We start from the raw sequence: 144,179 nt of genomic DNA, 5'->3' as shown, positions 1-144,179 counted from the left end.
ATCCCAATCAAAATTCCACTGGCATTTTTCAAAGAGCTAGAAAAAGCAATCCTAAAATTTGTATGGAACCAGAAAAGACCCCAAATTGCTAAGGAAATGTTGAAAAAGAAAAACAAAACTGCAGGCATTATGTTGCCTGATTTCAAGCTTTACTACAAAGCTGTCATCACCAAGACACCATGGTACTGGCATAAAAACAGACACATAGACCAGTAGAACAGAGTAGGGAGCCCAGATATGAACCCTCAACTCTACAGTCAAATGATTTTTGACAAAGCAGGAAAAATATCCAGTGGAAAAAAGATAGACTCTTCAATAAATGGTGCTGGGAATATTGGACAGCTATGTGTAGAAGATGAAACTCGACCATTCTCTTACACCATACACAAAGATAAACTCAAAATGGGTAAAAGAGCTCAACGTGAGGCAGGAATTTATCAAAATCTTAGAGGAGAATGTAGGCAGTAACCTCTTTGACATTGGCCACAACAAATTCTTTCAAGACATGTCTCCAAGGCAAAGGAAACAAAACCAAAAATGACCTTTTGGGACTTCATCAAGATCAAAAGCTTCTGCACAGCAAAGGAAACAGTCAACAAAACAAAGAGGTAACCCACTCAATGGGGGAAGATATTTGCAAATGACACTACAGACAAAAGGCTCATATCCAAGATCTGTAAAGAACTCCTCAAACTCAACACACACAAAACAGATAATCACGTCAAAAAATGGGCAGAAGACATGAACAGACACTCCTCCAAAGAAGACATACAAATGGCCAACAGACACATGAAAAAATGTTCATCATCATTAGCAATCAGGGAGATTCAAATCAAAACCACATGAAATACCACCTTACACCAGTTAGAATGGCCAAAATTAATAAAACTATAACCCTCTTAAAAGAAAATAGAGATAGCTTAATGGTATTAGATTTTTCTTTTGGCCTATAAAAATTTATTATTGACATGTTTTCACCATCAAAACTTATAATTATCTTTCCTTCTTGTATTTGTATAAGACCAAAAGAAAAACATCGGCTATTTTGAGTCACCAGGAGCATGAGCTTTGCAACCAAATCCAGCAACCAGAATTTTCTTCAATAAAATTCAACTATAGAGTACTCTAGAAAGAAATTGAAGAAGATACAAAGAAAATGAAGAACATTCTATGCTCATGGATTAAAAGAACAAATATTGTGAGAATGTCTGTGCTACATAGAACGATCTACAGATTTAATGCAATCCCTATCAAAATATCATCAACGTTTTTGAAAGCAATGGAACAAATAATCCTAAAATTTATATGGAACCAGAAAAGGCCCTGAATAGCCAGAGGAATGTTGAAAAGAAAACCAAAGTTGGCAGCATCACATTCCAGACTTTAAGCTCTATTACAAAGCTGCCATTATCAAGACAGTATGGTTCTGTCACAAAAACAGACACATAGTTCAATGGAACAGAATAGAGAGCCCATAAATGGATCTTCAGCTCTATGGTCAACTAATCTTAGACAAAGTAGGAAAGAATGTCCAGTGGAAAAAAAACAGTCTCTTCAACAAATGGTGTTGGAAAATTGGACAGCTACATGCAGAAGAATGAAACTGGACTATTTCCTTACAACACACATGAAAATAGACTCAAAATGGATGAAAGACCTCGATGTGAAATAGGAATCCATCAAAATCCTTGAGGAGAACACAGACAGTAACCTCTTCAACCTCAGCCATGGGAACTTCTTCCTAGAAACCTTGCCAAAGGCAAGGGAAGCAAGGGCAAAAATGAACTATTGGGACCTCATCAAGATCAAAATCTTTTGCAAAGCAAAGGGGACAGTAAACAAAACTAAAAGACAGCTGACAGAATGGGAGAAGATATTTGCAAATGACATATCAGATAAAGGGCTATTATCCAAAATCTTTGAAGGACTTATTAAACTCAACACCCAAAGAACAAGGAATCCAATCAGGAAATGGGCAGAAGACACGAACAGACTTTTCTGCAAAGACATCCAAATGACTAACAGACACATGAAAAAGTGCTCCACATCACTTAGCATCAGGAAAATACAAATCAAAACCACAGTGAGATACCACCTCACAGCAGTCAGAATGGCTAAAATTAACCAGTCAGGAAATGATAGGAGTTGGCGATGATGTGGAGGAAGGGGAGCCCTCCGACACTGTTGGTGGGAATGCAAGTTGGTGCAGGTACTCTGGAAAACAGTATGGAGGCTCCTCAAAAAGTTGAAAATAGAGCTACCCTATGACCCAGTAATTGTGCTACTGGGTATTTACCCTAAAGTACAAATGTAGTGATCTGAAGGGGCACGTGGTCCTGAGTGTTTATAGCAGTGACGTCCACAATAGTCAAACTATGGAAAGAGCCTAGATGTCCACCAACAGATGAATGGATAAAGAAGAGGTGGGGTATATATATAATGGAATACTATGCAGCCATCACAAAAAAAATCACCATTTGCAATGATGTGGATGGAGCTACAGGGTATTATGCTAAGTGAAATAGTCAATCAAAGAAACACAATTATCATATAATCTCACTGATATGAGGAATTTGAGAAACAAGAAAGAGGATCACAGGAGAAGGGAGGGATAAATGAAACGAGATGAATCCAGAGAGAGAGACAAACCATTTTCTGAGACTCTTAATCTCAGGAAACAGACTGAGGGTTGCTGGAAGGGAGGAAGGTGGGAGGGATGGGTAGCTGGGTAAAGGACATTGGGGAGGGCATGTGCTATGGGGAGTGCTGTGAATTGTGTAAGACTGATGAATCACAGACCTGTACCACTGAAATAAATAATACATTATATTAATAAAAAAAATTTCAACTATCATTGTGTACAAAGGCTGTGATGATTTATTTATTTATTTATTTTTGCCATTCTTGATCAGCTGGACCCTTACATACTTTCTGATGGAAAAATTTGGCTGTTTGTCTTCAACCCCTATTTTCTTTCTAGCACAATTCCCTTGCATGGGAAGTGTTTTCATAAAGGTTGGCCTTCAGGGCTGTGCCCAAACGAACTTTCTTGTACTGTTTAATGTGCCATATCTGGTCTCATCAGTGGCTATGGAGATTTCTGGCAGTACAAAGACCATGACACTTGCCTATCCTGCCAGTGCCACAGGCCTGAGCAAAATAGAGAAGTTGTACAGGAAGGCTATAGTCTTGGATTTGTTAGTGATTTCTTGGATATGAAGCCAAAAGTATAGGCAACACAAGAAAAAAATAGATAAATTGGAATCAAAATTAAATTTTTTTTGTATATTGGAGGATGCTGTCAAGAGGTTCCATTTCTCCCAATGGAATGGGAGAAAATATTTGAAAATAATATATCTGATAAGGAATTAATATCCAGAATATATAAAGAACTACAACTCAGCATTAAGAAAATAAACAATCTGATTCAGAAATTAGCAAAGGTCTTGAATAAATATTTCTCCAAAGAAGATATATGAATAGGCAACAAGCACAAGAAAAGATGCTTAACATCACTGATTATGAGGGAAATGCAATTTAAACCAAAAGAAAATACCACCTCATACTCATTAAGATGACTTATTAAAAAAAAAAAAAAGTATTGGTGAGCATGTGAAGAAATTGAGACATTGCACACTGCTATTGGGAATGTAACATGGCAAAAACTGTGGAAAACAAGATGGCACTTCCTCAAAACGTTAACTGTAGAATTCTCATATGATCCAACAATTCCATTTCTGGGTATATACACAAGAGAATTGAAAGCAAGGACTTGGAAAGATATTTGCACATCTATGTTCATAGCAGCATCATTTACAATAGCCAACAATGTGGAAGCAAACCAAGTGTGCATCAATAAACAAATGGATAAACACAACGTGATACATATTTACTATGGATTATTATTCAGCTTTAAAAGGGAAGGAAATGCTGAAACTTACTGCAATGTGTTGAAATCTTGAAGACATTATGCTAAGTGAAATAAGCCAGTAACAAAAAGACAAATACTGTATGATTGCAATTATATGAAGTTTTTAAAGTAGTCAAATTTACAGAAACAGAAATTTCAGTAGGGGTTCTAAGGGGCTATGGAGAGGGATAATGGGGAATTACTGTTTATTGGATGCAGAGTTTCAATCTGAAAAGATGAAAAAAAGTTCTGGAGTTCGGTGGTGGTGATGGTCTCACAACAATGTGAATGTTTTTAATGCTACTGAACCATACACTTAAAAATGATTAAAATGGAAATTTTTATCATGTATATTTGATCACAAAGTTCTTTTCTTAAATAGGAACATTGGAGAAAAAGAAACTTAAGATACCAATTGAATTCTTAATTTAAAAGCAGTTGTCTTTGAGCTATTGGCCAAAATCTTCTCATTTTCAGTCTCTCTGAAAAAGATAATGTAGATAATCTATATTCTCCAAGGTTGTTGGGAGGCTTTATCATGTATGTAAAATTCCAGTCTCAAGGTAGGTATGCAATGATAGCTTCAGTGTTCATCATGCATCTGTATGTTAAATATCAGTGTTTGGATGGGAGGTTATTTGCAAGGAAAGCTCCATTTAAGTATTTAAATAATAAGTAGATATTAATCACACAACAATCTTATAATGATTAAACTATTAAACAAGCATTTGTAATACAACAATGTCTTGAGAGATAAAATAAGCCCTGATTTTAATGACATATTTATCTAGTTCCTTTTTTAAACGTCTTAAGATTGCTTCTAACTTGTGTTATTCATCATGAGTCATATAATGCAAATGTTCAAAAGTTGGAGTTTTAGTAGCAATTACATCTCTTGCTCAATTATGGCTGTTGATCAGTGAAAGTAAGTAGAGGCAAGAAAATAGCAAATTTATAGGCTACCAATTTGGGGAATCTTGGCATTTCCTGAATAAAAAGAGTATCTTAGGGCCCTGAAGTCATGGTTAAGAGGGATCTAATGATTAACACTGGGATAAGACTTTTTTCCAAGGGACAAGAATCTTTTAGTTTGAAAGAATTTATTTTTCTTTTGAAAGAATTTAGAGAGTATCACAGTATAGCAGTTAAAAGCGTAGATTCTGCAATCAGATGTCCTGGGGACAAACCACTAGTTTACATCTTCCCAGTTAAATGCCCTTGAGTGTGTTACTTCACTATTAAAGGTCTCAGTGTGATGATAAACAGAGTTAGTTCATAGATATGAGACACAACAGTAAAGCATTTAGCAAGGTTCGTGGCACTTAGTAAGTCCTCCATAACTTTTTTATGATGATGATGATAATTATCATGATTCATAAGATCTTATTATCTCAGAACATGTCTAGACACAGCCCACTTAATTACAGTAGAAAAAACCAGACTGATCATTGTTGGGTTTGAGTCTGTGCTGTTGAAACCAAGATAGTCTGACATAGAGAAGTATTTGGATCCAATGGAGAGACTTGATAGATGTTTAATCCTGCTGGTATATCATAATTTTCAGTAGGTTATGAAATTAGACAACAGGACAAATAATCAAGCAGCTTGAAGGGAATAGTACTGGTTTAAGCTGATGTTGCAAAGCCATTAACTGACTAATGGAAAATCATAATAAAGAATGTAAAAGCAAGTTGTTAGAAAGCCAGGCAGGCAGGCAGACAGCATTAGGAAATTATAAGTAACAGATGCCCTGACCCCTATGTGGGATTCAGTCAAAGAACTCCAGTCCTTAGGGAAGACTAGAAAAATTGTAAGTTCTTGTTTTAGTTTGAGTTCCCCCAGTATTGGATCAAGTAAGAAAAAAGCACACATAATTTATTTGGAAGAGGTAGTAAATACCCATAGAGAAGTACAAAAGTTAAAAAAAAAAAAAAGTGGGGGAGTGAAGGCCAATACATTATGCTATCAAGCCAGCTATGCTGTGGACAACTGGGCTTTAACCCCATGGGAAAATTATTAAAACCCACTTGCTTCAAAAGCTAAAGGAATCAGAGGATTTGTATAGCAAATACTACCAGTCTTTTGTGGAAGACTGCTGGCTTCATGAGGGGAGCAATCTAGCTTGGCCCCAGAGTAAACCCTAGAGCCAAACAATGCAAACACTACCAGTTCCAAGTGGAGGCTGCAGGTTATGCAGTAAAGGATCACAGCTTTAAGGAAATCATCTCTAAGGTTCATCCCACAGAGACTTGATGTGTCATTTTTAACCGCAAACCCACTGTTCACAGAAATAGTTTCTTACTTTTCCTATTTTGCACTCAGAGACCTTACTGTGTTATCTCAAGTTCACAGGCAAATCTTTGCATTTCCTCCAGGGCTGTAATCTTGGTCTGAAACCCTAGGGCCAGATAATTTTTGAAATTAAGATTTTTTTAAAATTTTAGAATAGCAATACAATTGATATTCTGTATATTTACTGACACTGCAGTGAAATTTAGAGCAGCATTCTGTAAGTAAACATTTTTTTTCCCCTCGTGTCTCAGGAATGAATATTTACATTAAATGGTATAAAGATAAGCAGTAAATAGCTTCACATCAGTTCAAGTCAGGGTTGTGTTTAGTCTGGATGTTACTGGGTGGGACACAGTATGGAATTAAATCTAGAAGAAGACCCCAGCCCCCAAACTGTTCATCACTTATACAATAGAAAATGCAGGTGGCAGGGAACATCTAGGTGACTGCGAGGTAATGAAAGTTTCAGAGGTCAAGGAGTGGTTCATTGGAAAGAAAGAGAGGGCTCTGGCACTAGAACCAGAAGTTATTAGTTCTTCTGTTTAGTTAATTCAACAGAAGTGCTTAGATAGTGCTTAAATAGTGCTCAACAAAGTGCTTTATGAGATTTTTAAAAATTTTAAAGCATAGTTTTGGTTTGGAATTGTGGCAAAGTAGTAACTATACAGTGGACCTCTGTATTTATCTGTCTTTTCCATTTCATAACATTCAACAGTTTAAGTAATCTCTCCCCTCTGACTGTCACCACCACCACCTCTGTTTTTACAAAAGAGAATGCTGAGACCCCCGAGACATGATCTTTAGAATGTATATCTCAACCTTTTTCATTTTTGTCCCCCTTCCCCTACTAGCATTTTTAGACCATTTTTTTTTCCCTCTAATTGCTCACTTCTGTAACATTTAGTACCAAAGATATACTGTATATCTGTTTATGTACTGTGGCTCTTTGGAGGACTTCACATCTTTATAATATCTAACAATTTTTATACCCCAAGAACTAACTTTTGTTTGCTTGGAAGCTATATCACTCACATTGAAAGTGCATTTTTAAATTAGAGAATATAAATGTTTACCAGTGTGATGGTGTGAACACAAACTTAGTGTCATTTAAGCCATTTTTTAATATCTTTATTCAGTTTGTTATAGACCTCTGTTTAAGTATTCTTAAAAAATCAAATGATTTTTTTTAATACTTGATACAAATTGGAGGATGTGGGTATGATGAATGGTCATAAACATAAATTTTTAAACTAACAAATGCAAAGTTCTGTTGAAAGAGAACTCTACATGAAATTAATTCAAAGCCTTTTGGGAGGGCATCAAGTACTTTAGAACTTTTATTTATTTTAGCTTTTATGTATTGAAAATTTCTACTCCAACTAATATTTTGAAGAGTTTAATGGTAAAATGAGAAAGACTAGATAGATATTTCTGCAGAAAAGTTATAGATTATGGGTAAAAATAAGTCAGAACCGATATTTTGCTAGAAGCTGATATGTTTTAGGAAAAATGCTGAACTTGACATTAGAAGACATTGCTCAGGGTGTGACTTAGCCAACTTGCTGTTTCTTATCATCTACAATCTTTGTTCCTCTTCTTTCTAAAATTAGAATTATGATTACTGCAAAGTATATTTATAGAACTGAAATGAGGAAACCTGTGTTAAATTGTTTTAGAAGTTCTGAAATGTAAAAAATATATTCACTGAATTATGTCAAGAATTAGTTATTAGACCTATGTCCAGTGTAACTTAAAGAAGAAAGTCTGAGAGGCTAAAATAACACATAGGAGCCTTCTCCAGCTTGGCTATTCCAAATCCTCCTGCTCTAATTGTTTATGCTTCTAAAATTTTATGTTTGATTATAGTTAACATTGTGACTTTTCTTTTTGTAGAAGTTACATGGCAAATGTGTAAACTTCTATGTTTTGATTAATAGAATTTTGCTGACCAATGAAATTTTAGAGAGAATTGAGGCTAGCCTAAAAGATGAAAGTCTTTGAGACTATTTCTGCCTGAGTTTGCACTTCTCAATAGTGTTAAGTTTTAGCAAAATAACTTGTCAACATATATACCTTTTTCTGGATTCAGCCGGATATCTAATGCAACTTTTCTCATTAAGGTTCTTTAGAAGTTTATTTATATTATTCTAAAATCATAAAAAATAAAAATAAAAACCTGCATTATAATAGAGTAGTGTGTGGGATGTGATTCTCTCTCTCTCTCTCTCTCTCTTTTTTTTTTTTCTGAACTATTATAACACTCCTCTATCATAGCACTTTTCTCAGTGTATCATAATGGTTTGTTTACTTTCCTGTCTCTCTCATTAGACAGAAAGCTGCTAAGGAAACTTCATTTTCCATCCAGCCTGCAGCACAGTGCTTGTTAATACACTCAGTATTCCTTGAATTAAATTGAATAATACTTTGTACCTTGTTGGCCCACATTTTAAAAGACATTCTGTTATAGGAATATGCACATGTTTTTATTCCACTATTGTATTCCAAATTCTTTGAAATATGGAGCTATAACTTCATTCCTTTATTTGCATGGAGTGAACAAAGTATTTGGGGGATTGAATGCTGAATGGTACTAGAGACAATTGTCATTGTTTCTGCATGGTACCATTGCAACATTCCTATTTTCTTATGGTCAGGTTCCTGATAATCCAGATCTAACAGCCAAATTCTAAAATATTCTAAGCCAAATGAGGGAAAAGGAAACAGAGACAAGAAAAGGAACACGTGGGCTACAGACTTTGGAGAGCAATAGATTATAAGTTATATATACCTATGGGGTGGTGGGGTAGAGAGACATTTACATTGGCTGCATTTTTAAATAATCACAGTTAATAAGATAGAAGTCATTAACTCCAACATTCAAAACACCAAATATCAGCAAGAAAGTAAAAAACTAAAAATGTGTGTCACAACACATAGAAATCAATCCAAACATTAACATGAATAAGTATGGTCTGAGCATGGACAAAACTCTAATCAGATTATAGAGAACATTATTAGTTATGTTATAAAAAATAAATGAGGTCTGGGTTTTGGTTCAGCATGTAAGGAACTTAGACATCACCCCACCATCCTAATAAGTAACAATCTGAACGAACTGATAAACCAACAACTCTTCTTAGATCCATAAGAGAGAGGAGAGGATGCATAACAAATGGCTCAGCAGAAGATGAGAGTTTCAGACAGACCAGTATAAGAAGGAACAGCTTACCAGAACAGAGATTCAAGAGTGGAAGTTGCTATGGGATCTGCCAGGTATGAAAAACTGAACTGAAATTGGTGGGGGCACCTGGGTGGCTCAGTGGGTTAAGCTTCTGCCTTTGGCTCAGGTCATGATCTCAGGGTCCTGGGATCAAGCCCTGCATCAGGCTCTCTGCTCAGTGGGGAGCCTGCTTCCCCCTCTCTCTCTGCCTGCCGCTCTGCGTACTTGTGATCTCTCTCTCTCTGTCAAATAAATAAATTAAATCTTTTTAAAAAAGTCTAAAAAAATAAAATTGGTGAATTGCTGCAGGCTCAGTGTGGACTACTCTGAGAATTAAAAACTCCAGGGTAAACCTGTCACAAGGGGATTCCCACAATTTTTGTGAGATTTACCTCCAGGAGCTCAACCAGGCTCCCTCAGTAAACATTTGAGAAAAATCCCCCATCTGCATCTTGCAAGGAGAAGAGAAAAGAAAACATTTCTAAATATACCAGAGAATTCTGCTCCTAAAGGCCACCCTCAGTGGAAACTAGTTAACCAGAGCCTAGCCTATCCTACTTTGTTAACCAGAGCCTTACTGACCTGGGAGAGTAGAACTCTCCAACGCCAGTCAGCTTTATCTTGCCAAGTGGGAGAAAGGAAATATCTAACTCTAACTCTAACTCTAACTCTAGCACACTCTAGCCATCCTGGCCCACATTAGTGGGGAGAAAAACCTGAGACATGATTGTAAAGTTTACAGTCCAGAGGCACAGACTCACTAAAAAACTGAAACCTAATTACAGAACTGTAGAACACTTCCCCTCCCTCTATATTTTAATACCAATTACTAAAGGCCTATTTAAAGAAGTTTCTCTTTCCCAGTACTTCAACTATGGCTATGAGGGAGAAATTAGAGGGCTTAATAAGAGGCAAAAACACAACTTGAAAGGATAAAGCAAGTATCAGAACTAGACATGGCAGGGATATTGAAATTATCAGACCAGGAATTTAAAATAACTATGATTAATATGCTAAGGGTTCTAATGCATAAAATAGACAAATGTAAGAACAGATGGGCAACATTAACAGAGATGGAAATCCTAGAAAGAACTAACTAGACATGCTAGAGGCCAAAAACACTACAAAAGAAACAAAGAATGCTTTTGACTGGTGTATTAGTCAGAGAAGCAGAACGAGCAAAAGATACAGAGATATGTGTAAGAGGAGATTTATTATAGAAATTTGCTCACATAATTGTGAAGGATGAGAAGTCACACAATCTGCCTTACGGAAGCTGGAGAACCAGGGAAGTTGGTGATATAACTCAGCTCATGTCTAAAATCCTGAGAACCAGGGGAGTTGATAGTGTAACTTCTTGTCCAAGGCTGAAAGCCTGAGAACTGGGAGGGCTACTGATATAAGTCTGAAGGCCCAAGAACCACGAGTTCCAATGTCCAAGAGCAAGAAAGGATGAACTTGTCATCTCAAAAGAAGAGACCAAGATCTAGCCCTTCCTTTGCCTTGCCTTGCCTTCCCTTTCCTTTCCTCTCCTTTTCTCCCTTCCCTTCCCCCCACCTTTTTTTCCTTTTCTTCTGCTTCTTGCTTTTTTTTTTTTTAAGTTTTATTTATTCATTTATTTGACAGACAGAGATCACAAGTAGGCAGAGAGGCAGGCAGAGACAAAGGAGGAAGCAGGCTCCCCGCCAAGCATAGAACCCGATGTGGGGCTTGATCCCAGGACCCTGGGATCTTGACCCGAGCCGAAGGCAGAGGCTTTAACCCACTGATCCACCCAGGCGCCCCTGCTTCTTGCTTTTTGCTTTTATTCAATTTCTCAACAATTTGGATGGTGCCAGCCCACATTGGTGAGGGTGAATCTTAATTACTAAGGCTACAGATGCAAATGTTTATCTTTTTCAGGTTCACTTCACAGACACATTCAGGAAATAAAGAGGGGGGTGGTTCTAAGCCATTTGTACATTCCTTGGCCCAGTCACATTAATCCACAGAATTACCCATCATAATGGATTACTAGTAGACTGGATACTGTTGAGGAGAGTCTTTGAGCTTGAGGATGTACCAGTGGAAAGTTAAAACTGAAAAGCAAAGAGAATAAAGAAAAAAATATATGTATATCTATCTATCTATCTATCTATCTATCTATCTATATATGTAACAGAATATCTGAAGACTGTGGGAAAATTACAAAAGGCATACCGTACATGTAATGGGAATACTAGACAGAAAATAAAGAGAAGGGAACAAAAAAAGTGTTTGAAAAAAATGATAGAATTTCCCCCAAATTAATGCCAAACACCAAACCATAGATCTAGGTAGCTCAGAGAACACTAAACATGATGAATTCCAAAAATGCTACTCCTAAGCATATAATTTTCAAACTACTGAAAATCAAAGATAGAGTAAAAGAAAAAAAAAAAAGTATTGAAAAAAGCCACAGGGGGAAAAAAAAGTACCCTACCCATAGAGAAGCAAAGAGAAGAATCACATCCAGTATTTTCTCAACAACCATGCAAGCAAGAAGAGTGAAGTGAAATATTTAAAACTTCGAGAGCTTAAAAAAAAAAAATCCATCTGGAATTCTGTATTCTGTGAAACTATTTCTCCTGTGAAGGTGAAATAAAGACTTATTTAGACAAACAGAAATTGAAGGAATTTATTACCAGAGGACATTTCTATGAGGCCAGCATTATTCTACTACCAAAACTAGACAAGGACATAACAAAAAAACAAAAAAATTACAGAACAGTATCTTTAATGAACCAAGATGCAAAAATTCTCAACGAAGTATTAGGAAGTCAAATCAATCATGCATAAAAAGAATTATGCACTATGACCAACTTGTATTTATCTCAGGTATGCAAAAGTTGTTCAACATTCAAAAATCAATTACTAAAAAGAGATTAGAAGATGATGGCAGAGTAGAAAGACCTAGGCTCAACTGGCCCCTGGATATTACTAGATAACTGTCAAATCATCCTAAAAAAACCATAAAATGACTTGAAGATGGCAGAACAAACTCCACAACTAATGGTAGAGAAGAGGTCACATTAAAGAAGGTAGGAAGTGTGGAGATATGGTTTGGGAGAGAAATGAATCCTACCACTGCAGTAGGGAGGGAGCCCCAGCTTTGCGGAAGGGCAAGAGACTAACACAAAGACTAAATTAATCCCATAGCAGTTAGCGTGAAAAGCAAGAGGGGTGGAATTTCATTTCTTGCAATGAGCAGGGCTCTAAAGCCTGGAGTTTTAAAGGTCCGCTGACTCAGCTGGAATAGAGACCACAGGGTATTGTGATGCTCTTTGAGAGAAGTCTGACAAATGATGCATGGATATACAGCATGGAAACAGTGATCTGAAGACCCCTGGACTCACAGTGGGGAGGTTGTTTGTTCATCTTGGGGCGTGCCCCAGAGAGACAGCATCCATGGAGAGATCCTTCCAGGAACAAAGGAACTGGGTGGTGCTATTTCCTTCTCCCATCCCCAGCATAAGCACAGGGCCACTGTGGGACGCAGCACCATGGGAACATTCATTACCTAACTTGGTTACACCAAGCGCTGCCCTCTTGTGCTCCAGTCAAGCTGGTCTCAGTTCCAGTGCAGCAGGTTCCTTCCCCCAGAACACCAGACCAAACCCCTGCTCATATTGTGTCTCCCAACTGAGGAGTAATATGGAGCCTCAGTTCTGGCCGTGGTGGTGACATGTTCTCATTTCACAAACAGTCCAGCGCACACCTAGTTAAAATGTGCCACATTCAGGCCAGGCCCCAAACACTGCCCACCAGAGGCAAAGAGTCTCTGCAGATGACTGGCCTGAAGGATAAGGCAGCCAGGACACAACAGCAGAGCACAAGCAGCACACACTAGAGACGCTCATGGATGCGCCCTAGGGAACAGAGGACACTGCATGGCAGGGCACTACAGGACCACTTCTTCATAAAGCCATTACCGTCAAGAATAGGAGACACAACTAACTTTTCTAACACAGAGAAACAGGCAGAGACTTAGACAAAATGAAAAGACAGATAAATTTATCCCAAATGGAAGAACAGAACAAGCCATGTCAAGGGTGATGGGCATTAAGGAATGCACTTGAGATGAGCATTGGGTGATGTAGGGAATTGTAGAATCACTATAATGTACACTTGAAACTGATATAACACTGTATGTTAATGAACTGGAATTAAAATTTTTAAAAACCTCTCCAAAATCAATTCATGTAATACATCACATCAACAGACCTTAAAAAGGAGTACTATTCACCACCAAAAAGAACTACCAAGGTATGAAAAGACAGGGAGGAACCTTAAAGGCATATTACTAAACAGAAGAAGCCAATCTGAAAATGCTGTATACTGTATAATTCCAACTACCTAATATTCTGTGAAAGACAAAACTAGGGAGACAGTAAAAATTCAGTGGTTGCAAGGGGTGGGAAAGATGAGAGGGATTAAATAAGGTGGGGCACAGAGGATATTTCAGACTTTGAAAAAATACTCTATGTGATCCTATAATGATGGACTCATGCCATGCGACAACTTTCCAAATCCACAAAATGTACAATACCAGATATAAACTCTAACGTCAACAATGGACTGTGAGTGACTATGTGTCAGTATAGGTTCATCAGTTGTAACAAATGTTCCTCTCCAGTGAGAATGTTAACAATGGGGAGGGCTATGTTCGTGTGGGGTCAGGAGGTATTTGGAAAACTTCTTTATTTTCTTTTAAATTTTGCTCTGAACCTAAAGCTACTCTAAAAAGTAGAATCTTTAAATAAAAAAAAATATAGTGTATTTACTTTTTCTATCTTGATATAAAATATATATTTTGTTGTTATAGATCACATATATTCATGATTATTTTGGAATATGTCTGTGACATATTACATATTCTATTGGTAAATATACAATATTTTAGATGATCGGTTTAGGGGTTTTATTGAGGTATCTTTTCTCATTTGTTAAATTGTGAGCTGAGTGCCCTTTATGCTCAGGCTCACTCAACTCAACAATCAAGAAGAAACCTGTGCATTCATTTCTGAATTAGATAATTAGCCTTGCATTGTTTAATAATATATTTTCTTCTCCTTTTAGCATGAATTTATATCACTTGATATAAGCTGAAGAAAGGTTGGGTATTATAAGTACCTAAGAAAAAATCAGATCTGGGGCACCTGAGTGGCTCAGTTGGTTTAGCATCTGACTCTTGATTTCACCTTAGGTCACCATCACAGCATCGTGTGATTGGGTCCCACATCAGGCTCTGCACTCCGTGGGGAGTCTGCTTGAGATTCTCTCTCTGCCCTGGCCCCTCCCCCCTCTAAAATAAATAAACATATCTTAAAAAAAAATCAGACCTGAATTGCTAAAGTAGCTGTCTGGTTTTCAGTGCTATTCTACAAACAATAACGGCACAGTAGTGAGTAGGATATGAGTGCTCTTTCTTTTGAATTGTTAGGGTGACAGGGTGAGGAGTAATCTTTTGACCAATATGTCTTATCTGTAAGCGAGTAGCCTTCAGTGTTTCTGGGGGTTCTCTTAGATCAAACATTATATAACCTATGATAGAAAAGGAAAGGATGGGACTGCTTCGAGTAAGAACTAAAGAGAACGATCATTAAAAATCCATAGGGCATAAAGTTTAAATTTATATTTGTAAGTCACTGTGAAAGGGACAAAAAAATGATTTCCATTTTACCACAAAAAAGAAATTAAGAGACCAAGAACTTAATAGTTCACGATGTAGGTAAGTCATTATTCAGTGAGAGAGCAAGACACACTTGTTTTCCATAAGGCCATAAAGAAAAGGTAGTTAACAGTCAAGAGCAGCTAGCAGGCTTGAAGAAAAGAAGGGCTAGTGATTTAAGTCAATTTGTATCACTTTTATTTTATCATAAACTTTTCTTTAACAGACCATTGAATCAAGGGATTACTGAATCACCCATCTGAACAGAATTATAAAGGGTATCTACTGCCAGATTTACTGTCTATAGAGCCTTTGCTCCCCCCCCCACACCCAACTCCATTCTGCAATACTATTGTTTTATATGTATGGAGGTACTTTGACATTTTGTATTGGCTATCACTTTTTTTTTTTATAAAGATTTTATTTATTTGAGAGAGAGCAGCGAGAGAGAGCACGAGTGGTGGGGGAGGGGTAGAGGAAGAGAGAGAAGCAGGCTCCCTGCTTGATCCCAGGACACTGGGATGGGGCTTGATCCCAGATGGGATCCTAGGGTGTTGATCTCAGGCTTGATCTCAGGACACTTAGATCATAACCTAAGCAGAAGGCAGATGCTTAATGGACTAAGCCACCCAGGCACCCCTTGGCTATCACTTTTAAATTCAAAGTGATCACTTAGGGCTTCCTTTTCTTTCTCTTTGTCTTGCTTAAGAAAGCACCTTTTTTTTTTTTTTCCCCTTATTAATGTCTGACCTCAAACATGCTATTTGCTCCTGAAGATGAATTTTATAGTTTGTAAGCATGGTTAGAAACACTGCCCTTACTCATTGTTTTAATTGTGACTATTACAATAAATTCTATATGTTAATGTGCTTTGTAAAGTATAGAAGATAAATATTTATTTGGATTATTATCACTGAATTTAGGTGCAGCAGTTTTTCACATTTCATGCTCGTTTCTTTCCACATGGCTAATTCAGAGTTTAGGACTAGACTGGCTGCCCTCCAGGACATCATTAGTAGTGACCTTGTCACTTAATGTTAACTAAATACCTCATTCATACCATGGTTGAGAATGAATGGTTGAAAGCCAGTGCAAGGGAAGCAGTGAAAACCAGGTCCTAGATAGGCAGGTTCAGCCCTCATTTCCCACATCTGTCAAAATAATGTTCAGATCTCTAGCTTACTGGATCTATTTCATTATTTTTGACCAAATCTGAAAGTATCCTCCAAATTCTTTCTCAAAAAATTTCTTGCCCACAAACACCAAATTAAAAAAATTTTAAATGTGCAACATTTTAAGGATCAATTAATCTTTGCTTAATTAGAAAATCCTCATTAGTAACATAAATTTAAAATCTTTCACCAAGTAAAGGAAAAAAGAAAAAGAATAAAGAAATGAGTGTCAGTGAGTAAGCTAGAATATCTAACTTATTTAATAAACATTCACCAAGTTGGTACATTTAATTCTGTAAGTATTATTGAGTCAAATCTCTTTATGATTATTATTTTATTTTATTCATTTGCTTTAATTACGTGGACACTGTTGTGTTTTCTTTTATGTTTATACTTATTTCCATTTTTACATAACACTGTCAAAATGTAGAAGTCTTTATTGTATCTCATTTGATATCACATTCAAAAGATGAATGCCAGGTGGCTCCTGAATGGCTCAGTCAGTTAAGTGTCTGCTTTCGGCTCAGGTCATGATCCCAGCGTCCTGGGATGGAGCCCTGAGTTGGTCTTCCTGCTCAGCCCAGAGTCTGCTCCTCCCTCTCCCCACTGACTCTGCTGGTGTATGCTGTCTCTTCCTCCCTCCCAAATAAACAAATAAAATCTTAAATAAAAAGACAAATGCCATATCAAACAAAATCACTGACATTCTATTTCTGCCAGTAGTTATTGTTAAAGCCAAAGATAAATGGATATATTTTTATTTATATACCACAGACCAATGATTACATCATTCCTAGGCCACAAGAAAAAGATTAATCATTAATGGCTTTTCAAAAAAAAAATATACAAGGAACTCTATCTAACCCTTCTAACAAGTTTATTACCAATGTTAATTATCAGAAGACCTGAAGTTTATAGCAAGTTTTTGAAATTCCTGAGAAAAAGAGAATATCTCTTTTGAGACATGTCAGCTTATTTCCAACTTAAGCTGCACTTAACTGAGAGGTTCTATAACTAAAGTACACAAATGTTTTAGCATCTAGAGATACCACATTTCTTCATGTACTTTCAAGCTGATATCTCATAAATAGGTTCTGAATAGCTTCCATGAAGAATATCACTAAAAAAGCAATATATAAATGTAAGAAAAATGACTTACATTAAATGAGGTGGTTCCAAAGAAAATCAAATATTGAGAGAACAATATCCTAGGAAGAAATAGAGAGATACTAACACATAACATTAATTATTTCCAATTGGTTTCTTCCCTCATTCTAGCTGGGAAAGAATATATTAAACAAATAGACAAACGTAGATCATACAAAAATTCTTCTGTCGGGTTCAAGCTAGACTTACATTCAAATTTTTTATTAAACCTAAGGTTTTAGTCTGTTTTGTTATTGCTGATTTCAAAATTCCAGCATATACAGAATACTAAGACAAAAAATATCTGTATGTCTAACTTGAACAGATAGCAAAAATATTTATATATATGCATATACATACATATATATGTTCTTGTGCAGTATGGACACATGTCCGTGTGTGCATGTCTATATATTTAAAGCAAAGAGGAATTTATTCTACAACATTAATAAGGATTGATAGTCTTCATTAAACATATAGATTTTTCATTCTCTAAAGGTTGAGAACTGTTGTAGTGATTCTCAGCCAGTAAACAGGTTTTGTTTGATCAAAACTAATCATACAAAATGAATTTGTCTTTAGTTGGACTTAACATCCTTTACATGGACACCATTGGCAATACACCTCATCATGCTACTTTTTTTTTTAGACATTAAAACCATCTTTCTGTCCCTGAAGACATTGATTTATGACTTCTACTTTAAACCTTAGAAGAATAGAAGCATAATCTTTCTAAAAGTTTGCAGAAAATAACTTTTATCAAGAATACATTGAAATATTTAAATAATCTACTTGAAAGAGCTAAAAATTTTCTGTATAATTATGGGTGGAGAATTCAGAGCTGAATTATAACTTAGGACCTTATAATCATATAAGAGCCACCCTGTGATGACAATGTATATCAATAACAAGCCACATTTCAGGGCATAATTCACAGTCAAAAGTTCATAGAATGATGGTCATTGTACCAAGGAAATCAGATATTAACCAATGAATGTGTACAGAATTATGCATATTTAGTTCTTAACACAGGTGAAAATACATATGTGTATAGAGGAAATATATATGTACATATGTATACATGTATATGTATATATATATATGCAAACACACCCTCAGCTGGTTAAACTGTATGTCTAAACCTAGAAAGGAAAATTATAGAGAAAATACAGAGAAATATATAGAAATAAGTCATTATAAAAATCAAATAGGATTTTAATCATATGAAACATGTTTTTCTTAGTATTTATTAAAGAAATACACATTTTAAAAACTTGCTTTATTTTGGCTTATAGTGTTAACAACTTTTAAAGTCTGTCATTACAAAATATCTATAAGAGTGTGGCAGTAGAGAATTTTCTGTGTTACTGACAGGGATGCAACATGGTATAATCTTTCTAATGGCAGTTTTGTTGCATGCTTAAAAATGTGATATACATATGTCTTTGAATCCAGAATTCCACTTTTTATTTTTTTAAAAGGTTTTATTTATTCATTTGATAGAGAGTGAGAGCGTGTACAAGCAGAGGGAGAGGGAGAAACAGACTCCTTGCTGGGCAGGGATCCCCACATGGGGCTGCACATGGAGCTTGATCCCAGGACCTGGAGATCATGACCTGGACCAAAGGCAACCACTTAACCATCTGAGCCACCCAGGTGCCTCCAGAACTCCACTTTTTAGAACTTAACATAAGGAAAACACTAGGTAAATACACCAAGAAAGATCGCAATAATGTTCACCACAATGTTATGTAAAGGCCCCCAGTTGTCTTTAAAAAGGCATAAGTTTTATTAAATTACATAGTGAAATATTCAAAGAACATTGAAATATTATTCCCAGTCACTCAAATTACACATAGTAACACTTAGTATATTGTAGGTTTCTATCCTAAAAACTAAGGTTTTGTGGTTGGATGAAAGATATATATGTAGCTGACCTGGTCATTTTCTGACCTTATTAAGAGAGGGATGCACTGGAGAAAGTAAGTGACCCAATCTAATCTCCTTGTAAATATGTTAATAAAGAGACTCCCTAACACACAGGCTAATAATGAAGAGAATATTTATGTGGAATAATTTTAACAGGAAGTCCATAAATAAGATTGCTCATGGTAAACAAATCTAGAATCTGCAAGTTTTTCAGGTCTGGATCCCTAGAAAAGGCCATGTCAGTTATGCAATGCTTTGGTGTATAAAGTGGTGTCATAAACAAGATGCTCCTTGTGAGAAGCAACCATGTACTTCACTTAGAGAACTCATCTATTATTCTGGGTTAGAGAAAGAGTATCTCACATGGGAATGAAGGGCCAGGAACCACCATCAAAGTCTCACAAATCTGATTTGCCCATGAAAATTGATTTCTTGTACTTTTGATACTAGGTGTTTCTTCGATTCATAAAATCTGATTCAAAATATATACCACATTCAGTTACCGCAAGGAAACATATTTTTATAAATAACAGAGATTCTCTTTTGCTTTTTCACTGGAGGGGCTTCTCAGAAGAGTTGACATCTGAGAAGGGATCTGAACGTTGAAAAAGAGGCCATTGAAACAACTTGGTAAAAGAGCCATGTAAAAATTTTGGGAAAGAATATTTTAAGCAGAAATAAACTCAAAGATCTGATGCTGTGGTGTCAAACTTTTTGGCCTAAGGTCACTTTTCCATTCTTAAAAATCAGTAAGGACCTCAAAGAACTTTTGTTTTGGGGGCTATATCTATCACTATTTACCATATTAGAAATGAAAACTGACAATGAAAAAATATTATTTCAATGGTTTATTTACAAACAATAGTACATTCCTTACATGTTAAAATATAATATTTTAATTTAACAATGATATCTTTCAAAACAAAATAACTATGCAGAAGAATGTCAGTGTAGTACATTTTTCAAAATTCTTTAATCTCTGCCTTGATAGAAGGTGTCTGTGGGATATCATAGTTTATGTAGACTTTTGAAAATTCTACCATGAAAAATTCTTGCAAGTGGTGAGAGAATAAAACTTAATAGACATATAAAGTCTTACTATTATAATAAAAATAGGTTTGACCTTGTGGGCTTCTCAAAAGTGTCTTGGTGTGTCCAGGGGTACAAAGGCCATGATTTAAGAATTTGTAATCCTGAAAAGAGTTAATGTATATGAGAAAAGGATAGAAGATTATTGCACTGGAGGAACATGAGTTAAAGTGAGGTTGGGGTATGAAGGATATGAGACCAGAGATGTACGCAGGAGCAGATCACTTATGACCGTGTCAATTAATGGTAAGGATTTCAGATTTATTCTTTCTTGAAAGGAAAACCGTTGGGAGATTTTAAGAGAGGTGATTTACACCATATAAATATAAATATATATATATATGTATATATATATATAGAAAGAGAGAGAGAGAGAGTGTGTGTGTGTGTGTGTGTGAGAGAGAGAAGATCTTCAAGCAGACTCCCCACTGAGCATGAAGCCTGCTGTGGGGCTCCCTTTCGTGACCAATGAGATCATGAGATTGTGACCTGAGCCCAAATCAAAAGTTGAACACTTCCAACTGAGCCTCTCTGGTGCCCATAAAATAATTTATATTTTAAAAAGCCAACTCTGGTAGCTTGTGAGGAATTTAGGTTCATTGGGGCAGAATAGAAAAGGGCACTACTAGGTATTTATCCCAAAGATACAGATGTAGTGGAAAGAAGGGGTACATGCACCTCAATGCTCATAGCAGCAATGGTCACAATAGCCAAAGTGTGGAAGGAGCCAAGATGCCCTTCAATAGATGAATGGATAAAGAAGATGTAGTTCATATATATAATGGAATATTACTCAACCATCAGAAAAGATGAATACCCACCATTTGCATTGACATGGATGGAAGTGGAGGGGATTATGCTAAGTGAAATAAGTCAAGCAGAGAATTATAATTATCGTATGATTTCACACATACATGGAACATAAAGAATAGCACAGAGGACCACAGGGAAAGGGAAGGAAAACTGAATGGGAAGGAACCAGAGAAGGAGATAAACCATGAGAGACTCTGGATTCTGGGAACCAAACTGAGGATTATAGAAGGGTGGGGGTTGAGGGGATGGGGTAACCGGGTGATGGGTACTAAGGAAGGCACATGTGGTGATGAACACTGGATGTTTTATGCAACAATTGAATCATTGAACCTGCATCAAAAACCTACATGTTGGTTAACTGAACATAATTAAAAAGAAAAAAAGAAAAAAAAAGAAAAAGCTTATTAGCAAGAAGACTTTCCAATTGTAGGCTAAGGTAATGGCGGCTAAAGATAAAAGGTAACAACTGTTAGACTGGTCACACCACCATCATATGGACACAGTACAACCTTCTGGTGGGAAACTTGCCTATTCTGTTTTAATCAGTCTTACCTGATGGAGATGCCAGTCATAGTAGGGCTGTGAAATTTCTATGGGAATGGTAACCTCTTTGTAGGAAAAGTCCAGTAAAAAGAAAAACTAGGACAGAATCACAGAGAAGACTTGAATAGGAAATCCTGGAAAGAAGTTACATACTAAGTTGTTGTTACCCTTGAGAATCAGCTACCCACACTGAATTTTTTGAAGATCTGGTTGAAGTAATAAGTTCTTTCCCTTAGCATTTGTCAGGTGTGTGGTTGTATCACACTCAAAAGAATCTTGATTAATATATGGAATTGTTCTGTAATTATTAATATGAAAAGAGGTACACAATATTATGTCAGGTTAATAACCTGGATTTCAGAGTTGGATATATTATTATGTTTATTATTAAAGAAAGAAGAAGCACACGAAGTCTGTCAATATTTTATAGATGACATCAATGATTACCTTTGAATGGTAAGATTGATCTTGTTTATTTTTCTCATAATTTTCTGAAACTTTAAAACAGTACTTGAGTACTTTTAAAATAAAAAAGTACTGAAAAATTTCAAACATTATTAATTTTAATTATAATATATTTGATCTTAAATACAAATAAAAAAACTTCTTATAAAATAGGATTTCTCTGCCCTGAAGTTCAGGTCTTCCCCATTAATAATACCTAATTTGAAATAAATGCCCACATAAATGTCCACATTTCAGAATTACCAGATATATTCTATAACTTTATCATTTTTGAAGAAAAAACTTAAAAATACATTTTTATACTCTACATTGTTTTTTATTATTTTGACTTACAAGGAATCTAAATATATTTGACAACCATAACAAAAGGTATTAGGCTTTTTTTTTAAACATGAATTCCAAATCTATGGAGTATTATACAGAAAGGTTAAGAAATTCAAATTGAGTTATGAATAAACTGAAACATATTTGATCGTTCATAACTATTAGATTCACAATCAGTACACAGTCCAGTAAGCTTTTTGAGGCATTGTGCATACATTTTAATATGAGTTTGGTATGTTAATGGCTTCAGCCAAATTATGAATGCTCCATTTCAGAATATCACAAAGACTAGACTGCAGATAAGTAAGTTTTATTAAACAGAAATGACTTGTTATATAAAATGTCCTTGAAGTTCTATATTCTGCATATAACTTCTAGTATTTGCAATGTTTCTGAGCCTTTTTATTTTGGTCTAAACCAAGTGAAACGTTTATTTTCCATTTTATAATCAAAATATTACATTTTCTTGGGGCGCCTGCATGGCTCAGTGGGTTAAAGCCTCTGCCTTCGGCTCAGGTCATTATCCCAGGATCATGGGATTGAGCCCTGTATCGGGCTCTCTGCTCAGCGGGGAGCCTGCTTCCCCCTCTCTCTCTGCCTGCCTCTCTGCCTACTTGTGATCTCTGTCAAATAAATAAATAAAATCTTTAAAAAAAATATTACATTTTCTTCAAATGCTTTTTCTTCTTAAGTTTTTTTTTGAAATATACATTTTAATTTTAATAAGACACAATTTGGGCAATAAGATATGTAACACAATCAAGTGCCACTTAACTCTTAAATATCATTGTGTTTGTATTATAGTTGGTAGCACATTTTTGGTTACTGTTTCCATATACAATAGACCATATTATGTACCTTCCAAACATAAAGACAGATTTTTGGAAGCTTCCTAGGACTAATTGAAAATCTCCCCCACAAAATACCTCATTTATAAGCTCACTGTGGAAAGCCAGTAGGTGGAGACATGTCAGTTTCTTATGTGTCTGTAGTCACCAGTTTGAATTACTTTTCTTGCTTACGTGCTTTTGAATGGGCTTAGGCACTTCGATTGTATTTTTCAATCAGACAAAATTACCACCTGACTTTGAATCTAGAATCTCTAGTTGTGGCTCATATTTCTTTGTTACCATTGTGATTTTATTTAACTCTGCTAAAGAAACATTTTGGTGTGAAACAAACTAGGTGTTTTCACAAAGAACCATCTGTAAAAGTCCTCTGCCAGAAACCTGTTAAATATTCTCTTCTGTAATTAAATTCCAAGCTCTTTTTATGGAAACAATGCTGCATCATGAGGTCAAGTTTATTTTCAAGTAATACTTGTTTTGATTCAGCACTTTTGTCTGAATACCTCTATTCAACTTTATATAGTTTCCCAAAATTATAAAGCATGATAATCAATTGCTTTATATTATACCTGCCCCTTCAATGTCAAGGCTCCAGAGAGAAGCTAGAAAGGCATACGATGGGAATCACCTTGTATGCTAGGGGATATTGAGAAATTGTATATGTATTATTGTCAAAACAATATCAACAAGAAAGGCCTGTTAATAGTATCATTATAAAATGTGCTTACCTTCTTTCCTAGTATAAATCTACTTCTAAAAGGCAATTATTTTTTATCACAGTATTTGGGAAACCATTGTTTGTGATAAAAACTGTTGAAATAACACAAATTACATATCAGTAGAAGTGGTATATGCATTCAAGTGTACATCAATAAAAGGTTGTATATACATATAATAGTACAAAATGAACCCTTAAAAGAGGAAATTGTCGAATGTGTGGCGATCACCATACTATATGGTCAGTAATACTGTTTTCATTGATCTTACAGTCAAATGAGTTAATTCAAATAATCACTCACCCACCTATGTAATTATACACTGTGGAATGTTTGTCAAGGGGAAGTGCAAGGAGATATAGACAAGAAAACCAAGTTGCAAAGAAGTACTTATAGCATTATATATTAAATACAACACTCACAAGTGATAGTTATCAATATGCACAGAAAATCTAGAACAATTGTAATGGGAAAGGAGGTCGAAGAAGATGGTTATTTTTGAATGGTCTGGACTTTTTTCTTTGTCAATACAATTCAATTGTAGAAAAGTATTCAGTTGTAGAATTCAATTATATTAGTAGAAATTAATTTATGAAACTTTTGAAAAAAATTAACATTTCAACAGATAATTAAGAATATAGTTTACATTATTTAACAATCAATATTTACAAACTCTCTGTTTTCTATTTTAAAGCAATTATTTGCAAGTTCAACAATACTTGAGAATCGGTTTGCAGCTGCACTGGCTCAACAAAAATTAGAGTGATCTGCTTGTTTTCCCCAACATGAGGAACTTCCATAGATAGAGAAAACAGAGGAGTTAGTGATTTGCCCAACGACTAGAATTTATCTCCAGAAAATTAGAAATGCTTTGTCTCCAGACCAGCAGTCAGCAGAATAGGCCAGGTGGCATCCAGCCCTCAGCCTGTTTTTTTTTTTTTTTTAAGATTTTATTTATTTGTCAGAGAGAGAGAGTACACACAAGCAGGCAGAGAGGCAGTCAGAGAGAGAGGAGGAAGCAGGCTCCCTGCCGAGCAAGGAGCCCGATGCGGGACTCTATTCCAGGACCCCAGGATCATGACCTGAGCCGAAGGCAGCGGCTTAACCAACTGAGCCACCCAGGCGTCCCTACCCCTCAGCCTGTTTTATAGGGACTTCCAACTAAGAATGAATGTTATGTTTTAAAAGTTTGAAAAAAGATCAGAAGAAAAAGATTTTTTCACATAAAACTTCTATGAAATTTAAATTTCAGTGGCCATAAATAAGAGTTTTGATGAGGAGGCATTTAGTACATTGACAATTTTCTGTTATCATCAGCTTTCTGATTTCAAAACTTTTTAATCACTCCAAAGAATACTCCATCCCCAACTTACCTTCTGCTCATCCTCTGGCAACCATTAATCTACTTTATCTCTCTAATAATACTCATAAGTAGTAATTTATTAATATAAATCAAATATTTGGACATTAACAGGAGTTAAGGTTAGTATATCTATATAGGTATTTATATACACATACATCAAACTATATAATACAGTATTTTCTTTTAAAGTATGGCATTATTTAAATTTAAAATCTGTTGTTGTTATTTCAGTAGAAGATACTTTAACATTTGTTCCTCAAACTTCCTATTAACATGAATCTTTCTTTGAGGATTAAGTCATTTCTATGTTCTTCTGTAGATATTTAATACTTGAGTCCTCTCTTTGTGGTTTTTCAGTTAGTGTGAAAATAAAATTTTAGTCACCATAGCTGCTTCCTGAGTTTAAAGTCCAATAGAATTAGAATTTAAGTATAGAAAAATTTACATGGGATACTAAACTATTGCTTGATCAGACTGTTTAGCGTGCTAACCTACACAGCCTTCTTTCTGTCTTTCTCTCTGTCTCCATCTTATTTCTCCCTCTTCTGTCTTTGACCTTGCCTAGTGGGGCCTTTGTAGCATGTTCTTTCCAGTGCCTGAGCTACGGCAAACACAGTGAGTTCGATTATCTTTTTTGATTCCACATATAAATGAAATTATACAGTAGTATTTGTCTTTCTCTGACTTATTTCAGTGGTCATAATGCCCTCAAAGTCTATCCATGTTCTCATAAGTGGCTGAATGATATCCCAGTGTGTGTGTGTATATACATATGTATTATATACATATATGTGAGATACATATATATACTTGCAAATAATTGCTTTAAAATAGAAAACAGAGAGTTTGTAAATATTAATTTTTAAATAGTGTAAACTATTTTCTTAGTTACCTGCTGAAATGTTACTTTTTTTCCAAAAGTTTCATAAATTCATTTCTACTAGTATAATTGAATTCTACAACTGAATCTTTTTCTACAATTGAATTGTTTTGACAGAGGAAAAAAGTCCATACACACACACACACACACACACACACACGTGTGTAAATTTATTTTCCATTCATCCGTCCCTGGATACTTAGGTGATTTCCATGTCTTGGCTAATTTAAGTTAATGCTGCAATTAAGATGGGGGTGGTGATATCTTTTTGATATAGTGATTTCATTTCCTTCAGATACATGCCCAGAAGTGGAATTGCTGGATCATATGGCAATTCTATTTTATTTATTTATTTATTTATTAGCCTCCATACTGTTTTCCAGGGTGACTAAGCAATTTACACTGCCATCAACAGTGAACCAAGGTTCCTTTTCTCCACATGCTGGCAGAGATTTATCTCTTATCTCTTTGTCAGTAGCCATTCTAATAGGTGTGAAGTGATATTTCAATGTGATTTGATTTGTGTTTCCCTAATGGCAGTGATGCTGAACACCTTTTCATGTATCTCTGGGCTATTTCCCTGTCTTCTTTGGAAGACATAGATTCAGATCATTTGACCATACTTTAATTGGGTTATTTGTTGTCTTTTTTTCTTTCTTTCTTTTCTTTTTTTTTTTTTTTCTATTCAGTTCTATCAGTTCCTTATATATTTTGGATATTAGTTCCTTATCACATATATAATTTGCAAATATTTTCTCCCATTCCTTACATTGCCTTTTAATTTTGTCGATTGGTTCTTTTGTTGTGAAGTAGTTTTTAGTCTGATGTAGTCCGACTTATTTGTTTTTCATTGTGTTGCTAGTGTCTTTTATGTCATATCCAACATATTGCCAAGACCAAAGACAGTCTTATTTTTTATTCATATTCACTTAAATCCTATATGTCTTAATGGCACTTCTCTCCGGATTATTTTAAGACTTCTCCTTGCTTTGGTTTTATGCATATTGGATATGATAAACATAGCTACATATATTTTTGGCATTTAATCCTGCTTGGTATTCTCTGAAACACCTGAATCTGAAATTCAGTGTTCTCATCATTAATTTTGGAAAAATTCTCAGCCATTATTACTCAAGTATTTCTTCTGCTTTTCTCTTTCTTATTCTTTTAGTATTATAAATATATATATGTTATACATGATGTTTGGGTATTTGGTCTTTTTTTAATTATGATTCTTTTTTTTTTTAAATCTTGGCATTTCTATTCAAGAAGTTTCTATTGTCCTGTCTTCAAGCTTACTGATTATTTTCTTCATCACATGCAGTCTGTTAAAGTGCACATCAAAAGCATTGTTTAGTTCTGTTTCAGTTTTTTATTTCTAGTCTCTTTTAATTCTCTTTAGAGTTTCCATCTCTCTGCTCTTTTACCCATCTGCTTTTGCAAGTTGTTTACTGTTTTCATTAGAGTCCTTAACATATAAGCAATAGTTATTTTAAATTCCTTGTCAGATAATCCCAAAATGTGATCATAGCTGAATATAGTTCTAATGCTTGGTTTTTACTCTTCTGACTGTTTTTTCTTGCCTTTTGACATATCTTGTGACTTTTTTCTTAAAAGCCAAACATGATGCATCAGATAAAAGGCATTGAATAAAATAGGCTTTGAGTGTGAGGTCTTATGTTAATCTAGTTAAGAGCTGAAAATTATTCACTGTTTCTGTAGCAAAGATGTCAAAGGCTTCAAATTTGAGTGTTTTGTTTTTTTTTTCCTCTGTTTTCTTTGGACTTTCCTTTGGTCTTCTCCACAGATAGAGTGAATTTTGCAGTCATTTCAGCTGTCATTGCTTTTATTATGCTGGGCCCTGTTGTGGTGGTGAGGGGCGATGGAGGGAGGTATCCTATCCTGTTATGATTAAAATTCAGTCATTCAGTGGGCCTTGTTGCCTGAGATGTGCCTTTCAGAGATGTTTCTTACCTTGATTTCCTCTGTTGGTGAGACAGGAAGACTAGAGGGGTCTAGCATGGGAGGAATTCCCTTATCTCAGCTGATAGAAGGCTCTTTTAAAATCTTTTGCTCTGGAGAGTAGGTTTTTGTTTTGGAGAATATTCTAGATATATTTCACAATGTTTACATTATCCCTAGCCCTGCCATACCCAGGAGGACATCCTTCTTCACTTAATCATGAGAATGTGACAGGGTTCTTAGCAATGAAACCTATAAAAGTATGGGGTCCCCTGAAAAGACTGTCACTAATGGGATTTCTTTACTATTAAGGTAGCTCACCTAGCCTCCAATAATTAATCAAAATTACTATTAAAATGTTTCTGCCAGCTTATGGTTTCAGTGACTTCTGCTCAAGGTGAACAGTCCATGACTGTGATTCTGGATTCATTGTCTCTCTAGATTACAGGAAGGGATCTGCCCTGCAACCTAGGACTCTGATGAGCACAAAGTAAGCAACCAAATTTCAGTTTGTTCAGTTTTTTTTCACTGTATTGTAAATTTTTATTTTTATTTTTATTTTTTTGGGGGATTGTGTTCTCATTTGAGCCAAAATAAGATATCTGTCTATTATGCCTTCAGTTACATGCCTTTGGAATGAATATCCTGATGAAGGAAGTTCCAAAGTACTGAGTGGCTAAAATAGAATTTTGAGTATGCACAAAAAACCCCAATAAACCCCAAATAATGTTAATTTTATTGCTAAAATGGTTTACCAATGTCCTACAATAATATACAACATTCTTTTTTCATTCACTGATTTCATTTCACTTATGGCATGTGCTGGAATCACCAGTAATGTGCACATATGCATCACATTCTAATTAATAGTATGGTACCATGTAGGTTATGTATTCTGCAACAGTTACTTATGCCTTACACAATATTTTTATTCTCTCACATATTTGTATTCTGAGCTATTATACTGTTCATAGCAATGAGTAGAAACAAGATCACATGACAACTGAAATAACACAAAATAATAAAGCACAAAATATTATTACAAGGAACAAGGCAAGTTGCTACAACAAGAATAGCAGAGACAATGGGTACTATAATCCAGACAAATGTTCAGGAGCTATTGAATCTTAATAGAAAAGTTAAGAATTAATAAAAGTCTTAAAGAACTGGATAGAAGAAAAAGACCAGTGATAAAATAACATTTTCTTTCAAGTTTGAGAGCAGGAGAGAAAGCCAACAGCTTTGGTATGAAGTACAAATAGGATACTCCTAACTTGTTAAATCTCATGCCGCTTATTTCATAGTATACTGCAATTATCTTTACTTAGCAAAATTTAGCAGGATGAATATGAAACAATGGATACAAAAAATGTTTGAAAAATGCACCTCTTATTGTCTGTATAAAAATGCATTTCTGCAAATATTCCACATGTCTATTGATTCACATATCTACACATATTGTGATGAATTTTGTTAAAATAAAAATTATTTTTCTCAATTGCTATGACAAGAAGAAAACAAAAATGATGATTTGAGAGATGTGGAGATGATAGAATCTACAGTTCATAAAAATTATTTAAGAATAATAAATATGAAAAAGGACAAAAATGCATAGGCAAATAGAAGGCACTAAAATTGGGTATTCTTTTAATATTTAAAATTAACATACTATTAGAGTAGATAAAAATTAAAAATTTTTTAAATATTTAATTATTTATTTGAGAGAGAGAGAGCATGCATGGGGAGACAGAGGAAGAGGGAGAGAGAGAATCTCAAGCAGACTTCCCATGGAGTCCAGAGACCTATGTGGGGCTTGATCTCATGACCCTAAGATCTTGACCTGAACCAAAAGCAAGAGTTGGCACTTAACTGACTGAACCATCCAGGTGCCCACAAAATTATAACTGATATAGTATTTTATATCATATGCCTATTAATATGGAATTATGTGCCTATTAATTAGTCTAGACAAGAGAGTTTTAGTTAAAAGATTTTATGATTATCTTTCTACTCAATGAATCTATTTTCTAAACATTTTTGAATATTTCTGGATGTTCTGTTTACATTTAATGAAATTATCTGCTTGCATTTGACTAATCATCAAGTATAATGGTAATATAGCCAAAAAACTTTTTTGATATAAATTAGAAATAGTATGTATAATACTATTATATATAATCAAAATATATATTTCCAAGTATAATCCCCATTTATATTTTTGTCTTTTGTTCATGTGAGAATCCATTAAACTTCTAGCACCTAGCTCCTTAGTGTATAATTAACTCTCCTTTTAGAGTTAATGTTTTCTAATAATGATAATAGGTTTTAAGTCACAGTTTCTTAAATATTACTGTGATCATTAAATTGAGACAATAAAGAAATATTTTTAATCTAAAATTATATTTTATAAATATCAGTCATTAGAACAGAAAAATATGGAAATAAAGAATGGGTTTATAAAATCTTTTTCTCATTCCAAGGTTCCAATTACATATATATCAATCCCTTTTGTAGTGTGTCACAGCTCCTGGATAGTGTGGGAATTTTGTTTAATTTTTGTTTGCTTGTTTTTGTTTTTTTACCTTTTTTCTACTTGCACTGTATTTGGGGTAATTTCTATTGACCTATCTTCAAATTCATTGATTTTTTTTCTTTAACAATGTTGACTCTAGTGATAATTCCATTTATATATAAAATTTTTGTTAGTGTTTTATTTTTGTTATTATTGTTATTTCTAGTGTTTTAAATTTATACTTTCTCAGAGTTTTCACATCTCTGCTGACATTACTCATCGGATACTGCGTTACTTACATGATATTGCCTCCAAAGTCTTTCATAGCTATCCTAGGGCAGAGTAACATTTGAGCTCTCAGCATTTTAACACACTTCTGTGAAGTAATTATGTTATAATGAACAGCACTGGAAACTAAAGCTACTTAAGAATAAGGAGTTGGTCTTATCTTTATTTTTAATTACTAGAAATTAACACAATGACTAATATAAATATTTGTTGAGTTAATGAAGGTTGAGCCAACATTTTTATATAGATCTTGATATTAAAATATTATTTTTATTGACATTCAATATTGATACACTGTATTAAGTATAATAAGTGTATAGTCAGTGCCTAGTACACTTACTGGGATATAGTAGGGCTCACTGGGTAAATGAGTCAATGAATGACTGTTTATGTTTATTACTAAATATCTTTTCTTATTCCATTTCAAAAACTTTGAAATTACTAATAAGTAACTTTAGAAAGTATTCCCCAATTCTAAGTTTCTCAGATTCATCTCTGAGTCATATTTTTACTTTAACATTTCAATGTTTACTTTCCTTTTCTAAATTGGAGATTTATTGTGAGCACAAATTTTATAATAATCCTGAGATTTTCTGTGTTAAAATGGAAATCTTGCCACTTTATCACCAAAAGATTACAATAATAATGAACTCAAATCAAAAATCTGATTGCTTTTGCAAATATTGTGCCCTCTGAGAGAACACATCAATAGTAAAAAAAAAAGTGAGGTACTATTTAATATAATTCACACTAAACATATTCTATCTGTGAAGATGTTTTACAAATCTTAACGTAATTATTGCATTAGATGTATGAAATACATCTTTACCCTTGTGTCTTTAATAATGTAAAATTTGAGTTTGTTTGGGTATGAAAATGTGCTTGTGTTCTTGGAGTCCTCTGAGATACTTATTTTAGGATGGTATGGTAATTGCTGTCAGGACTTTTCTTGATAATGATTAATAATTAGAATCTCATCTACTACTTCTCTTTCCAAAAAGCCTTTATCAACATTAACACTTTTGACCTTTTTAATTGCATGGATTAAAGCTAGAAATAGGTGGTTATTAATGTTCTGTACTTGCATGCCTGGAGCTTGAAATAATGTTTGCTTTCTCAATAACATTCAGCAAGTTTACATTTCCCTCAGTAACTGTGACTTTAAAGGTGGCTCTATAGTGGGTATTAATTTCGTATTCATAAACCTTTCAGCTACACTTAGCAGTTTATTAGTGTTTGCTAAATCCTCCTTGATGCATCCATGTCATTCTAATTACAGACTTTAACTGGGCGGCACAAATACACATGCCCCATTTATTACAGAAAGGAAGAAAAACTATTCATAAAATTGTCTGCCTTTCCTTCTCTTTATACAAAATTTAAAATGGCCGCATTTGGACTTGTCATTCAAATACGCCAGGGAATGACAATGATGTGAAACAATCTTGAGAATGCAGAGCTATACTGCAGAATTAAAGTTACCTTTGATACACACCCTCCCAATTAAGCAGGTCAGTTATATTTCATTTCTGGAAGAGTGGAAAATAACATGGTTTGAGAAAATTTTGTATTGACATATATTCAGGAAGGGAAAACATCTTACTTAGGGAAAATGGGTTTTGCACAATAATATAACCATGAATAAAAATATAACAACTTGTACGTACCATTTGTGCAGATTGTATGCTTGTGTTATGCATAAATAAATAATAGACATGTTTATACATGCATATATATATGCATATCTGTGTATTCATCATATAAAATATATTTACATATATAGTGATTAAAATATCAGCTCTATATTAAAACATTTAACATATTATACCATATCCACTTGTACTACAAATCTGAGAACAAATTGAAACTTCTTTCACATTTTTTTTCTAATTATTATGTTTGGACTAGCAGCTGGAAGTTAAACCCATAGTTTTACCTTTTATGGTTTTATCTTGACATACTTCAAATAAAATGAGGGTAGATTAGTGAGAAACTTGGCAGAGATGAGAGAAAAAAAGTCTCTTATTTTTTACACATGCAAAACTTATTTGAACCTAATCATTTTAATACTGACATGAGCAGCTGTGATAGTGCTCATGATTTGATAATGAGAGTTGTGTGTCTATAAGGCAGTTTCCAGAAAATGAATGCTTTATAGACTAAAGGTAATTGTGTGTGGATGTGCACATGTACACATACAGTACTAGAAAGAATTTTCATAATCCAATTTCTGTTTTCTCCAGTATACTTTTTGTTGTGATGGGGTTCAGGGCAGGCTTCCCCCAAATATGCCACTTTGTTCTTTGGTTATTTGGAACTAAATTTAACTAAGAAACAGCCAATGCAAAGACACTCAGAGCATCCTCTACCTCCCTGAAAGCAGAAAATGTATCTCCCATGTGAAAGATACCCTTCCTGTACCAGGAGGAAATGAGGTATCCTTATCAACAGAGATAGGAATTCAGGCCCAGAAGGCTGTATAAACAGACCTTGTTACTTCTTTAGTAATTCATTATCCCAAGCCCAAACTTCTCTGTCTTACCAGTTCTTCACAAATCTATTGTTTCTTTGTCCTAATGGTATAAAAGCTCCCTGCTTTGGTCACTTCTTTGAGTTTCAAATTTTTATGAGCTCCTGTGCATACTAAATAATTTTTCCCTTTAATCTGTCTTATGTCAATTTAATTATTAGGCTAACCAAAGAATCTAGAAGGAAAAAAAGAAAGCCTTTTAGCCTTTACAATCGAAACTACTTTATAAAAGATACAAGAATATGTTGTATCTTTTACAGATTACTGTTAAAAAATCCAGAGTAAAAATCGTTTAATTTGATAATTTGCACTTATTTTGTGGTGCTCATATTTTAGAATGTATTATAGATATATTTATTTGCTTTTGCTTTACAACATATGAAATTTAAAAATATTGTTTTTCTTTATATTTGAAAAGACTGAGCTATATAGAATTTACATGACTTGTCTAAGATGACATATACATTAGTGGATGAATTAATGACAGGTGCCTCTTAATACTTACATGAATTTTGCTAATCTCTGAACCTTATAAGTTGATCACTGAATCATGTATTACTTTTCATATTTCTCAGAAACTTCTTGTATACACATCCAAGAACAGCATAACCTATGAGACATAGAGGATACTCAGTAATTAGCCACCAAAAAAATTGAATAAAATGTAGATCTTCTGATTTTTTAACATCATGAAATTGGATGTAAAAATAATCTTCAAAATAAGTTAAAAAAATAGACATAAAACAGATACATTTATTTTCCAAAGAACTGCTCTGACTATTGCAGCTTCAAGTCGGTTAATATTTTTTAGAATATTGTTATTCCTGTCCCTATATATTAATGGGGAAGTCCATGGAACCACTTTTCTGACAATCTGGAATATAGAACAGAAAATGTTAATATAGGAAGCTGAAGGCATGTTAATTCTTAGATATTTTAGTTGAGACAGTATAAATTGCAAAAATAAATAATATAGTCTGAATGAATAGAAGCATACTGAAAAATGTTCTAATTGTTATTGTTGCTTTGTGACCTCAGACACTTCTGGATTTCATATGAAGCTGGTTCCTATATGTGGAGGTCTGGGGAGATGGAAAAAAGAGGCAGACAGTCTAGGTTGTTAGGCAGCAGGTTTAATTAGCATGGGAACTTACTTATAAGGATTGTCTTTGGATGGCTGCAGGATGAATAGATTCCTGGGGCTCCTGGGTGGCTCAGTGGGTTAAGCCTCTGCCTTCGGCTCAGGTCATGATCCCAGGGTCCTGGTATCAAGCCCCACATCGGGCTCTCTGCTCAGTGGGGAGCCTGCTTCCCCCTCTCTCTCTCTCTCTGTCTGCCTCTCTGCCTACTTGTGATCTCTCTCTGTCAAATAAATAAACAAAATCTTAAAAATAAAAATGAGTAGACTCCTGCACCTGCCCACCAGAATCGTAAAAGTTTATTTAAAGGCCTTAACTCAATTCATTCATGTACATGGTCCAAGTAGTCTCACCACCACATTATTATCTCAAGGCTGTATTCTTGCCTCTCAGGGTAGCTTCTTGGAGCAGGGCATGTAAGCAGAACAGGCATACAAAGGACAGGGGAGGCAAGAAGAGGTTGCCAATTTCTGGATCCATTTCAGGGGCCAACCAATGGTCACATTATCTTAAAGACCTCCCTTAATACTAATAGTAAATGAAAGCAGGTATTTTCAAAAGACTTTAAAGGAATCAATGGGCAGATTCTTCTAATCAGAACAGTTTTAAAGATTAACTAAAATTTTCATTAATCACTATAAGAATTAAAATTTGTGAAATTAAGCAAATATTTATAAAGTGAAAAGAAAATATTGGAAGAGACAATTGCCAAGGAATTTCCAAATTAGTGTCAGACACCAAAAATAAATCACTTGGAATTTTAAGTACTATGAATACATTAGTTAGTTTTCTCTAGTTATGCTATAATGATAGGTCCCAAATTATAACAATGTCAAAAGTTTATTTCTTGCTCCTTTTATGTATTGGTATGGGTCAGATTTGGCTCTGTTTATGGAGTCGTCATTCAGGGTCCAGAGTGAAAGAAAAACCTTAATCTTCCTCATGGAACTTTGGTTCAGATATGGCTTATGTCCCTTCTGTGGATGTTTCTTTTTCTAAAGCAAGTCACATATCCAGTCTCAAAGTCATTGTGGTGAGAAGTGAACTTCTTTAATAGGGGAGACTCTGTAAGTATAGAACTGAATAAAGGCAGGGGTATTTGGAACAAATCTGACAATATATTGCAGAAAATAAAAAAAAAAATATATGTATTTTCAAAAGTTCTAAAATACAAGAATAGATACTTGATTCTATATGTAACATTGCCAAATGTTACATTTAATTGTGGATTCTTTAAGAATCTCATGTTATCTGTAAGACTAGGGAAACCAATTTAGAAAGGGTAAATCGTTGTGTTCCCATTGAAGATCGTATATATAACCATAGAAAAATCTATAATACTTGGAGTACAGACAGTTTAGGAACTTTAGTCTTGGGAAATACATTGAGGTGGGGGGAGATTATGTCTCATGGTCAAGGGTGATGAATTTGTTGGGCCACTTCCAAGAACATACAGGGCATTACTAGCCATGGAATTAAGAGGCTGAAACCCATAAATCAAGAACATATGTTGAAAGACTCTACACAGAAAAGCTAGCAAGTGAGAAATTAGAGTTTATATTTTCCTAGTAGATCTGAGTAAAGGGCTATGTAGTAGTTATATATAAGGAGGTATCCCCTGAGGAAACACCCAATTATGACCTCAGGATTAATTGCGTATTAAGTGAATCTCTGGAAATTCTGCCTCTTTAGTCCATATTTCAATGATATTTATTGATACTACAAACCATGAAAGAAATAAGCTGTTACTATTAAGAATTGGACTACTGTATCAAATGGTGAGAAAAGTAGCAGGTAAATCACTCTAGGAAATCTTTCAACAAAATTCCACTCACCACAATATATCTTGAGACATCAATGTCTTAGGATGGTCTTAGTAACTAAATGATTTCGAAGGAAAGGGGAAAGTAGTAATTCTAAATGATCAATTAGTGGTGTGTTTCATTATTTTATATCATTTAATTTATCTTTCAGTAGTATATTTATTTTATGTTCTTGTTTTAGTGAAAAGATAATAGATTGTGAAATATAGGTGGCTACTTAACATGTTTTCTGTTGTCTAATGTTTGTTCTACAATGTTGGAAAGAAAAAGAATGTTTCAAAAAAATAGATTGTTAAATAAGTGTGGATGCATTATGTACACGGAATTACTTAAATTCTCAGTCTTAGGCTCTTAGATAAATTTGAGATGTTATCTCTGTATTGGTTGAGAATCTTTCAGGTGCAAGTCAAGGAAAGCTGAATTAATTAAGAAACCCACAAGTGTAAGATGCAGCTGGATACTGGGAGTTCAAGCAATGTTGTCAAATTTCCATTACTCATTTCATTCATATTCTCTCTTTCTCCTGCATGTAGATTTCATTCTTTAATTATGCTCTTTAGATGCAGTAAGGGAGTTGATTTCAGATGGTCCAAATTCAAATGCAATCTACATTGTAATATATGGGAATGAGAAGGTCTCTCTTTCCAACTCTGGGAGGAAAACACATAATTGACTTGGCTTTGGTCAGATATTCTTCTCTGAAATAATTCTGTGACCATAGGGATAATGTGTCCCTTTTGAGAATGAAAGAGATGATCATTGACACATCATCTTAGACCATATGGAGTTCAGGAAGGCTGATTCCCTAAAGGAATGGATACTGACCAAGAAACATATGTCCACTAAAATTATGTATGGCAGTGACATGAAAATGCATCTTAAACGACTAAAAGTTAACAGAGCTTTTCCAAATAAAAGAAAAATGTGAGAGCTTCTAGCAGGTATTGTGGCATGAATATTTCTACATAATTAGAAATCTATTTTCAGCTCTGAGCTATCCCAAGTCTATTCTCCTCCCTAAAAGATAATCTGGAAAAACACTACTTATTACTTCAACAGACAAAACATAATCACAGATTAGTGTGAAACACACAGACAAGAGAAAAACTACTAGAACACAACACAAATAGAAGAGAAAACCACTCTGTGGTACATAGTAAAATACACTATATAGATATTTGTTCCAGAGGAAGGAAATAAAGACATCTAGTGAATTGATAGAGATTTTTTTTAATTTAGAATTTTATCTTTCCCTAATTATATAGTCTAATTTTCTTGAATTAATATTGAATGTTATGATTTGAGGAATCATAGAGCTGATGTGGGGATGAAAAAGTGATTTGAGAGACACACGAGTAGATGAAATATATCGTCAGAAATGAAACAAGGTGAGATAAGAAAGGAAGGTCATAGCAATATAAGGAAAACTAATTTAGTCAACTCTCATAAAATATTTTTACCAGTCCTTAAGATAAAAAAGAATTAATAAATACACTCAGATGCCACATTATTCCATTCATTGTAGATTTGTCTCTCAACTTGGCCTGTTTCTGTTATCCTTGATTAACTTTTGCCAACTTGTGATAATACTCTATCTTTGTTCCTACAGAATTTTTTTTCCTCTCTGGGAATATTCAGACTTTCATCTTGTATCCTAGTGTTCTTAAGTTTCAACATAGTGAAATTAAGTATGAGCTTTTTTTTTTTTTTTCCATTTAAAGAGATACTAATTAGGTCCTTTTAATCTGAAAATTCTAGTTGTTTGGCTAAAGGCATCTTTCTTCTATTGATTTTTTTTTATTATTATTATCTTCTCCACTCATTCACTTTTTTAGTGTTTTTTTTTTTTCCAGAACTTCTACTAAATGGCTATTGAAATGTCTGAAAATATGGTGCTGAGAAAATAAAAATCCAATCAAGATAGAATTATCTCCACAAAACAAGGAAAAGAAAGAAAGCTGTTTTATTACAAAATGGTACATATCTATAGTGCCATGCACATTGTAGGCAGTCTGCAAAAGAATCTACAAAGTCTAGACAGAATTTCACACACATTAGTTAGGGAGAACAGGAGAAAGAACAATTTAAACACTTCTTATCTCCTTGTGATAGGCTCCTGGATCTCGTTAGGGACTCTTGAGTTTATTTTAGAGATCTGTGTCTACATTTCTGTGAGTCAGAAGGCCCTTAAAAACAATAGACCAGGCCTACTATCAAGTCTATTATGCTTCTAAGGAGACATACCAAAGGGGACATGATAAAATGTCATAATTTTACCCTTATAGTGTGGATGTTAGCCAACATTTACCAAGCAATCAATATTGTCAAATACCTTTTTAAGGACTTTGCATATATTAACTTTGGAGCTCCACAACATTTCTAAGAAATATCTATACTACTACTACTACTACTACTACTATTAGTATTCTAAAAATGAAAAAGAAGCAGAAAGTCTTTTTAAAAATTACTTGTCAAGGTTCATGTAGATATTAAGAGAAGCTAGGATTTAATTCCTAACAGTCTCAATCCAAAGTATGCAATCATTCCACTCACTACTTCATCATGTATATTTTTCTCTCTTTTTCTTTTCTGATAATTATATTCTTTCTGTCTTCCTAGATCTTTCTTAGTGCACTCTTCCAACTCAATAATTTACTCTTCAGTTGAGTCCATTCTGGATTTTTGTCCTTTAATTTGACTTTTACTCCTACTATCTAGATTTTTTACTATGTCTTTTTTTTATTATATTTATTACATTTACTATACTTATTTTACATTTTAAAATCTCTAAGATATTAGTTATTCTATTTTCTCTTGGCTAAGAGTTTTATTACATTTTATTTTTGTTGCTTCTCTTTCTTGGTATTGTTTCTAACAAGTTTCAGTGAAACTTGATGATAGGCATATACTTGAGTTTTCTGGCTACTCAAATGATTGTGAAGTATGATGTTCAAAGGGATATACTGGTAGCTTACTTTTGAAAGATGGTGGCACTCTGTAATCCATTGACTTTTTATTGTTATTGTTATCTCTTTGGTCCAAACATCTGGTCTCCCTACTTTAAAAAGAAAATAGCTTGCAGTTAAAAACAAATTGCAAAAGGAGTGAGATAAAGTTCAAGCAAAAGTATGGAAATGTAGTGTTAGAAAACAATAAATATCATTAACAAATATCCTGGTCTGCGTATGATGAAAATTAGATTTAGGGATGCAGAGTGACTTCCATAAGAAAATATAGTTCATTTAAACATTAATCTAGGAATTAAACACAGTCCTTTTTATTGACAACCCAGAGTTCTGTCACTTCTTTTTAATATCAAATTTTTTATCAGTCTTAAAGTTTGTCATAAATATATTCAATTAGGGCTTCAAAACAATTCTGATACATGACATTAAATTAATATTCAAAAGAAACTTTATAACTTATATACACATTAATTTTGCAGGGAACGTTCATTTGAAAGAATGGAAACAGACTTCATGAAGCATTTCAGCTAAATTATAATCTCTATTTTTTTTTTTTATTTTTACTAAATACCTAGAGTATTCTTCAAGCCAAATTTTGATCTGGGAGGTAGAAGAGTGCAGAATCTATGATCCTGAGTTGGGAAATCTGAAATAATCAAAGCTTTACAATCAACTAGCTCCTTGACTTGAGCAAGCACTCAAATTCTCTGGGTTTCAGGTTCTTTATCTGCACATTTAGAAAGTAGTATGGAGACTCTCTGGGGCCCTTCCATCTGTAAGTCGTTAATTCAATCTTATTTAAACTCTACGGAACCCAGAGCTTCTTATAATTTGCTCATTGAATTTGTGTGCTAACCATGGTACATTTTTGTTTAAACAAACCTTGAGACAATTAGGAGATTTGGAATATATATATATATATAAGATTTTTTTTTTTTTTGCTGTGAGTGGGTTGAAAGCTTCTATATTCTGAGTTTACTACAAATACATTGGTTCTCAGGCGTTCATTTGGGTTTTTATATTCTAGATATTTTTTCTATGTATATCTGCCTTAATGTCTATAAAATTGGGATAATAATAGCACCTAGTTCAGAGAAGTTATAGTGAGGATGAAATTCATAAAACATGCCAAATGATTAAAATATTACCTTGCACATCTAATTCCAAAATGTTACCTATTATCCTTCACCTCCCCAATGTGGTCATCTTCTCTCTTTGCATAGAAATATTTATGATGTATTAATATTGTATTTGACAGTTGGTAAATAGATCCCATGGTATAGAATGTCAAATATATAAATTAAAGCACTAAACTAATGTTCTAAAGCTAGAGTTCAGATGGATGTTTATCTGTATTTAAAATATGATATATTGATGAGTTTTCTGCCTAATACAGAAAATTTCAAGCTAAATCAAAATTTCTCTCTCTTTTCCCCCATCCCACTCCTGTCTCCCCCTTCCTCATTCCTACCATCTTTCAACTTTTCCCAATACCTTACACTGAGTCAAAACCAGGAAGACTGTCCTTATTGGATTGAAAATTTAAAAAGTAAACAAGCTTCAAAAATAAATAATCATATAAGATATTTTCTAGACAATTTTCCTTCTTTCTGTTTTTTCATCTTTCTGCTCTTGAATTTTTATTTTCATATTACTATTTCTCAAATCCCTCTCCTTTGGCAACCTCTTGATCCTCTTTTAGGCTGCTAAATGGTCATGACTCTTGCCTCTCTAAGGAGGGAGAAACTGCTTTCCTATCAAAAGTATGATAAAACTCTTAAACACTCCCATTCATATCTGTGTGATAGAGCCAAATTATAAAAAGTAAAAACTAATGGGAATGCAACTTGCTATAGCCATTCTAGAAAACAGTATGGAGTTTCCTCACAATGTTAAGAATAGAGCTACCTTACAACCCAGCAATTTTAATATTGGGTATTTACCCCAGAGATACAGGCATAGTAAAAAGAAGCAAAACCACTCCAATGTTCATAGCAACAATGTCCACAATAGCCAAACTGTGGCAGGAGCCAAGATGCCTTTCAACAGGTCAATGAATAAAGAAGATGTGGTACATAGACACAATGGAATATTATTCAGCCATCAGAAATGATGAGCACCCACCATTAGCATCAACATGGATGGAACTGGAGGGGATTATGTCAAGTGAAGTAAGTCAAACAGAGAAAGACAATTATATGGTTTCACTCATATGTGGAACATAAGCAATAGCACGGAGGACCATAGGGGAAGAGCAGGAAATCTAAAGGGGGCAGAAATCAGAGAGGGAAATGAACCATGAGAGACTATGGACCCTGAGAAACAATCTGGGGGTTTCAGACGGAAGGAGAGGAGAGGGAGGGTAAAACAGGGTGAAGGGTATTGAAGAGAGCATGTGCTATCATGAGCACTGGGTGTTATACTTAACTAATGAATCATTGAACACTGCATCAAGGAATAATTAGGTACTATACAGTGACTAACTGAACATATTAAAAAATAAAGTAAACATAAAAAAAAGTCAAACTTTAATAGTAAAACTAGCTAAACTAGCTACAAATTAAAGTTTAGAAGTGGTAAGCTTCCATTAGTATCAATAGATTAAAACCTTGTTCAGAAATAAATTACTTAAATAAACCATAGAAAATTGAGAATAAGGCCTTGAAAAAAAAAAAATCAACATTTAAGCAGAGGGTGAAGTGGAAGGACAGGGTGGTAGGCAAGAAAAGTCATCCAAATTTGGATAAGGGAAAGAAAACAGGCAATGTTTTCTCCTTTTAGTTTTTGTTTCTTTGTTTGTTGGTTTGTTTTTGTTTTTTAAGATTTTATTTATTTATTTGAGAGAGAGAGAGAAAACAAACAAACAGGGGGAGCAGCAGATGGATAGAGACAAAAGCAGGCTCTCCACTGAGCAGGGAGTCTGATGTGTCCTTAATCTCAGGACCCCAGAATCATAATCTGAGCCAAAGGCAGATGTTTAACTGGCTGAGCCACCCAGACTCCCCTTCTTTTAGGGTTTTAAATAATTTTATAAAAAGGAACTCAAAATTTTATTGAAAATCCACTGAATAGTCTACTTTTTGGTGTTAAAATATATAAAATGTGAATTTGATACTTCCCAATTTTTGCTTTCATTAAGTAACACATTAAAGAACACACTTGAGTAAGTAGAGTCTTTTCCGAAGCTTTAACATGTGCAGTTTTTTATTATTTATAGGTGACTTCATAAGTACATTAACATCTAATGATGAGAAATTAGATGGCATTATAGATCACTTAGCTCATTCTCATAATAATTATTTATCTGCTATGCAGGGATAATTATATTTTGGGTTTTTCTTCGCTAGTTTGGGAAGAGGTTTCTTGTACATGACAAGTTTCTACTTTCATACCTTATATAGTAATACTTATAATTACAATATTATGATAATCTTCTGCCATCCATTGTGGTTAAAGCAAGGTATGAAATGTGTTTTAAGGAATATTTCCCAGGATAGATTTTTCTACCTATCTTTTATCTTTAAGTTAAAAGTCCTTGTCATTAACTTACTTTCTCATTTTGTTAATGGTTTCCTCAATGGTTTTTGCAACTTCTAGCTAGTAAATGAGCAGACTGTGGGATAATTACAAAGCTAACTTAGAGTCAGGACACCAAGTTTCCTTTCATAACCCTGTCACTGATACATTGTAAAACTTTAAGGAAACTATTTAACATGTAGGTGAGTTTACCAACAATCTCTAAAATCTTTTCTAATTTAAAATTCTTTGCCATCTAAAGAACTCCTGTAAGTTAACATTATGAAATGTATTTGAAAGATGTTTCATATCACTAAAACATGACAAATATATAATCATACATCTCACCATTTTCTCCACATTGTTCTGGAAAAAGATATGGCAGGCAGAGAATTGGTAGATAGTCTTAAAAACTTTATTAAAGTTTAGAGTGGAGTCAGTTGGATAAAAATCCTGTGCTTTCTGAAGTGAAAGCTCTCTTTCCTCACCCTGTAAACTCTAGGGAGAAGTACTGCTTTTGCCAAGAGACAGGAAAGCTGTAATAACAATGGAATTCCCATCACCCTGCTGCAATCCCTACTGTAATGCTTATGTCAGATGTGACAAATTTTGAAAAGGTCTGTGCAACTAATAGCTGACATGCACCTCTATTCTCCAGACAATCCTAAAGCAAAGAAAAATAGAGTCTTTGATTTTTCTTTGGTGCTGGGTAATACTGTGATGGTACCAAAAGCACCACTATAAAAAAAATGCTAATAGGTACTTGTAAACTATCTGAAGATTATGTGTAAAACTATATTTATTTGATAAATGAAGTAAACAGAATATTCAAGTTATTTATAATCTTTATGCATGTGGTATAATCCCATTGGCAGATTATTGTCAAATTAAGATAGTGCTACTTTATAGTACCCAAAACAAATCATATGTTATAGTAATATGATTTCAAGAATCACTAAGGTGATCTGAATTCTGAGCTAGAATTCTGAAGTCAAGTTCACTTTCAATTCATTTTGTTATTATACCGTGTGTGATAATAAGCAAGTAATTCAGCAATTCCTGGGAAATTGTTTTATCTCCTGAACAATGCCTATCTGACAAACCGAGAGAATGAAATATTCATATGGATATTAAATAACATTCTAAATAATTGTGTGAGATTTAATTTCAAATCAAAATGGGGTTCTTTTATTTTATCAGTAGTAGTGAGTTGTGTTTTTTTTTTTTTAAGATTTTATTAATTTATTTGACAGACAGAGAATCACAAGTAGGCGGAGACGCAGACAGAGAGAGAGAAGAGGAAGCAGGCTCCCCGCTAAGCATAGAGCCCAATGTAGGGCTCGATCTCAGGACCCTGGGATCATGACCTGAGCCGAAGGCAGAGGCTTTAACCCACTGAGCCACCCAGGCGCCCAAGTAGTAGTGAGTTTTTATCTAATCCCATTTTGGAGTAATAAAGTTGGAAAAAACTCGTTAATTCCTGACTTCTTTAAACGTTTTAAAGATGTTCTTTAAATTCCTGACTTCTTTAAACTTCTTAAAATGTTATTGATGCTTCTCTCATTCATCTAAATTAATTAGTAAAAGGACAAATAAAGTTGAAATGAAGGATGAGAACACTCATGGTGAATATACCATAACAAAGACTTGCTGAGTCACTCTACTGTACTGTACAGCAGTACAGCTGACACTAATGTAATATTGTGTATCAACTATACTCAAATAAAATGAAATTCAAGACATTTTCACCTCATAAAGAGTAAAAAAGAAGAACATAGAATCTCTCCCAACTCCAAACACTCTGAATGATCAGAAAGAAAGGAATTATACTTCTTGACAAGATCAAATTGTACCAATTCCTAGGCTTGTAAGCAGATGAATGGACACTAGGGATGAGGAAAGGTAAGCCATTGTTGCTTAAATTCAGACTAGCTCAGTTCTTTTCCCCCATTTTAAGTAAACTTCAGCATCTACAATCAGATGGAGTTCAATATTATTCATCTGTTCTTAGGTCTCCTGTCATATCTTTTCTAAGCTCCACCTCTGCACTGACAGACGGTTTTTACATAGTATTACAAATAATTTTTCTAGAAATTCTCTTAGTCCTAACTTATATTTAGATGATGACAGTTTTTGTCTCATCATCTTAGGTGTTTTACAGAATTTCATTTATATTATTGCTGATTTAGGTAGCTCTCTATATTTTGTACACATCAAAATAATATTAATTTATAAATAACAATTTACCATTCTCTGAATGAGCAGTGAAGTCTTTTAAAATATGAAAAATAAATCTAATGTTGAGAGTTACAGACATAAAGAATCCCTACTACTAAAATATACAGCCCAAAATAAACACAAGGTACTATGTTTACCATGGTTTTATATATATGTGTATAATATACATATATATACACATATAAAACTTAATATAATTATATTTTATATATATAATTACATTTTAATATTTAGTTTTAGTATTGCCAATAATGTTTTATCTGCCTACCTCTGGAGATACTATGGATTTTACCACTATTCTTCCAGAAGGTGAATTGAAGAATTTTCCAAGCTATTATGGTAATGATTTAAAGTATTACATAATTTACTTATATTTCTATCTATGTCTGCCATTTAACTTTCCAATAAATAACTTCAAAGACAACAGATTTAAATTTTTTGGCAATAGGCTATGTGAGACAATGATATTGAAATCTGGAGATAATTACTGCAGTTTATCATTAAAGGTATATTAATTAGGATAGTACTGAGAGAGACAGAGGGAGAGAGAGAATTGTTGCAGCTAATAATAAAAATCTACATTGGTTTGAATAGTAATATGAGAAATACAGAAAGAAAGGCAAAGAAATAAAGTTAGAAGAATAGCCTCAACAAAATAAATTATTTTATAATACTATCTGGGATCAAGTTATTTGAATTAAAATATTTACTATAAGTCAGATTGATTGATAATTATCATGTTCCCTAAATTCCAAAGTTTAATAACTAGATTTCTCTCTTTATTCCACTATGTACCTTCCAATTTTTATCCTAATAGTACAAATTTTAATTGGATATTTTATTTTAAGTGGAATATTATAAATATGATCTAGGCAGACTATTTTCTTTTTAATGAAATTAAAAATTTTCTTACATACATATATACATGCATGGTAATAGACTGTTGAGAATAATTGGGATCTATCTATATCTGGCCTTTGGTTTCATGTTTTTCTAAACCATTCCAAAGATAAGGATATATCAAATTTCTTCTGAATAATATATATAAAAAGGTTGAAATAACATGAAAGTGTGTACTAAAATTAAAATGTATATTTTAGAGACATGTTAAAGCAAAAACTTTCATCTTTGGTAAGAATAGGCAGTGATTTGGTTTTAATTTCTTCACTTCTCATTCAGAAAACCAACTAGGTCATCAAGGATAACAAAAAAGATTTTCAAAACTACATTCTCAGCTAAATTAGGACACAGAAATGCCTCCGATTTCATATGTGGTAAAAATGTGTCCAAAAAGCAAAGCCAGCTATCGAGACCACATAGGAAGTCAAGGAAGTACTTTGAGGAGGTAAAGTGTCTTGTGGTTGCATATTTCAGATCTCTCTAGTACATATTCACTTCCAGAAGAAAACAAAAAGCCTCATCCTGATAGGAATCTATAGTAAGTATAGTTCTTTTACTGTGAATTGGGAAGAAAGAAGGTGCAAAAGTGTGTGGGAGTGCCCTGAGGTGACTGATCTCATAGTCTCTACCAAATACATCTTCTAAAAGTGACTGCTTCACATTTGAAGAAAGGACTGTGTCTCTTGGTGACAGCAGACTGTAAAAAAATATCAAAGAAAACCCAACTTATCAGTAGAAGTCCCCATGAAATAGAAAAGGTTCTAAGGGTCACAGGAGGGGTGGCTACACAGAGGTGGCATGAATTACCACTGTAATAACAGACAGAGGGAGACCTGAAACTGTGAAGCCTGAAAGCTCCCCTCTTTCTACACTCCACTGAAACCTCCTGCTATTAGTACAGGGAAATTAAATTCAGTCCAACACAAGTGCTAGAAAAGGAAAACTCAAAAGTCGACAGAAGTAGGCTTGGGCAATATATTTTAAGAAATCAGTAGAACAATTCTAAAGATGATATAATCTCATTACTAAAAGGCTTCAATAACAACAAAAACATGATAACACATTTCCAACATATTTTTGTTTAAAATGAAGCAGTCAGACTTATGAAATAGCACAAAGGGTAAACATCCAGAAACTCAAATAACAGTTAAATTGGAAGTAGAATCTTATGATAGAATAAGAGTGGAATGTGAAATGAGTTCTGATAAAATGAAAAGAAAGGAGGAAAAATTAATAAATAAAGAATAAATGCAAAGAAACACAAAAGAGAATAGACACAATAGAAAGTACAATGAGAGCACAGAAGATAAAAAAAATATTGATACAATGATACATATATACAAAAAGAAAGAAATAATGAATTAAAGTTAACATAGATCATAGGAAAGGGCAATCTAAAGTATGTATTATTAAGAAAAAAGAAAGAAAAAATAAAAAAGAAAAGAAAAATAATTGAAAATAAGTTTCCTAAAATAACCTAAATTTTGGGGGATCCTCATCTATAGTACAAATCCCAGCATATATAGGATGACATCCACCTCTCATAACATTGGGGCAAATGGAGAAAAATGTAGTTATTACTGAGAATGAGGATAATAATTTATCCATGCCCCATAAATCTCTTGTCTGTTTTCAGGATAATATGAATAAATAAACTTATATTTAAATATTCTGAATAATATTTAAAGAATTCACCCTTGTTACTAGAGGGATTTCCACTCTAGATTCATGAGGATTTATACATACATGGCACCAGACACTTGACAGATGAGAACAACAACAGTTTATTTATTAATCACATATACTCAAAACTTAAGGATTTATAGCAAAGTAGAATGTAATAAAGCTAATAAAAAAGGGTTCCTGAATTCTGGTCCATTATGTAAAGAATCTGGAAGTTCTTGTTCTGTCCTAACAACAAGTAAAAACAAAAATCTCTGTTGGAATAATGTTGATATAAGAAAGACAAACTGTAATTGACATGCTGCTGAAGACTTATTGTGGGCAAGTCTGAGAGTTAAAAACTCCAGAAACCCAGTCATGGAGGGGAGGGGTGCCCTCACTTTTGTGAGTTTTATCTCCAGACAATTGATCAGGTTTCCAAAGTGAATATCAGCAAAATCCTTCCCTGCTTCTGGCAGAGGGAGGAGAAAAAGAACCATTTTGAAATACTCCAGAGAAGTTTTGTAAAAAGTATTGGCCCCAAGAGAAACTACTTTACTAGAGCCTAAACTACTCAGGCTTTTCCAGAGCCCTACTGACTTCTGAGAAGGGATAAACAGTACTTTAGCCTACTCTAGCCATCCTATCCTAAGGGAGGAAAACAAAACAAAACAAAACAAAACTGTGAAGCATTTATGAAGTTTGGGATTCAGAGATACTTTTTGAATACCTAGACTGAGACTTAATCATAGGACAATAGAATACATCTCATCACACCTTACCATCATGTTACTAAAGGCCTATTAACCACAGCTCTTTTTAAATAGTATGTCATGTCTGGGTATCAAGAAAAAATTACCAGGCACACCAAAAGGCAAAAATAAATAACAATTAAAAAAGACAGTGTAAGCATCAGAACAAGATATGACAGAAATATTGGGATTTTAAAACTGAGAATTTAAAACAACTATGATTAATATGTTAAGTGTGCTAATGGATAAAGTAGATGACATACAAGAATAGATGAGTAATATAAGCATAGAAATGGGAATTCTAAGGAAGAACTAAAATGAAATGCTAATGACCAAAAACACTAAAAGAAGAGTGAATGAAACAAAGAATGCCTTTAGTGGACTTATGAAGTGATTGTATATGGCTGAAGAAAGACTCTGAGCCTAAGTTTGTAACAATAGAAATTTTGAAAACTGAAACAAAAATAGGAAAAATCCTAGAAAGAAAAGAAAAAGAAAAAAAAAAAAAAGCAGCCAGAGTTACCCAGAACTATGGGACAACTACAAAATGTGATTCTTACATCTAATGGGAATACCAGAAACAGAAAAAAAGAGAGAAAAGAATAGAAAAAAATATATTTGAAGCAATGATGACAAAGAATTTCCTTAATGTCAAACTTGAAACCATAGATCAAGGAAGCTCAGAGAACACTAAACAGGATAAATAAAACAAACAAACAAACAAACAAAAAGCAAAAACAAAATCTATCTCTAGACATATCTTATTTGAATTATAGAAAATCAAAAGTTTTGAAAGAAACCAGGGGGAGGAAAATGTGTTACCTATAGAGAAGCAAAAATAATGATTACTTCTAGGGCACCTGGGTGGCTCAGTGAGTTAAAGCCTCTGCCTTCATCTCTGGTCATGTTCCCAGGGTCCTGGGATCGGGCCCTGCATCAGGCTCTCTGCTCAGTGGGGAGCCTGCTTCCTCTTCTCTCTCTCTGCCTGCCTCTCTGCCTACTTGTGATCTTTATCTGTCAAATAAATAAATAAAATCTTTAAAAAAAAATGATTACTTCTCCTTAGAAGCCATACAAACAAGAAGAGACTGAAGGGAAATATCTTATGTATTAGGAAGGAAAAAAAATAGCAACTTAGTATTCTGTATCCTGCAAAACTATCCTTCAAAAGTAAAGGAGAAATAAAAACTTCCAGAAAAACAAAAATTAGGGAATTTTTTTGCTAGTAGAGAGTAGACCTGACTTGAAAGAAATGTTAAAAAGAGTTCCTCAGAGAGAATGAAAATAGTAGAGGCGAAGAACTCATATCTGTATAAAGGAAAAAGAAGCATCAGAAATAGCATAAGAGAAAGAACAATAAAATGGTATTATATATATAGATTTATATCTATACATATATCTATTTATGATAAGAATGACAACAATGGTACAAGGAATGGCATCAAGGAATTAGTATTATTTTGAAATTTTTTGATACACAGACATGTAAAAAATATATATATGTATATATACACATATACACACATATATTCATGGTGTAGTGTTATTTGAAAGAGGACTTGGATTATTTGTATTGTAAATTCTATGGGAACCACTAAAAAAGGAAGAAGTAGAAGGAAGAGAAGGGGAAAGTGGGGGAGAAGAAGAGAGAGGGAGGGGAGCAGGAGGAAGAGAAAGATAAGATACAAAAAGTGAGGGAAAAAATATTAAATGTTCAATTATACCCCATAAAGCAGATAAACAGTAAGACAAATTAGGAACAAAGAGAAAGGGCAACAAGTAGGAAACAGTAACCAATATGAAACATACTAACATAACCATGTGAATAATCACTTTGAACTCAGTAGCCTAAATGTACTATTTAAAAGACAGAGATGTCAGAGTGGATAAAAAACCCAGACCTAATTATATGTTATCTTCAAAAGACCCACTTTAAATTTAAAAACAACTATGGATTAAAAGAAATGGATAGAGACAGATATATCATACTAGCAATAATCAAAAGAAAGTGGGAGAATTTATGTTTATTTCAGACATAATGGGCTTCAGAGCAAAGAAATTTATCAAGGAAAAACTGGGGCATTAGATAATGATGAAGAGGTCAAGAAAACATAACAGTCCTTAGTATGTATAAATTTAACAACAAAGTACCAGAATGTGTGAGACAAAAGCTTATAGAATTGCCAGAATAGATAAATCTATGGTCATAGCCAGAGATTACAATTCTTTGTAAATACTAGTTAGATCCAGTGGGCAGAAAATGAGTGAGGACATAGTTTATCCCAAATGTACCACCAGTCAACTGGATATCAGAGAAAAACAAAAACAAAAAAACAAAAACAAAACAAAACCCATCTGGGGCCATAAAGCATAGCTTAACAAATTTTCAAGAATTAGAAATCATACAGTGTCTGCTTCCAGACAAAAGGGAATTAAATGAGAAATCAAGGAAGATAGGTAGGAAATCCCCAAATACTGGGAGATTGTATTCATTGGGGTTCTTCAAAGAAACAGACCAGCAGGAGAAATTTATTTAGTTATTATGAGGACTTGGCTAATGTGATTACAGAGGCTGAGAAATCCCACAATCTAATGTCTGAAAGCTGGAAAACCAGTACATCCAGTGGTATAATTCACTCCAAGTCTGAGGTCCTCAGAACCATGAGAGTCAATGGTGTATAATTCCAAGTTCAAGGGCTGGAGAAGATAAGATGAGATGTCTCCAACTCAGTCAGTTAGGCTGGAAAAAGGAGGTGATTTCCACCTTGCCTCAGCTTTTGTTTTATTCAGGCCCTCAATGGACTGGATGATGCCAATCCCCATGGGGGAGAACAATCTATTGAGTTCACTATTCCAAATGCTGATCTCATCTGGAAGGCTCCCATAGACAAACTAAAAAAAACATAATAGTGTGGACCCACCAACACCAGGCAAGTTGGCACATAAATTAACTATCACAAAGATTAATCAACATATTTCTAAATAATACCAGGGTCAAAAATAAATCTCAAGAAAAATTTAGAAATATTCTTTATTATATGAAGATGAAAATAAGCTCCTGCAAATTTGTGGAATACAGGAAAAGTAGTGCTTTCCCAACTTAGGGAGGGGAAAAAAAAAGAAGAGCAAATTAAAAGTAAACAGCAGAAAAGAGATAATAATTACAGGAGAAATGAACAAAATTAAAACTGGAAATCAGTAGAGAAAATGAAAAGCAAGAGGTGGTTGTTTAAAAGATTGATAAAATAAACAAATTTCTAGCCAATTCAACCAAGAAATAAAAGACAGAAGACACGAATTACCAATGTTATATGAAAGAGAGAACACCAGTATGTTTCCCATGGACATTAAAAGGACAATATATGAATATTATGAAGTACTCTATTTCCATATATTTGATTACCCAGGTGAAATGGATCAGTTCCTTGAAAGATACAATCTGCCAAACTCATAGAGGAAGAAATAGACTTTCTGAATAGGTCTCTATTTATTAAGGAAATTGAATATATAATTAATGACCTTTCAAAACAAAAAGGACCAAGTAAAGATGAGTTTATTGGTGAATTGTATCAAACATTTAAGGAAGAAATTATGCCATTTCTCCATAATATTGTCCATAAGATAAAGATAGTGGGAAGACTTCCTAACTTGTTCTAGAAGACTTAATTATTCCAATACCTAACATGAATAATGACATTACAAGAAAAGAAAACTACAGACTAATGTCTCTTATGAATGTGTATGTAAAATTTTTAAACAAAATACTAGGAAGTTAGATCAAATAATATATAATAAAAATTGTCAACCATGACTACCTGGAATTTATTCTGGATACACAAATCTGGTTCAACATTCAAAAATCAGTTAATACAATCCATTACATCAATAGACTAAAGAAAGTTCATGTAAGTTGATGCAGAAAAGGCATCTGACAAAATTCCAACACCTATTCATGACAAGAAAAAAATAAGAGCAAATACCTCTTGGTAAACTAAGAATTGAGGGGAATTTTTTCAACTCAATAATGACAATCTATAGGCACACCTGAGTGGCTCAGTCATTAAGCATCTGCCTTTGGCTCAGGTCATGATCCCAGGATCCTGGGATAAGTCCAGCATCAGGGGAAGCCTGCTTTTCACTCTCCCACTCCCCTGTCTTGAGTACCCTCTTTGCTGTATCTCTCTCTGTCAAATAAATAAATAAAATCTTAAAAAATAATGACAATCTATAAAAACCTATAGCTAATATCATGCTTAAAGCTGAGAAACTCCGTTTTCTCACTAAGATCAGGAACAAGAGTGTCCCTTCTCATTATTCCCTTTTAATATCATACTGGAAGTCCTAGGTAATGCAGTAAGTACAAAAATAGAAAGTTTACTAAATAAGAAAAGAGAACAAAACTGTCTTTGTTTGCAGGTGTCATTATTATCTATATAGAAAATCAAAAAGAATTGACTGCAGGAACTAATAAGCAACTAAAGCAAAATTGCAGGATGCAAAGTTAATATAAAAAAGTGAATTACATTCCTATATGCCAACAATGAACAAGTAGAATTTTAATTTAAAAATTCAGCAAGTGTCATGTAACCAACAAAAAACATGAAATACTTTAGTATAAATCTAACAAAATGAGTACAAGTACTCAAGTATGAGGAAATGAGCACAAGTATGAGGAAAATTACAAAACCCTAAAGATATCAAAGGAGAACTGAATAAATGGAGAGGTATTCCATGTTCGTAGACAGGAAGACTCAATTTCAAGATCCACGTTTTTTCTCAAATTGATCTATAGATTATGCACGTAGTCCCAATGAAAATCCCAACAAATCCCAACAAATCCCAATTATTTTGTGGGTATCAATAAACTTGATTCTAAAGGTTATTTGGAAAGGCAAAAGACCCAGAATAGTCAACACGATATCAAAGGAAAGGAACAAAGTTGGAAGACTGACACCACCGAACTTCAAGACTTACTATAAAGCTATAGGAAATAAAATAGCATAGTATTGGTGAGAAAAAGCAGACAAATAGATCAATATAACAGAACAGGAAACCTAGTAATAGGCCCATATACACACAATCAACTGACATTTGGCAAAAGTGAAAGGCAGTATAATGGAACTAATGGTGCTGGAACAACTGGACATCCACACACGCACAAAATAAAATAAATAAGAATAAGAATCTAGACACAGGCTGTACACCCTTCACAGATGTTAACTTATAATGGAAGAGATTTAAATGAAAACTGCAAAACTCTAAAACTCCTGAAATAAAACAGGAAAAAAATCTAAATGATCTTGGCTTTGGCAGCTACTTTTTAGGTACATCAAAGGGCAATCCATGAAGGAAATAATTGATAAGCTGTACTTCATTAAAATTGAAACTTTTTCTCTGCAAAAGAAACTCATTAGACAACTCACAGACTGAATGAAACTATTTGGAAAAATACATTTGTAAGATATTTTTAAAAGTTTATTTTATGTGTATTTCATATAATTCTTGCTTTTATTCGTTCTGCATGCCTCAACTTAAAAATCTATACAAAATTAACTAATTTCTTTAAAAAAATCTTACAATTAACAAAACTAGTCTTTAAAAAAATGGAGAGAAATACCATTTTCTATGACAGAGTCCACTTTAAGAAATATGTTCGTTCCCTCTAAGTATTATAGGTATTTAAATGTTCCCTTGAGTCATTTGTATTCATTGATTTAAATTTTTAATTTTAATATTAAAAAGATTAGAGACACACAGAAAAAACTTTAATAAATTTGAGACATAGAAAATAAGGGAAAGTCATTATCTATCACTCCCCACCAACTTGGTCCTATATATAATAAATTTAATAGTTAGTTGTGTATCATTACATATATTCATTTTTATATTTTCTCTATTTCATGAATTCTAAAATATACTCATGTTTCTCTTATGTGATATTACATTTTTTTAAAGATTTTATTTATTTATTTGACGGAGAGATCACAAGTAGGCAGAGAGGCAGGCAGAGAGGGAGGGTGAAGCAGGCTCCCTGCTAAGCAGAGAGCCCGATGTGGAGTTTGATCCCAGGACCCTGAGATCATGACCGGAGCTGAAGGTAGAGACTTAACCCACTGAGCCACCCAAGTGCCCAATATTACATAGTTTTATAAAATTGTATGTCAAAGCAGTTTTGAGTTACTTTGTATATCTTTAACCTTCAATCTTAAAGGAAAATTTTGTGTTATGAATTCACTTTAAAGCCACAATTGCTTATAGACAGAATAAACACAGAAATGTGTTTCTTCTCTTTATTGAGTGATCTGGTGCTTCAGTAATACAACATATGTCTTAATCCAAAGATACCACTGGATTTGTTTATTTCCATTTGAAAAGTCTAATTAATCATAAAGAAAAATGGTACATGTTTTTCAATAACAAAAGTGGTTAGGAGCATAGGCTCTCGAGTCAGTGCACATTGGTTTCAAATTAGTTCTATCACTTAATAATGTCATTGAGTAAATTAATAAAATAAAAAAATAAAAAAATTGCATATTTAATGACCTTTCAAAGCTACAGTTATTCTACCCATGAAATAGAAATAATTATAATCCCTGCACTTAAGGGTTGTTGTGAGTAATGTCTGTACAGTAAACATTTAAAACACTGTTCGCCACTTCTAAAAAAATGGCACCTCTCTAAAATATGTATATATATTTTTTCATGAGTACCTTGATGGAAGTCCAATCAACAGCAATCAGGCTATGAATAATTAAATAGTAAATTAACCCAAGTAAAAATACAAGTGGGTTGTAGAGAAATTATCAAAATAAATTAACGTGCTTCAAACATTGCTGATTTATTCTTCAGATTTAACAAAGACATATTTTTTGTTAATTTTTAAAGGAACATATTTCAGAGGGCTAAGGACAGAAGATGATCTGAAAAATATTGGCTGTAAATACAGTGGGTGGAAGCCCACAGGCTTGGTATGTTTGCCAACACTCAGATATGCTCTGTATATACTTTTGTTCATTTTTTCTCTTTTGTGGACTGGTCCTTATAAAAGCCTATAATTATAATGCAGATAAGATAGACAATGGTTAAGTATGCATTTCTTTACTATAATTCACTCTTTGAATAATCTTTCCTGTCCTTATTCTGCTAAATAATTCAAGACTTAGACTGAGACACACACAGATGGAAAGATTTATGTCACTAACAATTCATTTGGTAATACAAAAGAATTTCTTGACACTATTTGCAAAACTACTATTATAGATGTTTCTAGAAATCAGCAAATGTACTTAGATTCATTTTGAATCTATATGAAGAAAGAAGTTGTGTTTACCAAAGCAAGTAATGTAATAATAGACTACATTAACAACAGTATAAATTTCATAAAAAGGGAGTTGAATCTTCTGTTTCACTTTGTTGACAAAATCACCTCCTGGATTATTATGTTCCTTTTCCCTTGCTATTGGCAATACATAAATATTTTAAAGAAAAACTAATGTAGTAGCAAATATTGAAATGAAAATATGAAATGAAAAGGAGATACAAAAGATTTGTTGCTCCCACAAAATCTTTGTCTACTTTGTAAAATCAAGTTGTTGTTGTTTTTTTTAAAGTATATATGGTCACAGAGGCTCAAGTAAACATTTACAGGTGAAATTCAAAAGTACTAATATTTTGGTTCAGTATCAGTAAGGACTTTCTAATGGATTTCATGTCTGTAGTCAGATTTATTACTCTAAGAGTTAGTCTCTTGCTACCAGAAGTATTTAATCATAGGCCAAATACAGAATCTTTGAAGATTCCCCAAAATCTATTTAAAAAATAAGATAAAATTATTACAAATAAGAGCATAAATGTCTTTCTAAACTATATATGTACTCACTAGTAAATGTTTATTAAAGTATGGTTTTACCACCCAAGTAAAGTGTATAATTAGTATCTTAAAACAGAAAGATTATTCCATCATAATACAAAATTCCAAATTTTTAGAAGCATTGGGAAAATTGAGCAGTATCTTTTCTAATTTCAAGGGAAAGTAACAATTTCCCAATTAAATCCTCCTGTGATTGTGATGTTATGGATAAACTTTCCCTTATATTTATTTCTTTCTGAATTACAGATAGCATTCTTCAGATTATAATAAATATGAATCATGCTAAACACATTTGAAGTGACAGGTAATAGAATCAGTGAACTTAAATTTTGATTAATATTAATTACAAAACCTGAACAACAGAAAGAAATGCACATTTGAAGACATATATGCAGAGCTTCAGATCTGTGGATAAAATTAAAAAACACACAAATATTTATGTAGTGGGACTCTCAGAGGAAAAGAAAAGGGAAGAAAAAACATATTAGAAGATGTAATGACTGATACAAGAAATTTAACTTCTTAAAAAAAATATGAATACCTAAGTTCACCAAGTAGGATGGACACAAAATGATTCACTCTGAACACATCATTGCTCAAAGACAAGTAAAACTTTTATAAGGAAAATGGCATCATATTCAAAAGAACAACTCTACATTTTATATTTCTATACATGGAAACTATTGTTAAATTAATTCAGAAGGCAAAAGAATAACACATTTTATGTTGTGAAAGAAAATAATTGCTACCCAAGAGTTTTATATCAATCAAAAAAATCCTTTTGAAATAAAAACAAGATAAATATATTCCCAAAATTAAAAAAAAAAAAAACACTGAGGGAATCTGTTGCTATGAGATTTGTTATACAATAAATAATAATGGAATTTCTTCAGTCTAATAGGACATGTCACCAGACAGTAACTCTAATCCATAGGAAAAGATAAAACAACAAAGGGAATGGTAATATATTGGAAAACATAAAAGGGTTCATGTAATATTTTCAAAAATTTTAACTTATTGTTTTAAGGTTACAGATGATATAAAGCAATAACTATCACACTGTTTTGGTGGGTTTATAATACAAATAAATACTGTGTATAATTATAATAAAACAAAAGTAGGGAAAGAAGTAATAGTGCATTTGAGCAAGATTGCTGTATTTTTTATTTTTTTTCAAGATTTTATTTATTTATCTAACAGAGATCACAAGTAGGCAGAGAGAGAGAGAGAGGGAATCAGGCTCCCCGCTGAGCAGAGAGCCGGGTGTGGGGCTCGATCCCAGGACTCTGGGATCATTTCCTGAGCTGAAGGCTTTAACCCACTGGAGCCATCCAGGTGCCCCCGATTGCTGTATTTTTAAAAAAGATTTCTTTATTTATTTGAGAGACAGAGAGTGTGAGTGTGTGAGCAGGATGTGGGAGCAGAGAGAGAGGGTGAAGGAGAGGATCTCATGCTGACTCTGTGCTGAGTGCTGAGCCCAATGTGGGGCTCCATCTCATGACCCTGAGATTATGACTTGAGTCAAATGCTCAACCTACTGAGCCACCTAGGGGCACCAGATTACTGTATTTTTTTAAATTATTTACCTAAATTAGTGATAAATTATGAGGTATATTGTAATTTCTTGAGAAACCACTAAGAAAACAAATAAAAAATATAGGTAAAATGTCAGCAGAATTAGAATTGTATACCATTATATTTGTTTAACACAGTGAATTTAGTATATAAACAGGTGAAATGAAGTAGATATAAACAATATAGCAAATAAATAGCAAAATATCAGGCAAAAATACAATCATAGGAATGATTATATTAAATGAGGTTAGACTAAACACTCTCATGAAAACTCAGATATTGTCATATAGAATAAAAGTAGGATCCAACTATTTTTCCAAATATGTTTAAAAGTATTTTAATGGAAAAAATATGTAACATTTTAAAATGGTAAGTGAGTAGGAGTGGTTATATTAATTGATCATACAAAATAAACTTTAAGATAACAAATACTTCTATCCCTATATTCTAGGGATATAAATGTATGTTTTACAATAACAAAAAGGTCAATATATTGGGAAGATATAACAAATATAAAGATACATGCACTTGACAATAGAGCTTCACATTACATGAAGCAAAAAGTGACATCTTTGAAAGGAAAAAGAACTAAGTGATTGTGGTGGCAATTATAACTCTGCTCTTGATTCTTGACAGATTAGATAAAATATCCTTAAGTATACTTAAGACTAAAGTAAAACTATCAACTAACTTGATTCAACTAATTTTAGAACACTTATTCCAGTGACACAGGATAAAAATTCATTTCAAACACACATGAACCGTTCTCCATGACAAACCACAAGAGAGGCCATTAAACAAGTCTTAAAAAATGTAAAAAGATTGAAATAGTTCAAAATGTTTTCTGAACAAGATACAGTTAATTTAAAAAGAATCAGGACAAATGAATTGGGGAAAATTCCCAAATATTTGGAAATTAAACCATATAATTAGTATTCTGAGTCAAAGGAGAACTCACAAAAGAAGTTAAGAAAATAATGAAAACTAAATAGGAACTGGCAAACCACCATCAAAATTTATGGGATACAATACTTTCTTTTCTTGCCTTATTATATTAGCTACATTCTCCAGTTCTACTTTGAATAGACTATCTCAGAGCAGTTATCCTTGCCTTATATCTGATCTTAGAGGGTCAGCTTTTAGTCTTTCACCATAAAGCATGATTTTAGTTATAAGTTTCTCATAGACACCTTTTATTAGGTTGAGAAAGTTCCTTCACGAGCTTGTTTCTTTGACAAAGAAGGTATCAAAATAAGTATGTTTATGTTAAATATACCAGAGGGAAATTAAACTTTCAGTAACTTTGTAAATTGTGTTTACATGTAGAAAAGAGTATCAATACAAAATATCAGAGAGAAAACAGTATTTCCCATTTCCTAAAATCTTTTCTATGTTTCAAATCTAGATGAATACAGAAGTTAAATTGTTCTTGGCTTAAATTGTTTATCTTGCAGTATCCTTTGACTAAATACATTGCAAATTTGTGTAAAGAGGGAGACCTTTTTCTAAGTGATATTCATTTTTTGTAGTATATGGTGATCACTATTCATCTCTAAAACAAAGAAAATACATATTTCACTTGTCTAGAAACTATATTATTTAATATAGATCAGCTACAAACAGTGATGAGGTCATAAAAAGAATAAAATCTTTTGGAACTTATAATTATTTGTATTTTATGGGAGGAAAAAGAACAAAATATTTTGGACTTAAATATCAGAAGATAAGTCAACCTAATTGATATGTACTTTCAGCCAAAGATATTGGTTAATTAGGTTTTTAAAGCTAAATGGTAATTTACTTGCCACTTAAAATACTTTTCTGATGCAAAATTTTCACCTCTTATAAGAATTCTACCTGATATGAATCATGTTTATAAACATAACATTTAAAATTGAGAATGATGCTTAAATATAATTGGCATATGATTCTATCTTGTGGATATATTTGATAAACACAGAATCTCATTGAAGTCAATTACTTTAATAGATTGCAGTATAAAAGCAAGGTTTCAACATATGGGAATGCCCAGTATTAATTTAATGAAAACAAGAGACAGTGCTACTTCCATTTATTTTGATAAACTAAATATTTCATATATTTTTATTTTTACATTTTTGTCCAGTGTATATTTCCCATATCTACTTAAGAAAAATAACAGTAATATCCAGAGCTAATTTAGAGCAAAAATCTTACTATTTCAGGAAGAAAATAGTAAGATTCTTAAAAAATTGCCTTGTAAATCGTTTGCTCTTGTAGGCTTACATAATTAATATTACACCCAGAAGTGAAACAGTTTGCTGAGCATTTACATAAGTTTGAGAAAAGGGATCATGTATTTTATTCAAGACATGCTTTTCCAATTGTTTGGCTTACTTGAGGAATGCTTCAAAATGGGACTTCAATTGTATATTTCCATCTATTTGCCTTTTTTTTAATGTTGTGAAGAGAAATTTCTTTGGCAGTCTAGTCAAGAGCAGGGACTGTTTTATGTTGAATAAACCTCACCTCAGCAGCTAATGTGTGTGTGTGTGTGTGTGTGTGTGTGTATATACACACACAAACAAATGAGGAACAAAATTGTTTAGTGATGAGGTGAGATTTATTCAAGATGTATGTTTATATGTGTGTGTTTATATATGCATTTACATATATATGTTTATTGTATTATATATTTATATAACATATTTATTATATGTTGTTTACACATACATGTTTTGGTCACATGTGTGTGTTTACACATATATGTATATACATATATACACACAAAGCTATCTCACACTTAACGTTAACATTTATAAACCCGTCCCATGAAACAAATTCCTACCTTATTTATCTTGTCCATATTAAAATTTTTTTCTCAAGAAAGTTTTCTGTATCTACTGACTTCTGTTATATATCATTCTTCTCCCTTTTACCTTCTAAATAAAGATAAAATTTACACCACACTATTGAAAATGTTCTTGTCAATTTTCTCAAGGATTTATTTTCAAATCCAATGGCAAATTCTATGTCACTGTGTCATGATTTGACTTCTAAAAGATTTTGAACACATTATCCATGACACAATTTCTTTACTTATTTCTGGGAAAAGCCACTATCGTAATTTTTCTCTGATCTCCTGGGACACTAGAAGTTTCTCTTGGGGGTTTTTTCTCCTACAGATCTCTTAGTACTATGAGTAACCCAAGGATTAATCCTTGCTCTCTTCCTGGACAGTGCTCTCTCATTAGTAATAACATTTGTTCCCTGGCTTCAAATACTACATATACTGGTCATTTTCAATTCATATGTCAACTCTCATTTTTGCCCGAGTCCCAGACTTAATATATCTCTTTATTTAAATTTTTCACTAGAGGATAGCTAAAATGGAGTTTATATATCATTTTCCCATCCCATAACCTCTTTTCCCAGTCTTGCTCATACATGCTTGCTACATATTTGATGAAGCCATGATCATAGAATGAAACTTTATTCTTCACTTTCCATCATCTCTAACTCACAATCCAATGGCAAGTTCTGTTTTGATCTACATTCAAAATGTATCTCTAAAAACTTTTATTTATTTACTTTTCAACACTTTCACTCTTACCTTCCAGTCAGTCCCAGGCTCCCCCATCTCTGTCTAGGCCAGATTAACATTATGGCTTCATAAATTGTCTCTCCATTTCCACTCTTATTCTTCTATGTTTGGTCTCCACTCCACAATTCAAGATGAAGAGAAAAGAAAATTTATCCAGCTTTTCTAGCTCTACTACATTTGCTTTTGTTTGCTCACTGATAATTCATTCTACTTCCAATCTTTCAGAATTCTTCTGTATGCAGATTACATAGGAATTGTGTTTTAGTTATATCTCCTCTACTGAAATAATAATTTAAAAAGATGCACACAAATAATTCTCCAGTTTTAAAAATGGGAGGTTGTTCTTATTTATTCATGCCATCTTATTTTCCATCTTCTTAAACACTCTTCCAAAGGCTTTCTTTGTCAATCTTATCTTATCCTTATTTATGGTTTATGGGTATATTACCCATATATTATAGGTATTATGTGTATATTATGATTTATGAGTATATATATTACATATATTATGTGGGTATATCAACTTATATTTATACAGGTAAAAAGAAATCAGTAATACTAATTTTAGGAATATGAAGTTTTACATATAATTTATAACACATAATCACATAGCAGTTCTTTTTAAACTATTTTTATAAAAGTAAAAACATATAAAATTACACAGGATATATAGTAATTTAAGTTTCTATGCTTTCATATTCACTATTTGAAATTATTTTCTTGAGGAGGTGCATGAGGCAAAGAAACAAACCTTTGATGTCAAGGCTGATGGAGATGGGGAATATAAAAGGGAATCACCACAACCTTCTTATGAGGTACAGATAAAGTCAAGTAACACGTTCTAGGTCACATATTCAGTGGTAGATGGGTCTTTGAATCCTTGTTAGCTTATCTTTGCCAACTCTCTGTACTCTGAGATTGAAAACATTGAATACTTAAAACATATCATTATCCCATAGCTATTTTTATAGAAGAGAAAACTGAGGCTCAGAAAAGAGAGGTCAAAACTCAGAATAACAAGAAAGCAAGTAGCAGAGTAAAAATAATTTTTGAGTTCTAGAAATGTTAACAGGATGTCTTTTATATGATACAGGGTTAAACAAAACAGATATGATCTTGTCCTTCATAAAGATTAGTTTAGTGAAAATTAATATTATAGTCAACTATATTATTCCAATGAAGCTTAATCTCATAAATTATTTTAAGTGGATCAAGGAAGATGAATAAAGACAGGAAATCATTTTTTAATCATATGTTTTCATCACTTTCATTTTTACAGATAGCTATTTCAGATGGTTGTTATGATTGAATCATTAAATATTGTACAGCCTGAAAGATCAATGAAAAATTTAATTATAAAAGGACTGCCTTTGATTATTAACCTTTTCATATTTATTGAATACTGAAATAGTCTTGGGTATGTCTCTAGTGACAAACATAGTATCTTAGAATCTAAGCAAGACAGAGTTGGAAGTTAACTGCATTATTCAGTGACAGAAACCCAATTCAACTGAAGAAAGAATGATTTAAACACACACACACAATTTATTTGAAGAGCACTGGATAACTCAGAGAATTAAGGACAGAGCTTCAGGAAGTAGGCAGCCTTAAGACAGTCAGGGATTGAATACTTGGATTATTATTGGAATTCTTTTCCTGATTTTTAATTCTTGATATTCATGGCTTTTGTGTATATATTTTTTGGCAGAGTTCCTGGGAGTTGTTGAATTATTATCTTGATGCTTTTTATCAGAGAGAAAGAAGAATACTTTCTTGGGTACCTAAGGAAGGAAAGAAGAAAATCCTATGGATAAATTCCTTTTGTCATGACTCAAGGTACAGGCACATCTTTGATCATTTTGTCCTGGGCCTTGGATGCTATGATTTTCCCAATACTGATCACATTACAAACTCTAAGTGGTCAGGAGAGTAAGTTCTATGAATAGAAACTGGTGGATAGAGACGCTGGCAGAGAAAAAAGTAGTCATATATTACTTCTTGGTTGCACAACTCATATGACCAACATACATAAACATATTTTTCTCTTACTATATTTTTAAAGAAGAATATCCCCCCACTTTCAGTGAAACTATCTAATATACAGTCATGAATGAACCCCAAAGATAGGCTTTCACAGTAATATTTAACAACTGTATTGAAGACCAAAATAACAATATATCTGTTCTATATGAATTCCTTCCGGTTCTATCTAGAAGTGGCCCTATCATGTTACTATAGCCTATGTCAAAAATACATGTATGCATATATATTATAGAAACTGTAATATATATATATAATATATATAGATCTATAAATATATACAAATATATAAATAAAATATATAAAATATATATTATATATATATAATATATAAATCTCCTGTTTAGATAGAATAAGAAAGGATCCTATTTTATAGTTTCTATCAATCAAAAAATATATATAACTTGTTGAACAAAATTTTGTGTTTCATATATTGTTGAGTGAGAGACCCCTGGTCAGGCTTTGTGACTGCAGAGATTCCCTTTCCATGGGGTTCTCAGTGGACACATGAGAGTGGGCACTGGGGAGCATTTCCATAATGGATACTATACAGCTTTAGCAGCCAATATTACTTTTGTCATGTTTATGACAGCCTGAAATTTGCTCTATTAATAGAGTAATAATAAAGTTTATTTTTACATTTTTTATGGTTTCTATGGCAATGCAACACCATAAAAATGGTTGTCTGTTGATTGTTTGGACCTAAGTCCTACCTATGGGATTTCTATTTCAGAAAGTAGTTGGGGTTCTCTACAACCCCTGGACTTTAGTGACAGGATTCTGTTTTCACCTCTGCCGTGAAGCAAAGTGAAACTATAAGCAAACCCAACTGATTAGAAGATCTACTTTGCCTTTGTCATGGCTATATTTCCATGAATATACTTTTCAGGGAATAGTATTCCCAATGATTTTTTTTTTTTTATTGGAAGATCTACTTTGCCTTTGTCATGGCTATATTTCCATGAATATGTTTTTCAGGGAATAGTATTCCCAATGATTTTTTTTTTTTTTTTTTTTTTTTTTTTTTTTAGAGGGAGAGAAGTGAGGAGGTCTTGGTTGTCTAGAGTATTAGTTTGAAAGGGCAGGAATATTCAGGCTAGTTCTATTTCTGTGGGTCTTCCTGAATGCTCGTCTTACATCCTACTGAGTTTTCTACCTCTCTGCTTGTCTCATTCTGATCTTACCAGGGAGCACTGGCTTTAGCTTTTATAATCCAAAGAGGTAGGATTCTTTCACCCCTGCATTCATAAATAACTGGTTTCAGCAGAAATGGCATTTTTTAGTGAGTCAAATGCATGAATGTTTCCCTTTGTTCTTCCTTTTTGTTCTCAGGTAGGCCAGTGAGGAAAGCAGCTCTTTTGTAGAAAAATCTTGTAGAAGGTATAAGAAGCAGCCAAGCATTCCAGTATCCTAATATTTTTCTATCAGGTTTCTATAGCAAAGTTCTCCAACAGTGTTCAGGAATTAGGACATGTATGCTGAGATGTGTATTCCCTCAGTCCTCAGGTGGCATGGAACTGTGGAATCTCTGGGCCAATCTCTGGCCCAGATATTAATTTAGTGACATAAGCAAATATAATTTTATTTATACATATATAAATTCATATATATATGTATATATATATAATATATTTATATATATTCATTTCATCACAAATCAAGAAAATTGTATTTGCTTATGTCACTAAATTAATATATGTATATGTGTATATATGTATACATGTATATATGTATATATACACACATATATATATTTATATATATATATATGTACAACATAACAATATAACAAGCACAATTGTCTTCCTATCTACAGATGGAGAAATCCTCCTTATTTATCTACCTCCACCCACTCAGTTTGGTTGGTTTTCCATTTAAGAGTCTTTCATAAAAACACTTTATATGAAATGCCAATTTTTACATTAGCTCGAGTTGCAATGATTGTAGACAGCAGAAACTGATATTAGCTAACAATAAACATGGGATTTATTTTAAGTATATGGGATGATTCTCCGAGTAGTGGGAAAAGGTGCAGAAATTTGAGAAGTTTGGGTGATTATAAGGGTCTGAAATCTGGGACCTGCTACTAGATCATAAGGGAGTCACGAGTCTGATTGATTTGAGGAACACAGTTAAAGACAGGATATTACCAAAGAAGACTTAGAACAAAATAAAAACAAAGACCAGGTTAAGGCCAGATTAGGTGGACTCTTTGGGTGATATACTAAGTAAAATTTGAGGACATTCCTACATGAGAGAAAAAGCTATTGTTTCACCTAATTTGAAGTCAATTTTTTCTTATAACCTGTCTGTAAGATAGGTTATATTTCAGGTTTTCACTAGTGTCTCCCTATGTCCAAGTGTGTCACACATTGAATGGCAGCTTGTTAGGGATGAGACAAATGATGACATTATTAGAATTAAGGGCTTTTGAAACTTTTGCATTCTAACACTCAGATGAAATTGAAATGGGGCTGCTGAGTAAAGTTATAACCAGGAAGTGGCAAAGGAGAATAATAAATTATCTTAAATCTAGTTCTCAGGCTTCTATTCTTTATACTGCCCCATAGAGACGCATTTTGTTAATACATTACTTAGCTGAACATGAAACTGAACATAAAAACTTGAAATTATGAGTAGTTATTACCGTTTTTTTTTTAAAGATTTTATTCATTTATTTGACACAGAGAGATCACAAGCAGGCAGAGAGAGAGGAGGAAGCAGGCTCCCTGCTGAGCAGAGAGCCCGATGCGGGGCTCGATCCCAGGACCCTGAGATCATGACCTGAGCCGAAGGCAGCGGCTTAACCCACTGAGCCACCCAGGCTCCCCAAGTAGTTATTACCTTTAACCTGATTTTCTAGTTAATTTTTTCTTAGGAATCTTCTGACAATAATTTGTATTTATCTTCTCCAAACTTTTTTGTGAATTGGAAGTGAATAGCACTTCAGCTAGCACTCACAACTCTGAGCAAACACAGAGACATAGAGACCCTCTGTAGTGCAGATAAATCCTATGGTGTACATACTTGAAGTAATAGAAGTTCCCAAAGATTGCATTGGTAAGACTGAAAAAGGTTTGTCTCTTCAAACTCTGCACATTAACAGAAACAGAAAATTCTCTCTTCATAGCAGGAAGCTGGGAGTTTCTTAAATATACTGGACTGGAGCCCTAAAAGGATTTAAGCTGGAGAGATAATTCTGAAGTGGCTGCTTTGTGGCACTAGCAAATGACAAAGAAAGCAAAGCTTCTGAACAGACAGAAATATGGGTGAGAAAGAATTATCCTCTTTTACAAAAAGAATCCTTGCCAACTGGAATTTAAACAAACTCTTATCAGGCAAGCCAGCTGAGGGAGCTATAATAATCTTATCTTAATGTGACAAGAGTGTTGATAAACATTTCAAAGTCAGATCGAGATTAACAAATAAATAAATAAAATACTACTTGACCAAACTGTATCTCTTTAATAGGAAAGTAGATACAACTCCACTAAAAACCCATCACTTCTAAAAAATATACTGATGGAGGTCCTTTCATTTTAGGAACAGAAAAATGGGCATTTTAAAAATGTTTGCATTATTTTTAAATATTTGTATTTTTAGAATAATATTTTGGAGACAATATAAATAGCTATAATACAGATGAATAAAAACTAAACATTTAAGGTTCATGAAAATCAAGAAGGAGTATTCAAGACATTTTTGAAAATGGGGAAAATAATTTAATGCAAGGAGGCTTCCCAGAATTGGTGGGGGAAATCAAGGTATAATTTATAAGACCTACATTGTGAATGTTCAGGTATTCAAATTTTATAACTATAACTTGGTGATATATGGAAGATCTTTGTACAATAAAATAAGCGTTCTATTTTTGAATTATAGAGTCAGTGTTAATCTGTGGAAAATACTGATGTACATTCTTATATAAGGGATTTGAAAGCATTATTAATTTCAAAATGTTCACCTAATTTCTAAAATTTCAGTGGCATATATCAGGATAATAAAATCAAGTTGAAATTACATAATCAATGGATTTGGGGTGAAGGTACGTTTCAATAGTAATTTGGAATCTTTAGTCTTGTCAGTCTGTGCTAAGTCAGGGCTGAGCAATCAACATGAACTGTTAGCAATTACTTTTTTTCCTTGTCTTCTATTTTCCATGTGACTTTTAAATATGGAACTACAACATTTGGATAATGGGTGTTTGTTATATAAAGTTACTGAATTGCCTATAATTGTCATCTGCTTAATAGTTTGCTTTTTCTGTTATGCTTGTTTTTTCAGAAATATTCACTTTCCTCAATTGCTGAGGGCAATATCCACCAGTAAACATAATTATCATGAAAACTCAAATCTTTAGTACAACAAAGATATATGTCAATATATGCATCATGGAAATGAACAAGAGCTACCTGTATCACAAACTGATAACAGGTAAAAAGCAGGGCTGGGCATTGCACAAGGACTTGGCAGAATCCTCTAGTTTTTTGATGTCTTCTTATTCTTAAAAAGGCTTATTTATGGCCCAGATAAAAAATATATATATTTACTTCTCAGATAACAATCTATATTCTTCATTGAAGGTATCCTGGCAGAATAAGAACCTTAGACCTAAACTAATGAAACCGTATATCCTGGTTTCACCCCGACAGTTTGATTCACTTTTTATACTGTGTAATTATTGTGAGGACCTCTTCACTCCAAAAGTGCTCCGGCTTGTACAATAATGTACACAATCATCTCACCTTCCAGTGTGACTGATTCTTCAACATAGACTTCCATCACGATTATGGTTATTTTCCCGACATTGTAGTGTATTTCATACAAGACATCTTTGGACTGGCTTAGGTAATCTCTGTAACTTGTTCTTGGCTAAAAGTTGTATATATCATAAGATACTATCATTGTTCAGTTCACATTATTGTGATAGATCCTGTATATGTTAGAAATTCTTGAGGCTCCATGTAACAAAATAACTATGGGATCACTAATAAAGTATATTTTTAATTAGCTCACATTGCAGGATATATCGAGGTAGATAGTCTCTGGTTTGGCATCAGCTTTATGATACCATCAGTAATCCAAACTCCTTCAATTCTGCTATGCATTCCTTTTCCTTTTTCTGGTTCTATGATTGTTACCTCATGTTTGGAAGATGGGTGTCATGGCTTTGGCTTCACGTCCATGTGCGAGACAGTAAGAAAGACAAAATGGGATGTCAACAATGCCTTTCTCCTTTTCTTTTGTTCCTGAGAAATCCCATTGATGCTTATAGGCCATCTTTCTTGTGTGTCTTATCATACTGAACTAGAACATAAGACCATCTGTAACTGTATTGATGGCTACAAATGAAAATTTCTGACATTTAACTTATATAACATGAGGTAGGAAATCTAAACTGGAATACTATTTTATTCTTATATGTATATTATATATATATTTGTGTGTGTGTGTGTGTGTATTCACATATGTAAATTTTAAGAGAATAAACTTATTCAATTATAAGTCCTAAGGGATTCAACTTATAATGGAACTTTAGACAAATGTTTCACTTTATTTACTTATAAAAATAACATTTATCATCTAATAAGTCAAAAAATATTTATGTAATTCACAGTGATAGGTAAAACAGACAGATATAAAATGTGGTCAGATAGATCATATATCACATTCTATTACTAACTTAATATATTTTCATTATTAATTGTTTGAAAGTCATATTATTCACATATTTTCATTCTAAATTTTTGACAGCCAAATGTAGTTATTAATATAGTCATTTTATCAGTCAGAAATACATGAATTACTTGGTTTTCTGAAACTCACAGAACTAATTGTTGGCTTTAATTCCTTGTGTTTCTTCTTTTTCCCTTTAAAGTAACAGTAACGAGTCTCAAGTATAAAACCATCGTCGAGGTTTAGAAGCGAGAGCTCATGTGTGCTCTGGTGAAATTAAGAGACGCTTCAGAGAAACCAGGAATGAAATGCCTATTGAGTAAGAGATAGGTCAGTTAAGAGTAGACATTATCAGACAGATATTTCATTATCAGAATCTATATGCAAAGGAGAATGGGTTGGAAATTTTAGGGACAAAGAAATGATAAATCAGGGGCTCTCCAGTGGCTCAATTATTAGGTGTCTGCCTTTGGCTCAGGTCAAGATCCCAGGGTCCCGGGCTCAAGCCCTGCATCAGGCTCTCCACCCGGTGGGAAGATTGCTTCTCCCTCTTTCACTCCCCCTTTGTGTGTTCCCTCTCTCGCTGTCAAATAAATAAAATCATTAAAAAAAGATAAATCAGACTAGAAGTTTATTATGACAAAAGAAAGGAGTATACCAGGTTGGAAGAAGGCTTTGAGTGATAATAAAGGCATATTGTGATACTTTCTTGGTTTAGTTATTGTGACTTTAAAACATTTAATTTTACAAAATGTTATAATTTTATTGTTATAAGATGGAAAATCTTCATTACAATTAAAATGTAATTAGAGGGGGATGTGGTGGCTCAGTTGGTTAAGCATTGGGCTTTTGATTTTGGCTCAGGACATGATCTCAGGGTTGTGAGATTAAGCCCCATGTTGGGCTCCCTGCTCAGCTAGGAGGCTGCTTGAGATTCTCCCTTTACCCTACCTGCTACCTGTGCCCTCTCTCTCTCTCTCTCAAATAAATACATCTTTAAAAAATATATACATAATTAGAATTTTGATTTCTTATAATCAAAATATTAGGAGTGAGAAAAATGTCTTTATTCATATAGGTCATGTGATACAAGTTCAACTCTTTCTGTAGACATTGTGACACTGAACTTTTATGTAAGTGTTCAAAGGTCTGAGTGACTGTCTTAAAGGAAAAACAATTGCAAAAGCAAACAAACAAAAAACACACAGTTTCAACTTTTCAAACAATTTTGAAAAAATATAAAATAGATAACACATAAAACAGATTGTAGAAGAGAGATGTGATTCATAATATATGCAACATAATACTATAAGATATTATAAGTCAAGTAGCCCTAACAGGTTTCTTATTGAACACTCTTCAACATTAATAAACTAGACATTCTTTTCAAGTGCACATGGGACATTCTCCAGGGTGGACATCATTTTAGGTCATAAAGTATATTTCAGCAACTTGGAAGTATTGAAATTGTACAAAGTATGTTCTTCTATCTCAACAGACTAAAATTAGAAATTAATAATAAAAAGAAATTTGGGGGGTCCACAATAATGTGGCAATTAACTTAAATAATCAATTGGCCCAAGAAGAAATCATGAAGAAAATTAGAAAATACTTTGAGGTGAATTAAAATGAAAGTACAACATAGCAAAACTATTGGGATACAGCAAAAGCAATACTTAGCAGGATATTTTTATCTGTAAACATCTCTATTAAAGAAGAAAGATATCAAATTAATAATCTGTAATCCCCATGAGTATAGGGCTATGTTTGAATGTCCTTTCACAGCAGTTGCTCCCAGAATTATTTTCTCTTCTGTCTTCAGACAGTAGTTGCAGTTGACTGTTGTATGACTGGTAGTTTACCATTAAAAAAGAATGGATTGGGGCGCCTGCGTGGCTCAGTCAGTTAAGTGGTTTCCTTCCACTCAGGTCATGATCCCAGGGTCCAGGGATAGAGTCCTGCCTTTGGCTCTTTGCTCAGTGGGGAGCTTGTTTCTCCCTCTCCCTCTGCCTGACGCTCTGCCTACTTGTGTTCTTTCCATCTCTCGGCTAAATAAATTAAAAAAAATTCTTTAAAAAATAAAGTAAAATAAAATAAAAAAGAATGTATGAGTTTTGCTCATTTTATAAAGCCTAAGCTAAGTTGACCACTAGGGATTGTCTCAACTTCTCTGACTGACAGTTTTGTTTTCCTTGTCAGGATTACGTGATGTGTTTTTGTGAAGAGTACTTTTGCTTTTAAATAAAACACACTTAAAGGTGAGAATGCATGATGAACATCAAAGTATCCCAGTGAGACTATAATGTGACATGCCTTGCTTTTTGTTTGCTTGTTTTTTAATAGACTTCACCTTTTAAGAGTTATGTCTTGCTCTTTCATAACATTTTAGTCCATGTAGGTATGGTGATTGCCTTGACTTTCCCCAAGAATAGCCAGTATTGAGCAAAACTTGCCATAATTTTTGTGGAGCTATTTTAATGCTCTTCTGCCTTCAAGAGTTTTGCACGCTAAGTAGTATTTAATAGTGTGCTTTTTCATTTTATAATTGAAATATAGCTGCATCTCACAAATGATGAAAATATGAGTAACCGTAAATCAATATTTTACATTATAAGTAAGGAGTTCTGTTTTTAATAGATGACCAATGTGTTGCAGATACCTATGCATGTGTCTTAAATTAAATTTTGTTTCCATGTGGAGAGGATTTTAGAAAGAGTGTGAGCTTTGGACATCTTCTTAAAGGCTTATGTTCTCTTTTGACATAGATTTTTTAAAGGATTACTCTAAACAATTTCTAAATCAATAAGTAATTATCATGGTTCTTTCCAATCAAATAAATATTGACTTAGGCGAAGACATATGCTTTTTCTCTATTTCTGGGAAAGAATGCTGTGATTGCTGTATGCCATCATTTCATGTTAAATAAACTCAGATATTTGTTAAATGAAGTGATACAAAACATTTAAAAGAGACAGACACTGACTATATTGTTTTGTAAGGAGCTAAACGAGCCTATCCTGGCTTTTTTTCCACCTAGTCTTTGCATATCAGTTTGTAAGAGATATAGTCAGACAATATATTAGTGTTTTTATTTGAGGCTTTAATAGCAAAGCCTGACAGCATTATCTCTACTGTTTATTTCACTGTAAAATTGGTTTATAGTGATACAATTAGTAATGTTAAGCCTAGATATTATAAGAAGTAGTACTGATTGTTCCACAGTAAAGGTCACTTTATAGTGACATTAATGAACAGTATTTGTGCCATAATGTTTTATGGCATCCAGTAATTTCACTGTAGGAAAATAACAGTTATCTTGAATACTCTAATCTCACAGCTAAAGTTTGCATTCAGGGTATATTTTAATTCAACATCACAGTGACTCACAGGCTTTTCTTACCCCCTAAAGTTGTGAGGATTTTTTTTAAGCAAAGATATTGCTAGTTATGAACTTTGAAATATTTTGTATTATTAGAATTATTTTTTTAAAGTTTCTTTTTTCACAATCTTTTGGAATATTTTATGTTCTGCTAATACTGCAAACAAACAAACAAACAAACAAAAAATAAGATATGTTATATAAAAGCCTCAATGCAATGCTTTGATATTCATGCATTTCCAGCTTTAAAGCATGTTTTATGTAAAACGCAAGTACCCTTCACAAAAACTTATGATGATACTGACAAATAAGTCAAAATTGTCAGTAAAAGTTGAGAAACACAGTTTTTCCATTTTACTTATGGATTTTTTTCTGTATAAATCACTTTGTGATGATTTCATAACTTGTATTTTATTTATCTATTTACTTATTTATAAATATGGTTTTCTTTTTTCAAAATTTTTCAATTTAATTTAATTTAATTTTTTTCAGTGTTCCAAAATTCATTATTTGTGCATCACACCCAGTGCTCCATGCAATACGTGCCCTCCTTAATACCCATCATCAGGCTCACCCAACCCCCATCCCTGCCCCTCCAAAATCCTGTTTGTTTCTCAGAGTCCATAGTCTCTCATGGTTTGTTTCCCCCTCCAATTCCCCCAACTCACTTCTCCTCTCCATCTCCCAGTGTGTCCTCCATGTTATTCCTTATGCTCCACAAGTAAGTGAAACCATATGGTAATTAACTCTCTCTGCTTGACACTATTTCACTCAGCATAATCTCCTCCAGTCCAGTCCATGTTGATACAAAAGTTGGGTATTCATCCTTTCTGATGGAGGCGTAATACTCCATTGTATATATGGACCAAATCTTCTTTATCAATTCATCTGACTTTGGAAAACAGTGTACAGATGCCTTAAGAAATATTTTTTCAATTTTAAGTAAACCCCACACCACATGTAGGGCTTGAACTCACAACCCGAGGTCAAAAGTTGCATGCTCTCCCAACTGAGCCAGACAGGAGCCCCATAGCTTGTATTTTAAATGAATATATTTAAAATGTAAGTTTAATTTTAACACATAATATATCTGTACCATAATACATAATATGTCTGTACCCAAAGATATATAATGACATTGTTATAAATTGATTTACAGTTACCATACCATAATGTTGACTAAGTGACAAATGAGTTGAATTACTCTTTGTCTGTTATATTTATCAGGATAAGTTAGAATATAGCTTGTTATATAACAGTTCAAAAATCTCAGCTATAGCACACTGAAGACTGCTTCTCACTCATGAAATTCTAGGCAAACTCCTAGATACTTATCTTCCATGTAACAATGATGGAACCTAGGAAAGCTTTCATTATCCTATCACTGAATCAAGTTCCATTCAATGTGACAGATTACATAATTCCAGAAGGCATTCAACTGACAATTAAATACTTTGTCTAAGAGACAATAAACATGACCTCTGATCACAACCCACTGGCCAACACTAGTTACACTGCAACTGTCAACTGCATGAAATTGGGAAATAGTTTTCATGTACCCCAAACATGTAGAAAAATGATGTTATAGTTATAAATATCAAAAATCATGGCTAGATGTAACAATTAGAATCAGAGTCAGATATTGTAGCTTGAAATACTAGAAATTGTTATTGCCCATCAAAGCATCAGTCTGTGATTAGTGATATTGAATATATATATATTCCTTATCATTACTTGTTCTTAAATAAAAACCTATAAGCTATTGAATAATTTCCCTTGAAAAGTGGACACTTTCAAATATTTTTCAATTCTTTCTAGACATAAAGATATCATTATATATAGTGCATGATCCGTTGGGGAATGGAACATTCTTGTAATCAACTCAGTATAAAAGGGCTCAGGATATTCATAAAGATATCACATACCTGGTGGCATGTGGCTTGTTACATTAAATTATATTAAGCTGATTTTTAACCTATCAAAAGAAATTATACATCTTAAATTTTGTTATTGGTTAATATCTCTCAGTATTTTACTTGGAAACAGTGATTACAACTTGAATCATATATTAGTTACACTAATTTATTTGTGTTGCTGATTCAACTCTTTATCATTACTTTCTTTTGGTAAATGATATTGCTCATAAGCTCATTTGTTCCAAATACATAATTTATTTAGTTTATTTTGATGTAGTTGAGGGATGAGTATATTGAAAGCTCAAAGAGACTTTGGTCTGAAGCTAAGTGGATAGAGTAATATCTAAGCATTGGACAGGATTGCATAAGCACCAGAAGAAATCTTTCTTATATGGAATCAAAGAAAATTTATGACCAAAATAAAGTATTTTGCTGGGTGATATACCTGGGCAAAAAAATAACCAGGAGAGATTTATATATGCCCTTCCAGAGTAAATGATCTGACATAGATCAGAAAATAATTGTGGGCAGGACACAAAGAGCAGAATTTCTCTGATGCTTATAACAAGCCTCAGAAACATTTACCTCTATTTTGTAAGCTGTACAGCTAGGCTAAAACTGATGCGAGAATAAATAACCTGTTTTCAACTTTTTTCGTTTTATGCCTGGTCTTTGGAGATTGTGTCTCAATTCTGTGGGAAAGTTACAAGAAATGAAAAAGTTTAAATTTAGAATTTTTTCTTTCTCAATAATTAAAGCAATGTCTAGTATGCCTTTTCATTTATCCCATCTGATTTTTTTGACCCAAGAAGCAATTTGTTCAAGTTGTACAAAATGTTCCACTTGTTCATTAAGATTCCTGTGTGATCCTAAATGGTTTTCTTACTGAGTTTTTCTTATGATAATCTTCATTTTTCAAAAGTTAATTTTTGATATTACTCTCTCTGATTCTGTTAGCTTAAATTTCGGCAGTGAATAGAGCTGTTCTGAGGAGTAAAATGTATTCATGAGTATGAAATGGTTTGCTGACGTTGATGCTAAATCACCTAAGTTACTTAGTGGGTTAAAAGGTATTAAGAATTCTGGAGTATTTTTTTTAATGTTTTTGTTCAAATTTTATAGAGCTAAAAGCCAATTTCCCATAATAATTTTAATATAATTTAATGCATAGGAACTCACTCATTCCATTTCATATTTGTGTTACTCTTTAAGTGATAAATATTAATTAATTGAAATGTTATCTTCCTGATTATTTTTTTTTTACTTTTTCCTTTGAAAATTGCTCATTTTTCCTTTTAAATTTTGTTTTTAATAAAAACTACATATATTTAAGGATATAACATGTTGATTTGATATACATATACATAGTGAAATGAAAACTGCAGTCAAGCTAATTAACATATCATCTCCCCACATTTAGTCATTTTTTCTGTGTGATGAGAGTACCTGAATATGCTCTGTAGTAAATTTCTAGTATTCAGTGTAGTATTATTAACTATAGTCATCGTGCTACATTAGATCTCGACAGGTATTTGTTTTATATAACTGCAATTTTATACCTTTGACCAAGCACCATTTCCTATTTCTCCCCACCCCTGGTAACCACCATACTACTCTTCGCTTCTACATATTTGGTTTCTTTAGATTCTCACAAATAAGGGAGATCATGTAGTTTTTTGCTATGTTTGGCTTACATCACTTAGTATAATGTCCTCCAGATCTCATGTTGTAAATGGTAGGATCTCTTTCTTTTTTTAAGGCTGAATAATATCCTATTGTATATATAAACCAAAATTTCATTATCCATTCATCTGTTGAAAGTCACTGAATTGATTCTTTATCTTGGCTGTTGTGAATAATGTTGCAATAAATATGGGAGCATAGCTATTTCTTTGAGGACCTGATTTCATTTCATTTTGGTATACACCAGGAAAGAGATTGCTGGATTATATGGTAGATATATTTTTAGGTTTTTCAAAGGAACTTCTATACTGTTTTCCTAATGGCTATACTAATTTACATTCCCACCAATGGTACACAAGGTTCCCTTTCTCTACCTCCTGGATAATTCTTATTTTTTGTCTTTTTTTTTAATAATAATCATCCTGACCATTGTGAGGTGATATTACATTATGCTTTTGATTTACATTTTCCTAAGTAATTATATTGAACACCATTTTATATATCATTTGACCATTTGTATATCTTCTTTGGAAAAAAGTCTATTCAGACCTTTACTCAGTTTTAATTGGGTTGTTTGCTTTTGAGTTGTATGCATTCCTTTTATATTTTGGGTACTAACCCCTTGTCAGATACATGGTTCACACACACATATATATTTTTTTCTTTTTCTGTAGGTTGCTTTTTCATTTTTTCTTTTTAAGATTTTTCTCAAATATCAAAAATCAAAAAAAAAATTTCTCAAATATTTACTTATTTGAGATCAAGAAGAGAAAAGAGGGAGACGGACATGTAGGCCCTGTGTGGAGTGCAGAACCCAAGGTGGGGCTTGATCCCACAACCCTAAGATCATGACCTGAGTCAAAATCAAGTGTCAGGTGCTTAGCTGACTGAGCCACCCAGGTACTCCAGTTGCCTTTTCATTTTGTGGATTTGTCTCCTTTCCTGTGTAGAATCTTGTTAGTTTGATAATCTCACTCATTTATTTGCACTTTTGTTACCTGTACTTTTGGTGTGATATACAAAAAACCTTTGCCAAGACTGATGTCAAGGAGTTTTTTGCCTGTGTTTTCTTCTGGGAATTTTATAGTTGCAAGTCTTACATTTAATTTACTTTCACTTGACAGAGGGAGTTCTATAGTTGCAAGTCTTAAATTTAATTCACTTTTTCACTTGAAAGAGGGAGTTTTATAGTTACAAGTCTTACATTTAATTCACTTTCAGTTGATATTTGTGTGTCATGTAAGATATTGGTCCAATTTCTTTCTTTTTATTTAATTAAGTTATTTATTTATTTGTCTATTTATTTATTTTTTAGGCAGGACCACACACAGCATGGAGCTTAATGCGGGGCTTGAACTCATGACCCTGAGATCATGAATTGAGGTGAGATCAAGAGTTGAATGTTTAACAGACTGAGCCATCCAGGCACCCTGATCCAATTACATTCTTAATTCCCTTTTTCTCTTCCTTTAAGTTTCTAGATGATGCTAGAGAGAAATTCTGCTCTCTATGGCTGCTCAGTTATTTTCTGGTCTCTGTCGTATCATTTATAGGAAGAATAGAATATAAATTCTCCATTTTTTTGGTGCATTTTCATCTATTAGATGACTTATGTATGAAACTGAGATGCTTATAAATATGCAGGATATTTATTGGTTCTGTATAGGCTACAAATAAAACTGATGTTCTAATGAATACATATAGCTAGAAGCCTGGGTTCCATACAATTGTGTCAATAACTAGCTATAAGTGTTGGATATTGCACATACCCTCAATAGAATTTATCATCATTTTTGGATGATAATTTTCAAGAGTTCTTATATTTAATATAAGAGTTCCATTATTTAATTCAGTTTCCAGGGAATGGGCATTTGTCATTAAGACATCTCTAAAAATTAAGCATTCATTACACTAGATTAGAAGAATGTTATAGGGATGAGTCAGCATAGTTATCAGCTACATGCTACTGAAATAAGTAATCATGGAGTGAATTTATAATATCCGCCTTAGATGACACTAGAGAGAAATATTAATATATTCTTAAAGAAATAATAAAACAATATAAAACAAAGCTTAAGTATAATTCTCACTTTTTAAAAAATATATCACTTTTTTTTCTTATGTTGACTTATCATTTATTATTAATTCCTTATGACTAATACTTTTAATATATATATACTTTAAAAGTTGTAAAGACTATGTAGCTCTGCCTAGTAAGTGTTATACTTGGTCATAAAGAAATCTTAAACTGATTGGAAAGAATTTAAATCTGCATATGAACTCTCATCAGAGTAGAATGATGGAAGTTGGTTGTACTAGAAGCTTTTTCTTTTGCCTGGGAATGACTCAAATGTCATATTCAGGCAGAGACATATAACTCTCTTGATTCTCAATACACTTATTAGATTATTATAATTATATATTTAACTATTTTGCACATATTTTATTATGATATATAATTGTATACTATCATAATATAGTATATATAATATATAACATATAATGATAATATATTACAAAATAATAATATATACACACACACACATACATAGACTATAATAATGTAATATAATACACATACACATATATATAGGCTTTTAAAGCAGTCAGGGGGTGCATGGGTAGCACAGTCAGTTTAGTGTTCAACTCTTGAGTTCCAGCAGAGCCATGATGTCAGGGTGATGAGATCAAGCCCCACATGGAGCCCCGTGTGAGCTCCGAGCTCAGCATGGACTCAGTTGAGTTTCTCTCTTTCTCTCCCCCATGCACTCTCTCTCTCTCTCATTGAAATAAACAAATATCAAAAAAAAAATTTTTTTTTAAAGCAGTCAGTAGTGGAACAATTCAGCAATTTTTTTCATTTAAATTCACTTCCTTGTGGTGATAAGATCACTAAGTTGATGGATACAAGCGAGGCTGTAAACATTTCATAGATGTTATGTATGTATTTTTATGGGGAAGTTTGAAAAATCCATCATTAGTTTCCCCACTGAGGATGTGCTTACTTGTGAGAAAGCTGCAAAGATTCTACAGTGCATGTTCATAAACTAAATGCTTTCCTCCTTTGACATTGCACAACAAAGAGATTTCTCTGCTGGTTAAGGCTGAGGTATAAACTTCACCCATAATGCTCATTTATTTAAAAAACTTACCATTAGAAAGATAAATTCTTTCACTGCAAAATAAATTGGCATCAACTAAAGACTGGCTCCAAATCTCTCTTTCTGGCATTTTACTCTGGAAATACCTGTTTGACCTCTCTGCTCCCAGGGACCCCATGAAGGAAGCAACATTTTCACCCTGCACTTTCAGCTTCAGCCCCAAGCATAGCTTTTATGTTTATATTGTTTTGAATTTTTCATTTTGCATATGCCAGCCATCATTTATTTTTATTACTTCTTTTGTGATTATTAGATTTTTATTAGATATGATTATTTTGTTTTTGAATCAAGATATTTTGCAAATTTAAACTTCAGACAAATCATTGTAGGGACCCCTGGATAGCTCAGTCCGTTGCTTTTGGCTCAGGTCATGATCCCAGGGTCCTGGGATTGAGTCCGGCATTGGGGTTCCTGCTCAGAGGGAAGCCTGATTCTCCCTCTTCCTCTCCTTGCCACTCCCCCTGCTTGTGCTCTCTCTCTCTCCCTGACAAATAAATAAGTTTTAAAAAATAATTAAAAAATCATTGTAGTTTTATCTTTACACCTTTTTTTTTTTCTCTACGATTTCATTTTTAAATAATCTCCACATTCAACGTGGGGCTCTAACTTACTACTGAGATCAAGAGTCACATGCTCTACTGCATGAGCCAGACAGGAACCCCCTTTACATCTTATTTTGGTTAATGATACAATATGAAGGTTCTTAACATTTGCTTTGACATTTTACATAATTATTATTCTCTTATAGTGTTGAATTTTTAGACTGTTTTATTACTATTACTTTTAATACACTTTAAAATTTTTTCAAGTTTTTATTTAAATTCCAACTAGTTAACATACAATGTAACATTATTTTCAGAAACAGAATTTAGTGATTATCACTTACATACAATACCCAGTGCTCATCTCAACAAGTGCCTTCCTCAATACCCATCAGTAATTTTTAGGACAGTTTGGATTTACAGAAAATTTATAAAAACAATACAGGAAGTTTCTAGGTCTTCTCCATAGTTTCTCCTATGAACATTTTCTATCAGTATGGTGTATTTGTTACAAGTAATGAACCAGTAAGGATATATATTATTAACTAAAGTCTGTATTTCATTTATTTTTCCTTACTTTTTCCTTGATCTCCTTTTTGTGTTCTAGGATCCCATTCCAGGTAACATAATATGTTTAGTTATTATATCTCTATAGGGTTCTCTTGGCTATAGCAGTTTCTCAGAATTTCCTTTTTTGTTTGTTTTTGTTTTTTGAGTTTTGTTTTGTATTGTTTTTTGGATGGCCTTGACAGTTTTGAGGAGTTATTGTCAGGTATTTTGTAGAATGTCCCTTCACTTGCACTTATCTGATGTTTTTCTCATGATTTGTTTGGTGTTGCCAGTTTGGGAGAGGAAGACCACAGAGTATAGTTCCTCAAAACTTCTCAGAAGGCAAATTCTCCCAATTTGAAATAAAATCACTTTTTAAAATAATGGCACACAATAGACATATACATATACTTGTTAGCCAATATTAATATGACTGAGCCTTTAACTTAAAAAAAAAGAATAAAGACATGTGAGATTATGAAAATAATGCAAATGATCCAACTATGGAGTGAAGAGACTTACGCTATAGAGCCAACCACACAACAAGTGACCTTCACTTCTGAGAGTATGCGAAAGCTAAACTGGTTCTATTAAGAGAAAAAAAAAAAAAGTAACTGGAAAGCCAAAGCAAAAACATTAAAAGGTAGTTCTCATAAAATTGAAATCTGGCCATCCAAATGCATGAAAATTGAAGAATCCCAAGAAGTATACACACATGTGTCCTTATTACTGCTCTGAGGAGCAGATCATAAAATGTAACTAGTTAAAATTCTGCTATAGGCATTCTGTGTGTGAATTCTAAGGAGAAGAGGGAAGATGTTGAGGAAGAAAAGATTTGAAGATTAACATTTCCCTTAGTGAAAATTATTATGTTACTGTATCTGCCCTTATATTCTTACAATATTTCCATTTGTTTGTTTTCTGTGGAGAAATTTAATAGCTTATTTTGCATCCTTAGCAGCATCTAATTTTATACTGAGGAATTCACAAAATTAAGGAAAGATACTAATGCTTGTATAATTAAAGAAAACAGTGTGCAACTTTAGTAAGATGAACTGGTTATAGTCTCATTTTATCATGAAGCATTCTTTATTAACTGACTTCTCTACTGTACTGGGGAAGAAATCTGATTTTCATGATAATGGTTCTAGTGTTCTGTAAACTTTGGGTATATAGTAGGTTTCCTCTTTTTGAAGTTTTGTCTTCCATACTTTCAGTTACTTACAGCCAACTGTGATTCAGAAGCAGAGGATCCTCCTTCTGATGTATTGTCAGAAGGTCAACAGTAGCCCAACACTACATTACAATCCTTATTAAATCATTCACTTCACTTCATTTCATCCCATAGGCATTTAATCATCTTATATCATCACAAGAAGGGTGAATAACACATGGTAATATATTTTGAAAGAGAGAAAGAGACCGCATTCATATAACTTTTATTATAGTATATTATAGTATATTGTTATAATTACTCTATTTTATTATTAACGGTTGTTAATCTCTTACTGTGCCTAATTTATAAATTAAACTTTATGTTAGGTATGCATGTATAGGGAAAAAGAAAAACAGTATATATAGGGTTGGGTACTATCCATAGCTTCAGGTATCTATTGGGAGTCTTAGAATGTATCCCCCATCAATAAGAGTCACTACATTTTATTAAAAGTACACTTTGAAAGGTTGCAGTTACTTACAGAAAAAGAAGATTTATTCAAAGATAAAGCAAACAGACATAAACAGCATTTCTTTAGTTTAGATATCATCGTTGGTATTTTTCTAGATTAGATATCAGCATTTTGAAACAATGGAATGACTTCTCAAGAGACATATGTGGATTAGTGAGATGGAGAGGTCATATTTCCAAACAAATTATAATAATATACTGGAAATAATGTCCAGCTTGCATAAAAAATTCCCCATATGAATTATCACATTAAGTGCTCTTTATATTTATATTATTAAGTATCTTTTATCATCTTCTAACTGGTACATATTCAAATATAAAAATATGATAATTTCATGTGTGAAATACTTGATTTACTAGAATAACTGTTTCTTAAATCTGATAATAAATTATAGAATCTGGGATTGGTCATCATGGATAACACAAAAAATCAGAACAAAATTTTGGTATGTGACAATGTGCTATACATGCCCTGCATATCAGTCCTAAGAATATCTTGACTGACTTATGGAGAGCCGCTCCCTGTGTTCCCTTGAGGGTTTATTAGTACATCATAGAGCTAATTCCACAAATTCTCAGAAGTGAAGTAAAGCCCTTTCTCTACTTTTCACAGGCTCTACAATTCACTTCTGAAGGGAGTTTGAAAACTACGTAAATAATATAGAAGCTTTTAATACTAGTAGACCAGTGCAGTAATAAATAGAACTTAGAAGGTCTTTTTACACTGCTCATCCTAATCCTTAATCTTCACATATATTGCTTAGAATTTCACATGACTTATCATAGTACACTTTAAGTTCTTACAGTGGAGATTTGTTGCAATAAAAAAATCTAGTATCTATTCAATTTCTCTGCAAATGGTACTTGATTTCCTCCTTGAGATCATCATTTCCTTTTTTATTGATGTATAATTAACATATAGTATTATATTGGTTTCAGGTGTCTAATATAATGATTCAACAGTTCTATACATTTCTCAGTGCTGATCGTGATAAGTGTACTCTTAATCCCTTTTATCTATCTCACCTATCCCCTACCCATATCTTCTCTGCAAACCACCATTCCATTCCCTGAATTTAAGAGTCAGTCTATATTTTTTCTGCATTTGTTCATTTGTTTTGTTTCTAAAATTTTATACATCAGTGAGATCATATGGTGTTTGTCTCTGTCTGACTTATTTTGCTTAGTGTTATACCCTAAATATTCAGCAGTGTTGTTGCAAATGACAAGATCTTATTCTTTTTAAATCTTATTAAATATTACTGAAGTATATACATCTTCTATATCCATTCATCTATGGATGGACACTTGGGTTGCTTTCATATCTTGGCTATTATAAATAATGCTTCAATAAACCTAGGGTGCATATATCTTTTTAAATTGGTGTTTGCATATTCTTTGGGTAAATACCCAGTAGTGGAATTACTGAATCATATGGTACTTCTATTTTTAAATTTTTGAAGAATCTTCATACTGTTTTCCATAGTAGATGCGCCAATTTGTATTTCTCCCTAGAGTGCCTAGAGTTCTTTTTTTCTTCACTTCCTCACCAATACTTGTTACTTATTTTCTTTTTTCTTCTAGACATTCTGAAATTGTGGTTTTGATTTCTATTTCCCTGATGATTACTGATGTTGAGCATCTTTTCATGTGTCTGTTGGCTATCTGTATGTCCTCTTTGGGAAAATATCTATTCAGGTCCTCTGCTCATTTTAATGAGGTTATTTTGTTTGTTTGCTTGTTTTTGAGTTTGGTCTTTTTTTTTTTTATTAACATATAATGTATTATTTGTTTCACGAGTATAGGTCTGTGAATCATCAGTCTTACACAATTCACAGCACTCACCATAGCACATACCTTCCCCAATGTCCACCACCCAGCCTCCCTGTTCCTCCAACCCCCCTCCCTTCCAGCAACCCGCACTTTGTTTCCTGAGATTAAGAGTCTCTTATGGTTTGTCTCCCTTTCTGGTTCCATCATGTTTCATTTTTCCCTCCCTTCCCCCCACAACCCCCTGTCCTGCCTCTCACAGTCCTTAATGTCAGAGAGATCCTGTGATAATTGTCTTTCTCTGCTTGACTTATTTCACTTAGTGTAATACCCTCTAGTTCCATCCATGTCATTGCAAATGGCAAGATTTTGTGGATTTTTTGATGGCTGCATAGTATTCCATTGTATATATAAAACACCTTTCTTTAACCATTCATCTGTTGATGGACATCTAGGCTCTTTCTGTAGTTTGGCTATTGTGGACAATGCTGCTATAAACATTTGGGGGCACGTGCCCCTTTGGATAACTACATTTGTATCTTTAGGATAAATATAGTTTGGGGTTTTTTGGTATCGAGTTGTATAAGGTCTTTCTGTATGAAACCTAATCTCTTCTTGAATATATAATTTGCAAATATGTTCTCCCATTCAGTAGTTTACCTTTTAGTTTCATCAACAGTTTTGTTCACTGTACAAAAGCTTTTTATTTTGGTGTAAATCCATAGTTTATTTTTGCTTTTGTTTCCCTTGCCAGAGGAGACATATCTAGAAAAATGTTTCTATGGTTGATGTCAAAGAAATTACTGCCTATGTTTTCTTCTAGGGGTTTTATGGTTTCAGGTCTCACATTTAGATCTTTATTCATTTTGAGTTTACTTTTGTGTATGAGGTAAGAAAGTATTCCAGTTTTACTCTTCTGTATATAGCTGTTTAGTTTTTCCAGCACCATTTTTTGAAGAGACTACCTTTTCCCCATTATATATTCTTGCCTTCTTTGTTGGGGATTAAGTGACCACTTAAGTGTGGACTTCTTTCTGGGCTCTCTATTCTATACCAGTGATCTGTATGTCTATTCTATGCTGGTGTTTTGATTACTACAGTTTTGTAATATATCTTGAAATCTGGAATTTGATACCTGCAGCTTTGTTGTTCTTTCTCAAGACTCTTTGGCTATTTGGGGTCTTTTGTGCAAGACCATGATTTCTTCAATTAGTTCATTCATGTGATTCATTAAGTATTAACACCTTCCCTCCACAAACACACATATGTTCATGTTTGGGTACATGACATAACTCTCTCTCATTAAGATTTTTGTTTTCATTTCAAAGGTTGTGGCAATTGGGTCAAATAGGACCAATGTCCAAGGTTGTCAGGATGAATATATGTGGAGAATCATGTGTCAACAATGAGAAAAAGATGTTCTCATTCTCTAATAATGAGTTTGCTAACTGTAAAGATAATATAAGTCCACAGTTGCCGGAAGTCCTCAAATATCTGATAATCAAACCAACACAGATGAAAGTAGCGACCAGGAAAATTATTTCTGATGACACTGAACTTCTGGATTTCAAGCAACGTCTGAGGCAGCCATCTCTTTTAACTGTGCTTCTACATCTTCAACCAGAGGGATCCCAATACTAGGTAGTGAAAGGTGAAGATGTCATTGACAGCTTTCTATACGTGGACTTGTCTAAATTAGGTAGGTAGAAGACAGTGTAAGTCCAGAGATTCCAAATTGTGAGAATGACAGTATATTTTACATGGGAGCAAACTGGCAGAGTAACCTTTTGTACCTGTTGTATCCAGGACCTCATATTCTTAAGGTATTTATCAAGTAAATATTAGATTGCTGAAGTTTCTTTGCCAATTGTCTTTAAGTGACCTTCAGCAGAATACAGAAGAACTTTGAGCCTGGCCCATGTGAAAGCAGAAGGAAAACAAACAGCTTTACAAGTGTTCCACTGGCAATCTCAGTGTAATTCATTGGAATAGAGTCTTCTAATGAATTTTACAGCATTTCAGTCTAAAAATGGATGGAAAGGGGAGTCTGAATGGCTCAGTCAGAAGAACATAAGACTCTTGGTCTCAGGGTTGTGAGTCTGACTTCACAATGGGAGAAGAGATTACTTAGAAATATATAAAAATTAAAATATAAAAATGAATGGAGAAAAAATAAATATGTTACGAAAAAAATATGTGATAAAATGAAAGCTGGGCGAAACCCGGCCATACCATAAATATTTTTTCACTCTCCTTCTAGAGAGACAGTTACTTTCTAACAGAAAGTAACTCTTAAGTTCCTTAAAGTGGCCATACCCCTGAGAAAGATTTCCATTCCTAGGTTATTGCTTCTCATTATCCTGAGGTATGGGCCGAAAAAGAGTACATTACATCTGGCTGCCAAAAGTCCACTGTCAGCCTTTGGGTTTGAGTTATGAAGTCATGCATGTGGGTCCATACATTGGATCTTTCTCATCTGTGTTCTGACTGCAATCCTGCATCAATTGTATGACTGTCCAAAGAAGCAAAGATGGTGAAAGGCCATGTTGATTCTGCAAGTCTTCTACTGTTGACACCCAGAAAAATTACTCCAATCCTTCAATAGACTCTACACTCATTCAAGTCATATCTGTTTCCTCGGAGGACTTTCAAGAACATAGCTTTCCAAAGCCAATGAACCTTTTGCTTGATGTTTGCTTGATGTTTGCTTTTGATTCATGCAGTGATGGTGAACTATCCTGGGAGGATCTCCGTTTATGCTGAGTAAGTGGACATGCTAGGAAACAGGACTGTTCTTTTTACATTTTCCAACAATCTCCTCACTTATTTTCCTAAATGGTGATAGAATTATGATTCTACCAATATTGAGAAATTATATCATCTCTATATAATGCAGTGATTACAGTCTAAGGATTTCAAGAGAAAAAATGGTTAGAAGATGTGTTATTCTACATTTGTGATTTAAAGAAATCCAAATAGTAGATATACATAAACAGAAAATAATCATACATATTTTCCTGCATACTCTGGGTAAGATTTGAATTTGTGCTTATCATCAACAAAGAACAGTAACAACCCTTGAGAGACTCAGTGGAAGGCAGAACTCATAGGTGGCACTCTGATTGGTGCAGCATACAAATAATTACATAACAAGCATTAAATGGTACTCCTTAGGGAACAGGGACAAGATCTATATAGTTTCAATGCAAATAAGTACCAAAGAGCCACAACATTTTTAATAGTAATTGTATTGTTTCTTTTTCATTATGGAGGGCTACATGAAGTTAGTCAGGAACCTGTGGTAATTTTAATTCTCCAATAAATATCCAGAAGAGAAGATATCTCAACATGATAAAGAATCTTCACCTTCATTGATCAGACAACAGTTGAATACATAAGAATGTCTCCCCCTCCAATTATTCTAAATTTTCACTGATTAATCACTCTACTCCACATAAGCCCATGGATGTAGAAAGACATTTTTGGAAAAAAAAAAATTTTCCTGACCTCTTATATTCTATGGTTGGCCACACAGGGAGAAACAGAGCAAGAGAGCATGGGAGTAAGGGAGGGGGAAAGAGAGAGAAAGGAAGAAAGAAAAAGGGGGAGTAGGGAGAACAAGAAGTGTGAAACACAATGAATTAGTTTATTTCATAATTTATAATTAATAACATATTTGTGTACTAGGGTAAAGAGACTGATGTTATAGAGCTGTTATGAATTCTAAGTACCCTTTAAGATATACCCCCCTGAAACCCTTAGATGAACTAAAGATTATTTCTTCCTTTGAGGCCTGATTTTATTTCTTACTGTGGGTTACTGAAAAACCTAACTGTATTGTCAAAAATTATTTCTAAATAGTTATAAAATGTCTTATTACATGAGAATGCCTCCCTTCCCCAAATCCAAAATAATTTAAAAAACATAATGGTGATTAGTAAATTACAAGGGACTCCCCTTCTGACCCACACAATTTATAGTACTTTCCTCTGTGATGTAGTGGTTTTTTGGAGCTGGCCTTGATCATAGGATGGAGACATTGTAACTCTGGCTTAAATATAAAATTCTTACTTCTCAGAGAAATGCAATCTAGATGGATGGTTTCCAATTGGCTGATATGAAAGTGATATATGATATGAATATATATTATTGATTTGATACTTCCTTTGACAGGGTACTTATTCTTAACATGGCAAACAAGAGTGGTAATATTTTGGCTCTATTTCAAAACTGGCAAGAGATCATGAGTGTTCATTCTACCACTCATCTCTCTTTAAACTCCTGCTGAGCTAAATGGGAGTTTTGTACTTTAGCAAGCAGTGAATTAGGTTTCCAGTGATGTGAAGAGAAGAGGGCAGACAGTTCCAGATGGCTAGTGCCATAGAAACTAAGGGTCAATGTTTGCAGAGGAAGGAGTGGGCACAATATACAATCTCAATTATTAAAAGTCAGTAGACAGGAAAACAACCAAAACGGTAACAGATGAATGAAATGACTCTTTTGGCATGAACATGTACTATAAACTTTTTCAAAGCTCCCAAGGGCAAATGCATTATTAGTAGATTTGTATCTATTAGGAGCATGCCATGGGATTAAGCTATTATGGGTTTATCTTTACTCTATTTTTTTTTTCATCTTCTATTTTTAAAAAGTTGAAGCAGCAGAGCTTCATAGTTAACACACCTTTCATTGAAAATAATGGTTCTATAAGAACATTGGTTTTCCGTTCACTTGAATATAATTACTTACCTTTCTGTTTTTTTCCTAATTATACTATACTGCATTAATATAGTTAGAATAGAGCCAATACATTTTTCTTTCCAGAGAAACTGAAATTATCATACATTGCTTGCAGCCTTTTTTCCCCTTTGAATGGTTATAGTGCAGTGGTATCAGCTTTGTTTCCTGCATTCTATTGTTAATGTCTCATGCAGGATTCATGCCTGATTATCTCAATTTAGTGTTTTTAATTTAATACAAACATTAGCAAAAGGACCAATTCACCAAACCTAATGACTGGTCATAATGCAATACAATAAAATGTTACTTTTTAGAACATTTTTAATACCGAATTCATCTCAAACATATTTCAAAGCTAAATGACATCATTGTAGAGTTAAGTATCATCTCATTATATCATTTACTAATAAATAAGAGCTGAAAGAGAAATTAACATATCTGAAAACCAGTCAAAAGAAAGGTTTATGGGAGATGTACTTCAGGGGGTGGGGAGAGACTCCAGAGGAAGCAAAAAGAATACAATCCTTGAGAAGTCTGGGAGCCATGGCTGGGAGCTTTATGAGAAAGGTTTTAGTGTGTGTTATTTGCTTCATGCACTCTGAATTGCTTTGTGAACTTGGGTAAGATACTTAATTATCTGTAACCTAGGTTTGCCTAGCCGTTAACTTAGGACAGAGCACAGGTTTAGGAAGGACGACTGCCTCTATTAAAAGGAAGTGAATTGGGGCACCTGGGTGGCTCAGTGGGTTAAAGCCTCTGCCTTCGGCTCAGGTTATGATCCCAGGGTCCTGGGATCAAGCCCCACATTGGGCTCTCTGCTAGGCTGGGAGCCTGCTTCCCTTCCTCTCTCTCTGCCTACTTGTGATCTCTCTCTCTCTCTCTCTGTCAAATAAATAAACAAAATTAAAAAAAAAAAAGGAAGCGGATTGCTATGTTTTGGGAAGAATGGTTTTTACCTTTTCCTGGGCCCTAAGTCTCAAGTAGGAATAATTATAGTCAAAACTTTAAAAAATAAGATTAATGTCCATAAAAAGGAACAGCATAATCCTTCATCTGCAAAACTAAACAAAATACAAAACCTGAGTTCTAGATCTCATTGATATATTCCTGGACATGAAGCAAGCTTTTAAAAAAATTAATTTATTGATCATTAAACACTAGAATAATTTACTTCTCCTTATGTTAATATTAGAAAACTTTGTGAATTTTAGAAATTCAGAATGTCATTCTACTGCTCATTAAATTATTTGAATGCAATTGGCACTTGTGCCCAGGCCAAGGCAATTCATGATATTTAAAAAAAAAAAAAAAAGGTGAATGACAATGTTGGGAAGATTTAATTTTTTTTAAATATAGTTTATGTGTTAGAATAATAACAAAAGACACTGCTTATATTTTTCAAGCTGTCGTAATGGAGGAAATCACCGTGCCCAGTGCAAAAATAAATTAACTCCAAAGACTTCTTTCTTAGCCATCCTCCATCTCCACCATCTTCTGTGAACTCACTTGTCTCTAATCACAATTAAACTCTACTTTCTCACCTGTGAAATTAGAAGAATGGTCTGAATACGAGTCACAGATTCAAATACCCACAGGGATCCAACAGGTAATTTAGGTTAATTAAATGTATCAGGTAACTATTTCAGCAAACTGAAGAGTGACTATCCCTTCTAAAAATAATTTTCTGTAATTATGTCCACGCAGGAATTTGGGCCAGTACAGCAAGTTTTCCATTTTTTTCACATGTGTCTAATAACTTTTTTCTATATTTTTGTAATATTGGAATAATATAAATAAATTGAAATTTTCATGTTAAATGAGGATATGTGGAGTGTAGCCCTTATATAAAGATAAATTATTGGGCAAGCTTTGTGCAAAATATAATTATGAAATACAGGAATGTATTTGTTCTCTCATATTTTTTTCTCATTTTAACATCCCTCCCCCTTCCCAATCAGGTGTAAAGTGGCTACTAAAGTGTTAGTTAATGTTGATTCTGGTAATGACTACATTACCCCCACCTCACCCTCACAAACTAGAGAGGAGAATGGTGTCCTAAGTGGAATAGAGATATTGAAATCAAAGGGAACATCTCACCTGGAAAAAGGCAGCTTTGCCCAAAGGATGGCCAAAATTCCAGGGTCTGTTCTTTATCATTGCAAGCCTGGACAATCAGTGGTTATTTCACCCAGAAAAAAATAAGTGTCTCAAGGCCTTAATGGTCAGTATATTTAATAGAAACAGATGTATTTAAAATATGAATGTCATATTTCTTATTTAAAAAGAAGGATAATAAGCACATAAGACACTTGTGCTCCCATTAGCATTTCCTGTTATATTCCAGTCTAACTGCTTAGCCAATTATAATCAGAATTTGGTCAGTGATGATTGAAATAGCTTGAAAGTGGCTTGATGGGTTGAGTCATAAATCTAACATGGACTGATATGTTCATCTTCAATGTAGTGATCTTTCTCCCACAGTGATCAAACACAACACATCACGAGCTCTCACCTAAATCACTCTGTGGTATGTTATCAATGTGAGCTTGTCTCTCTTTGCCTAAGATATATAAACTCTCTTTAAAAATCGTAAAGCCATAGATGCAAAATGCTGAATCAAACTAAACCTCAGGTTATCGGCTATCATTTGTGTAGATAAAGACTCTCATTTATTCAATTAAAAATTTTGTTTTGTTTCTTCAGTCCATAGACCCAATTCCATCCCCATCCACATATAACCTATTTTAGTCTATTTAAGATATGGCCTAGATATTTAAATATCTTCTAAGATGTAGTATTGAATTACATTTTAATTTCATAACCAGTATTATATTATGAATCATATTTTGCTTATATTTAACACTAAATTTGCTCTTTATTTTTCTATGCACATCTAGTTAGTTGTTTTTGGTTGTTGAAAGGATATTCCATTTTACTTACCCAGAACACTACTTTATCCTTACTTCTGTTGATAAACGTGGTATGTTCTCTTCAAATTCTTGCTAACTCTTTCAATGCTGTGATAAACATTTCAATAGGAGGTAAGTTTCTAAGTTTCTTCAGGATAGAAATGCAATTTAACACAGCTAGAATGTGTAGAATTCATAATAATGTCAATAGATATTTCCAAATTTATCTGCAGGTGATTTTACTCACATCAGGAAAGGAAAAGTATTCTCAAATATCCAACTCATTGCAGATATTTAGAATTACCAAACTTTATTCTAATCTTATGGAACTGAAATTCTATTTGTGTTGCTTTAAATTGTATTTTTTATAACTTTAAGGACACTATTAAATAATTTTTCTTATAATTATCTTCCATATATTGGTCACTCATATCTTTTGCTCATTTTTCTAATATATTTCCTATCTTTTTAAAATTTATTTTCAGGATTAAATGTGTATTATATTAATGTACTGTTATTCTAGATATTGCAATTCTTATTTCCCAGACCATTACCAGTTATTGTTATAACATCATAACAAATTTTCCATGTTAAAAATTAATCTTTTCCCCTATGGTTTCACTAGTTTGTACATCATAGTTTATTAATTAACACTACAGATAATGTTTTTGAGTGCTATCCTGACTAGGCTCAATGTTAAGAATTTAAGTAAAAGAGATGAATAGATGAACAAACAAACAAAAAATAATCAACCCCTGTTTTCAGTGGAACTTACCTATTTGTGGAGATATGGACAATCATCAAACATATAAACTTAAAATATGCAAGGTGTTTATGAGTTCTAAGAATGAAATATGCATGGTAGTTACATAAAGAGCTGTAGTAGAGAGTGGCACTTTATAAAGGGAGATCAAAGAAAGTGATATTTAAGCAGATAACCAAAAATAGAGAAGATATACTTCACCTGACTATCCAGCAGAAAATAATTCCAAACCAAAGGAAAAATAGAAGAAAAGCTCACATATGCATTTTTGAACAACTAGAAATTCTTCCTTTTCAGGTTTTATTTAATGTAAGTAAATGTTATAGATATATTTTCACAAAATAATGAGCTACTTTTCCCCATTTTACTATAATATCTCTTTCTCTCTTCAATAATCCATAAACATATCCCTGCTATAAATCAGAATCCCATTTCCACACAAGTGTATTCTGTTTCCTCTATGTTCCTTGGATGTTTCTACTTTAATAGTGCATTATATTTATTCCTAAAACTTTGGTATCTTTTTATCTGGTATTGTTAAGTTTTCTAGCTTTGCTCCTTTATTTAGAAAAAAAAAAAAAAAAACTTAGCTATTTAGTTCCATTCAAGTTTCTTATAAGCTTATCACCAAGTTCTAACATAGATTTTAAAGTTGTACATATTTCTGAATAGATAGCTTAATTTGGTGAAAAGTACTTGTTATAATATGATATTGTCTTATTTTTTAATTCTCATTACATATCTTCATATAATCCAATATTTTAAAAAATCAATGGAGATTTCAAATATAATGTATGAGCATCCAGTGCTTACATTGGAAAAGAAGAAAGGTCTCAAATAAATGATACAGACTTACACAGTAAGAAGCTATAAAGAAAGGGACAAGTTAAACTCAACAAAACCAGAAGGAAATAAATGAAAGAGAGCAGAAACCAAGGCAATTAAAATCAGAGAAAATTTTTTGAAAGTTAATAAAACAGTGGCAATTTTTTTAAAGATTTAATTTATTTATTGGACAGACAGAGATTACAAGTAGGCAGAGAGGCAGGCAGAGAGAGATAGAGGAGGAAGCAGTCTCCCTGGGATCATGACCTGAGCTGAGGCAGAGGCTTTAACCCACTGAGCCACCCAGGTCCCCCTGACTTAATTTTTTAAATGATAAAATAATAATAGAATGACCAAGGGAAAATGAAAGAAGATATATATTATCACTCCCTAAAATGAAACCAAGAACATCACTGAAAATCCTACAGACATTATCAGGATAACAGAATATTAAAAATGACTTAATGGTCATAAATGTAAGACTTATGTGAAATGGACACAATGTTTTAAAGACACAAACTACCAATGATTATTTTAGAAATTAGATAAGCTGAATATTCCTATATCTATTTTAAAAATAAATTTGTATTTAGATGTCTTCCAAATAAGAAACTTAGGCCCAGATGCTCATGTCCCAAACACTTAAGAAATGATACCAATTCTAGAAAAAACTCATCTATAAAACTTTTATTTTATGAGCATTTCACTAATACTTAATATAGATTGATATTTTAAATTAATATAAATGTAAAAATCCTCAACACAATACTTATAATAATTCCAACAATTTGTTAAAAGGATAAAACATCACAGATTATACTGAGATTGCAAGGTTGGTTTAACATTTGAAAACCAGTTAAGGTAATTCACCATATCAACACACTAAAAAAGAAAAATGATGTTAACATCTCCATAAATACAAAAAGTACATTTGATAAATTTTAAATTCTTACATTCACATGCATACACATACACAATCTCTCAGCAAACAGAAAATAGAGTAGAACTTCCTCAGATTAATAAAAGGCACTTACAATAAGCCTATGTTTAACAAAGAGGGAAATCTTTCTGTATAGGAACCAAAGATTGTACTATTAAATATTGTACTAAGGGTCCTAGTCAGGGCAGTGGATAAGAAAAATCAACAAAAGTTATATGGATTTGAAGGAAGAAATAAAATTGTCTCTACTTGTGTATTATTTGATTGTCTTTGTAAAAAATATCAAAAATGACTAAATTATTATTAGAGTTAATAAATGAATTTAGTAGGTTTGTAGGATAAAAAGTAAATATATATGCATGGAGCACTGGGTGTGGTGCATCAACAGTGAATCTTGGAACACTGAAAAAATAAAATTAAATTAAAAAATAAATAAGTAAATAAATACATGCAAAAAAGTAAACATATAAAATGTTATAAAATATACTTGGAATTTGATTCGTATTTTTATAGTGCATTTATATAAATTGAATTTTTTAGATTAATAAAATTTAAAGTACTATTTAATATGGGGTTAAAATATTAAATACAATACACAAGACTTCTGTGGTCCAAAATATAAAACATAAATAAAAGAAATTAAAGAATAGAAATAAATTGAGAGATACATTAGTTTCATGTATCAAAATAGTAAATACTGCTAGTAAAACAGTTCTTTCTAATAAATTTTATTTTTTTATAAACATATATTTTTTTACCCCAGGGGTACAGGTCTGTGAATCGCCAGGTTTACACACTTCACCGCACTCATCATAGCACATACCCTTCCCAATGTCCATAACCCCAACCCCCCTCTCCCAACCCCCCTCCCCCCAGCAACCCTCAGTTTGTTTTGTGAGATTAAGAGTCACTTATGGTTTATCTCCCTCCCAATCCCATCTTGCTTCATTTACTCTTCTCCTACCCCCTTAACCCCCCATGTTGCATCTCCTCTCCCTCATATCAGGGAGATCATATGATAGTTGTCTTTCTCCGATTGACTTATTTCGCTAAACAGTTCTTTCTGATCAACCCATACATTCAATACAATTCCCAAAAAGAGTATTTAGAAATTAGCAATTTGATTCTTAAATTTATCTCGAAAGGCAAATTTTTCCAGAAGAGAAGAACAAAATGGGAAGACACATTCCTTTATTTAAGACTCACTATAAACCTGAAGTAATCACAGTGTGGTATCTGCAAAAGGATAGACATAGAACAACTGAACAGAATAGAGTCTAAAGATAGAACAACATATATTTGGCCAATTGATTTTTAACAGAGTTGTATAGACAACTCAATGAAAAACAGGTAGCCTTTTCAATAAACAGTGCTCAGACATTCAGACATCCACATGTAAATTAAAGTTTGACTTTATTTTTATTTATTTTGTTTATGTGTTACTTATATACAAAAATTAATTCAAAATAAGTCATAGATGTAAATATAAATTTAAAACTAAATGAGGAGGAAGTAAAAGAGGAACTAGAGAAGAGGGAAAAAAGTGGCAGAGGGAGAGGGAAAGAGAAGGGGAAAAAGAGAAAGAGGAAAATGATCAGAAGCATGTGCAAGAGAAGAAAGAGAAGAAAATATAGGAGAAAAATCTATGTAATCTTTCTATGAGCAAATATGTCTTAGATGATATCAAAAGCATACTCTACAAAAAATGATAAAATCATTTGGTCTTCAGGCAACATTCTTAAGAGGTTAAAGACATACCATATATTGGGAAAGACAAATTTGCAAAATATATATCTGGTAGAATATTTGTCTTTCAGATAAATAAAAGACCCTAAAATACTCAATATAGAGAAAAGAAACAACCAATTTTTTTTTCTTCAATTTTTTTCTTCAATTATCTTTTGTAATTCTAATTAGTTAACATACAGTGTAATATTAGTTTCAGGTGTATAGTATAGTGATTCAGTACTTCCATACATCACCCAGGGGTCATAAAAACAAATGTACTCCTTAAGCCCCATCACCTATTTCATCCACCCTCCCACAACCTCCCCTCTGGTAACCATTAGTTTGTTCTCTATAATTAGGAGTCTATCTTCTGATTTGTCTCTTTCTCTCTTTTCCTCCCTTTTCTTGTTTGTTTTGTTTCTTAGATTCACATAGAAGTCAAATAATATGGTATTTGTCTTTTTCTAATTGACTTATTTCACTTAGCATTTATACTCTCTAGTTCCATCCATGTTGTTGCAAATAGCAAGATTTCATTCTTCTTTATGGCCGAATAATATTCCTGGTGTGTGTGTGTGTGTGTGTGTGTGTGTGTGTGTCTTCTTTATCCATTCATCACTCAATGGATACTTGGGCTGCTTCTGTATCTTGGCTATTGTAAACCAAAAATTTTTTGAAGATTTATTTATTTTAGAGAGAGAGAGAGAGTGCATGTACATGAGTGTGAGAAAGAGACAGAGGGAGAAGGAGAGAAGCAGGATCTCCCTGAGTGTGGAGCCCAGCACAGTGATGTGGGGCCAGATCTCATAACCCTAATATCATGACCAGAGTCAAGCTCAAGAATTGGTTGCTTAACTGACTGAGCCACCCAGGCACCCTGTAAACCATATTTTTAAAATTGACACACAAAAAAATGATTGGACACATCACCAAAGGAATTATATTGGTGGCAAATAAGCCTATATAAAGAAATGGGGATAGGCAAATTGAAGCCACAATGAGATACCACTACACATTTATTACAAGGTTTCAAAACCAAAATTAAAATGACAGTAGTAGTAGTAGTAATAGTAGTAGTAGTAGTAGTAGTAGTAGTAGTAAACCACATGCTGTGAGGATGCAGAGAAACTGACCCTTCTTGCATTGCTGATAGACATGCCAAATGGTACAGCTCCAGTTTGCCAGTTTCTTAAAAATGTAATCATAAATTTACCATGCTAATCCCAGTCCTAAGTATTGTCCAAGAAAAATGAAAATTTATGTAACTATAAAACCCTGTATATTATTATCTATAGGGTTTCATTAAGTACCATCAAAACTGGAAACAGGGGCACCTGGGTGGCTCAGTCAGTTAAACATCTGCCTTTAGCTCAGGTCATGATCCCAGGATCATGGGATTGAGCCCCACATCAGGTTCCCTGATCAGTGGGGAGCCTGATTCTCTTCTTCCTCTGCTGCATCCCCTACTTGTGCTCTCTCTGTCAAATAAACAAATTACATATATATAGATATAGATATAGATATAGATATAGATATAGAACAAACCTGGAGTTTTATTTCAATCTATTGCAAAATTCCTATTATCCAAATTTGAGAACTGATATGATACTACCCTTTCATCTTTATTTGAAATTGGTTTGATTTTTCCTATTTTCTAATCTTTAATAGATATGGGATAGACAATGATTCAAGTGAATGAAGAAAAAATAAAAGAAAATGACTCATAACTAAATAATTCTTTTAAAGTGTATCTAATAGTTTGTCTTTGTCTTTGTTTCTTCTCCTTAGTCTGACATTCATCTGCCCTTGATCTCTCTCTCTCTCTCATTCTCTCTCTCTCTCTCTCTCTCTCACACACACACGCACACATGCACACACACACTGTAGCTACACTACAAATACATATGCCTGACCTTTTGTCTCTCTTCATTGTGTCACAGCTTTTGAATCCTAACTAGGTTGGATTTTTGTGCCCGAATATCTGACAATATATTTTTATATCTAAATTGGCTATTAGGTTATGGTATGGCTGTGAGCCCAGAAAAATGTTTTGAATGGAAAGACTGGGTTGAAGTTTCATCTCTGAATTTATCCATATAACCTCATTATGTAGGGATATAAATACAATTAAGTAAGAAGATGAATTCAAGGACACTTTATTAACTATCATACTATTAGCAGTATTACTAATGGGGACTTTTCTAACATTACATACATAATGAATATATTTAAATTTGTCTTTCAACTTTAATTTATCTTTCAACCTTACCTTTCAAATACCACAAGAAAATAGTTCTGTTAATATCTATATTCAGAAAAAGATCTACATTCAGAAAATATATTTTATGTGACGGATTTGTGACAAGCAAACCAGGAACTGAAACAATATGCATTTAACATGTGGATAATATGACATCTTTGGATTTTGAAAGAGATGTAGAAAATATACCAAGACCCAGTGTTCAGAAATCTTTTTTTATCTCAAAGAAAATTTATTCACAACATAATTTCAATGACTTAAGCATGCAGATATTCCTAAATGTTTTCTTTTTCTTTCTTTCTTTTTTTTTTAAAGATTTGTATTTATTTATTTGGCAGACAGAGATCACAAGTGGGCAGAGAGGCAGACAGAGAGAGAGATGGGGAAGCAGGCTCCTTGGCAAGCAGAGAGCCCGATGTGGAGCTCGATCCCAGGACCCTGGGATCATGACCTGAGCTGAAGGCAGAGGCTTTAACCCACTGAGCCACCCAGTGCCCCCCTAAATGTTTTCTTAAAAATGTTTTTATTTTAGGGATTCCTGGGTGGCTCAGTTAGTTAAGTGTCTGCCTTTGGCTCAGGTCATGATCCTAGGGTCCTAGGATTGAGTCCCACACCGGGCTCCTCCCTCAGTGGTGAACGTGTTTCTCCCTCTGCCTGCTGCTCCTACTGCTTGTGCTCTCTCTCACTCTCTCTAACAAATAAATAAATAAAATCTTAAAAAATAAATAAAAAGTAAAAAAAAAAGTTTTTATTTTAATTCCAGTTAGCATACAATATTAAACTAGTTTCAAGTGTACCACATAGTGATTTAATACTTTCATACAATACCCAGTGCTCATCACAAGTGCACTCCTTAATCCTCATCACATATTACACCCATCGCCCACCACCTCCCCTCTGGTAACCATCAGTTTGTTCTCTAGAGTTAAGAGTCTGATTCTTGGTCTCTCTATCTCTCTCTCCTTTTTCCCTTTCCCTTTGCTTGTTTGCCTTCTGTCCTATTTTTCTGTTGCATAAATTCCTGAGGTAGGTGGCCAAAGACATACTCCGCAAGCAAGCATTTTAGTATTCTTTTACTTCTAAAATCTTGGGTAGATTTTCTACCTTACATGAATGATAGAGTTTAAAGTTTCCTTCTATTCACACAGCAGAGCCTAACAGCACTTTACCTCCTCCTTTCAAAGAACACAGTTTAATATTTTGACTTTGTATTTTAATACTCCACTGCTAAAATAGGGGGAAAGGAAAGGCACTCCAAGAATTGCCAAATAACATAATTTCTCTCTAAATCTGAGAGAAAATCTGTTTACAGCATTGCAGCCAAGCCATCCCAGGGCAAGATTAGGGTGGTAGATGCTGGGCGGTTTTATAACTACAACATTAGTGAATAAACCCATCCTAGTATGTCACCTAGACTCAACAGTTTGAAACCCCTTTCTTCTGTACGCCAGAAGCTATCACCTTCAGTTAATAATGTCATTATCACTGATCATAACCCTTATTGGTTCTTCTCCTTAGTGATATCATGAGTTGGGGCAAAGTGTAATTGGGAAGGATATGAAGGTGTAGGATCTAAATGTCAGCCAGTGGCCAAAGATTATGTTATGGGGTACAAAATTTAATTTTCCCTCTGTGTGGAAAAAAATTGACATATTTACTCAGGGAATTTATTGATTACACTGCTTTTATCAAATAACATTATAAGATAGGAATTGCACCTGGGGCTTTCAGAATTCTCATTAGCCTAAGGGGTCTTCTTTTAGTAATAGCAGTAAAAATAAAGAATTTAAAAGCATATTACAAATTTCTAATTACTTGAAAGAATATTCAGGTATTAAACAATTTTTTTAAAGAAATGCATATATTTAAGATGAGCTACGTCATAAATATTAAGAATATATACTTACACTTTTTTTTTATATCAGTGGTTGATATTGTGTCCCACTAAGATTGGCTCATTTTGTTTCTTATCCTGTCCTACTTACTTGGTAATGATGTCACTCATGATTGGACTAGTGGCTTGAAGCCACAGAATTTAAATTATTTGAATTAAATCCTGTGATTGCATTTGTTCCCCTGGCATTTGAGTTTTATCACCACAGGAACAGTCTTGGAAATTTTTATTTGACAAAGTGTTGAGTGTGGAAGAATATTAGAAAAATACCCATAGATGCAATAGGGGGGATATTTAGATATTGCAGAAGGGCAATATATTTTGCTCATAGTTCACTGATATAATGTATATTTCATTAGATAAAATATGATTTAAATATATTTCCTAAGCAATATTTGTTCTTTTTTTTTCATCATGGCTGATTATAAATGAAAGAAAAAAAGTCATAAAATGTGGTGGGTGGAGGTAACAAGTTTATTTGGGATTTTTTTTTTATTCTAGGCACTTCAAAGTGGTATATGGTAGGTTTTCAGAGAGCTATATTGAATGCAAAGCATTTCTCAACCTGATAAATAGCACTTATAAAAAAATCTGCATCCAAGGGCGCCTGGGTTGCTCAGTTGGTTAAGCCACTGCTTTCAGCTCAGGTCATGATCTTGGAGTCCTGGGATTGAGACCAACATTGGACTCCCAGCTCTGCAAGGACTCTGTCTTCTCCCCTTTCATGCTCTCTCTCATCTCTCTCTCTCTCTCAAATAAATAAGTAAATTAAAAAAAAAATCTGCATCCAATATCATACTCAGTGTTATAGTGAATTAATAGTAAAGGAGTTCATAATCTTAAAACAGCGATATTTAATTGACTATCATGGGGAAAAGAAACATTTTGGGAAATACAGAATAGGAATACACAAAGTCAAATAACAAAGGCTAACTTTTCTAAAAAGCCAAAGTAGAAGAGTATGTCAAGGAAAAATACTTGAAAAGGCTTCAACTATTCCAGGGAGGTTAATTAAGGACTTGAAAGAGTCCACTGTGTTTGTCAATGAAACTGTTATTTGTAATAACACCTACAAGAGTTTTGGTAGATGAAGCAAACAGAAGTACAATTGCCACAAACTGAGAAGTAAATGAGAAATATCCAAAGCTTATAAGGTGTATTCTTCTGGATATCTTGATCAAAGGAGATATGTAGAGTGATAGAGTGAAACATGGGCTTTGAAACTGATTTTTAAGATGGGTGATTTGATGTAGCTAAGTATATGACATGAAAAAAGATAATTATATACCTGATAGATATTATCTATAAAAAGTAAGAGATATATTCATCTACTAAATCGAGGACATCTACAATGCTCTTAAGGACTTAAAGAGAATATTATATATTTAAAAATTATTTTTAACACCATTCATTCTGACATTTAATTCTCAGAACTTCTATGTGGTCTGATTTGTTTTAACTATACTGATTTATTTAAAGAGTTACAAGCATACAATAACATGTATCAAATTAAAAGTTTTGAGAAAAATATATTATTGTTGAAATTAGAAGAGAAATTTTTAAATAGGAATGAATACCCTTATTACATTTCTTATAGGTGAAGTTTTGGGGAGACAGAAGAATTGAATTAGAAGCATCAATCACTACAAAGGATATCAGTGATAAATCAGTTTAGATTTTCATTTCTAGAACTGCTAGCCATGAAGAATGGTCAGAAATCATTCATTTTGTGTAATCATTCATCAGTGACACAATATCTATGTTTGATGAAATTTAAAAATCTCTCTTGCTTCCTGATTGAAAATATACCCTAAGACATGTTGAAAGATGTCATTATTATATTCTGATAAAGCCTTAGCAAAGTCAAAAGGAAGAATAGAGAGAAGAATAGGCAAAGCATCTCTTCTCAGATTAAATTTTATTTTTGTATCTTTATTTTTATCTGAAAAGGATAGATATTAAGTGGAATACATATAGATCAAATATATTTTGAAAATATATTTTGTAGGGTAATGAGATAAGGTTGTCTTCAAACTTATTTATTGCCAATAAATTTTCTAAGTGGATTTTCCAGTTTGTACTCCTATGAGCTTTTTAAATGTTGCCCTTATACCTGGTCCTTGTCAATATTTATTATGGCCCAGTTTTTAATATTTTATTTAACAATATGTGGTGGGTATAAATGATACTGCATTAGGACACCTATTTGAATTTGGGGCACATAAGGATATTGAACATTTTTTTCAAATTATTTGTGTTGAATTCATACTTTGTGTTACCTCTTTTGTGAAAGGCTTATTCATGTATCACATCCATTTTGGTATTTCTTGATCTATAGCTTTTTTTTTTTTTTTTTTTTTTTTTTTTGAATAAAAGTTTTTTTTTTTTTTTTATCCATTTTGGTATTTTTTGATTTTTAGCTTTTTTTTTTTTTTTTTTTTTTTTTTGAGCATAACAGTATTCATTGTTTTTGTACCAAAGCCAGTGCTCCATGCAGTCCGTGCCCTCTCTAATACCCACCACCTGGTTCCCCCAACCTCCCACCCCCCCACCTCTTCAAACCCTTCAGATTGTTTTTCAAAGTCCATAGTCTCTCATTGTTCACCTCCCCTTTCATTTCCCCCAACTCCCTTCTCCTAACTCCCCTTGTCCTCCATGCTATTTGTTATGTTCCACAAATAAGTGAAACCATATGATAATTGGCTCTCTCTGCTTGACTTATTTCACTCAGCATAATCCCTTCCTGTCCCATTCATGTTGCTACAAAAGTTGGGTATTCATCCTTTCTGATGGAGGCATAATACTCCATAGTGTATATGGACCACATCTTCCTTATCCATTCATCCGTTGAAGGGCATCTTGGTTCTTTCCACAGTTTGGCAACCGTGGTCATTGCTGCTATAAACATTGGGGTACAGATGGCCCTTCTTTTCACTACATCTGTATCTTTGGGATAAATACCCAGTAGTGCAATGGCAGGGTCATAGGGAAGCTCTATTTTTAATTTCTTGAGGAATCTCCACACTGTTCTCCAAAGTGGCTACACCAAATTGCATTCCCACCAACAGTGTAAGAGGGTTCCCCTTTCTCCACATCCCCTCCAACACATGTTGTTTCCTGTATTGCTAATTTTGGCCATTCTAACTGGTGTAAGGTGATATCTCAATGTGGTTTTAATTTTAATCTCTCTGATGGCTAGTGATGATGAACATTTTTTCATGTGTCTGATAGCCATTTGTATGTCTTCATTGGAGAAGTGTCTGTTCATATCTTCTGCCCATTTTTTGATATGATTGTCTGTTTTGTGTGTGTTGAGTTTGAGGAGTTCTTTATAGATCCTGGATATCATTCTTTTGTCTGTACTGTAATTTGCAAATATCTTCTCCCATTCTGTGGGTTGCCTCTTTGTTTTCTTGACTGTTTCCTTTGCTGTGCAGAAGCTTTTGATTTTGATGAAGTCCCAGAAGTTTATTTTGGCTTTTGTTTCCTTTGCCTTTGGAGACATATCTTGAAAGAACTTGTTGTGGCTGATATCAAAGAGATTACTGCCTATGTTCTCCTTTAGGATTCTGATGGATTCCTGTCTCACGTTGAGGTCTTTTATCCATTTTGAGTTTATCTTTGTGTACGGTGTAAGAGAATGGTCGAGTTTCATTCTTCTACATATAGCTGTCCAGTTTTTCCAGCACCATTTATTGAAGAGACTGTCTTTTTTCCACTGCATATTTTTTCCTGTTTTGTTGAAGATTAACTGACCATAGAGTTGAGGGTCCATATCTGGGCCCTCTACTCTGTTCCACTGGTCTATGTGTCTGTTTTTATGCCAGTACCATGCTGTCTTGGTGATCACAGCTTTGTAGTAAAGCTTGAAATCAGGTAACATGATGCCCCAGTTTTATTTTTGTTTTTCAACATTTCCTTAGCAATTCGGGCTCTCTTCTGGTTCCATACAAATTTTGGATTATTTGCTCCAGCTCTTTGAAGAATACCGGTGGAATTTTGATTGGAATGGCATTAAAAGTATAGATTGCTCTAGGCAGTATAGACATTTTAACAATGTTTATTCTTCCAATCCAAGAGCATGGAATAGTCTTCCATCTTTTTGTGTCTTCTTCAATTTCTTTCATGAGTGTTCTGTAATTCCTCGAGTGCAGACCCTTTACCTCTTTGGTTAGGTTGATTCCCAGAAAGAAAGACTTCAAAGGTAACACTATGTCAATAAAAACGTATCTATCAATAATCACTCTCAATGTGAATAGCTTAAGTGCGCCCATAAAATGGCACAGGGTTGCAGATTGGATAAAACGACAGGACCCATCCATATGTTGTCTACAAGAGACCCATTTTGAACCTAAAGATACACCCAGACTGAAAATGAAGGGTTGGAGAAGCATCTTTCATGCCAATGGGCCTCAGAAGAAGGCTGGGGTAGCAATTCTCATATCAGAAAAATTAGATTTTAAACTAAAGACTGTAGTCAGAGATACAGAAGGACTCTACATAATTCTTAAAGGAACTATCCACCAAGATGATCTAACAATTGTAAATATCTATGCCCCCAATATGGGAGCAGCCAATTACATAAGAAAACTGTTAATCAAGATAAAGACTTATGTTGATATGAATACATTAATAGTAGGAGATCTTAACACACCTCTCCCAGAAATAGACAGATCATCAAAGCAGAAAATCAATAAAGAAACAAGAGCATTGAATGACACATTGGACCAGTTGGACCTCATAGATATATACAGAACATTCCACCTTCAAACAACAGAATACTCATTCTTCTCAAGTGTACATGGAACCTTCTCAAGAATAGACCACATACTGGGTCACAAATCAGGACTCAACCGATACCAAAAGACTGAGATTATTCCCTGCATATTCTCAGATCACAATGCTTTGAAACTGGAGCTCAGTCACAAGGAGAAGTTCAGAAGGAACTCAAACACCTGGAAGCTAAAGACCACCTTGCTTAAGAATGCTTGGATCAACCAGGAGATCAAAGAAGAACTGAAACAATTCATGGAAACCAATGAGAATGAAGACACTTCAGTCCAAAACCTATGGGATACAGCAAAGGCGATCTATAGCTTTTACTAACTTTTAGAAGTTTGTTATATCATCTGGATATTAATGTGCTACAATTATGTTCTCCCAATTTATAACATATCTTTTAATTTTCACGATGTGCTTTGATAAATATAGATGTTTAATTTTTATATAGAATTAAGAAATGTTTTATTTTTAGGCAGTGGGCTTGAAAACTGCTTGCAAATTAGTGTTGCCTAAGGAACTTATAAAAAATACTCTGTAGGCACCCCCCCAAAATATCTTTAAAGGTTTATGTATTTTATTAGTCTTCCCAATACAATATGTTTTGCTTTATTGATCATCTGTACTAGAAAATATACCTTATTTAATTGACTTTTATTCTCAAGTTATCTTCTTATTATTACTTTCTTCATATTTTCTTATTCTTTTCCATCATTGAGTTGGTTGTTGAATTCATTAAATTTTAGCTTCTTGGGGCGCCTGGGGGCTCAGTGGGTTAGGCCATTGCCTTCGGCTCAGGTCATGATCTCGGGGTCTTGGGATCGGGCCCCGCATCGGGCTCTCTGCTCAGTGGGGAGCCTGTTTCCTCCTCTCTCTCTCTCTGCCTGCCTCTCTGCCTGCTTGTGATCTCTCTCTGTCAAGTGAATGGATGGAATCTTTAAAAAGAAAATGGTTTAAATTTTAGCTTCTTGTTTAAACTACTATAATCATATGAAGTAATCACTGGACTCTACAAATGTAAGGTACATTTATCCCACAATTATTGATACATTAAATTTGAGTTATTGTTCAAATAGAAGTATTCTTAAGGTTTCATTATATCTTCCTTTATCCATTAGTAATTAAATTTGCTTTTAATTATTAAGTACACGAACCATTTGAGACATACCACTAATTCTTAAATGCATGCATGGTTTTAGGTATTTTTGTTTTTTTTTTTTTATTTTGGACTCAATTGCAATTTAACCATTAATATTTTTCCCCCTTTTTTTAAATTTGATGAAGGCCACAACATTAGCTACACTATTAATATAATTAATTTAGGATATAATTTGGTGAGAAAACCACATAAGTCAGCTAGCAGCACCCTAGACTATAACAAATTATGTACGTATTCACGTTAACCCTGTGAAAAACAAGCACAAGATGTACACTATCACTGGACAGACTGGTTCCTAAGAGGAAGAAAAAAAAAATGATGGAGTTGAGCCATGCATGCTATTTTCCTATATTTCTCAAACAAGCCTGCCATTCCACCCTCCCATGAAGCTCCCTTGACAGAAAAGAACTAGCAGCTGTTGAGAAGAAATGTTACCTAATAATTTTGCCTAAATTTTGTTCTTAACTCATTGGGCATAACCTTCATGACCAAGGATGTGACTCTATTTTTTTGAGGTTAAGGCTAGTAGTCTAGGGAACCAGCCCAGCTTGCACATTCATACACTTTAATTTCCTTACTCCTCTAATAGACATCCTTATAAAGCTAGTAATAGGAATTTAGATGCTACCCTATAAAATTCAAATGTGAGTCAGAACAGTATATTCATTAGCTCAAGTACAAACCATGCTTACTTTCCACAATATACATGTAAGCCCACTTTTGTTATATATGTCATATTATGTATAGCTACATTGTCCATAATAACATATGAGGCATTCTGCAATAAGGTTGTAAGACATACAAACAAAGAGTTAAAGGCACTCCAATAATAAGAGTGAAAAGAGAAGATTTTGAAAATGTGTTCCTAATACCAACTTCTAAAGAAGAAATTAAAACTAAAAATACATCCCTCTGAGTTTAACTGTGACGCCAATGTTTGAAGAATTAAAATCCCATTTTTTTCCTATTATGAGTTCAAAGTCTAAAATTCTTACTTAATTTCAAAATATTTCTTTAAGTTATTCCTATTCTCAGTGTCAGTCAGATGTATTCTCAATGCCTAGGTCAGTTTGTGATTTTTAGCAACTGCAGAAGAGTTGTTTTTTTCACTAAAATGATTGCTGTTATTTTAAAGTCTTGGGTGCAAAATATCAAGTTTCCGAAATACTTTAGGTTTTCCAAAAGTTATTGGGCTGTCCCCTTTATATCTTTACCTCTCCCCCACCTTACTTTTCTTTCTCTCTCTCTCTCTCTTTTTTTCCAACTTCATTCATTCTTTGTCATTTCCTTTCTTTTTCCATCTCTCTATCCTTCTTTTCTTTCTTTCTTTCTTTCATGAGAGAGAGAACATACATGTGCTGGGGTGGGGATGGGGGAAGGGCAGAGGAAGTGGGAGAGAGAAAGAATCTTAAGCAGAATCCATGCCCAGAGCAGAGCCCTGTGCAGGGCTCCATCTCAGACTCTGAGATCATGACCTGAGCCAAAATCAAGAGTTCAAATGTTAGCCAACTGAGTCACCCAGACACCCTCCCTATCTATCTTTCTATTCTTCCTTTTTCTTCTGTCCTCTTCTGTTTCTTCCTCTCTCATATTCTCCTCAATTTTCCTATTTTCCTAGCAAAGTCTATGAGGATATGGACAGTATGCAGACTTTGGGGTGCCATGTTGAAGCATGGATCAGTAGTTTTGGAAGTCAAGAGGTGGCTGGTAGACAAGACAGTATGCTTGGAATTCAAATTGAAATATATTATAAACTTCAAATAAAATGGTTCATTATTTGGTAGTCTTTAAATAGGTCACTAGTAAAATTTTGACCCTTTTTCATTCATCTTCCCCACTGCTACCAGAGAGACTATTTATTTTTTTTAATTTTTTAAATTATTATTATTTTTATTATGTTATGTTAGTCACCATGCAGTACCTCATTAGTTTTTGATGTAGTATTCCATGATTCATTGTTTGTGTGTAATACCCAGTGTTCCATGCAACACGTGCTGTCCCTAATACCCATCACTGGACTATGGACTAACCCATCCCCTCCCCCCAAAAACCCTCAGTTTGTCCAAAGATACAGATGGAGTGAAAAGAAGGGCCACATGCACCCCAATGTTCATAGCAGCAATGTCCACAATGACCAAACTATGGAAAGAGATGAGATGCCCTCAGCAGATGAATGGATAAAGAAGATGTGGTTCATATATACAATGGAATATTACCCAGTAATATTTTAAAACGTATATTTTATTTTATATATGTTTTATTTTATTTTAAAACGTATAATTAAAATGTTATTCTGACTCAAATACAGTATTTCTTGCTATAAGGCCTGCCCTGTGCCACATAACAGTGCCCTTATCCCACCAATGAAAGATGGGAGGTATGAGAATCTTTTGTGATAATTTCCATTATCTTTGCTTAATATTACATGACAATATTTGATTGCATATTTTCTTCTATACAGACAATGTTGAGTTAGTATTTTTATGTTGCCTCTTATAATATTAGCAATGCTTAAAATATGAAAGTGTATGTATCTTAGTTCTATGCTAACTCAGTAATCTAAAATCTTTGATTAATTTTCTAACTGTAGGGGTGCCTGGATGGTTCAGTGGGTTAAGCCTCTGCCTTTAGCTCAGGTCATGATCTCAGGCCCTGGGATTAAGCCCCAATCAGGCTCTCTGCTCAGCAGGGAGCCTGATTCCCCCCAACTCTGCCTGCCTCTCTGCCTACTTGTGATCTCTGTCAAATAAGTAAATAAAGTCTTTAAAATTTTTTTTCTAACTGTATTAAGGAGTTAACCTACACTTCATTTTTTAATTTTATTTTTTAAAGACTTTATTTATTTGAGAAAGACAGTGCTAGAGATAGAGAGAGAAAGCACAAGCAGTGGGGAGAGGGAGAAGCAGGCTCTCACTGAATAAGGAGCCCAATGAGGGGCTTGATCCCAGAATCCTGGGATCATCACCTGAGCTAAAGGCAGATGCTTGACTGACTGCACCCAGGCACACCTTAACCTACCTTTAAGTGGTACCTTAGAATAGACACAGCATGTGTCAGTGAGTCATTTTAGAATACATAATATTCCACTTATCTGTGGATTGCTTAGTCATTTTGGAACATCCTCATGTCATTGGTTCTATGGGAAGGAATAGAACCTTTACTTTGTTTTCAGAAATGCATTGACAGGATAAAGTTAAATCCTAAAACACCAGGTTTGCTTATCATTTTGACATTTTACTTTATCATAGGACAACTTTTCTTCTATTCAAGGGATAACAATAGCCACTAAGTAGGAATTTCTTTCCTACTCTGATACTTCAAATAACTAAGAGAATGATGGGAATTAGGTTATAATAACTTCTATTATTGATCACACAATTTGTTCCAGATAGATGATGGATAGATAAATGAATAGACAGATGGGTAGATATATTTAGATATACATATATATATATATATAGTATATATGCTAGATATTTATGTATAAAACCTCTTTTCATGCTCATAAGAACTTTTTGAGAGGGTAATACTATCACTGCTTTATGAATGAGTAAACAGGTTCACAGAGGTCATTAGACCTAGTTAGTTATGAATATTGGAGGCAAGCCCAAGACTGCCTTCAAAACACAATGGCTGAAATATAAATAACGCTATAGCACAACTGTTTGTGGGGAAAAAGAGAAAGAAAAAAAAAAAAAAAAACACACCCATAAAAAGCCAAAACCTTGTCATGAGAGGATAAAATGCTTTAAAGGGGAAGTTTACTTAAATCCTGTCTTAGGACTTTTAATCAAATGCAGATATTTTAGAAATCCTATTATTCTGTCAATGGTGCCACAAACAAACAAATACAACTTCTAGCAAAACATTCCTTATTCGATGCATGAATTTCAATCTCATTTAAATCATTACTATTTTATTGAAAAAAAAAAAACCTTTAAGTCAGGTTAGTAGCAAATATGTCTGTAGACCTTTCGTACTGGTGGTTTGGAATTGATAGTAGAGATGACAGTGGATTGAAATAATTACTTAACAAAATTTTCAATAATTACTTTTCTTCTCTTTAATCTATAGACAGAATATTTGTTTTGTTGTGGAATGCTACCTAAATATTTGTTTTTATCATAGGCCATGGTCATATAGAAAAGTCATCATAGGAGAAGACATTTTAGGACACTAGCACATTGGAATATTTTGCATGTATGTGCATATGATTACAGGAACTTGGAATAATAAGAAGCTGAAAAAAAATGGAAGCTCTGGGTTATTCAGAAAAGTCCATCCTCAAAATGCTCTTTTTGCACATTCTATAATGAACAGATATTAAAAACATTTCAGACAAATGGAGAACCAGTATTGACATTTTGGTAAAATTTATAATAATCATAAAATATTCTGAGAAAATTTTGTAATCTAAAAATAAAATTTCCTCTTTAAATAAGTAGTTTTGTGAATTCCATCAATCAAAAATTATGATCTCAGTTTTCTAAGTATTATATGTGTCAATAAATAACCTAAATACAAACAAAAATAAAATATACCAAAATGTTTGCAGTAAGTTGTATACATGATTAAACACCATATAAACATGTAATTGAATTTCAGCTTTTTGAAATTACAGAATTAATGAAAAATGTTTCTGTGTCTAATGAAAAGGTGAAAATGTGGTCCTATAGGTTCCAATTACTTGGGGTAAATCTGAAATTTTAGAATATGAAAAAAATAGGTGAAACCTTGTACAATTGTTATGGTTAAAATTTTTTGACTTTCAAAAATAACATTTCCATATAGTAGAAACTAGTAGAATCTGAAGTATCCAAAAAGAACCTCAGGTAGCTCCAAATAGGGGTTTCCACCACTTCTGCAGTTACTTCCTCTACTGAAGTCTTGAATCCCTCAAAATCATCTATGGAGGTTGGAATCAACTTCTTTCAAACCCTTGTTCATGTTGATATTTGTACTTCTTTCTGTAAATCACAAATGTTCTTAATAGCATCTCGAATGGTGAATCCTTTCTAGGTTTTCAGTTTACTTTGCCTTAATCCATCAGAGGAATCATTATATATGAAAGCAATAACTTTAAGAAATGTATCTCTTAAATAATAAAACTTGAAAGTTGAAATGACTCCTTTGATTCATGGACTACAGAATGGATGTTGTGTTAACACCTGTGAAAACTACATAGATCTCATTGTACATAACCATCAGAGCTCTTGAGTGACCAGGTGCACTATCAATGAGCATTAATATTTTAAGTGGAATCTTTTTTACTGAATCTGACAGTAGGTCTCAATAACGGACTTAAAATATTCAGTAAACCATGTTATAAATAGATGTACTTTCATTCAGGCTTTCTTCCATTTTTAGAGCACATCCAGAGATGTACATTTCTGCATCTAGAGGTGTTGTTCCAACCTAGAATACATTTGGCATAATTCTTAAAGGCACCAAGATTTTCTGAATGGTAAATAAGCACTGGCTTCAGCTGAGAGTCACCAGACGCATTAACCCCTAATAAGAGACTCAGCCTGTCTTTAAAGCTTTGAAGCCAGGAACTGGCTTCTCTCTAGATATGAAAGCCTGAGATGACATCTCCTCCCAAAAGATTATCTACATTTGAAAATCTGTTATTTAAGGTAGCCACATTTATGAATTCTCTTAGCTGGATCTTCTGGTGAACTTGCTGCAGCTTCTTCATCAGCCCTTGCTGCTTCAACTTGTACTTTATGTTCTGGACCTGGCTTATTCCCTTAAACTTCATGAGCCAATGTCTGCTAGTTTCAACCTTTTCTTGTATAGCTTCCTCACCTCTCTCAGTCTTCATAGAATTGAAAGGAGTTAGGGCCATCCCCTGGTTTAGGCTTTGGCATAAGGGAATATTGTGGCTGTTTTGATCTCTCCAGAGCTCTCAAATTTTATCCATATCAGTAATAAGGCTGTTTCATGAACACTCTTACCAGTTGCGTTTGCTGGAGTAGCACTTTTAATTTATTTTGAGAACTTTTCCTTTGCATTCATAACTTGGCTACTTTTTTGGCATAAGATGCTTAGCTTTCAGCCTATCTTGGCTTTCAACATGTCTTTCTCACTAAACTTAATTGCTTTTCACTTTTGGGTTAAAGTGAGAGATGTGCAACTCTTCCTTTTACTTGAACAAGTGCTTAGAGACCATGCAGGGTTATTAACTGGCCTAATTCAAATATTGTTAATGTGTGTCAGGGAATAAGGAGGCTAAGGAGACAGAGAAAGATGGAGAAGGGAATCAATGGTCAGTGGAGCATTCAGAACACACACAACACACACACAACCTTTAAGAATTAAGTTTGTTGTTTTATGGGCATGGGTCATGGTGTCTCAAAACAATTACAATAGTAATATCAAAGATCACTGATCACAGATAACCATAACAAATATAATAATGATGGAAAAGTTTGAAATATTGTGAGAACTACCAATGACACAAAGACATGCAATGAGCAAATGCTGTTGGAAATGACACTGATAGACTTGCTCAGATTCAGGGTCCCCAACAAGACTTCAATTTGTAAAATCTGTAGTATCTGTGAAGCATGATAAAGTGAAACAAAATAAAATGAGGTATGCTTATAATTATGTCATCTGCTCTTTGGTAAACATCTGAGGAGGAGAGAAGGAGAAATGGGTGAGGAATATAAATTTCTAGACATTCTTTAATCAAGCTCTCCAGGAATCTTATTGTGATAGCTCTAAACACATTCCTGGCTTCTGTAATAAATATTGCTCTCAAACCCTTGCCATTGTTCAAGTTCTATGAAGTTTCATCTGCTCACTTCAATAAATATCTTCCCTAGGAGGAAGTTTTATCTTAGCATCTTGCATTGTATTATAATTATCACTTATCTACCTGCTATCTTCCCAAAACATATTGAAAATTAGAATCCCTTTTTATATAATCACTAATTGAGGTATATAAGTTAAATACATTAAGATGTACACATTTTAATGTGTACAGTTTGATGACTTTTGAAAAATATATAGTCATGCAACTATAACTGAGGTGCTGCATAGAATATTTCCATCACACTGAGTATACCATTGCAGTCAATCATCATGCCCCACCACAACATAAACAAGCACTAAGTTTTATATTATTATTCACTAGTTTTTCTGTTTTAGACAATAAAGTTCTATAATATGAATTATTTTTAGTCTACTTTTCAAAGCAGAGTGTTTTTGGGAAATGTCCATATTGTGTGTATCAGTCGTTCATCAATGAAACTAAAAAAAAAGAACTTATAGATCCTTTTAGTGCTATCAAAATAGGCATAGGTACTGGATTATCCTCCTCCACCCTCCCCCACTCTCTATAAACAGTTTCCAAGATCCTAAAAGCAGTAAACATATGGAGTGATAAGGGAATATATAATATTACCACTTTTCCTTATTCTTCCTGGATTTGTTCCAAGATGAGTTAAAAGATAAAGTATGCCCAAGACATTTTATTATTTAATTAATCTAAATATAATTGATTTATATCAAAGACATGTATTTTAAATATTTATAAAATATATTTTTGTCACTATTAATTCATTGTTTTCTTATTCTGACTCATTATGAAAATTCTACAATGTGTAATACTCTGCACCTGACTAAAAAAAACAAAAAGGAATCTACTACAGATTTTAAAGTGCACATCTTGGCTGTGATGAAGTTTTTTCCAATCAATGACAGAAAAGAGTGGGTTAATTTCATATTGGGCACAATTTTAGGGGAACACTAATAGAGTCACTGTCTTTAAGTGTCAGGCATCTGTAGGGTTTGTGCACATTGTCCTAGGAAATAGACGACCTGGATTCTAGACCCAGTTCTTCTAATACCTAATAACTAGGTGTAATTGAGACAATCAGTCAAACCCTAGTTTTAAATTTAAAAACAGATAGTTAAATGTGTGCACCATTAATCATGATCCTCTGGAAATTTATTTTTTTTATTTTTTATTTTTTTATAAACATATAATATATTTTTATCCCCAGGGGTACAGGTCTGTGAATCGCCAGGTTTACACACTTCACAGCACTCACCATAGCACATACCCTCCCCAATGTGCATAACCTCACCCCCCTCTCCCAAACCCCATCCCCCCAGCAACCCTCAGTTTTTATTTTTTGATCAAACTCATGGTTCAAGGGAGGTTTGTGTAGAGAAGAAATTGAAAACATTTTTTTTTTTAAAGTCACCTACACACTCAACACAGAGCCTAAGCTGGTTTTTACTCACTATGGTGAGACTGAGACATGAGCTGAGATCAAGAGTCAAATGCTTAATAGACTGAGCCACCCAGATGCCCCTTGAAGGTATTATTCCTGACAGAAAAATGGTTTCTAGTGAGAAGAAGAAGGCAGATGGGAGATAGAAATAATTTATTAAGTAGTAAAAATATTACAATTTTAAATATAATGAGTGTTAAGAAAATAGCCTAGAACATAGAAGTGATAGGGTTTCTTTTGTAACCTGGCAGAGTTTCTAGGAAACAATTTAAAGAATAAAAGGAATTTTTTTTTAATTGCACTAAAAATGAACACATAACTGTTACAAGTTGATAAGATTTTAAACTGACTATGCATTTCTGTTTTATGTTTAAAGTGATTTTTAACGTTAATAATGAAATCCAATTGGTTTAAAAATATAAGGGACTGTATTTGTTGTTCCTTATTTGTTGTTCCTTATTTAGCTTCGGTCTGGTAGTATGTTAATCAAATAATAAGTTACAACAATGCATAAAATTTAGATTGAAGTTAGTAAAAAAGAAAGACTATCATCTAACTCTAAGAGCAACTTTGTAAAATTTGATATTTTTATGGTTTATAGCATAGCTAATAATTGAGTGTTAGTTAATAGTGAGTTAAAATTATTCAGCAAATTTATTTGTATTCGGAGATAATTTCTTTTGGTTGGAAACAGTGAATATTTCCCAGATAAAATTATTTTCCCCAATAGATAAGAAGAAAGTATCTCATTCTGCTTAAATTGCCATAGGGCCACTTATTTATGTATTGACTTTTACTTTTTTGTTACAGTACTTTGTTTTTTTAATTGTTAGTATATTATGAATAAGTAATGAAATTCAGCTCATAAAACTTACATATAAAGTTATTACTCCTAAGTAGGCTAAATTTGCATTTTTTTAATTATTCAGGTTGCTTACAAATGTAAATGACATTTTAAGTATTAATGATATTGATGTGACTACAGTGCAATATTTTTTCCAAAGAAAAAATCCCACTTATTTAGAGGATAAGAAATGAGGGCTCTTAGAGCATTCGTGGGTGTTTAGAATATAAAGATCTCAAATGTGCATGTGAAAGATTCATCAAGTATAGTTATAAAAGATGGATATATGAACATATTATAGAGAATCATTTACTTGAATAGTTATTGCATTTCTTTAACTCAGTAAAATAAAACTCTTTTCCCTCTTGAATACTTTTCCTTAGGAAGACAATTTGGCCATTGAAGAAATATTTGCATAGCAAAGAAATAGCTCTATTAAACTAAATTAAAATACTCCTGATTGTGATGTCTTCATATCAGATTTAGAGTTTAATATTTCAGTCCAGCTGTTCTGTGTTAAGAAAAACTACATAAGGCAAGATTACCTAGGTGAATACCAGTTAAGAGACTATTAAACTAGTCCAGTTAAGAGATGATGATAAATTGAACTGTGATTATGGCAGTAGAAATGACAAGATATGTCTAGATTAAAGAGATGATCAGGGAGTAAACCTATAAGCAAGGAGTGAAATAGGCAGTTGTAAGATCAAGATTTCTATTTCTGTAAAAAATGTCATTGGAATTGTAATATAGATTGAATTGGATCTATCTATAGATGGCTTTTGGTAGTATTTTCATATATGCATACTGCCTTCCACTCCTTGAACACAGATACCTTTTCCATTTTTGTGTCTTCTTCCATTTCTTTCATGAATGTCTTATAGCCTTTAGAGTACCCAAAAAACTGAAGAAGAAAGAGATACTTCAAGAATTCAAAACTATGTGGCAGAAATAAAAATAGATGTAAAGTGAGATGTGAATCTTCTAAGTCATGGTTGAAGCAATGATCACTGAATCATCTACTGATCACTGAATCAGTGGAAATGACTGTGCCAATGGAGGCAGGGAATCCAGTATAAGGTTACCTTTGACCCTGGGTGTTAAAGATGAACAGCAGTCTGCCTTTCACCCTGGGTGTTAAAGATGAACAGCAGAAAAGATGAAAAAGCATTTTCCAAAGAAAGAGCCACATGGGAAAAAACAAACTGGGAAAGGACAAGACACAGATCAAGGATAAGAGATGTGGTTTGGGGTTAGGTAATAAAGAGTCATGAAGCCAGCAGAATTACCATAGCACCATCACCAAAACAAAGACAATATTAATATTTTATATGATTATTTCCTTCTTTGTCACCTACTTAATATATGCAATTAACAAAGTGATGATTCCAGTTTTCTTGTGTGTGTGTGGTGTTTTTTTTGTTTTTTTGTTTTGTTTTGTTTTTTTTTTTTTTAGATCCACACTTCATTCAGAATGTAGTACCTTCAAAATATCAAACAGAGGGGCATAGTCAGTGGCTCAGTCAGTTAAGTGTCTGCCTCTGGCTCAGGTCATGATCCTAGGGTCCTGGGATCCAGTCTTGTGTGGTGCTCCCTGCTCAGTGGAGAGCTTGCTTCTCTCTCTCCCTCTGCCTGCTGCTCTACCTACTTGTGCTCTCTCTCTCTGTCAAATAGATAGATAAAATCTTTAAAAAAATCAAACAGATATTATGTTTTGATCAGCAAGATTGATGTCCATCATCAATTACCAATGTAAAACTTAGTACCTTCTTGGATTTTTAAAGAAGGTCACATATGGGCTTTTCAAATCCTCATTTTCATTATATTATATTAAAGACTGTCATTTATCTTCTAGTTTGAAGAGTAAATTAAGTCCTCAATCCATTGTTTCCTATTTAGCATGAAACTCAGCAGTTTAAAAGTGTTTCTGCAAATTATTTTCAAATCCACTGACAAGAAATGAAGATCAAATCCATAGTTTATGGATATTAAAAATACATACAAAATATATGTAATAATTAGTTACCAACATATGAAGAAACAGCTCATTAAAGAGCTGATGGAAAATAACCTGCTCAGAAATAATTCACTTTAATATATTACTGATTTTTAAAATGCTTCCTCTCTCATTCTTTATTAATGGGGATATTTGCATTCAAATAGAGATCATTTGTTTTTAGGAATTCATCTGCTCCCGCTGTTTATTTTCCACCTACTATTCAATCCTCAGTTTATAGCACAAGCATCGGTTGCAGTGAAAATGATTAGGATGTCACTTAAGTTTATGCCTTCAGGTGAGAAATATGGTACATTTTTAGTGCAGTATAACTAGAAAACTAATGTGGTATTCATTTAAATTATTTCAAATTCAAATAAGGACTGAGAAATTTAAAGAAAATGATTCATTGTTTTATCTGAACTGATGTATTTCTGTATAGTATATAGCTTTTCACAACATGCCACCTGTTCTCCAGAAGTATAATCACAATATGATAGACATGCTAAAATAATTGCCTGAGAAAACCCACGAATTGCAGAGCTATGAGATCAACATGTTGACAATACCTTTCTATTGCTCTATTGTACATGTAAATCCCTGTTTATGGGATTGGGAATTACTATTTACTGGAGGTGAGTGTAAATTAATCAAAGTAATTCTGCACAGGGTTGATATATAGAGACTTTACATAAAACCTATTTGTCAGAATGTAGACTATTATACTTCTTGTGTTTGTAATCGGTGGAGATTTAAGTTCACGGGGAGAAAATGTGACTGGAGCTGTATGTTGTATTGCCTCCTGACAAAGCCAAATGTTACTGTGTGTTCCATTTCAAGTGCAAAACTACTAATCTAATGAAAATATTACTGTTCTGGGCAATATGTTCTTAGTTTTATTGTAGAATACAATGGAAATGCCTGCATTAATATTATCTGGCAAGAAAAATGACACCTGGAGAACTTAGAATTCTGATCAAGTGTGGTGTTCTGGAAAAAAAAAAAAAAGTGTGTTTCTGCTAAGTTGAAGAGAAAGAAAGTGCTGTTCAATGGAAAACATTTGAAATAGGATAGGTTATATAATAAATAGGGAAGATCTTCAGGTTTAGACAAGAAGGCTATTTTCAAGGACAGGTGGAACAAAAGAGGTCTGTTAGCAATCAGTTCTCAAAATTTTGGTAAGAAATTGTTTAATGTAAGAAAAAGACTTACTTCAACTCAATCAGAAAATGAACAGCAAACCCATTCATTTGGATTGTACAAGTCACATAGTTAGCATTACATTCTCTCTCATGTTCTCTTTCTCTCCCTTTCATATTCCATCTCTAGGTTAGTCCTTTTTGGTGGTAAAATTCCTTACCTTGCCTTACATTAGAAGAATTTATCTGTAATACACTTCCTAAATTTGAAGTATACCACAAGAACAGGCAATTTCTTTTCTAAGTTTACTCTTGGGTAGTGTTTTTCCAACTGTAACTTAAAACCTCATTGCTGGGTTATAAAATCAAATTAATAGGTCTTGACCAGCATTTCAGGTAATTATATTAAGTTACCTGAAATAAAAATAAAATACATAAGAACATATCAGGATATATCACAAACAAGAAGGATAATTTTATACCATGAATATTTTGTTTTAGTTTGTGCATATGAGTTTTTGTATATTTTAGAGGGATTATGGTATAGTTTATATTGCTTTTATTATAGGTCATGGTCAAAATTATACCCCTCTGATTTTAACAACCAAATGTTATGGAGATTTGTCTTTCCCACTCCTGGGGTGTCTGTTTATTTCCCCTTTCTGCATCTGCAACATGCTTCCCTCCTACAGACAGGTTCACAGGTCTGTTTAGCTCCTTAGAATATCTCTGCCCTTCCACCCTCTTCACGTGGCCTTTTTACATTTAGCTGTGGAGAGTCTGTTTTGCAAGCCTTTGGGTTGTTTTCTGGGTCATTTACACTGATGTGGGTATTACCTAGTTGTACCTGAAGGACAAACCAAGTTTAGTGGCTTCCATCTGTGCCATCTTCCTATTTAAATACAATATAACATACATATTATAATTCTATATTTATATGCACATATAAATATAAATGTGGAATTTGGAATATTAAATACTAAATTCATATTAGTAGTCTACTTAGGGGAAATGAGTATCAAGGGGATTGGAAAGGATATAGAGAAGACTTCCACTGATTCTGTTATCCATTATTTGTTTAAAAACAAAGGAAACTAAAAACATGAAAATATATTTGATAGACTTAGGTGTTGTTGTACATTGATTATATTATATTTTGTGGTGTTTTTGCTAGAAATATTTCATTTAAAAATGTTAGGAAGATGATGGAGAAGTAGCAGGCTGTGACGACATCAGGTGGTAGGAGATCAGCTAGATAGCTTATCAAACCATTGCAAACACCTACAAATCCAACAGGAGATCAAAGAGAAGAAGAGCAACAATTCTAGAAACAGAAAATCGGCCACTTTCCAAAGGGTTTTTTCTTCTAAAAAATTAAGGATACACATCTTCTACTAGATCAAAATATACCTTAAATCTAGCTCCAGACTTGTTCTAGTCTCCAGCCTGAGCAAATTATCTCCACTTTCTTTTTCTTTATTCTCCCAAAAAATTTACTTTATCAACTCCTTTTGTAGAAATTAAAAAAAAATTTTTTTTCATCTTTATAGCTATATTCTATCCTTTCATTGTGTTTACCCTTATACATGTTTTTCATTCTTTAAAATTTTGGGAGGTAGTCTCTTCTAAGAGACCAAAATACTCTCCAAATTAAGTGGGTGATCCTGTTCTAGTCACAGTCTAATATATATATATATATATATATATATATATATATATATACATATACATATATATATATATATTTCTTTCTTTCTTTTTTATATTTTTTTCTTTCTTTGTATTCTTCTTTTTATTTTTTTTTTTGAACTTCTTTTTATCCCCTCTCTCCCCTCCCACAATTTGGGGGTCTCTTCTGATTTGGTTAAAGCATATTTTCCTGGGGTCTTTGCCACCCTTTTAGTATTTTATTTGCTCCTTCATATATTCTTATATGAACAAAATGACAAGGCAGAAAAACTCACCACAAAAAAAGAACAAGAAGCAGGACTGAAGGCTAGGGACCTAATCAATATGGACATTGGTAATATGCCAGATCTAGAGTTCAGAATGATGATTTTCAAGGTTCTAGCTGGGCTCAAAAAAGGCATGGAAGATATTACAGAAACCCTCTCCGGAGAAATAAAATCCCTTTCTGGAGAAATAAAAGAACAAAATCTAACCAAGTTGAATTAAAAAAAGCTATTAATGAGGTGCAATAATAAATGGAGGCTCTTACTGCTAGGATAAATGAGGCAGAAGAAAGAATTAGTGATATATAAGACCAAATGACTGAGAATAAAGAAGCTGAGCAAAAGAGAGACAAACAAATACTGGACCATGAGGGGAGAATTCAAGAGATAAATGACACTATAGAATGAAACAACATTAGAATAATTGGGATTCCAGAAGAAGAAAAAAGAGAGAGGGGAGCAGAAGGTATATTGGAGAGAATTATTGTAGAGAATTTCCCCAATATGGCAAAGGGAAAAAGCATCAAAGTCCTGGAGGTACAGAGAACCCCCCTCAAAATCAGTAAGAATAGGTCCACACCCCATCACCTAATAGTATAATTTACAGGTCTTAGCGCAAAGAGAAAATCCTGAAAGCCGCCTGGGAAAAGAGTCTGTAACATACAATGGTAAAAATATTAGATTGACAGTGGACTTATCCACAAAGACCTGGCAGGCCAGACAGAACTGGCATGATATATTCAGAGCACTAAATGAGAAAAAACATGCAGCCAAGAATACTATATCCAGCTAGGCTATCATTGAAAACAGAAGGAGAGGTAAAGAGCTTCCAGGACAAACAAAAACTGAAAGAATTTGCAAATACCAAAGCAGTTCTACAGGAAATATTGAAAGGGGTCCTCTAAGCAAAAAGAGATCCGAAAAGTAGTAGATCAGAAAGGAACAAAGACAATATACAGGAACAGTCACCTTATAGGCAATACAATGACAATAAATTCATATCTCTCAATAGTTACCCTGAATGGAAATGGGCTAAATGCCCCAATCAAAAGATACAAGGTATCAGAATGGATTTAAAAAAACAACAACAACAACAAAAAAACCCTCAATATGCTGTCTATAAGAAACTCATTTTTAGACCCAAAGACACCTCCAGATTTAAAGTGAGGAGGTGGAAAACATTTTACCATGCTAATGGACATCAAAAGAAAGCTGGGGTGGCAACCCTTATATAAGATCAATTAGATTTTAAGCCAAAAACTATAATAAGAGATGAGGAAGGACACTATATCATACTCAAAGGGTCTGTCCAATAAGATCTAACAATTTTAAATATCTATGCCCCTAACATGGAAGCAGCAAACTATATAAACCAATTAATAACAAAATCAAAGAAACACATCAACAATAATATAATAATAGTAGGGGACTTTAAAACCCCCCTTCACTGAAAAGGACAGATCATCCAAGCAAAAGCTTAACAAGGAATTAAAGGCCTTAAATGACACACTGGACAAGATGGACATCACAGATATATTCAGAACATTCCATCCCAAAGCAACAGGATACACACTCTTCTTTAGTGCACATGGAACATTCTCCAGAATAGATCATATCCTGGGTCATAAATCAGGTCTCAACTGGTATCCAAAGATTAGGATCATTCCCTGCATATTTTCAGACCACAATGCTCTGAAGCTAGAACTCAATCACAAGAGGAAATTTGGAAAGAACCCAAATATATGGAGACTAAACAGTATCCTTCTAAAGAATGAATGGGTCAACCAGGAAATTAAAAAAAAATTGAAAAAATTCATGGAAATAAATGATAATGAAAACACAATAGTTCAAAATCTGTGGGACACAGCAAAGGCAGTCCTGAGAGGAAAATAAATAGGGATACAAGTCCTTCTCGAGAAACAAGAAAGGTCTTAACTACAAAACCTAACCCTACATGTAATGGAGCTGGAGAAAGAACAACAAAGAAAGCCTAAACCCAGCAGGAGAAGAGAAATAATAAAGATCAGAGCAGAAATCAACCAAAAATAAAAACAATAGAACAAATCAACGAAACTAGGAGCTGGTTCTCTGAAAGAATTAATAAGATTGACAAACCCCTGGCCAGACTTATCAAAAAGAAAAGAGAAATGACCCAAATAAATAAAATCATGAACGAAAGAGGAGAGATCAAAACCAACAACCAAAGAAATACAAACAATTATAAGAACATACAATGAGCAACTCTACGCCAACAAATTTGACAATCTGGAAGAAATGGATGCATTCCTAGAGACATAGAAACTACCACAACTGAACCAGGAAGAAATAGAAAGCATGAACAGACCCAGAACCAGTAAGGAGATTGAAACAGTCATCAAAAATCTCCAAACAAACAAAAGCCCAGGGCCAGACGGCTTCCCCGGGGAATTCTACCAAACATTTAAAGAAGAACTATTTCCTATTCTCCTGAAACTGTTCCAAAAAATAGAAATGGAAAGAAAACTTCCAAAGTCATTTTATGAGGCCAGCATCACCTTGATCCCAAAACCAGACAAGGATCCCATCAAAAAAGAGAACTACAGACCAGTATCTTTGATGAACACAGATGTGAAAATTCTCACCAAAATACTAGCCAATAAGATCCAACAGTACATTAAAAGGATTATTCATCACGACCAAGTGGGATTTATTCCAGGGCTGCAAGGTTGGTTCAACATCCACAAATCAATCAATGTGATACAATACATTAATAAAAGAAAGGACAAGAACCATATGATACTCTCAATAGATGCTGAAAAAGCATTTGACCAAGTACAGCATCCCTTCCTGATCAAAACTCTTCAAAGTGTAGGGATTGAGGGCACATACCTCAATATCACAAAGCCATCTATGAAAAACCCACCACAAATATCATTCTCAATGGAGAAAAACTGAAAGCTTTTCTGCTAAGGTCAGGAACAAGGCAGGGATGTCCATTATCACCACTGTTATTCAACATAGTACTAGAAGCCCTAGCCTCAGCACTCAGACAACAAAAAGAAATTAAAGGCATCCAAATCGGCAAAGAAGATGTCAAACTAACACTCTTTGCAGATGATATGACATTGTATGTGGAAAACCCAAAAAACTCCACTCCAAAACTGCTAGAACTTGTACAGGAATTCAGTAAAGTGTCAGGATATAAAATCAATGCACAGAAATCAGTTGCATTTCTTTACCTCAACAACAAGACAGAAGAAAGAGCAATTAAGGAGTCCATCCCATTTATAATTGCACCCAAAACCATAAGATACCTAGGAATAAACCTAACCAAAGAGGCTAAGAATCTATACTCTGAAAACTATAAAGTACTCATGAAAGAAATTGAGGAAGACACAAAGAAATGGAAAAATGTTCCATGCTCCTGGATTGGAAGAACAAATATTGTGAAAATGTCTATGCTACCTAAAGCAATCTACACATTTAATGCAATCTCTATCAAAATCCCATCCATTTTTTTCGAAGAAAAGGAACAAATAATCCTAAAGTCTATTTGGAACCAGAAAAGACCTCAAATAGCCAAAGGAATATTGAAGAAGAAAGCCAAGGTTGGTGGCATCACAATTCCGGACTTCAAGCTCTATTACAAAGCTGTCATCATCAACAGAGTATGGTACTGGCACAAAAACAGACACATAGATCAATGGAACAGAATAGAGAGCCCAGAAATAGACCCTCAACTCTATGGTCAACTAATCTTCAACAAAGCAGGAAAGAATATCCAATGGGAAAAAGACAGCCTCTTCAATAAATGGTGTTGGGAAAATTGGACAGCCACATGCAGAAGAATGAAATTGGATCATTTCCTTACACCACACATGAAAATAGACTCAAAATGGATGAAGGATCTCAATGTGAGAATGGAATCCATCAAAATCCTTGAGGAGAACACAGGCAGCAACCTCTTCGACCTCAGCCGCAGCAACATCTTCCTAGGAACATCGCCAAAGGCAAGGGAAGCAAGGGTGAAAATGAACTATTGGGATTTCATCAAGATCAAAAGCTTTTGCACAGCAGAGGAAACAGTTAACAAAACCAAAAGACACCTGACAGAATGGGAGAAGATATATGCAAACGACATGTCAGATAAAGGGCTAGTGTCCAAAATCTATAAAGAGCTTAGCAAACTCAACACCCAAAGAACAAATAATCCAATCAAGAAATGGGCAGAGGACATGAACAGACAATTCTGCAAAGAAGACATCCAGATGGCCAACAGACAGATGAAAAAATTCTCCACACCACTCGGCATTAGAGAAATACAAATCAAAACCACAATGAGATACCACCTCACACCAGTCAGAATGGCTAAAATTAACAAGTCAGGAAATGACAGATGCTGGCGAGGATGAGGAGAAAGGGGAACCCTCCTACACAGTTGTTGCGAATGCAAGCTGGTGCAAGCACTCTGGAAAACAGCATGGAGGTTCCTCAAAAAGTTGAAAATAGATCTACCCTATGACCCAGTAATTGCACTACTGGCTATTTACCCTAAAGATACAAATGTAGTGATCCAAAGGGGCACGTGCACCCAAATGTTTACAGCAGAAATGTCCACAATAGCCAAACTATGGAAAGAACCTAGATATCCATCAACAGATGAGTGGTTAAAGAAGGGTGGTATAGATATAACAATGGAATACTATACAGCCATCAAAAGAAATGAAATCTTGCCATTTGTGACGACATGGATGGAACTAAAGAGTATTATGCTTAGCGAAATAAGTCAATCGGAGAAAGACAACTATCATATGATCTCCCTGATATGAGGAAGTGAAGAAGCAACATTGGAGGTTTGGGGGGTAGGAAAAGAATAAATGAAACAAGATGGGATCAGGAGGAAGACAAACCATAAGAGACTCTTAATCTCACAAAACAAACTGAGGGTTGCTGGGGGGAGGGCAGTCGGGAGAGGGTGGTGGGGTTATGGATATTGGGAAGGGTATGTGCTATTGTGAGTGCTGTGAAGTGTGTAAACCTGGCAATTCACAGACCTGTACCCCTGGGGCTAATAATATATTATATGTTTATAAAAAAATTTTAAAAGTTTAAAAAAATAAAATAAATTAAAAAAAATTTAGACAATAGGAATGCAATAAAAACAGGGAGAAAACTAATAGTATTAGCAAAGTGACAGGGCATTCACCACTTAAGTTGTGCCCTTCAACACAAAATTTTAAATTCTATTAACTTCAAGAGGGAGCATAGACTCACACTTCAAGGAAATTTTTATTTCTAGGGAGTAAGATACTTGTGACAAATAATAGAAAATTATTCTATTAGAGAAGAGCATAGATGTCAGGGTGACAGCTGAATAACCCACTATTTGTTTTCTAACAATTTTGGGGATTACACTGGGCATATATATTTTTAGAGACAGAAAATTTAGTGATACTCTGTGTTACTGCCTAGGGAATAATCAGCAGTAGAAGTGATGTATGGAGCACATTTAAGGAGGTGGGATGTGACTGTAATTAGGTGAAAATAGTTTCATTTCAGGCCAACTGTGAAGATACCAGATAATCATGAACTCTTACACATTTCAAGTTTTACACTTGACAACTTGAGCAAACAGAGTATTAGGGGGAAAAATTACTGCATTTACTTACTAGTTTAAATTTTTCCCTTCTTTTCTCTATCAAATTCCAGAGGTGATTATGCACATATGGCAAAGACAAAAATGAATGTTGTTTGGACAAACATAAAATGCTAGGGAGAAAAGGTTAGAAGAAAGTACTGGGAGACCTACTCTATTCTGTGGATTTATAAACTAAGAGCATATGTGCACACTCTGTCTCTTTCTCTCTCACACACACATACAGACATTATACAACTTTTTACAAAAGCAGTTTAACATAATCCCTTCAAAGTGGTCTTCTCTAGTTTTTGTAAAGTAAACAGCAGGGCAAATACATGTGTCCAAGAACTTCTGTCTAAGATTTTGGATATAACTTCAATAATATTTATTAAACATTTATGTTTGCCTTATAGCTGTATGCCTGATCGGTCAATGACAAGAACAATTTTTATCAAACAATTAAGGAATATGTTGGAACATGGCTATGGATTCTCTAATCAATAAATGTTCCACAGTACCAGATAAACCCTCCCCCTTTAGTAGTATATCTATAAAGCCCTTGGAAACAAGAGGGTCTTATAGGAGAAATCTGTTTTTGTTGAAATTAAAACCTGAATAGTATGCTAAAAATTCTACAAAGTCTTTTCTTGGTAGGAGATACTGATCCTGGCATCTGAAATCACTCTTTTTAAAACTGTTTACCATATAAATCCTGTGATCAGCAATGTTTGAGAACTAGATCCATACCTTCATTCTAAAATTAAAAAAAAATATACATCTTTTTTTCTGTCTAGTAACAAAAGTTTTAATTCTTAAAGACTTTATGTACAAGCGATTATATAGAGGTAGTTATAATTCATTTTTTATTAACATATAATGTATTATTTGTCCCAGGGGTACAGGTCTGTGAATCACCAGGCTTACACACTGCACAGCACTCACCATAGCACATATAAAATCATCTGTAACAGAAAAATTGAAGAATTGAAGAGCATTATAAACATTAGATACCTTACAAAACATTTTAAAATATAACATGTGAAACACAAATTCATAATATATAGATAGGTTATAACCTAATATATATTTTTTATTAGTTTTTCCCTTTGAATAAATTGAGAAAACACACAAAAAATCACTTACCGTGATCATTGATATTACTATTTGAGATCCATTTTTTAATTTTCTTTGAAAGGTGTTTAACTTCATATGGACAAATGATACATTTCAGCACATGTATAGGTATGTTAAAAGATTAGTAAGGAAGAAATTTCTGGGCTTAGACTTTGGGTGCATATTTAGTATGTAGTATTTGTACCCTTTAACTTTGCCCTAAATCAGAAGCAAGGATTTTGGGAAGCATCAATGCTTGTGTACCCATGGGAAAGTGTGGAGAGGTGTTTAATTCAATAAAAAATTATTGTACATAGCAATCCTGAATTCCCTTTATGTCTCTGAGCAGTGATTGACTTTTATCATTGCCAAGAAAGAAAGAAAGAGAAATTTCTCAATTATCCCATATTCTCTACTGTTTCCATAGGTGATCTCATCCATGCTCATAATAGATGACTATTCCAAAATACCTATGTTCCACCATTATCTTAATGTCAGAAGCTCAATTTCAGCTCTTTACGTAATATCTCCACTTATCTCTTATAAAAGTCAAAATGTATGTCCAAAATTAAACTTTTAATTCTTAAACAACACACATACCCATGAAGTACAACACATGTATAGATAAAGATATACGTGTTTATCCCTAAGCCTGTGCCGTCCCAGGAAATGACACCACTATCTCTTCAGGGTTCAAGGTGGAAATAGAGGAGTCCTTTTACCTCATTTTGTAACCAATCAGTAGCTTATATTGATTCTAACTGAAAACAATGTGGACTTCACAATGGCCTATCCCTCTTGCCATGTTCTTAGAAGCAGAAGTCATCATGTCTCTCCATAATAAATAATTTTCAAACTAATCTCCTACTTAAACTCTATCTCCCCTTCTTTAGCTTGCCTTTGCCACAGCAGCTATAATTATTTCATTAAAATATAAACCTGACCGAGTTAATCCCTGCTTAAAATCCTTAAATGTCTATTGATTGCACTTGAATCTAATTTTTGACACCCTGAACTTGATATTGGGCAAAATTTCAGGCTATTTCTCTGTACTTCAGACTCACTGGTATTTTTTAAGATTTTAGAAGTGTAAAACATTTTAGATCCTCAGAAATTTTGCATATGCTTTTCCTTCCTTTGATCTTTCTCATATGAGCTCCATCTCATACTCTTGGTCTCCACCACTGTGAAACCTTTTCAGACACTCTTTTCCTAATCAGTCTATCCAAAGTCAATCTTTACATTTTTTTCAAACTATTTCCAGTATATTTCCCATAATTCATTTATTACAATTTGTAATTAATTTACACGTCTGTTCACATATATTGTTGATATTGTCATCTCTTCCAGAAAATTAATCTATATAAAATTATGGTCATAGTTGTTTTATTTATCCTAGTTTCTGCCTTGTAATATAGATCTTGGCAGCAGAGTAGAGAGATGATTGCTATTTGTTGAATGGATCAATAAGTGTCTTCTTTGATGCATGATTTAATGACTTGCCAATTTATTAAGAGTTTTAAGGGAAAAATATAAAACTTTATTATTGGCTCAGGAGAACCTTGTATGTTACACATTATTTATAATTGCCTGTAGTGTATTAGCATAGCAAATATGATGTACAAAAAGGGAATTTGAGATGAGTTACTTTAAAGTCAATAAATTTACCAGTGGAGTCTGTATTTGAAAGTAGGATCCATACATGTGTGAATACCTGGGAATTCAGAAGACTACAACTTACCTTGTCCTATACATTAATAACTCAATATTTTGCATTCTTATACAGGGCAAACTCTCTACCCACAGAACACTTAAGGAATGCAAACTGGCGATGCTAAGACACAGAGGGTTTCTTCCATGATTAGGCAGCATCTGATTAGAGCTGATTATAACTTGCCTGTTCTTCCTTTTCACTTCCCTCCTACCTCTTATTTCCCCTCCTCCACTCTCATCAGATACAAATATGGATCAGTCCAAAGGTGTTGGACTGCATGGCTGGCAAATAGCAGCAGTCAACTGAAGCCTCATTATTGTTTTAGAATCAGCTGCCTGCTGGGGTTTAACCAATTAATCTTTCCCCAATAATCAAGAGATTAGTGCAGTCTTTCTTTATCCGTGATTTGGGCTTGTATTTGTCCTCTGTCCACGCCTTCTCATTACTCCCACTGATTGTATGTAGCTAACATTCTACTAAATTTCACTTACATGGAACTGCCTCTTTTTCTGATAAACTTTTATAACAGAGGTGAAATTTCATGATGTTATAGACATGTAGTAGCTTCGGCATCTGTCCACGTGAATAACACTTAAAACTTACTCATCCCTCTTTCCCTTCACTTCTATACCTAAACCTGGATGTAGGTGATTCAGAACATTTAGAAATGCATCAAGTATTAGTTTGAGCAAAGGAGAAATCATAACTCAACATATCTTAGGGAAACTTGTAGGGCTAAAGTTTCTTATATCCAGAACAGTGTTATTCAGGTATTATCTCTAGATTCTTTATCCTAAGAATTAGTTGTGCTGAGAACTAAAGTTAGCAATTAAACTGATAAGAAGAGATACCACACTTGATCTTAAGGTGGAAGCATCACAATTCCAGACTTCAAGTTTATATTACAAAGCTTTAGTATAGATCAATGGAACAGAGTAGAGAACCCAGAAATGGACTCTCAACTCTATGGTCAACTAATATTCAACAAAGCAAGAAAGAAAATCCAACAGAAAAAAGGACAGTCTCTTCAACAAATGGTGTTGGGAAAACTGGACAACAACATGCAAAACAATGAAATTGGACCACTTTTTTACATCAAACACAAAAATATTCAAAATGGATGACAGACCTAAACCTGAGACAGGAAACTATCAAATTCCTAGAGGAAAACACAGATAGTAATCTCTCTGACATTAGCCATAGCAGCTTCTTACAAAGATATGTCTCCAGAGGCAAACAAAAGCAAAAATTAACTATTGGGATCACTTCAAGATAAAAACCTTCTGCACAGTGAAGGAAACAGTCAACAAAACTAAAAAGCAACCTTTGGAATGGGAGAATATAAAATGGCATATCTGTTAATGGGTTAGTATCTAAAAATCTATGAAGAACTTATCAAACTCAACAGCCAAAAAATAAATAACCAAGTTAAAAAATGGACAGAAGACATGAATAGACACTTTTCCAAAGGATATGTACAGACAATGAGCAGACACGTGAAAATATGCTCAACATCACCAGGGAAATACAAGCCAAAACCTCAGTGAGATATCACCCCATACCTGTCAAAAATGGCTAAAATTAAAACACAGGAAACAACTGTGTGTTAGGATGTGGAGAAAGGGGGACCCTTACATTATTTGTGGGAATGCAAACTGATGGAGCCACTGTGCAAAACAGTATAGAGTTTCCTCAAAAAGTTAAAAATAGAACTACCCTACAGTCCACAATTTCACTACTAGGTATTATTGCAAAGGACACAAGCATAGTGATTGGAAGGGATACATGCCCCCCAATGTTTATAGCAACATTATCAACAATTACCAAATTATGGTAAGAGCCCAAATGTCCATTGACTGATGAATGGATAAAGAATATGTGGTTGGTGTATATATCTATAGGTAAACATGTAGATATATAGATGTAGATATAGATATAGATATGATATACATATTCCATATATTATATATAATGGAGTATTACTCAGCCATAAAAACGAAATGAAATCTGGCCATTTGTAAAAATGTGGATGGAGCTAGAGTATATTACGCTAAGTGAAATTAGTCAGAGAAAGACAAATATCATATGATTTCACTCATATGTGGAATTTAAGAAATGAAACAGATGAACGAAGGGGAAAAGAAAAATGAAAGAAGCAAGCCATAAAAGAGACTCAACTATAGAGAACAAACAGGTTTGATGGAGGGGAGGTGGGTGGGGAGATGGGTTAAATTGATGATGGGTATTAGGAGAATACTCGTGATGAGCACTGAGTGTCATATGTAAGTGATGAATCACTGAATTCTACTCCTGAAACTGATATTACACCATATGTTAACTAACTGGAATTTAAATAAAAACTTGAAACTACAAAAATAAATAAATGAACAAATAAATAAATAAATAAATACTTGAAACTACAAAAAAAAATAAGCAATTAAAAATCCAGTGATTTCTATTTCTGTAAAATCAGTGATTTCTATAAAATTAGTAATTTCTATTTATGTAAAACTTTGTGAATCAATACTTAATGAATCAATTGAAGGAAATATTAGGAGGATTCTGATTTCATTTGTGTTTTAGAGTTGCACTCAAAGTAAATACTGGCTAAATGAAGTCTTCCATAATAAATGTTTTTTTAAAGGTATAAGAGTGACAACTTCACAGCCTTAGAAATTCAAGCTCAATTTAAAGGCTTTTTGAGGCTGTTTTTATTTTTCAGTATTCATAAAATGTCTATGCAACGCGTATAAAAGACTAGGAGGAAAATTTGTTCTTGTAGTGTTCCTACCCATGGATATTTGGAAACCTATTAAAGTAAGTATAATGGGGATGCCTGGATGGCTCAGTATTTTAAGCATCTGCCTTTGGCTCTGATCATGGTCCTGAGGTCCTGGCATGGAGTCTGGTATTGGGCTCCTTGCTTGGAGGGAATCCTGCTTCTCCCTCTGCCTGCTGCTCCCCCTGCTTATGCTTGCTCTCTCTCTCTCCCTCTGACAAATAAATAAAATAAAATCTTTAAAAAATATATGAAATAATTAAATAAATTAAGCATAATGCAACAATCACCACAAAAAAATTTCTTAATAATAGTTAATATTTTTGGAACACGTGTTCTATACTATGTACTCTTTAAAGGTTTTATGTACATTAACTTACGGTACAGCTTTAAGTGGCAAAGATGGGTTTCAATCTTAAGCAATTAATTTCCAGAGCCACTAGGCTCCATCTGTTTGTACTATAATTAGATTTTCTCTATCATATAAACACTATTATATATTACTATGAATTTCTCATTCATAACCAGATAGTAATTCTTAGTCATATTACTATTGTGTTATGTCCTTAAATGATATGTAATAGAATGGTTAATAATATTAAAAAATAGTATCAGAGAGACATGCATTGGAATTGCAGTGAAATTTTCAACAAATTACTAAAACTCTTTAATCCTCAATTTTTTTTCACTAAGAAAATGGAAAAAATAATGTCTTTTTACATTGTTGTGACAAAATTAGATAAGAGAATATAGGTATATTCTTGATATTTGAAAAGAACTTAAGGAATGAGAATTACTAATATATCATTTATAATTATTATAATTTAGCTAAATATATATTTTTCAGATTTCAGATTCAAATATTTAATTAAATATGTGACTATTTTAAATATTCAAAAATTTGCTGAAAAACTATATATAGGTATATTTCTTAAAAACTTTTAAATATATATAAAATGTAAATATACAAAAAAGGTAGAGGGCACCTATTCTGACTGAAGTGGAAGTAGGAGAATGGAGCCCTGCCCCTCTACCTTACTTCCATTGTGCATTGGTAAGTGAGGACAGGTATCTATAAGGCATATCCACTAGGGTCTTCCCAGAGTACAATTTGAAAATGACTGACCTGTGTATTTTCTCTTATTCTCTAAAGACTGTACGGTGTACTGAGGTATTTATTCCACCCCAACATTAATTCATGATCATGCTCATACAATCTGTATGTGGAATGTCCTAAAGTAACAGAACCTGCTAAGATCAAAATGGTGATTTGAGTCTTTTTATTTCACATTTGTCATTTAAAAGTGAACAAAGAGATTAAGGACTCATACATTACTAGTATGCCTTGAATCACTGAAATATCAGTGATATGGTTAAGTAATCAATATTTTATGTTTCGATATAAAAAAAAATCATGTTATCTTACCAACTGACCAAAAGTAAGCCAACTTTCATTTTTCCCCTTTACTTGCCAGAAAGTATTAAAATTTGAAGGAAAAATTTATAGAAATATTTTAATCTAGCAAAAAGGTATCTCTGGAGGTATATAGACCAATTTTATTTCTATACATAGAATATTGAGTAGGAGTTTTTTATTATAATCAAATAAAAACCAAATCAGACAAGTATAACTTTATTTTAAATCACAATATATTTGAATTTAATATCTAAAAAACATCTTCTCTTTTAACTTTTCAAAATCATTTGGATAGAATTTCTTTGTGTAGTTTATCTTTCATTTCTCCTTTGAGACAGATTTATAGAATGCTAAGAATAAACTCATAATAATGACAAATTTATAGTTAACTTTTTTTTTCGCATGTAAATATTTTTGTAATCAAGGCATGAAATATTCAATGGAATCTATTCAACCAGTTTGCAGTGGTTAAGCTTGATTTTGCCCCTGGTTGAAAACTTTCATTCCTTACTAGTGATAGAAATTGATATTTCACTAAACTCAATAAGTTGTCAAGCATATTGTTCATCAATGACAATAGGGGCAGTGCATTTTTGTAGCATCCTTTACTTGAGAATAATATATATAGCTATTAATCTTTAATTTTTTTCACTGACATAAATGTAAGCCCTATATAATAAATCAATGTCTTTTGGTATCTCTCTTTTGTATTTCGATAGTATTTGCTCCTTAGCTTGATCCTTTCTGTTACAGCCAATTTATGTTCTTTAAGAAGCAGTTAATGCTTTCTAGTTTATATTCCATTGTCGTTTATATTCCATTGTCGTCACTATATCAACCATGGAATGGTAGCTGAAGATGACTTGTTATGTTTAAGCAGCTCTAGTGAGTTCAAAAATCTAAATTGTATTTTACTGAGTACCTACTATGTGCCAGGGAATGCAAGTACCACTTTCAGTTACTTAAATAATTTGGAGCATCTTCTGATTGCAACTTCCAGTTGAATAAATTAATAGTAAACATAGTCAGGAACTTTAAGGCTTTTAAAATTAAACTTAGGAGTATTTCAGATTCCAAATAGAGAACAACCACTAGAATGGAAGTTATTTCCCAGTAAATAATGACTATAATATAGCATATAGTTTACCTATTTGTATTATTCTAAGGATGCAAAAATGTCATCAGTAAAAGCAATGATGCAAGGAAAGAAGAAGGAAGGAGGGGAGGGTAGGAAAGAGGGAGGAGGGCAGGAGGAAAGGTGGAAGGAAGAAGGGATGGAAGGAAGGAAAGGAAAAGATAAGTTTCTATTTTTATTTATGTTACCTTGGATAAGGTGCTGACTGTAGAGAAGTAAAATGTGGATTCAAGTTCAACTCAACATTTCAGTTACACTGGACCAAAGAGAACACACAGTCTCTTAGCCTCAGGTTTCTTATCTGTAAAACGAGTATAACAATAACTATTATGTGAAAGATTTGACAAAGTTCATAGAACACATATGAAATGAACTTTCCTAAGACTGATTTCTCTAAAATATGTTTTCTTAAAGATTTATTTATTTATTTATTTTTATTTTAGAGATAAGGAGAGGGAGTGAGTGGTGGGTGGAGAGAGAAGAAGGGGCAGAGAGTAGCTGGCAGACTTCCCACTGAGCATGGAGTCCCATGTGGGGCTCAGTCTCAGGACCCCAGGATCATGACTGGAGCTGAAACCAAAAGTTGGGCACTTAACTGACTGAGTCTCATCTAGGTACCCTTGATGGTGTCTTTTTAAAAGGTATTAACTCATTTTTTTAAATAAATTCTGATAGCCATGAGCTAAGATATTATAAAACAATTTCATAAAATTACCACAACTAACAACTCAAACCCATAAAAGCAATACAATGAATAAAATAGATATATATGTTTATGTAATTGTGTACATTTCTGAGGACCTTTTGACTTATTTTTTTGTCATGTACTCCTTAGTTCTTTTAAGAACTATTTATATGATCTTTGATCTATAATCAGACGACAAACATTGTTATTGTGATAAGCGCAGGAAAATACAGACTTACATGGGCACCAAAGCATAATCTAGGAGGGATCACATGCTACTTCATCTCTTAAAACAACACATAAAAAACAGGATGGATATCATAAATAACATATTTTTTTTAGTATTTTATTTATTTATTTGTCAGAGAGAGAGGGAGCACAGGCAGAGGGGGAAGCTACTGCCCCTGGATAATGAGTCTGATGTGAAGACCCGATCCCAGCACCCTGGGATCATGACCTGACCTGAAGGCAGACTCTCAACCGACTGAGCCACCCAGGCATCCCATAGATGACCTATTTTCTTTAATCCAGTAAAGTATCAAATAATAGGCTAACCTCTGGAATTATTATATGATGAATTGAAACAATCTCCAAGGACACAGACAACAGGAGTTTAGATGGCTGCTATATTATCTTCTTTGTGGCTTTTCAATTCAGGGAATTTTTAAATAGAGCCCCTTGTATTACTATTTGTGAAAAGAAGAAGGGGCTTCATCATGCTAATGATATCAGTTGAGAGAACAAGATGTAATTGAGAAACATATCAGAAGCTTCTGAGTATTCGGGAACAAGACAATATATCATTTTTAAAAATTAAGTAATTGATCCAGTAATTAAATGGATACGTATTTGATTTTCAGTACTAATTTATCCCATTGATAGCCTTCATATGGTATAAATTTAGAGCAGTCACTTAAAGATATAATGTTAGTTTTTTTTTTTTTTATAATGTTAGTTTTAATGGTTTTTTGGAATAACAGAGTTTTTTGTTGTTTGTTTGTTTGTTTTAAATCTCCTTAATCTCACTAGAATGCTGACACATTCAGTAGTATCTAATTTGGCCTTTTGATCATGACTTCCTGATATTGGCATTGGTACATTTTATTTTGTTAATAGATCTTTAGATGTATTAAGCATCCTGACTAAACTTCATTGGCTCTGATTATCTCCGAGTTGGAAAGAAGTGCCATGATGATTTCAATTGTTTGAAATTTGTAAGAACAAAGCATTTGGCTTGGATGACAAGCCTATTTAATCAATATGCTATACTCTCTTTGTACTTACATAGTTCAGAATTAATAGAAATCTATAAGCATAAGTATAAAGCCCTCTATTCTACTTATTAACTATTTTATAATATTCTTTTCTTTACCTGAAAAATAGACATTCTAGTACATATTTCCCAGTGTTTTTAAGAAGATTAAAGGAAATAAGTAATATAAAATAAATGAGTCTTAATTTTTCATTCTTCTTACCCTTTTTATTGATTTTTTTGCCTTTAAGCTAATCTTTTATGCAGTGGAATAAAAAGAATTGAAAACTTATATAAGATACATTTTAACACACACACATATACGTATAAAACATATGCTACAATATGTTTAATTACATATATGATATATATATATCATATACATCTGATATTAATGGTACTGGCATTACATGTAATAAATATATATCATAGATTTAAGCATATATGCAAATATATATCTTTTGATACTATCAACATACAAAGATTTCAGCACAAATATGTTAAACATTTCTGCCTTTCCACTCAGTGGTTTATGCTACCAATAAATAAAACCTGGAGTGCCTGGGTGGCTCAGTGGATTAAGGCCTCTGCCTTAGGCTCAGGTCATGGTCCCAGGGTCCTGGGATTGAACCCCACATCGGGCTCTCTGCTCAGCAGGCAGCCTGCTTTCCTTCCTCTCTCTCTGCCTGCCTCTCTGCCTACTTGTGATCTCTCTGTCAAGTAAATAAATAAAATATTAAACAAACAAACAAACAAAACCTAAGACAGGTATGTGAGAGTGTTAATTTCTTTGCTACTAGAAGTTGCATCCCAGAATCTCTTAAGTTCTGTTAGGAAGTACTTTTAAAGATGAAAAGCATGGAGACGTTCTGTTCTCTAGGCACATGGTATTTTCCAAAACAATGTCAGCCGCCAATGAGATTACATTAGATTTTCAACAAAAATGAGGTTCACTTGTGATCAGTTTGTTCATTTGACCCATTGGCTGTTAGAAAAGAATGGAGCTAATATTTTATATTATTTTTAAATAAATGTTTCATTTTATTTAGAATGTCAGAATTTTCACTTATGATAACATTAATCAAATATATATGACTCCATTTCCCACAAGTATAATTTGAGAAAAGTCTAAGTATAAACTAATCTGGAATGTGTGGTAACTTGGTGACAGATACAGCACAGCTTGACTCAGCAATCGTTCTGAGATATTTTGCAATTATTTTCAATCACAGATATTCAACAGTTCTTGTAAATGCCAGGCTAAAACCTGGGACATCATTTTCTGATTTGATAATCATCTCCTTGAGATGCTCAATCTAGAAAGGAACACTGCTGAGCTGAAAGTGTCTGTGAAGGAGTGAATGGAGATCTCTATTAAACACGTGTGCTCTTCTCTGCATATGCAGGCATTTCTTCTTGTTCTGAAAACCATTTTGAAAATTAATGTTACTAATCACAATGAGGGGTGGGGCACGAGTACATCTCACGTCATTAAGCACAAAACTCCTCACATTGTATAAGTTACCAACGTTCTGTCATCACCTGCTTCTAAAAATGTCAGTAATAAAACCTTCTCTTTATGTATATATAAAGAAATAGAAACCAAAACTTCTCAAGACAACCTTGATTTTCTTTTTAAATTTATTTTACATCATTGGGGGCAAAATATTTCAATTTTAATGCATATGGCAGAAGTTTTCTTTGCCCAGAAAATTGCATTTGTTTAACACAACACCTTGATGTGCACTTTGTTGTTTGGTTGTAGCTTGGTAGGGAAGGAAATAGATGATGTTGTAAAAAAAGAAAGGAAAATAATTTTTTCCACCAACTGCTAGTGATGAAAAAAAGAGGTGGACATAAACGAGAGAAAGAAATGAGCTAAAAAAGTGCTTGAGATTAAGAAGATTGAAGTCAACAGCTTTCAACCTTGTTAAACCAACACCCTCCTTTTATAATACCCTAAATGTCTTAATACATTTTATTGAGATATAGTTTACCTAAAATAAAATGGAAATACTCTAACCATACAATACAATGAATTTTAGTGAATGTGTGTGTGTGTGTGTGTGTGTGTGTATATCTCCAACTACCATGATGTAAGATATACACCAGCACCTAAAAAAGTATTCTTATATTTCACTGCAGTCAATCCTGACATGTCTTTTCCTGACTACCTTTGATTTACTTTCTTTCACAATGATTAATTTTACCTTTTTAAAAAAATTTTTATAGTTGCAACCACACAATATATGTTGTTTGTTTGTTTTTTGATCTGGCTGCTTTTACTTCTATAATGTTTTTAAAGTTCATCTATGTTGTTGCACCAACATGAATATTTAGTAACAAGTATTTTATAATGCTCCATTTCTATAATAAAATAATCTATAGATATGTCCTTAATTTAATGTAGAAATAATATTAATTTATATAACTAGATTCATATGTATCATGACATGTTAATATATAGCCATATTTAATACTATGAATTAACCAGATACCTGTGCCTATGATAGAAATGATTAATGGATCCCTTCATCTCTATAGAGCATCTCTGTTTATCCCTGGCAATATTGTCTTACAACCTAGTTTTTTACATTAATTGTAGCTATTCCAGTTTTCTTTTTATTTAAGTTCATATGGTATATATTTTTCATTATTTTACTTTGAAATTACCTGTGCCTTTATATTATATATTATATGTTTATATTTAGTGTGACTATTGATACAGTTAACATCTTGCTACTAGTTTTCTCTTTGCCCCATCTTTATTCCTTATTTTTCCTTTTACCTGTCTTCTTTTTAAAAGATTTTTTTCTTTAGGTTTTAAATTGAGATGTTTGTTTGTTTTTCATGATTCTAATTAATTTCCATTTTTGGCTTATAAACTATAAATTTTTTAATTGGTAGCTTTAAGGTTTTTTGTTTATATTTAACATCATATCATTTCAAGTGATATACTTTGTTCCATTGAACTCCTTAGATCTGAAATTATAGTTTTCATCAAATTTGAAAAATCATGGGCCATTTTTTCTTTAGTGAATGTTTTATTGTCCCTTTCCTCTATCCTATCCTATGGGGGAATTCAATTACCCATAGGTCAGGTTTCTGAAATTGCCCTGCAGGTCTCTGATACTCTTCATTTTTAATATTTTTTTCTCTCTTTGTTTAATTTAGATAGTTTCTTTTACTGTATCATCATTTCCTATTTTTTCTTCTGAAATTTCCTATCTGGCTTCAATATATTCAATGCATTTTTCTTCTTAGTTATTGAAGCTTTTGTCTCTCAGTTTTATTTTGGGTCTTTAAAAAATATTTTCAGTGTTTCCAACTTTACTTTTTAACATTTGAGTATGTTGTAATAACTGCCTTAATATCTTTATCTGCTAAAGCTAACATGTGTGTTAGTTCTTAGTCAACTTTGATTGATTGATTTTTCTCTTAAATTTAAATAATTTTGCTGCTTCTTCCTAAACCTGATAATCTTTGATTAGGTTGTGAATTTCACCTTGCTAGGAACTAGGGAGCTAGATACTTTTGTATTCTTATAAATATTCTTCAGTTTTGTTCTGGGACACAGTTAATTTACTTGGAACCATTAGGATCTTTTCATGTCCTGCTTTTATGATTTGTTTGGCAGAAGACAATCAGTGTTTAATCTTGACCTAATTATTTCTTACTGCTGAAACAGGACTTTTCTCTGCACTCTACCCAATGCCAAATGAATTATGAGATTTTTCCCATCTGGCTGGAGAAAATAGGCACACCCACCATGTGTAAATGTCAGGTATGTTTCTTCTAATCCTTTTGGATTTTTTTTTTTTTCCACAACAAGTAGTTTTCTCACATGCATGCACTAATGATTCTCTGCTGGAAATTTGAGGAGGATCCTCTACAGATCTTTGGTGTTCTCTATGAGCTTTCCAATCTCTGGTACTCTGTCTAGTTTTCTGTAGTTACATTATTTTCCCAGAATCCTAAACTCTATCTCCTTTTTTTTTTTTTTTTTTTAAGATTTATCTGTGAGAGAGAAGAGAGTGCATGAGAACCAGAGAGAGAACATGATTGTGGGTGGGGGTCAGGGGACAGAGAGAAGCAGACTCTCACCAAGTGGTAGCTTGATGAACCTAAGGCAGGCACTTAGCCACTGGGCCACCCCGGTGCACCTAAACTCTATCTTCTAAATTCTGCGTGTGTTCACCTCCTATGCTGCAACCTGGAAATGTCTCAAAGCAGTACTCTGGACCAATCACAAGACTAACCTTATTTGTTTTCTCTCTCTCTGGGATGTCTCTCCTTTGTTGCATGATGTCTAGATCTTGACAACTGTTTCATAAATTTGGCTTTGTTTTTCTGGTCGTTTCTTATGTCAGAGAAATTGCAGTCCAAGTAAATACCAGTTTAGCTGGAAGCAGAAGTCTGGTTTGGTTTTAAGAATACTTTTCACCGGGTAGAGAGTCCTAGGTTGACAGTTACTTTCTTTCTTTCTTTCTTACTTGCAACCAAAAATCGCCTTTATCCGATCAGGGCTTAAAGGATTTTGAAGGTAGGCATCAATCCTTATAATGTATTCCTAGTGAACTGATATAAATCTGTCTTTTTAACTCCCATATCCTTGATTGCATCCCTACACATAATTTTTTAGTACATCTGAATGATGTTGTCTGACCGGGCAATTTCCCATCTTTCTTCTTTGGCACCTATCTCTCCATTTACCTGAAATGTCATTGCCCACTCCTAGAAACATCATGCTCATTTTTTTATGTCACAGATTAAATGTCAACTACTCTGTAATACCTTCCTTCTCCCCCACTGTCTGAGCAAATAGCTTATTTCCCTTGATTCTCATAGCCTTTTTAGCAAAATTGTCTGGCTTGTACTTTCGCATTTTGTTATTAGGTATATCTTGTCCCTTTATAATATAGGCTGTTTGAGGAAAGAATTAGGTCAAAGTTGTAATTATAATAGGGGACCAAAACCTCAAAATCGTCATGTCTTCAATGTGTAATACATTACCTGGAATATAGTAGGTTGCCTAATAACAGTTGCTGAATTGCGATCCTGGGGTTTCAGTGCTGTATTCTTTAGTACATTTCATGCCTTGTAGCATTCTCTGGAAATATGCTTCTGTGATCTCTGACCAAATCTAACTGGAACACTTCTGTATTAAAGGACTGTGAATCCCAAGGCGATGATTTCAGCATGCTTCCACTCTTATGCCAAATCTAAACCATATGCTGTCAAAAGCATTGCCCTAGGGCTAAAGTCAGATCCAGAAAAATTAAGTGTTTCCATGAATTTAGGCTAATTCTCAGTAGTTACTCTTGTTCCAATTCCTGCTTTAAATGATTTTTTTTTAATACAGCAAAGTAGGTTAAAATGTCTTTTCATACAGTACAATTTGAAAAAAAAATCCCTTATAAAAGCAGGAGCATGTATAGATTTTGAGCTCAGATTTCAGTGGTTTATCAAGACACCAAAAGGGATCTAAGAAGTAGAGTAGGTGGTAAGATAGGTGGATTGAAATAATAAATGTGAATATTAAAAATTAGACTGATTCATTTGAGGCAAGACTCAAACCAGATGATGAGAGAGAATATGGGAAATTGACAATAAATTGTACATTAAATCATCTTAAATGTAATAATTTAACAATATTATTAGAAACCTCATGTGCTTTGAGGAGACAATTGTATTTTAATTTCTGAATATCAGAAAGTGGAAAAGGATCATAAACAACTGAGACAACTAATTAAAACTGTTTTACCTATTTTCCACATGCTCATGATTTATAGCAGGAGCACATTGAATGGGTAGATAATTATCTAATACAATTCATCATTGTGCATTCTCTGTATTAACTGGACATCTTTATGTATTTTAAGTTTTTCACTTTATGCATATGTAGATAATTCTTTGCTTGTTTTATCCTCCATATAATAACAAATATTTGATATTTGGAAAATTCCAGACTCTTGACTGATATTGTCAATATTTATTGAGGGATCTGGGTACTATAAATAGTATGTGTAATAGATTTGGAGATCAGTACCGTTAAAAAAGCATACTTAGATCAATCCATATGAAAATAATTCCATATTGTTCAGACTAGGTACATGGGGATCATTTATTTGGACCAAGAAGTATAAACCCTAGAGCTTAACAAACTTCCTCAAATCTCATTGCAACCACTAAAAAGTGACAGGAAAGTACTCTTAGTCATCTAAAGTTTTCTCATGACAGTAGAAAGAAGTTCTGAGAAAATTACTGGAGTCAAAGAATCTATGTTGTCTAGTGGAAGACAAAAGTATTAAAAACAAATTTAGGACTTCTGGGGAAGATGGCAGAGTAAGAGGACCCTAAGCTCACTCATGCACTGCAGGTGGGAATGCAAACTAGAGCAGTCACTGTGAAAAACAGTATGGAGATGCCTCAAAAACTTAAACCTAGAATTACCATATGATCCAGTAATTTCACTACTGGGTATTTACCCAAATAATACAAAAACACTAAATCAAAAAGATGCATTTACTGCTATGTTTATTGAAGCTTTATTTATAATAGCCAAATTATGGAAGCAGCCCATCAATAGACAAATGGTTAAAGATATTGTATATATACACAATATTCCATTATATGGATGTACCACAGTTTAATTATCATTCACCTATTGAAAGACATCTTGGTTTCTTCAAAGTCTGGATAATTATAAATAACACTACTATAAACATTCATGTTCAGGTTTTTGTGTGGAAATAAGTTGTCGACTCATTTGGATATATCTATCAGGAAACATGGTTTCGGTATTGCCTGACAAGACTATGCTTAGCTTTGTGAGAAACTGCAAAGTGACTTTATCATTGTACCAGAAGTAAATGAGAGTTCCTTTTGCTCTACATCTTCATCAGCATTTGATATTGTCAGTGTTTTGTATTTTAAACATTCTAATAGGTGTGTAGTAGTAATTTATGGTCCTTTTAGTTTATGTTTCCCTATTGATATATGTGGACCTCCTCTTCAAATGCTTATTTGTCATTCCTATATCTTATTTGGTGAGGTGTCTGTTCAGACCTGTAGCCTATTTTTAATTGGGTTATTTTCTACCTGGTGAGTTTTAAGGGTTTTGTTGTTGTTGTCGTTGTTTGGTTGGTTTTTTGGCCAATTTGAGGTATAAATTCTTTATCAGGTGTGTCTTTTGCAAGTATCTTCCCCTAATCTGTGACTTGCCTTTTCGTTATCTCAAAAGTGTCATTTTCAGAGCAGAAGTATGCAATTTAAATAAAGTCCTATTTACCATTTTTTTCTTTTATTGTTTGCACTTTGGTGTTGTATTCTAAAAAGTCATTGCCAAAACCAATGTTATTTAGATATTCTCTTATGTTATTTTTTATTATGTTACGTTAATCACCATATAGTACGTCATTAGTTTTTGATGTACTTTTCCAAGATTCATGTTTACATATAACATCCAGTGTTCCATTCTCCTATGTTATTTTTAGAAATTTTATGGTCCGTGTTTTATATTTAGGTCTATGATCCATTTTGAGTTGATTTTTATAAAAGGCGTAAGGTCTGTGTCTCAATCATTTAATTTCACATGAAGTTTCCAACACCAAATTAAAAGCACATATATTATACCATCATATGTCATTATAGTTCTATCATTATATCATTTAGCAAGAAGTCTGTAAAGGACCCATCACTAACTCAAATGAAATCTGTAATAAGACTTAGGTCATCCTGGAAGAGTATTTATTCAAATATCATCTTAATGACCTTGGATATTTCCTCTCCAAAGTGGGATATTATCTATCTCAAGACAAAAGAAAAAATACACACATATGTATGCATATATCAAAAAAAAAAGGGGGACTCTCATCATTTCATGGTTCTGTTTATCACAGAGATCCTGCATGAATGTCTAATGAGCATATTATAATGACTGTAGTGTTATACCAAATAATCAAAAGGAGAATTACAATTTGAAGTGTTCAGTGTATCTTGGATATGCCTGCTGAAAACAAACCATTTATACATCTATTAAAAAAATGGTATGAGAGAGGACATTTAATGATCACTGGCAAAAAGAAACTAGGTATCAATGAAGAATACAGTTCATTGGTAGCTCTTCTTGTTAACATACTTTTAATAAAATAGATAATAGGACTTTAAAATCAA

The sequence above is a fragment of the Lontra canadensis genome, unplaced genomic scaffold, assembly GCF_010015895.1.
Source record: "Lontra canadensis isolate GAN:19392208 unplaced genomic scaffold, GSC_riverotter_1.0 scaffold1, whole genome shotgun sequence".
NCBI classification, from domain to species: Eukaryota; Metazoa; Chordata; class Mammalia; order Carnivora; family Mustelidae; genus Lontra; species Lontra canadensis.
Note: the sequence above shows the minus strand (reverse complement) of the source record.